We start from the raw sequence: 130327 nt of genomic DNA, 5'->3' as shown, positions 1-130327 counted from the left end.
GCATCCGTCGCTCCACGGCGGGTGGGAGATCTTTCTCCTTCCTGGCGGCCAAGACCTGGAACTCCCTCCCCACCAGCCTCAGGACCACCCAGGACCACTCCGCTTTCCGGAGACTCCTAAAGACCTGGCTGTTCGAGCAGCGTTAACCCCCCCTTTTTTCCCCTAGCGCCTTGAGACCCGCACGGGTGAGTAGCGCGCTTTATAAATGTTAATGATTTGATTTGATTTGACCGCGGAGCGGCCATATGGCGGTTACCGCTGAATGAGGGCCTAACTGTACTAAAAAGTTGAAAAATCATAACTCTAAAAATTCTTAACGTATCTTGACCATCTTGGGCTTATAAATTATATAAAAATCTTAAGTATTTTTATAAAATTGGTTTAGAGTTATTCCTTGAGTCTGTGTGATGTATGATTGACACTGAGTACAACAAATGCTTAGCACTTCTCCTGGATTAGCCTAACTGCTCGACCAGCTACCTCAAAAATTGGAGCATTAGGTGATCTGATTTTTGCCTGGACCCCATACACAATGTACCTAGTTTTGTACACTACACAGAGGGACAGCCTCCTACATAGAGTGGACTGGTATAGAGTGGAGTGGCCTATACTGCATTGGTGTATAGTACATTGATGAAGAGTTCAGTGGTGCAGAGTAGAGTGCACTTGCACAGAGTAAAATGGTGCAGAATAGAACAGAGAGGCATAGGGTGAAGTAGTGTAGAATGCTGCACCAGATGCCATCAGTGCTAAAGCCAGTCCTGGTGGTTGGCCGTTGTTGTTTCAGTGAATATGTTCACCTATTTCCTTGCTGACAACACATGCATCCACCAAGTAATATAAAAACTATGTTGTGACATAAGCAGGATGTTGAAGGCTGAAATGTAAATAATGTAGTTGTTTTTGGGCTTCTGCTTGTAGTTTTCTGGAAAGCAGTAATCTGAGTTACCTAGGTTTTTATGGCACAGGTCGTACTGCATGTGTTCCACATACTGAGGCTATTGCTCATTAAGTATAGTTGTGTAGGCTACACCATTTAGCTTGACAATGTGTGTTATCATTAAAAGGGTTTGGTACTCTGACTTGCTGACTGTAAACAGAAATATCATTAGACATTCAATAGAGGCTTGCATTAGTCAAAAGCCAACACTGCTTTGAATGAAGAATCTCACATTGAATATTTGTTGCCACAGAAATTGTATGTACCTCCACCCAGCAGGCATGTTGTAAGGGTTATTTTAGATACTCGTAAACTGGAGAAAAGGAGGGAAATGAGTGGGCTCCGTAAAGAGAATAATCTGCATTCCTCTTGCTTTCCCATAGACACTCTCACATTGAAGTCATAGATACAAAAGTAAACGCCAAGCTCCCTTGGTAGAGGGAGACTGACATTTAATCTTTGTGTGTAAATGCACAGCAAATGTGACAAGAACAAGATTTTAAGGCTTGCTTACAGAAAATGAGATCTCAGAAGGATACAGTAAATAAGGTTTGGGCAAGGGCAGGTATGAAGTCAAGCTGGACAGTGTAACACAAATAGAGCCAGCAAATTGAAAGCAAGGGAATGTGAGTTACAAAGCACAAGGCCAATGGTAAGCAATGGACAGAATGAATTTCCAGGGAAGTTTTCTGAATGTCCCCGAGATGTTGTTAGCAAACTAGGCTTCAACCTAAAAACCACAAAAATTCACCAGTTATAGTTAGCAGAGCTAACTATAATTTGTCCCCTGCCATGAACTGCTTATGACCTTACATACTACATCAGTCATGACATATTCTCTGATATAATTTATGACATCACTGATGACATCTCAAGTTACATTATTGATGATATATCTGATGACATCACTGATTCCATCATCCAAGCTTCATTTTCTTGCACATTGCTTTATAAATCACTGTGCCATTACAGCCCAGACAGTAAGTACAAAATAGCTCAGGAGAATATAAGGCATCATTAATGCCATCACATCTACAACTCCCTTAGCTGTAGGAAACAACCATTATGTACAGTATTGACCCTATGCCGAACACTTTACAGGCAGCACAGTTCACATTAACAATCATCCACAGATACATGGGAAACCCTCATTCAGTATGGTGTTCAACATGTACACGACTGTTCAGAGAAAGCCAAGTTCCTAAAAATACTGAATGTCTTTTCCAAAATGAATGTCATACTATGGACAGCTTTTAAACCCCTGACACAGCGAACATACATTGAGAAATTAAGTTGATATGAGTAGAGAAGTAGGCAATGTAAATAGTATTCACTCTATGGAGGCAGTTTACCCTGTAGCTTGCCGTTTGCAGACAGTGAAGAACATGAGAAATACACCACAGAGTATTAAAAGTGTCTACTAAGGGCAGTGTACACTCTATGAAACATTTGCCAAAAAATACACTATCTGCTTAAAATAAACAAGGTCTGAAGATGCTAGAGATCATACTCCCTGCAGCCTTCATTCTGTGGTGAACACTTTACAGATAGCTCATCTTCTTAAGAAAAAGAAATACATGTATATAAGAGGCACATGTGTAATTTCTATGTTATGTAGGAATTGTCGTGCTACAGTAATTCTGTCTAATAACTCAAGACTGCTTACAATAGTTAATATCTATTATGTAGAATCTTTCTCCTGTTGAAAACTTTTCTGCAGAACCAAAAAAACTTGTGTGGAACATAACGAACACAAGTCAACTGTCACCTGTACGCGGAGTAACTCTTGAATACAAAGATGTATAACATGTTCAATTCCTGACAGAGCTATGGTGCACTAGCAACACATGCGCTTTGTAAACTCTTTCACTAATTAGCTGGACCCAAACTGTACAAAATTAGGCAGAAAAGTAGAAACTCATTGCATGGATGCCATCAGTGATGTCATCAATGATATCATTTGAGATACCATCAGTGATGTCATAAATGATGTCATAGAGCATGTCATAAGTGATGTCATATGTGAGGTCATAAGCAGGGCATGAAGGGTTGCAAGTTTTAGTTAGTGCTGCTAACTATACCTGGGGAATTTCTGTGTTTTTTTAGTTAAAAATGTTAATGTTGTCATTGACAAATTCACCTAATTATAACGTTATTTTAGCCTTTGTTTTTTGACTGAAAATATACACACACTCACACAAAACATATCATGTTATTTTGACTTCTACTGGAATTTGCTGCAACACTTTGTGAAAAAATGTAAATATATTGCCGTATTTTAGTGTAAATGTTACCTGCTGTGACCTTGTTGTCTTGCTCATTGTCACGACTCTGTCGTCCCATGTCTAGGAGGCGCTGTAAAGGGACTTTCTGTAGCCTGGGAAACACCTTGAACACTCATCTAGAGTCCCTTTCTGACTCCCGTTTGTTTCCCTTTTTGCTATGGTATGCTTTTAGTAGAATTACATTCGCTTCTTGGGACTGCAAATCCCATAATGCACAGCCTGGTAGTCAGGAAAGCCTGGATTCTGCTATACATTGTTTTCTATGGGAAAAGTCCAGTCGCTCCGTTTTACTGGATTCTCTCCTCAAGGACCCTGAGAGTGTCTGAAACTACACACACCTGAGACCTCTCCTGTGCAGCCCAGTCGTGTGATTCCACCTGGGGTTTGCTGCAGCCTGGAACTGCTTATAAGCAGCCATTTTCTCAAGATCCTCGTTGTGCATTGGAGTTCGATTTCTTTGTGTTCCAGATCCTTTATCGGATGGTGTTCCAGTCTTGTTCCTGCTCTGTTTCAGCTTGAACCTGCTTTCTGTTTCTCTGCCCTATTCCTGCTTGTACCAGCCAGAGACTGCTCCCTGTCTCTTAGCCTTGTTCCTGTTTGTTTCTTCCAGAGCCTGCTCCCTGTTTTTCAGTCCTGTTCTTGCCTTGTTTCAGACTGAACCTGCTCTCAGTTTCCCAGTCCTGTTTCCTGCTTGTTCCTTCTCCCTTTATTCCAGTCCATTTCTTGCTTGTTCCAGCCAGAGCCTGCTCTCTGTTTCCCATTCCTGCTTCGGCTTGTTCCAGCCGGAGCTTGTGCTCTGTTTTCCAGTCATATTCCTGCCTTTGCTTAAGCCTGAGCCTGGTCCCAGTTTCTGCCTCTGCCTCCTAGTTTGTTCCTTCTGTTTCCATTTCCTCTTGGGTATTTGTGTCTGGTAAGTGTACTATCAGTCTTCACCTGTGTATAAGTGTTTTCCTTTGTACTGGGGTTGTCTCCAGGTTTTCCAGGAGGCAATTCCAGCCCCCATTCTTTGTCTAGTGTTATACGTAGTCTTTAGTGCCTAACAGTGACAGTGTGCTAGTGCTGTTTTTCCAGGAATTGCCACTGTGTTTCCAGCTGGACCCACAAGGGCTTGTCTTGTGTAAGTACAATCCTTGTTTGTGCTCTAAGGGTCCAGAGACAGAATCACTTCTGCTGCCTCCTTTCTATGGGGTTTGCGGGGTGACTATCTGTAAGAGCAATCTGCACGGAGGCATTGACATTCCCTGTTGCTGTGGGAAGTTCGGAGCCCTACCCTGCGTACAACCTTAGAGATCACCCCAGTGTGTTTGTCCATTAGTAATCCGTTTCCTGTTTGTTCACACTAAGGTTGCTCTGCTTTTACTTTCCTGTTTCCTGTGCCTTTCCATAGCTGTCCTTTTCCGTGTATGCCTTTAGCTGCTTTTCTGCCCCAGTATACTACCTCTTTGGGATATTCTGTGACCTCAAGGGGTGCCTGATCCAGAGTCCTGATCAAACCTGCCCGAAACCGTGACAGCTCATGGTAACTTTGCCCACCATATGTGCCTGTCAATGAGGCTTAGACATGCTGCGGCTTAGCACATGAGACATTAATTTGGAAAAAAGGCTTGGTCAGAAAAAAGTGTTGACATTTTTTTTACTTATAAATGTCATCTACTAATTCTCATGATCTTGGCGAGGCGCTTGCTTGTACCATAGGTGAGAATTTAGTCATGTCATCAGTGCTAGAAACTGAGGGCCTCATCACAAATTTCATTTTGCAGTACTTGAGTTACACTACAGTAGTACTACTAAAGTACCAAAAATGCTATTCTCAATTCTACAAGTGAAAATGTCCACCTTAACCTCTACCTCTCCTATTATTTTTATGGGGAGGTCCTCACACATGTAAGTCCACTACTTAATAGTAACTTTGGGAGGTGCAAGTGGGAGTGTCTGGAAAAAGGGGCATACTTACTCTTAAATCAGAGGTGTTTAGTAAAGAGTAAGATGGGATTTAAGAAGTAAGGGGAGGGGTTTAGGCAGGAAAATGCACCCACCCACAAAGAAGTAAGCCTATTGCAATGCACAAACTGCACTGCAAAAGATACAACAGCCAAAAAGGGACCTAAAAACTACTCCAACTTGGAGCTGGAGTAAGTCCAGCACTACACATGGCCAACCATTATTACCACAAAAGCCTCCCATATAAATTAGTGGAGAGACACACTAGGGACTTACAATCAAACTACATAGGAAATAATGTCCAATTCAATTATTTAAAATAGTTAAAAATATAATTAAATGTATTTTTTTTTTAATCTAAAAATAAAACCCAATTTTTTAAAGCCTGGGTCAGGGCAGGCGTTAGGGGACCTGTGGGAGTATTTCCATGGTGGAACACCATGGAATAAGCCCACAGGTGCCCTCCCCAGGCCCCAGGGGCACCCCAACCCACATCAGAGGGACTGTGGAGGATGGGGGGGCCACATCCCAGGTAAGTACAGGTAAGATTGCATTTTATTTTTGAATGTGCCATGGGGGGACCTGAAATGGGCCCCCATGCATGGCACAGGATGCAATGGCCATGCCCAGGGGACCCTTGTCCTCTGTGCTGGCCATTGGGGTGGTGGGCGTGACTCCTGCCTTTTCTAAGGCAGGAGTAATGTGGCATGGTAGGTTTAGCACCATAAAATGACGCTAATCTGGTTAGAGCCATTTCTGTTTACTCTAACCTGGCTAAAGTCATTCTTTGGTGCTAAATCCTCTTCTTCTATACTGCCAGCCCCACCCCACTAAAGTCATTTTTTTTTACTCTAGCACACCCTTTGCACCGGCCTGCACTATTCCATAAATATGGTGCCCGGCTGGTGCACAAAAATGGTGCAAGCCGGTGCTAAACATTTTGGTGCAAAACTGAGTTAGTGCAGTTTTGCAGCAAAAAGTATTAATAAGGGCCAATATTTTGTAAGTTTGAGCCACTTTTGAGTCAAAAAATTATGTCAATGTGGCGCAAAAAAAGTATAAATCAGGGCCTTGGTGCTAGACGGGTCTAGCATCAAAGTATAAATATGGAGTTAGTTTTGCACCGAATTAGAGTAAAAATAAATGACACTAATTCGGTGCAAACAGAGTATAAATATGCCGCAGAGAATAAATATGCCCCTAAGTATGGCGTTAAGGTCATAGAGTCATTTTTTGCACGGGAACGCCTACCTTGCATCTCATTAAGGCAAGGTAGGTCTCCACTTCCAGAAAATGACTTTAATTCCATAAATTTGATGCTAGACAGGTCTAGCACCAAAGTATAAATATGGAGTTCGTTTTGCACTGAATTAGAGTAAAAAAAGAATGACGCTAATTCGGTGCAAACAGAGTATAAATATGCCCCCAAGTGAGTTAGGAGGGACAAGGATACAGGTCATGGTACACACTTTGATGTGGCCACACACCCAGATCCATCTTGAGATGCTCTGCCAAATTGAAAAAAGTGTAGACAGGAAAATTAAAAATGTCTGGAAATAACATTTAAGACAGATCTAAGGCCCAAAGGTGTGTTATGTGCATGGCTTTGGCACTAGCCACATCCACAATGCACTGACCACAGGATGACAACTATCACTTTTTATCCAACGATCTGCCAATGAATGCATGTCAGATAAGTAGGTTTAAAGATGACTCAAACAACATCCTGCCCAACCACTGCTCTGCTCTTGCTCTTGCTGGCAAGATAGGAGTCCATTACCATCCCTCCAACAGCTAATAATTCCAGACAGTCTGAGGCTAGGACTTTGAACTGGAATTGGTATGTGACTCCAATGATCAGGTTATTACAAATGATAAGATGTGTAGCTGTCACAAAAGGGAAATCAGCAGATCCAATGTGAACATGGCCCTAGCCCAATATCACTGTCAACTATTGGAGGTAGATGCCACAAAACAACCACTAACATTGTCTCCCTCATATCAACAGGTCAAGCTGCCACTGCAACTATGGACACCACTGAGGAGACTGCCACTAACCCCATGGACTAAGCCCTAAGTGAGCACACCACTCCTGGACCACTGGACGTTAAGGACGGTTCTGGCACATCCGGGCAACCTGGTCAGACAAAACCGGTGAGCCTCAGCCTGATCACATCGATTCCTCCCAGCCCCATGGCCTCTACATCGCAGAGAGTGAGTTGCCCCCAAACCTGTGTCTGAAGGACAGTCACCAACATCTTGTGCCCCCCCGTCCAGGTTCCTGAGTCACAGCCAGCCAACTCCAACAATGAAGGACCTAGACTCAGTAGAAGGGGGCAGGCTGCACCAAGGGCGCAGGCTTGTGGAGGTAGGATGCGTAGGAGGGATGGTGTGACACAGCGGCTGCTGGTGATGCCCCTGGCCAGGATACCATCAGCCAGGTTTTGGGAGCCTACCAACATTTCCAAGGCATGATGGGCCAGGTACTAACCGAACTCAGGGAAATCAAGGAGCTACAGAGGGATTTCCATTGGGAAATGCGTGAACAGTGGGAGGCCTACAAAACCAACATGGCCTCCCTAACTGGAATGCTGAGGGACATCAACAATACCCTGAGCAGGGATCAACAACAACATCCCACCCCTTCTTTTGGCACATCTACACCAGGCCCTTTATTGGTGCCAGCCACTGGAAGGGAGGCCCTGCCAGGGGTAGCACCTGCCTCAGACACCCCTGCCTCTGTAGGGACGTCCAGCCAAGCATCTATTAGGTGCGGATGGCAAGACGCCAACCTCTGCCAGCAAGTGACCTCTTGCTGATGTCGCTCCTTTGTGTGCCACAGATTCACTCTGTTGACTGTTACTAAACCACTTACCATTTCAATGCTAGAAAGACACTGGACTATGGACTCTAAGGGGGTGATTCTAACTTTGGCGGGCGGCCTCCGTTCCGCCGGCAGAATACCGCTACGCGGTCAGAAGACCGCTGCGGTAATTCTGAGTTTCCCGCTGGGCTGGCGTGCGACCGCCAGAAGGCCGCCCGCCAGCCCAGCGGGAAACCCCTTCCCACGAGGATGCCGGCTCCGAATGGAGCCGGCGGAGTGGGAAGGGTGCGACGGGTGCAGTTGCACCCGTTGCGATTTTCAGTGTCTGCTATGCAGACACTGAAAATCTTGGTGGGGCCCTGTTAGGGGGCCCCACGACACCCGTTACCGCCAGCCAGGTTCTGGCGGTCAGAACCGCCAGAACCAGGCTGGCGGTAAGGGGGTCGGAATCCCCATGGCGGCGCTGCCTGCAGCGCCGCCATGGAGGATTCCTCAGGGCAGCGGAAAACCGGCGGGACACCGCCGGTTTTCCGTTTCTGACCGCGGCTGTACCGCCGCGGTCAGAATGCCCTGGGATGCACCGCCAGCCTGTTGGTGGTGCATCCGCGGTCCCCGGCCCTGGCGGTCCATGACCGCCAGGGTTGGAATGACCACCTAAATGTTGTAGCATCCTCTTTATCGACTGCATCTACCATGACTGATCTCTTCACCTTACTTTTCTTTTAATTCCAGTATCACTATTGATTTCTGTAGTAATGTAAATAAACACACCCATCACTAAAACACTGCCTATTACCTCTATTTTTTAACTGTCTGAAATGTTGAATGCGAATCACGTGTGAAGCACATGAGTAAGACATAAGACGGTAATAGATAAAGGGAAATCTCTCAGGTAGTGTCATGCTGAGGATGACCAGCAACACAATGTCACAAGTGTATGGTCACACCAAATGTTTTATTGTACTGTATGGCACATAGGCTGTTAAAATGTCTGGACAATCATAGCCAAGAACATCTTAGCCATTTTGAGTAAGGTCAGATATCCCAAATATACCGTCCCCCAGACCACACAAGAAAGGGCTTTGTCAGACCTTGACTGTAGATTAGGCTAACAGAGTGTGTGATTTTGTCACCAGTTTGACCTTTTTCACATACCAAAACCAGGTCTGCCAACTTAACATATGCCATGGCATAGACAGAGGGCAATACTACATACCCTGAGCCTCAGTCTTTCCCATTACAATGAGCAAGCATCTGTTGGAATGTCACAAACCTGTGTCATTGGTGTGGAATGAGCACACTGGCCTGCAATGTCACTAACAGATCATATAGAATCAATGTCAACACAGTGTGAAGGTAGAAGGCATGGATTGCACAGGATGACATGTTACAAGGCCACATGATCACACACATGAGACCATTGGGCCAACACACCACAGCTGACAAGTCTATGGTGTATCTCAGAGTCCTGCCAACCCACTGTCGAGGCAGCTTGGGCATAGGATTCGTGCATCCCAAATCTGTGTCCAACATTACCTGGATCAATCCATGTCCACTTCACATGTCAGACCAGCAACAGCTACCTGCCATAGAACAACTCTGAAATGCCCTCATAATGATGGCATGGAAAAGGAAGTTGAAATAAATAATGATATACAAGGAGTTTAGGCAGGTAAATGGCATATATAAGACCTAAACTTCATTTAAAACTTTAGTTGATCGACTGACAGTGCAATGTGACTGACCCAAACAAAGAAGATCAACAAGAGAGCCACATTTTCAAGTCTAATTCAGCCAGCAAACCTTGGCTGTATGATGCTTAGCATGAGATGCCCTGTCTCTTGAAAATAGAGATACCCTTTCAACACCCCCGGACCCCTACTGTCCCCCATACAGTCACAGTATTTACATAACATCACATACTTACACTCAAGTGAAGTAGTGATTGATGAGATCTGCCCACATGTCTCCACCTTCATCCTCATCACTGCCATCCTCACTTGGCATTTCAGGAGGCCCACCCGGTTGCACTTCCAGCTCCCCCTCATCTGGAATAAATGGGATGTCTATCCTCAGGGCAATGTTGTAGAGCATACAGCAGGCCACAATGATCTTACACACTTTTCTGGGTGAGCACAGAAGGGCTCCACCAGTCCTGCCAATGCTACGAAATATGGATTTCAGGAACCCAAAAGCCCACTCCATGACATGCCGTGTCCTTCCATGAGCCTTGTTGAAGCAGACTTACCCTGGTGTATTTGGGTTCCTCACCGGTGTCAACAACTATGGAGTGTTTGGGTATGCGGAGTCCCCTGTAAGGGAATGCAATATTTGTGCAACCATGAGTCCCAAGCATTGTCTCACTAGCAGCAGACATAGAATACAAACACACATGACATATGTGACTTACCAACCAGCCAGGCCATTTCTGGGAACATTTGTGTCATTGGCTGTGGAATAGCACTGTTCCTCATGATGAAGGCATCATTGACTGAACCCAGATAACGGACACAGACCTGGGAAACGTAGAGGTCCACCAAACAAACTTGGACATTGATGGAATGGAAGTTCTTCCTGTTCTGATAGACTTGTTCATTGCCATACAGTGGAACCAAGGCTACATGTGTACCATCAATGGCTCCCACCACATGTGGGATGTGTGCCAAAACATAGAAGTAAGCCTTCACATGTGCAAAAAACTCACATTAAGGAAACCGGATGTAACTGTCCAGGTGTTTCAACATTGCTGAGAGTACATCCTTCAAGACCAGACTAAACATGGGCTGGGACATCCCAGCAGATAGGGCCACTGTCTTTTAGAAGGAACCTGTGGCCAGGAACTGCAACCGACACTGCAATGACTTGAGTGATGGTTGGTATGCTATTTGAATGACTGATGGCTGACATCAGATCTGGCTCCAACTAACGCCAAAGTTCCACAATTGTCTTCATATCCAGGCAATAGATCTGGATGATATGTCTGTCTTCCATGGCCTGAAGATCTGACAGTGGACGGTACACAGGAGGTTGTCTGATCCTTCCCCTCCCAGGATAACTATGTGGGACAAAAGTAGAGTATAGCCGTCATTCAATGTGTCCCTTGCAAGATACATAATACATGTAATTTACGAACAGTGACATGGCATGTGAGTAGCAGAGGACATAATACGCAGTACACATCACCACTCACAATTACACACAAGTGACACGTTTCCCCCTTGCTTTACTACATATGTGTACATGCCATCTATCTGGACAGCAATAATATGTGCATGTAACTTACCACTCGGACTGTGATTCAATGCCCCAAATCATAAATTGCCCATGGAGGAGTGGGTGGAGGCTGTGCCCCTAGTTATGTTGTCATATGTGCTTGATGTTGTACCAATATGATGACAAAATCGATTGACCTACATGACAGGACAAGGTCAGCACTCATGAATCGCCTGAACAACATATTTGGAATTGTGAATCATCAAAAATAACTATTGTGAGAAAGTAGCCTCTTTTTAGCCTTGTTACCCCCACTTTGGGCCTGTTTGTGAGTGTATGTCAGGGTGTTTTCACTGTCTCACTGGTATCCTGCTTGCCAGGGCCCAGTGCTCATAGTGAAAACCCTATGTTTTCAGTATGTTTGTTATGTGTCACTGGGACCCTGCTAGTCAGGACCCCAGTGCTCATAAGTTTGTGACCTATAGGTATGTGTTCCCTGTGTGATGCCTAACTGTCTCACTGAGGCTCTGCTAACCAGAACCTCAGTGGTTATGCTCTCTCTTTACAAATTGTCACTAACAGGCTAGTGACCAATTTTACCAATTAACATTGGCTTACTGGAACACCCTTATAATTCCCTAGTATATGGTACTGAGGTACCCAGGGTATTGGGGTTCCAGGAGATCCCTATGGGCTGCAGCATTTCTTTTGCCACCCATAGGGAGCTCTGACAATTCTTACACAGGCCTGCCACTGCAGCCTGAGTGAAATAACGTCCACGTTATTTCACAGCCATTTTACACTGCACTTAAGTAACTTATAAGTCACCTATATGTCTAACCTTTACCTGGTAAAGGTTAGGTGCAAAGTTACTTAGTGTGAGGGCACCCTGGCACTAGCCAAGGTGCCCCCACATTGTTCAGGGCCAATTCCCCGGACTTTGTGAGTGCGGGGACACCATTACACGCGTGCACTACATATAGGTCACTACCTATATGTAGCTTCACAATGGTAACTCCGAATATGGCCATGTAACATGTCTATGATCATGGAATTGCCCCCTCTATGCCATCCTGGCATAGTTGGCACAATCCCATGATCCCAGTGGTCTGTAGCACAGACCCTGGTACTGCCAAACTGCCTTTCCTGGGGTTTCACTGCAGCTGCTGCTGCTGCCAACCCCTCAGACAGGCTTCTGCCCTCCTGGGGTCCAGCCAGGCCTGGCCCAGGATGGCAGAACAAAGGACTTCCTCTGAGAGAGGGTGTTACATCCTCTCCCTTTGGAAAATGGTGTGAAGGCAGGGGAGGAGTAGCCTCCCCCAGCCTCTGGAAATGCTTTCATGGGCACATTTGGTGCCCATTTCTGCATAAACCAGTCTACACCGGTTCAGGGACCCCTTAGCCCTGCTCTGGCACGAAACTGGACAAAGGAAAGGGGAGTGACCACTCCCCTGACCTGCACCTCCCCTGGGAGGTGTCCAGAGCTCCTCCAGTGTGCTCCAGACCTCTGCCATCTTGGAAACAGAGGTGCTGCTGGCACACTGGACTGCTCTGAGTGACCAGTGTCACCAGGTGACGTCAGAGACTCCTTCTGATAGGCTCCTTCAGGCGTTGCTAGCCTATCCTCTCTCCTAGGTAGCCAAACCCTCTTTTCTGGCTATTTAGGGTCTCTGTCTCTGGGGAAACTTTAGATAACGAATGCAAGAGCTCATCCGAGTTCCTCTGCATCTCTCTCTTCACCTTCTGCCAAGGAATCGACTGCTGACCGTGCTGGAAGCCTGCAAAACTGCAACATAGTAGCAAAGACGACTACTGCAACTCTGTAACGCTGATCCTGCCGCCTTCTCGACTGTTTTCCTGGTGGTGCATGCTGTGGGGGTAGTCTGCCTCCTCTCTGCACTAGAAGCTCCGAAGAAATCTCCTGTGGGTCGACGGAATCGTCCCCCTGCAACCGCAGGCACCAAAAAGCTGCATTACCGGTCCCTTGGGTCTCCTCTCAGCACGACGAGCGAGGTCCCTCGAATCCAGCAACTCTGTCCAAGTGACTCCCACAGTCCAGTGACTCTTCAGTCCAAGTTTGGTGGAGGTAAGTCCTTGCCTCCCCACGCCAGACTGCATTGCTGGGAACCGCGACTTTTGCAGCTACTCCGGCCTCCGTGCACTTCCGGCGGAAATCCTTTGTACACAGTCCAGCCTGGGTCCACGGCACTCTAACCTGCATTGCACGACCTCCTAAGTTGTTCTCCGGCAACGTGGGACTCCTTTGTGCGACTTCGGGTGAGCACCGTTTCACGCATCCTCGTAGTGCCTGTTTCTGGCACTTCTCCGGGTGCTACCTGCTGCTGAGAGGGCTCCTTGTCTTGCTCGATGTCCCCTCTGTCTCCTGACGCAATTTGCGACATCCTGGTCCCTCCTGGGCCACAGCAACGTCCAAAAACCCTTACCGCACGATTTGAAGCTAGCAAGGCTTGTTGGCGGTCTTTCGGCGGGAAAACACTTCTGCACGACTCTCCACGGCGTGAGGGATCCGTCCTCCAAAGGGGAAGTCTCTAGCCCTTGTCGTTCCTGCAGAAACCTAAGCTTCTACAGTCAAGTAGCAGCTTCTTTGCACCCGCAGCTGGCATTTCCTGGCCATCTGCCCATCTCCGACTTGCTTGTGACTTTTGGACGTGGCCCCCTTGTTCCACAGGTACCCTTGACTGGAAATCCATCGTTGTTGCATTGCTGGTTTGTGTCTTTCCTGCAGAATTCCCCTATCAGGACTTCTATGTCCTTTGGGGAACTTTAGTGCACTTTGCACTCACTTTTCAGGGTCTTGGGGTGGGCTATTTTTCTAACCCTAACTATTTTCTAATAGTCCCAGCGACCCTCTACAAGGTCACATAGGTTTGGGGTCCATTCGTGGTTCGCATTCCACTTTTGGAGTATATGGTTTGTGTTGCCCCTATCCCTATGTGTCCCCATTGCATCCTATTGTAACTATACATTGCTTGCACTGTTTTCTAAGACTATTACTGCATATTTTGGTATTGTGTATATATATCTTGTGTATATTTCCTATCCTCTCACTGAGGGTACACTCTGAGATACTTTGGCATATTGTCATAAAAATAAAGTACCTTTATTTTTAGTATAACTGTGTATTGTGTTTTCTTATGATATTGTGCATATGACACTAGGTGGTACTGTAGGAGCTTCACTCGTCTCCTAGTTCAGCCTAAGCTGCTCTGCTAAGCTACCATTATCTATCAGCCTATGCTGCTAGACACCCTATACACTAATAAGGGATAACTGGGCCTGGTGCAAGGTGCAAGTACCCCTTGGTACTCACTACAAGCCAGTCCAGCCTCCTACAACTATTAATAGCATTGATGCCTCTAAAATGGTCGATTCCTGACCTACTACAATGGACATTAGAAACCGCCTGCGACAGCCCGAGGAAGTCGTCATGGCTGTAGGCAGATGTTACTGCAGCAGACACAGCTATAGGTTAACATTGCTGCCTGTGGATGTCCTGGGCCAATGGCTGCATCTGCCGGCAGTGACGGTCGCGGAAGTGGCAAGACCTCCACTAACTGAGCTGCTGTGTACCGGCTCTGGGAGTAATTATGACACATCCAACAAGTGATAGGGTCCCTGCCTTCCCGCTGGAAGAGCTGGAGAGGCCCGTGGAGGAAGTCCTACCCCTGTATGAACTCAATGGTGCACCAGAGGTAAGTGCCCCATGTGCACACTTTTCTCAGTACTTCAACATATCTTACCTTTAGATAGCCTAGAGTTTGGCCGAGTTTGACAGAATGTGGAGTCAAAGCCCTGTAGGTGCTCTCAGTGTCCATCAATGGGTGAGTCAATGGGAATGTTTCTGTATCAAGTGACAGTTATTGAGTCCTGAGACAATGTGGTGAGTGTGTATTTAGTGTTCCCTGATCCAACTTGTGTTGGATGCACATGACTAGGTGAGGTGTCAAAAGAGCCATCCCAGGCAACCCTTGCCAGAAGATGTTATCAATGAGTGGTCACGTGATTGCATGACAGCAGGAGGGGTGAATGCATGTTGTATGTGTTGGTTGTTTGTAAGTTTAGCTCTGTCTATGTTGGCATAGTAATCTCAGGTCACATCTGGCCTTGTTGGACTGTTGTTCGGAAGCCAGGTAGTGACTCACTATGCCCCTCAGCTCTGCACATAGACACCACATGGCTATTGGCTGTAGGCTACATGATGTACTGTTATGCATGTAAGTGTTGGATATGGTGTTTCATGTAGGTCTGTCTGCTCAGCCTGCAGAGAGTGGGGCCTGTCTATTGTTTTTCACAGTAGCAATCGAAATCTAGGCTGGTATGGATTCCCTTTTGCTATGCAAGTGTGACACTGTGCCCACACCCAGTTTCCCTATACAGCATGTTATGATGACAAATCATGCCTCAGGGTCAATATGCAGCTTCTTGAGCCTCAGTCCACTAATTAGAATGAAAATGGCACTAGGAGCAGGCTGGTGATTTGTGACTGATGTGCTCTTATCACCTTTGACAATGTATGTTACATAGACTTGACAGCTCCCTTGGTCCCACAGCCATGTTGTCTCTTTCATCCAGCAAAAATGTGTTGTGTGCAAGGTCCTTGCATTTTGGTCATTACATTAATGCAAACAGTGTTTTGTTCACTGATGATCCATGATATGTGACTCTGTTGTTTGGGCATATAGAGGGACATGGACAATGCATGCCCATGTTTTTCAGAAGGTACTCTAGGTTTAGGGGACACATATGTGGAAGTGTGTTTTGTGATGTTGACTGCTTCTTTCTCTGCACATGTCCACGAATGGACAGGCTTGACTCTTTGTGTGCACAACATGTCCCTCCCTTCATTGTGAACTAAGTGCAATGGGGTAGTTTGTAGGCTGGCTGTGGTCTGTAGGGACTGTATTCAGCGGGTGGTATTCAGAGGTAGTGGAGGTTTGTGTGCATTCTTGGCTGAGTGTTTCTGATCAATGTCAGGTTGCTAACTCATGTCCCACAAAAGTCACAGTTGGCCTTCCTAGTCACTGCAGGGCCAGAGCTATGTAGTGTGTAGGGCAGCCTATTGGGGAGTGTATGTAGTCATGTACCTGTGTCCAATGACTGCTATGTGCCACAGGTAGGCAGGATGGTCAAAACAGGTTGTTCTTAGATTGGCACACTGACATGTATGTGACTCAGCCATTTTGTACAGGACATGTGGACATAATTTCTGGTCTTGTCTTTTGCTTTCATGCATGTCAACGCCCATCAGAAGAAGGGGATATGGAGAGCCATCGCCAAGAAGGTGTGGACCATGGGGGTCCACAACGGGCGGAGAGCCCACTGTCGGAAGAGGTGGGAGGACCTGAGACGCTGGGCCCTGAAGATTGCAGAGGGCCAGCTGAAGCTGTCCTCCTAACACGGACAGAATGCCCGTTTGACAATGACCGTCCTAATGGTCCACATTTTGGAGGTGGCCTACTCGGAGTTGGATGGGCATTTCAGGGTAGCAGAGCAGCCATAAGGGGGTGAGTACAAGGCAAATTCCTGCTTACCCTTTTCCCAGGTGCTTGAGTGAGGGACTGACTGTTCCCCCGGACAATGAGGGATGTGTCATGTGTCACAGATCATTTGTGAGCTAATTTGTGTGGACAGGCCATGTGTTTCCAACTGGTGTGCTCTGCCTTTTGAACCTAGGACAAACCTATGGGGAATCCTCAATCTATTTGCTCAGCAGGGAGTACGTATGGCTGTGTTTAATGTACAAATATTCTGGGTTACTTCCTCTGGTGGGTGTTAGTTTTCATCAACAGATCACTCCTCCCAAATGTTACAGGCCAAAGGTAAGTAGGATGTGGGTCACTCTACTCTGCCATGTGTCTAGGGATACGTGTAGGATGAATTCTGCCACCCAAGAGCCAGTTATCTCATATGTATGATGGGTGCTGGCGCCTCACTGCAGTCTATGATGCGTAGGTGTCCACCATACGTGACATGACTTACACAGCTAATAGTTGGCTGCTGTAGCAAACTACTTTCCCTTGGTAAGGGAGGAATGTGCATTGTCATGAATGATGTGTCATCACTGAAGCCATCATTTCTTGTGCCTACATGTGTGCATATGCTCCATTCCCAGTAGGATACATGTCTTTGCCCTTGTTTTAGGCATGTGCTAGCCATGTGGATGGGATATGTGCATGGAGTACTAATGTTGTAATGCTACATCTACAATGGTTGGCCATTTCTTGTGGTGCTGACAGGAGTGTGTCACTATCATATGTCATGTGACATATACATTCATGCCTCATAGTATGTCATGAGTCATGTAAAACTGCAGTAGCTATGAGGGACATGACAGGTAGGGCCAGAGTGTCGATCCACTTCATGTTCATATATACCCTGATGTGGAATCATGTTTGGCGGTGCACTGCCCCTGTGTAATGATTAGGCATTGTGCCCTGACTGCTGGGATGCATTGTGGATTGAATTGTAATGATGTTTGCATCACATGTTTGGGGTCAGGAATTCATCTGCAGACAGAGGCCATGCTTGCCAAATCGGAGATGTGGGTAGTGATGTTGCTTCTCATTGGACAACAAGTTGGGATCGTTCTGTTAGTGATTGCAAGGTCTGTATCTCTCTTTCTTGTGCGGTACGGTTGTCTACTACAAACACACTCAGATGACGTCATTCTGATGGGTGTCAGACATTGGTGGTGGCTATCCTGGGCCTTACAGATTCATTGTTGTGTGTATTCTGGAGACATTTCTCCATGACATTTAGGACCTGGCTTCATTGTTCCTTGCAACACCACATGTGGGGCATGTCCGAGTGACCTTGCTACTACCTCCTTGACTCATTTTTGGCAGGTGTCACTTGTGGAGCTGTACATTGTTGTGATGTGTCCATAGTGACATGGATATTTCCATGTCAGCTACTCCAGATATAGCACATTTGTACCAGTGTTTTCTGCATTTCCTTAGAAACATCTGTTATTGTTAGTACATTACATCAGTGCAAATTAGATGTGTGCATAGGCTTGTGTCTGTGTAATTGGTAGGGTAGCTTACACTAAGATCCAGTTGTTGGCTACTGGGTCACTGGGGTCTGCTCCATGTGGCACAGGTTTGAGGGTGGAGTGATCACCTAGTTGTGGTACGGATAGTGTGGTTGCTAGACTTCATCCATGCTATTGTAGTTGTCTGAGAGCCTGATTTTCTCATGTGCACCTTTTGTACTTCCAGATGGCATACATGGTTTTGTATTGGTGCATGATTAGGCCACTTAGTTGGCACTTTTTGCGGGGGCTACTTGACATGATGGTATGGTTTGTCTCTCAGAGGTGTGATTGGCGTATTTTCATGTCCATGTTGTGACCCTGTTCCTCTTTTTTTGGCAGCATCAGCACAGGCAGGCAAAGAAGACGGGGCCAAGCCAAGAGGGGAAGCATCTGGCCACAGGACCTGGGGTCAAGACACCACTGACAGAGGGACCCAGAGGCCTGGAGGTGGAAGGGAGTGCCACAGGGAGACCGGATCTGCATCGACATCCTCAGATTCCTCCTCCAGTGGTCACTCTCTAGTGGTGGGGGACCCATCTGGGACCCCCCAAGGCACCATCTTTGTCCGCCACTCTCTGTTCTATTGCGCCCTCCCTGTTGCTCCCTGCCCAGTCGGTCGTGCCTGCTCAACGAAGAAGGTGGGCATCTCCTTTGCCACAGGCAACTCTGCCCCAGCCCCTGTTAACCCTGCAGCCCTCAGTGAAGAGGCTGTTGTCTTCCTAAGGTCCATCTCTGTGGGTCAGTCCACCATCATGAACGCCAGCCAGGAACTGGCAACCCAAGTCAAGCAGACCAATGCGCTCCTGCAGAGCATTCACAGTGCACTGGCTGGCCTACAGAGGTCTTTTCAGGCTCTCATCTCCACAATGACGGCAGCCAGTCACCCCTTGTCTTCCGTCCGCCCTCCACCTTCCTCTTCCCAGTCCAAATCCCCCCTTTCCCGACCTAGCCAAAGCACACAGAGAGACTCTCATGTATCCACCTCAACAGACAAAAGTAGTGCACACAAACACAAGCACCACAAGACACACCGGCACATACAAACAACACCCACCCACAGACACAGCAACAGTCATGCCTTACCCTGACACCCCCTTACTCCCAGCATCACATTCATGACATCTTGCATACCTACACAACCACATCAACAGTCATTGATACAGCCACCACACCCATCCTACCTGCAGGCACCACCCCAGCAGACCCTCAGACATCCACCCCAGTCACCACACCTACAGGCACCACACTACTGATACACCTACATGCACCACATCCACCATACCTGCAAACACCACCCCAACAGACATCCACCTACCAAGGCATCCCTCAGCACCTCCATCCCCCCTCAGCCCAAGACACCCCTCACTCACTGACCCAACAGATACCCACCACACACAAGCATACCTCCCCCAAGTGTACACCCAAAACATCCACTACTACACGTCAGACAACCACTCTGTCAACCTCCAAATCCCAACCCCCTTCTGATTCTCATGTATCAAAGAATCTTTTCTTGTGTGAGCTTGACGGCATCCCTGTCCCCCCACCATGTACCACACACAAAAGGACCACAACCCTCTCCAAGGCCATCCCTTCCACCTCCAATGCCTCCCCTGCCCCCCTACAAGCACCCATGCCTCTCCCCCACCAAGAATAAGCCCACCCCTCCCAAGAAGGATACCCCATCCCAAGCCCAATGCCAAACCCACCCCAACCCCCCTCCCGGATAATCGCTGAGGTGCCTGAGTGCCCCTTTGATGTCCCTTCCTGTGGAGGTTACATGGCAGTCAGGAGTCAAGTAGGGGCCAAACACTGTGCCATTTGGGTACTCGAAATGGACTGGCCTATGGCCTTGGAATTATGAACTGGTCATTTAATAAACCCAATCAGTGGTTGGTTTGTTAGGTATACCTTTGTCCTGCAATTCCTTTCCTAGTTTTCTGTTGTTCCTGAGTGACTTTGGTTGTGTGCCTGTAGTTGTGTGTGCTTGTGCCTGCTTGCTGCTCCATGTGGTGTTGTTCGTAGTATTGGAGTTTGTGTGATGTGCTGTTGGCCCCCAAGGGAAGGACGTCTTTTGTGTGATGGGTATGTGTGTGTAGAAGCAATGTGATGTCATGGTATTGTGTAGTGTTTGTCATGGTAAGTATTTCTTTTTGTGTTGTGCGATGTCGACATGTATGGTGTTATGCTTGTCCCCCTGAAATGGCTTTTGTATACATGTGATGAGTATCATCTTGAGTTTTGTCAGTGCAGACATGGGGTGTGTTCAGTTGTGCTAGGTTGCTTTGCATTTGAGTGAGCATGTGTCCATTTAGGGGTGTGTCCCTTGCAGCTGGTTCGAGTAGGGGTATGTCCCATGGAGTGGGAGTTGTGTGTGCTTTGTAGACTTGCCCTTCCCCATTGTGTAGCTGTGCATGACAATTGCTTTTGGTATTGGGTATTGCTTGTCCCTGAGACCCATGTAGGGCCATTTCCTGTGCACTTCTGGTTTGAGGGCCCTGTTCAATGTGATATGTGTCTCAGTGTAGCCTCCTTCCATGTATGGTACTGATGCTCCCATCCCTGCTGTACAGGTTTTGTTGACGAGATGGGCATTGTCTGTTTTGTCTATTTGTCTCTCTGTGTATTGTGCATGCCATTGTGCTTCCATTGTGGTGTGATGTGCGTGATGTGTGTGTCCATTGCAGGGTTGTTTCATGGTGGTGTTGTATGTGTTCCATTGGCACGTTGATGGATATGTGTGTTGTATGTGTGGACAGTCCCTGGCCAGTGTTGGCTGTGAGTGTGTGTATGTTATTTAGATATGTGCATTAATTGTGTTGTTGTTGCTGTGTGTGAGAATGTTGTGTGGCCTTCAGTGTCCCAGTGCCTGAGCAGTGTGGCCGTGTGTAATTGTGTAGTGTTCCTGTGTAGTGTGTGTGTGCTGGCCAAAGTGTACGTATTGTGTGTGTGTAGGTGTCCGTGTTGATGTATGTCAGTGAGTGTGTGTTGTATGAAACATGTAGCTGCTGCCCGTGGTGTACCCCACCCCATGATGTGTTTTTCCGGTGCAGCAGGCAGTTTTTAAAGGGTTAATGTTACAGGTAGGTGTGTGTACTTATGGTTGCTGTTGTCCACAATGGCTTTGATTACGCTGTCTTTCGGTGAGCAGGAGCAGCGGCATTATGTTTTCAAAAGGCTCCATGGCAGCTATAGACGTGTGTAGCTGTCTGCAGGTGAGTGTTTCCCTTTATTGTGTCTATTCCCCCTAGATTCTACATGGGGCTTGGACCGCCACTGTCACATTGATAGTGTGCAACCTCATAATGGGGCCAGCTGAAACATGGGCTCTGCCAGCCTGTTTGTGCTTCCGGGTGACCATGGCAGTCTGTGCTGCCTGGCAGTGTGGTGGACCACTGGCGGTCTTCTGTTTTTACGACCGCCAAACTCGTAATACGGTGGTCAGCATCACCAGGCTGTTGGCGGTCAGACTCCCACCGCCAACATTGTGGTCCTCAGACCGTCAAGCACGTAATCAGCCCCATAGCCATCTCAGTTTGTAAACTTCACAGCCGTTATGTTTCTCAAGAGAGAACAAATGTTCCATATGATACATTTGAAATTTTATTATTTAAGAATTCTGCCATCAAGTTAGGGTGTAGATCTACCGAATTATGTTGACATAGAAAAAATTGTTCAAGAGTTTGATTATTATTGATGTTTAGCCATCACGGTGCAGAGGAAAAGTGAAGGAAAAATGCCATTATAGTTTTATCAAATCAGTGCTAGTTTGTGGTGCACCATGCAAAAACACGTGTTTGAAGTTCTTTCTTATGTGCCCAGCGGGTGGATCAAAAAATGTTGGATTCAGACACCGACCCAAGCTAAGGGTTGCTCAATTTTAAAGCATGTTGTGTGTGTTCTACTTGTATTTGCCATCTTTGTGATTCGTGAACACAAGGAAACATTGAACAACAGTTATTCTATGCTTTTAACCCGAAGCTTGAATTAACTGAGGTTGAATTAACTTAAAATGTTAGGAGTGCCAAGATTCACACTTTTTTCTTGACAGTGAAGTTTTATAATGACACAATTCCACCCAAGGGTTTTAGGACATTAAAAAATGAAATCTTCTGAACTGAAACTACCCACGTAATATATAATGCCCTTCGTTTCTTTCACTTTGTAATTATTGTTTTTTTATTTTTATGAAGGCTGCGTTTATTAATGTCTTGAGAGGTCCATTACAATCACTTTTAAGAAAGTGTATCCTTGCTACAATTTTTTTTTCATTATTATTTATTCATTGAAGTGTGTCGAGTATATATATTTTGAACTAGAATACAGCCAATATACAACTATTTTTAAATTGCATATAAATAATTATCTGGCAGTCAAGGTATTCCATGTAAAAACCACACTCACCTTATATATATTCACACCAAGGATGATGTTGAAAGGGTGTGCGATCAAGACAATAAAATGTATTATCGTTAAGAAAAACTAAAATAATTAGAAATTCTGTTTCCTTAATTGATAATAAACGATTCGGTTGGCATAAATAATTAGTGCCGTAAACTGTGTTTTCCATAGGTTTTTTTAATTGAGCACATACTGTTTATTAAATATCCATGTACATCCTAGACCACTAAAGCTAAAATGTTATTACATATGTAGTTTGTTGGCTTCTACTACATCTTGTGATAAAGGTATCTTATCATTTGGACAATAGTTGATGCTGCTGCTATCTTGTATTTATGCAGATTAATCAGTTCACTCATATTTAACACATTATGTTAAATCGTATATCTTTCTGGCATTTTATAAAACAATTTCAAACTTTTACTGCTAGCATATTCATTTGTTTGATCTATACGAATCCAGGACTCGCATTGATTTAATTACACATTACAATGGTGTTATCAGTGATGAGTCAAGTTTAGCCTTAGCGGTGGCACCTCCCACCCGGTCGCCCACCCGGATCCCAAACTCAGACCACACCAATTTAGCTTTTATGGAAGAACTGAGGCTGAAGTTTATTAGGCAATTTTTAACTTACAAGCGATCCTTCAAACACCATTTTCAATTTTTTCAAAGAGCTATTGCTCTTCTTTTCATGGGCCTCCGAAGCACCGTGCCCTACATTTGGTGCTGGCCAGTCTGCCACAGGTGCCTTCTCACCTTGGGGTGTGTAGCCATTCATTTTTGCATTCAGGGCAAGCGTCTGCTTCCAGCCCCAACCGAAAACCATTCCTTTGCATTCAGGGCAAGTGTCTGCTTCCAGCCCCAACTGGAACAAGCCTGTGCCCTCCTTGTCACAACCCCAAGCACTGTGCCCTACATTCAGCCCTGGCCAGTCTGACCCAAGTGCCCTATCACCGGGTGACCTTTCACTTCCAGTGCCTCCACTCAGTTCCTTCTGGGTAAGCGTCTGCTTCCAACCCAGCCGGGTGACCTTTCACTTTCAGCACCACCACACCTTCTTTCAGGTAAGCATCTGCTTCCCGCCCACCGGGTGACCTTTTACTTCCGGTATCACTATTCATTTCAATCAGGGAAAGCGTCAGCTTCCAGCCCAAGAATGAATTGATATCCTGGGTGAACGTTTCCACCCTTCTTTGCCAGTTGACCTAGGCACCTCTACACCAACTTCTTCCGGGCCACAGGCTCTGTCCTTGATCGTTTCCTTCCGGTTCAACTCACAAGGCCATTGTGGTAGCGTGCCAGTACCACCCTGGGTCCTGACTGTCACCTGTTTGTGGCCTGTTCCCCTCCAGCAACTTGCCATCATTCTTTAGAATCACATTGTAAGTACCACCATGCCTTGCTGGGAGCTTTCGCAACCAGCAAGGCCCCCCCCCCAGCGCCATAGGTGCACCTCAATTCTTCCATTCAACGAATAACCTCTTGCATTCAATGCTGCCCGTCTGTCTGACATGTGGACCCCATCCTCAGGACTCGTCTGATCCACATCCCTTTTGCAGATGACCTAAAATGAAATAGGTATTAGCATAATGAAAGGTATCAGTTTTAATGGTGTGCAAGTGCCGGTATTTTTGGTAAAAGCAGATGGACCTGTCTCATTGGAGATAGTTTACCAGAGGAGGGAAAACAGCTCAGCCCCCACTGTCCTCTTTTTACTGTGCTCTCCGTTATTGCATTGCTCCACCCAATTGCTTAGACTTACCTTGTGTTCTTGCCCCCGGCCCTTTATATTTCTTCCTGTTTCCCTTTGCTACATGAGTGATTCTGCCCAAGTCGTGTCACCACTTTTACTCCGGGGAGCCCTGCCCCCTTCGCTACAACACTGGACTCTCTCCTTCCTTATAACCTATAATAGGAAACAACTTGTAACAATCCTGTTCACCTTCACCCGACCACATGAATTTGACCCCATCGCTCTCCCCCCGGACACATGCCTTGCAACCTGATACGTCCATAGAGCCATTAAGCTACCCCATGCTTTTTCCCCAAAATCCTGCTAGGTGTCTCCAACCGTTCCTTGAAATTATAGTGTTGAGCTGAGTTACTTTTGGCACGTTGTATACCCCCAAGCTGCTTTGACTACCCACTCGTCTTTCCTTCACATGTGTGCTCGTCACTGAGTAGTGCTTACTTGTGTCCAGGTACCTGCCAATGTTCCCCTTTTATTTATTTATTTTTTATTTTATTTTGTGATAGTCTTTAAATTCCATCTGTGAAAATTCTTCTTCCAAAACATCTCTTGTTAAACGTTTAATCCGCTATACTGTACCCTCCTACTTAGAACAATGATGACAACCTGAGGCTGCCTGAGAGGCAACTCCATCCCTCCCCATTTCACCACAGGCATAAGGTTTTGAATCCCCAATACACATTATACCTTTTCGCACTTGTTTCGCCGCACTGTGACTTATTCCCATGCTTGGAGTTGAGAAATGTTTTTGTTGTTGTTTTTTTTTGTTTTTTGTACAAACTACTACTCTTTCTGCCTCTCCCAAAGAACCATATCATATGCCTTACCTCACTCCCCTTGACCCACCTTGCACCGATGTGGCGCACTGGGGAAGGGGGAAGAAGGAGCGGAGAGCGTTCATTATCTCCCAACTCCCTCCACCCCAAACCCCCGGTGAGGTGCCTTGCACAGCCACCCGAGCAAGAAGAGGGCCAAGGGATACCCCCCCACCGTAGCCGACCGGGTAGGGTTTCTAGGAACAATATGGGGGTCATTCCGACCCCGGCGGGCGGCGGGCGGCGGGCGCCACCCGCTGGGCGGAGACCGCCAGAAGACCGCACTGCGGTCAAATGACCGCGGCGGTCATTCTGACTTTCCCGCTGGGCGGGCGGGTGACTGCCAAAAGGCCGCCCGCCCGCCCAGCGGGAAAGCCCCAGCAACGATGAAGCCGGCTCCGAATGGAGCCGGCGGAGTTGCTGGTGTGCGACGGGTGCAGTGGCACCTGTCGCGATTTTCAGTGTCTGCTAGGCAGACACTGAAAATCATTATGGGGCCCCCAGGGGCCCCACGACACCCGTTCCCGCCATCCTGTTCCTGGCGGTTTTTACTGCCAGGACCAGGATGGCGGGAAGGGGGTCGGAATCCCCATGGCGGTGCTGCGAGCAGCGCCGCCATGGAGGATTCTTTGGGGCAGGGGTAAACCGGCGGGAAACCGCCGGTTGCCCTTTTCTGACCGCGGCTTTACCGCCGCGGTCAGAATTGCCCATGAAGCACCGCCAGCCTGTTGGCGGTGCTTCCGCGGCACTCTGCCCTGGCGGTTTTCAACCGCCAGGGTCAGAATGACCGCCTATGTGTCTTTAGCTTGCAGAGAAAGAGGGCCCCATGCCAGGCGCCCACAGTTAAATACCTTCCATGCAACATTCATATAGCTAAATTTATGACTGGGCTGGACCCCGTGTCCCATTCCTTAACCAGTAACCTTTCTTGCCTGTCCTATCTCCCTCCCTTCCACCTACCAAGTCCGAGTTCTGCTCCCTGGGGGATGGCCTCCACTAAGGCCCATGGTCCAGCTATATCCCTCCACCCCATTGGGTGGGGGGGGCCGAACCAAGGGGTATAAGTGTCTCCTGGGTGAAAGACTGCATCTATTTTACCATGAGTTTAGTCGAAATCCATCTGGAAAAGTTAAACATCCCACAGACACGTTATTGGTTAACAGACTTCATAGTTTTAAAAAAAACAACGTTTCTGTGATCCATGCTTTCAAGGAAAACGGGGCAGATGGAACTAGAGGTTTCGTAGGTGCTGCAACACACCCAGACCTGGAGGCGGAATAGAAAGAAGCATTTCAATAGGTTTTCTTTTCATACAGGATGAGCTGTATGTTCTAATTCTGTGAAAGGTCAATAGTAATTAAGGAGAGCACATATAAAAAAGTTTAACAACTACTGCACATGTGCATGTGATGTATATCAATGTTTACTTGAAAGGCACCAGTGTAAAAAAGTGCTTTTTTTAGGTCTAAATTTTAAACATAAAGCTCATTATAACCTAGTGGCGATTGTCACTAGGTAGTTAGTAGTTAGGACCCAGTTTCCATAGAAAAAGCTGCTTTTTGCTTGCCTATATCTTTAGCGTCATTTGACGAAGCTTCACAAAAATTTCCAAAACAATTTGACAGTCACGTGAGCTCCTGTCTGGAAAGTTTTGGAGTGATCTGTGAAGTGGGGGCCGAGATAAAGGGGGGGTGTTGAAATTCAGAGTGTTTCCAATGTAAAGTCCCATAGGAAAAATTGAACAGCGATAGCACAAAAAACACTGGACGGAATTACACCAAATTTGGCTAGAAGGCAGAACTTGGTCCAGGAAAAGCCTTTTTTGTTATTTGGTGTAAATCTATTCAGTTGTTTTTAAGACATTTACGGGAATCCAAATATGCATATATAGGGATGTGAAGGATTTGTGACCCCTCCCAATCTCCTTCTGAGATCGGATTGGCTGACAACACCTCAACAAGGAAGTGGTGGCAGCCTTCTTGGGACTCGTTGGCCACCTGCTCTGAGTGATGCAGAAAATATGTGCAGGATCCGTGGCTCCCGCGCCCCAAGGACCACAACCTCCCAGGCTCTATTTAAATAGTGTGAGGGAGGCCCATTGGCCTCCTCCATAGCCCCGGGGACCACCACGTCTCCAGTGCTTTAAGCAATATCAATAAGGGGTCCACACTGCCCCTCACAGCCCCAAGAACCCCCACATCCCCGGGGCATTGACTAGATTTGGTAGGGAGGGGGCGTGTGGCCCCCCTGCAGCCCCAGGCACCACCACCTCCCCAGGGCATTAAATAGATTTGGTACAGGTGGGCGAGAGACCACCCCTTCTTCCCCCCCCGGGGATCACCACCTCCCGGGGGCAAATCCTAAAAAAAGAAAGGGGGTTAATTCTGGACCCCCGAAGCCCTGGGGACAACCACCACCCTTTGGCTACTTTCACATTGGAGGGGGGCCACGCAGCCCCCTCGAGGAGCCACTGATGGCCTTGGGGACCGCCACAATCGAAGGGCCAGCTTCTGCTATGTACCTGGGTGCCCGCCCCTGGGACATAGCTGGCTGCTGTGGCTTGGCTGCAGCCAAGTCACAGCAAACATAACTCTGCTTTTTGACAGCAGGACCTGTCAAACAGGTTTGGCTGCCAGAAAGCAGATTTTTCATCTGTTTTCCCTGCACACAAATATGCGTGCAGGGAAGACAGATAAAAACATTGCTCCAGCGACCACAGGGGGGGTACTTAAAGCAGCTACTTCTTTGCTTGAGGAATGCCAGCTCACTCAGGAGGCGGTAGCCAGCTGTGACCGTGGAGGAGGCCATGAGGCTCCCCCGCGGTCCCAGATAGCCCACAAAGGGCAAAAAATATATTTTTTAAATAATAAAAAATCAGCAGGCACCATGTGGGAGGCCTTGATGCTCCCCCTGTGGTCTCAGAATGCCCATAAACGGCAATGAAACGGCCATAAAAAAAATATCCAAATGGTGAAGGTTAGAGACCTTCACACTGTGAGTTGAGGATTTGACTCCAGTTGTATCCAGAGTCATTTCCCTCCTTTAATTTTTTTCAACTGCAAATGTGTAAGGCTCATACTCAAAGGTGATATTACTATTTTTAAATGGCAAATAATGTTTTTTTATAAGTTGTGCAGAAATATCTCATTCTACGTACATCATACACCATAGCCTAAAAAACTCTCTATCTCTATCTCTCACGCTCTCACTCTTTCTCTCTTTCACTCTATTTCTCCCACTCACACACCCACTCAGACACTTACGCATCCACTCACAGACCCACTCAGACCCTCGTGCATCCACTCACAGCCCTAGTCAGACCCTCACGCACCCACTCACAGGCCCACTCATGCACCCACTCACAGACCTGCACACACACTGACACACCCACTAAAACACTGATGTATGTACTCTTACACCCAGACAGAGACTCTCACAGCTGCTCTCACCCCCACCCAGATACACCCTCTCACACCTATTCTCACACCCAGAGAGGCCGCAGCCAACTCCTGTCGCGCACAGTCAAAGGGCTTTGCGCAGCATAGGGTTAGCTGGTGAGAGGGGTTGGCTGCCGGCCAGGTCTTGCATGCAACCTCTGCTGTGCACGGCAAATGATGTGCACGTTGCAAGGATGGGTGCTCATGGGGGGTTGGCCTCTGGGCCAGGCCGCAGGTCTCAGGGCTTGGCCTGTGGTCAACCGCTGTGAGCGGCGATGGTTGGGTAAACGTAAAGTAATTAAAATTACGTTAAAAAACATAGAAATTCACTGAAAAACCCAAAGGTTACAGGGACGCTATAGTCAGGAAATAAAATTTTAAAAACATAGAAATTCACTTGAAAAAACAAAGGTTACTGGGACGTTATAGTTAGGCTCGCATTTTTGCACGTTTAAAATGTGGGCCTAATTATAACGTCCCTGAAACCTTTGGTTTTTTAAGTGAATTTCTAAGAGTTTTTTTATTCTATTTCATAACTATAGAGTCCCTGTAACTTTTGTTTTTTTCAGTGAATTTCTATGTTTTTTTTTTTTTAAGTAAAGTTATTTTCCTTACTAGAAGTTAATCCAACCACCGCCAAGCACGGCCTTTGGCTGTGGACAACGGTGTTGGTCGCAGGGCCTGGTCTGCGGCCACCCCCCCAACCACCCAGCTGGCCGCAGGTCCATGTGGCCCCCCTCCTCGGCCAATTGCAGCCCCAGAGACCCCATCCCCAAGGGCTTGGCCATATACTTTTTTTTTTGGGGGGGGGTTGATCCCCCCTACCCCAGGCAATTTTGGCCAGGGACATGACCACAAATACACATACCCTTGAACCCTCAACCTTCAGTGTATGGGTCTGAGACCTTAACCACTAGGCTAAAAGTGACTCCTTAGCATGGGTTACCAAACTAAGCTATGATATTGAACCCAAAACCTTTGAGTGGAAAAAGGCTTCAATATCACATCACTAGGAATGTTTAACTGTCAAAACACGGGAAAATAAACAGAAACACCGCCATGAGATACAAAGATTTGAACTTTCAGCCTACTGAGTGCCAGTCCCAGAGCTTTATCATTAGGCTAGAAGTGACCATAGTCTCCTGTCCATCAAAACTTGACTAAAACATTCTTACCAAACATCTTACTAGCCTGGCTCTCTGAAGTCATTGTATAGAGAGACAATTGCAATAACAATCTCCCTCTCTCTTCTCCATCCCATTATAGGATGGAAGAGAGAACGAGAGCGAGAGTGAGAGAGAGAGACAGAGAGAGAGAGTGTGACAGGACGCAGGGGAGCCTCAAGGCCCCCGCAGTCCTAGCTAGCTCCCCACGTCCTGCAGGAGCCGACATTGCTTTGAATAGCAGCTCTCTCCTTGAAGGAGCAATGTTTTCATCTGTTTTCCTGCAAGCATGTTTGCGTGCACAGAAACAGATAAAACTCTGCTTTCTGCAAGTAGGAACTGTTTGACAGCTCTTGCTTGCAGAAAGCCGCATGTTTGCTCTGACTTGGCAGAAGCTGTCAAAGCTCCTGCCATGTCAGAGCAAACAGCTATGTCCCGGTGTGGCACCCCTACAATATTTCAAATTGCCCTAGGGAGGTGGTGGCCCCTGGGACAAGGAGTCTGCAATGGACTCCCTATCTTATGTAAATTTAGCCCTGGGGAAGTGGCGGTCCCCGGAGCTGCAGTGGGGGCCACGTGCCCCCCAGCATTTCCTTACATATTCTGCCCCAGGGAGGTGGCGGTTCCTGGGGATGTGGGGGTGGGACAGATGCCCCCCCCCTGCATTTGATTCTGTTTCGACTCTGGGGAGGTGGTGGTCCCCAGGGCTGTGGGGTGGGGGGCAGGCGACCCCCCCATATTTAATTCCATGATAGCCTTAGGGAGGTGGCGGTCCCTGGGGTTGCAGGGGTCCTGGTGCCCCTGCAGTTAATTAGATGTTAGCCCGGGGAGGTGGTGGTCCCCGAGGCTGGGGTGCAGGCCCACCTTTAAAGTTTCAATGCCCCCAGGACCTGGCCCACCCAGCAGCTTCATTTAAACAGGCGTTATTTTTCATTTTAGGAAAACCCGTGGATCAGCCGTGACTCCTGATGAATATTTTTTTTTTTAAGTTCTTTTTTGCTCGGGGGAGGGGTTGGTCCCTCTGGGAACCCAGCACCAGAGTAAGGGGTCAGAGTGTACCTACCCTTGCCCCTTTTCTTTTTTCAATCTTTTTTCTGGAACTTGGCTGAAGCGGAGTCCCAACATGGCTGCCAACACTTCCTTGTTGAAGTATTGTCAGCCAATCAGATCTCAGCATGAGATCAGGAGGGTTTGCGGGACCTTTGTGCCCCTTTATATACAAATTTGGGTTTTATTTAATTTCTCAAAAACTACTATATGGATTTACACCAAATAACAAAAAGGTCACTTTCTGGACCAAGAGATACCTTTCTGCCAAATTTGGTGTAATTCCATCCAGTGGTTCGGGTGCTATTCCTGTTCAAATTCCTGATGAAAAAGTGTATGGGGGGGAAAAAGCCTTTTGGGACCCTCTTTTTTCTCAGCCCCTGCTTGATGGATGACCCCAAAACTTTTCAGGCAGCATCTGAAGTGAGTGCCATATTATTTGGGAAAATTTTGTGAAGATTGATCAAACAGCATGTAGGTTATTAGCAAAATAAAAAAACACTTTTTCTATTGAAACTAGGTCCTAACTATAAATGTATGCATATATGAACAAACAATGATGGTATAGGTTAGCCAAAGGCAATTTACATGATATCTTTCCATTTATTTTCATGTAATTGTGTTTAGATGAGAAAAGGGACAAATAACTTCCTTTTTCTTTTTCTATTTAGTATTTTCTTTTTTGCAATCCTTGGTATTTGGCCATCATTTTTACATCACATAAAGGTTTGTGAGACAGGACCAGCCAAAACATGATTCGTCCTCTATGGTGCACATGCATGGGCCTTTTCAAGACAGTTTTAACTTTTAATTGAATTGAGCATTGTTGCATAGTTTAAGCTGCTGTTTCAGCAATTCAGGCTGGAGATCCGAGAAATAATCTTGGTAAATCAGTGGGTGCCAGAGAATGGTGATAGGGAATCTGTTCTACGTTAGTCAAGGAGAAGCCTAGGTTTGGTCACTTGGGTCGTCTTCCTGCTATTGATCTCTGCCTTGTCTACACAATAAACAAAATAACCTGAACAAATAACAGATACATTGCCTTTAACTAACCTATACCCTCACTCAACATTTTAATTATGGTGAAAAAACTACACATTTGTTTTACCTATGTGTGCATGCATAGCTGAAGGCAGTCTTATTTATTAATCGTTAAAGTTTTTGCTAATTCACTGAACACACTGGTTCAGTAACAACAGGCTTTTGAGAACCCTAATAGTTGCACTTACCTGAAGCCTCTGGCTAGCAACCTATCCGAAAATTGCTCCAGAACCACTGCAAATAGCCATGCTGTGCTTTCCAATTTATGACATCAGTCAGCGTGAGATTCAATAATGGACAGTTGCTCTTAGCAAAATGTAAGGTTACTATCATGCTTTGTTTCCCCAATGTACACAGCCAACAGTCCCAGTAGTTCACACATACCAAAGAAGATCCTGAACATAGGTCCTGAAAGGAGGGGTGGGGTGCTGTAGCACCTCCAAAATTACCAGAAGGTGAATTAGCAATAAAGATTCCTATAATTTTCTTATGTCAGGCTATATCTTCTGACAAACCGATGCTTAATCTTTTAAAATGGAGATTTGTGTTTTCTTTTCTTTCTCTGACTGCAGAGTGAGAGGAATAGTAAAGCGAACTATGAGACAATCTTACTGGGGTGAATGGAGTCTGAAAGGAAAGGCTGTAGGAACACGTTTGTCCAAGATGATATTGCTTTGGTCATCATGCTGCTGTAAACTCAAGGAGAGAGATTGATATAAAAATAATTTCACATCAATTCCCAAACACCTTAATACATTAAGTATACTTCACTTTGTGACCATTTTGTTATGTATTCATTTGAGGATTAACAGAGAAAGTTAGTGAAAAACCTCTGTGACTGTGTTTCTATTATGTAGTAGCGTTAAAGGTCAGTGCAAGGGGGAAGTAACCTAGACTTCCGCAGGATACAAAAGACTTAAGAAATTCTCTGTGTACCATAAATGTAATACAAACAGAAATGTATTACTCCATGTATAACTTTGATCATATTAGTCCAGACATTTTTCATGTAAATATATATTGAACATGTGATTCTGTTCGTGAAAGAGTATTATATTTTACATTCGTCTTGGTAGGTGCTCCTAAAAAACAGTGAAAGTGCTGAAGTGCGGGTAAGTGAAGGTGATATATACAGTCAGTGCAGAGTGTGGTATAAAGAAAATTATGAAGTTCGAGTGGCTCCTTCAATCCAGGAGGCCCTGAAGTTTCACAAAAATTCCTTTGTGAAAGTCTCATCCACTCTTTGGAGATGGGTCAAAGTTTCGACCCCGTATTTAAGGTGAGTCAAGAGGTCATCATCAGGATAAGGATAACAGACTTTGTAGCACCTATGGGTGGTAAAAACCACTGTGTTAATGGGGGTATGGTGAATCTGTGTACATAATAGAATTAATGTACATCATGGAAACCTCACCTGGATTCCAGTGTAAAGAACCAATCAGTAGGTCAAGGACATCTTCCAGCTGAAAAATGATTTACATTGTTCATTATGCTAGATAATCACAAGGATTGGTCTGTACGGAAAATCAATGAATAAATAAAAGGACTTACAAGATATGGAATAGTCCCAGGTCTGTGGATCTACGCTTCTCTGTAGTGGTAGTATCAAGGAGCACCAATGATCGCTAGTATCTGGTGCTCAAGAGACTTCTAAAAAGAGAAGTATTTATTGGTTAATTAGGTGTCCAGGGATGGCAAAGTACTGAATGCTCGAGTAGATGGAGATTAATCCATTAAAATAGACCACTTACAGGTAGTGGAATGGTCTAGGATTGTGGGGTGGTTCAAAACATCCAGAGGCTATAAATTGCCAAGGAGCGCCGTGTTTTCAGGGACTCGACTGATCTATAAGGCAGAGAGTGTTCGTTAGTGAAGCTACTCACATCTCTAGGGAAGGGAGGGATACCTCCAGAAGGGCAGAACCACTTACTTGTAAGGTAGGGCTGCTGCCGAAGCAGTCAGCATGCAGTCATAAATCCGGCCAGTGAATCGATAAACCCGGGTCGGAGCGACTCCTGGGTACATCTGCGATCAATCATGAAAACGCTGCCCGTATTGCGGACGTTTCGCCTTAAAAATGCTCTGCCTCCATATTGGAGTGAGCATGTAGAACAGTGATTGGTTCAGGCTTCGACCAATCACCGGGGGGATATACAGCCCAAGCGCGGCGGTACGCAGGAAGCGTCCAGCCGCCTGCGGACCCAGAAGGGAAGGTTCCCTTTCTGGTCCGCTCAACCCGTAGAAGTTGAGGACCACTAAGTCTGTAAATCGGCACGGTACGTGCATGCGAGTTCCGAGTGTAGTGATGGGACGCACGGTGAGGCCGTGGCCGAAGGGAACTTCAAAACACGCTAACCGTCATAGCTAACATCAGGTCGATGTCTGTGATAAAAACTAGAACAGCAGTCTGGTTGGATTAGCGGTGTAGGCAAACACGATCCCTGGGCAGTAGTGGATTTTGGGCATAACAGTGATGATCGACTGTAATAATAAATAAATCGGTAAACGTAATTCCAGACTATGGCCCTCACTACGACCCTGGCGGTAAAAAAAATTGAATCATGACCATGGCGGTTACCGCCTTGGTCATCCGCCACTTCTCCGAACCGACCGCTGGGCTGGAGACTTAGGTCTCCAGCCCGGCGGCCGTCACAAGACCGCCGGCAGTATCATGACCCGGCTGACTGCCATGGATTTCATGGGGTTGGACACCGCCATGAAATCCATGGCGGTAAGCACTATCAGTTCCAGGGAATCCCTTCCCTGGCACTGATAGGGGTCTCCCCCACCCCCCAACCCCACCCCCACCCCCACCCCCAGTCCTTCCCCGACACCCCCCACCCCCCTGCCACCCCCCAAAGGTGGCAGGACCCCCCTCCCCACCTCTACCCCGACATCACTACACAGACACACACCGGACACGCATACAGACACCACCAACACACATACCCAAACAAACATGCCAACAGACACACACAAAGTCATACACGCACACCCACATTCAGACATACCCGCACACATCCATACAGACATACATACAGGCAGACATGCACACATTTCCAAACACACTACACCCCCGCATGCATACACGCACTCACACCCCCCCTCTTCATACTCACACGCACACCCCCATGCATGCACACAACACACAACACCCCCCATCCCCCTCCCCTAACGGACGATCAACTTACCTGGTCCCTTGATCCTCCGGGAGGGGACGGGATCCATGGGGGCTGCTCCACCGCCAGCACCCCTTCACCAGAACACCGCCACGCCAAATCACGTAACGTGATTCGATGGGTGGTGTTCTGTTGATGGGGCGGTGGAGGTGGAGCAACCTCCACTTCCTCGCCGACCGCCAGTATGGCTGCTGGCGGCTCTCTATCAGGAAAAGGACGGAGGGCTGCCAGCAGTCATAATTCGCCGAGTGGAAAACCGCCACCACTGGCGGTCTTCAGCACGGCGGTACCTCTGCGGTCTTGTGAAAAGACCGCTGAGGTTGAAATGACCCCCTATGTGTGTCTGGTGGTGTTAATGATGCACGCACACCCAATTGAAGAGTCACAAATGGTATAAATGGTGGGCATAACGGTGACAATCAATTCCAATTATATATCGGTGAATGTAAAACAGACTATGTAGATAATGGACGATTATACACAAGGGCCCTTAATGTAAAGAAGGGAAGCAGTATAATAACAATGCATAGAGCAGCAATATACATATTAAGGATGCTGTCAAGGGAATACAACTTCTATCGATGCATGTCATGATGACATTTGTACAAATTGGCCCTTATTGTAGAGAAGAGAAACAGTATACATTAAAATGCTTTGGGAAGCATTATAAATATTAAAATTGCTTTCAGAAAAACAGTGTCACCCTGACATGTATACAAGTAAGCATCTACTCCATGGCCACATCAACAGGAGTGGTATTGAACACTGTTCTTCTGAAAGCAATTTTAATATTTGTAATGATTCCCAAAGCAATTTAATGTATACTGTCCATCAGGCAGACCTATTGTCTCCGGTTGTGGGTCTATATTAGAACCCATATGCCAGTACTTAGACTACTTTATTAAACCATTTGTGCCCCTCACGGAGGCATATACTTTTACATTAAGGGCCCTTGTGTATAATCGTCCATTATCTACATAGTCTGTTTTGCATTCACCGATATATAATTGGAACTGATTGTCACCGTTATGCCCACCATTTATACCATTTGTGACTCTTCAGTTGGGTGTGCGTGCATCATTAACACTACCAGACAGACATAGTCTGGAATTACGTTTACCGATTTATTATTACAGTCGATCATCACTGTTATGCCCACGATCCACTACTGCCCAGGGATCCTGTGTGCCTACACTGCTAATCCAACCAGACTGCTGTTCTAGTTTTTATCACAGACATCGACCTGATTTTAGCTATGACGGTTAGCGTGTTTTGAAGTTGCCTTCGGCCATGGCCTCACCGTGCGTCCCATCACTACACTCAGAACTCGCACGCACGTACCATGCCGATTTACAGACTTAGTGGTCCTCAACCTCTACGGGTTGAGCGGACCAGAAAGGAAATCTTCCCTTCTGGGTCCACAGGCGGCTGGACGCTTCCTGCGTACCGCTGGGCTGGGGCTGTATATCCCACCCGGTGATTGGTCAAAGCCTGAACCAATCACTGTTGTACATGCTCGCTCCGATATGGAGGCAGAGCATTTTTAAGGCGAAATGTCCACAATACGTGCAGCGTTTTCATGATTGATCGCGGATGTACCCAGGAGTCGCTCCGACCCAGGTTTATCGATTCACCGGCCGGATTTATGACCGCATGGTGTCTGCTTCGGCAGCAGCCCTACCTTACAAGTAAGTGGTTCTGCCCTTCTGGAGGTATGCCTCCCTTCCCTAGAGATGTGAATAGCTTCACTAACGAACACTCTCTGCATTATAGATCAGTCGAGCCCCTGAAAACACAGCGCTCCTTGGCAATTTATAGCCTCTGGATGTTTTGAACCACCCCACAAACCTAGACCATTCCACTGCCTGCAAGTGGTCTATTTTAATGGATTAATCTCCATCTTCTCGAGCATTCAGTCCTTTGCCATCCCTGGACTCCTAATTAACCAATAAATACTTCTCTGTTTAGAAGTCTCTTGAGCACCAGATACTAGCGATCATTGGTGCTCCTTGATACTACGACTACAGACAAGCGTAGGGACTATTCCATATATTGTAAGTCCTTTTATTTATTTATTGATTTTCCGTACAGACCAATCCTTGCGATTATCTAGCATACTGAACAATGTAAATAATTTTTCAGCTGGAAGATGTCCTTGACCTACTGATTGGTTCTTTACACTGGAATCCAGGTGAGGTTTTCATGATGTACATTAATTCTATTATGTACACAGATTCACCATACCCCCATTAACACAGTGATTTTTACCACCCGTAGGTGCTACCAAGTCTGTTATCCTTGTCCTGATGATGACCTCTTGACTCACCTTAAATACGGGGTTGAAACGTCGACACATCTCCAAAGAGTGGATGAGACATTCACAAAGGAATTTTTGTGAAACTTCAGGGATTCCTGGATTGAAGGAGCCACTCGAAGTTTATAATTTTCTTTATACCACACTCTGCACTGACTGTATATATCACCTTCACTTACCCGCACTACAGCACTTTCACTGTTTTTTAGGAGCACCTACCAAGACGAATGTAAAATATAATACTCTTTCGCGAACAGAATCACATGTTCAATCTATATTTACATGAAAAATGTCTGGACTAAAATGATCAAAGTTATACATGGAGTAATACATTTCTGTTTGTATTCCATTTATGGTACACAGAGAATTTCTTAAGTCTTTTGTATCCAGCGGAAGTCCAGGTTAGTTCCCCCTTGCCCTGACCTTTAACGCTACTACATTTATTACCCTGGTCATAAGGGTTAGAGGGTATTTGCCTCATTGTTTTACCTGTGTTTCTATTATAGCAATGGTTAATGATTTGGCATTGAAGAAGTGACTCTGATGTCGTGAAACGTATTGGCCAGTTTAAAAAAAAAAAATACGAATAAAATATTTGAAGGATAATCTCCTTGTACACAATCACTTCATCTTCAGACCCCATACCTAGTCTTTTTTGCACAAAGTACAAGGTGGAGGGTGCCTGGAAACACGCTCCTTAAACTCCCACGGTTCCTGATGAGGATGGTCTCAGACAAGTTCTGCAGGTCATGACTTACCTATTAGGCCAGTGGTAAGTCAAGAGGAAAGCTCAAGGCTCTCCTGCAACCATTCCCTGTCATTGGCACTCCCTCTGAATGGGTGGGCATCAACACTGTTGGGCCTTTGGACCCTAAGACAGCCCTTGGCAACAGCTTCATCCTGGTCTTGGTGAACCATGCCACCCGGTACCGCAGGCTATACCTTTAATGTTAGTGACTGCACCAGCAGTGGCCAAGGCACTGATGGGGATATTTATCCATGTTGGGTTCCCCAAAAATGTCGTACCTGACCAAGGTAGCAATTTCATGTCTGAGTACCTGAAGTCCACGTGGAAGGAGCGTGGGGTAACCTATAAGTTCTGGAAACGTTATCATCTCCAAAAACTAATGGGTTTGTTGGGAGGTTCAACAAGACCCTTAAAGGCATGGTTATGAGCATGTCACAGCCCTTGAGGCGGTGTGGAGTGTCCTTCCGCCATGCCTTTTGTTTGCCTGCAGAAGGGTACTGCAGAAAGGGTTTGGCTTCAACCCCTTCGAACTTCTATAGCACCTCTTAATCTGGTGAAGAAGAGCTGGGAGCAAGCTCCAGGGGATTCCCTCCAGGGTGTGGTCATCTACATACTGGCACTTTGTACCCAGATGAAGAGCTTCTGGAAGAAAGCCAAAGAAAATCTAGAAGCTAGCCAAGAGGTCATAAAATGGTGGTATGACCAGAAGGCCATTCTGGTTAAGTTTCAGTCGGGCAAAAAAGTGTGGATGATGGAGTCTGTGGAGCACACAGCCCTGCCAGACTAGTTCTACTGATTGGATTTTTGCTGTTTTGGTCTAGTTTTATTTATTAAAAATCATTCTATTTCTGTAACTTGGCAGGGGCTCCTTTTTGTGTGGTGTTTTTCACATTATTACAGTTGAAGTGTTGCACAAATACTTTACACATTAGCTCTAAGTTAAGCCTGACTGCTCTGTGCCAACCTGTCAGAGGATTCAGCACAGGTTAATTTGAGTAGGCTTGTGCCTCACTCTGACACACATTGTGGTGGCTGTTTGATCAGGTTTCACACTCCAGCCAACCAACAACCCAATTTCTTATAATCACCCACCCCCCTTTTCCGATCCTCCATTATGTCAGTCACTCATGGTGTCCCTCCATGGCTCTTTTCTTATCCCTACCCTGTACAACATTTAAGTCACTCTTGCGTCTGCTCTTACTTGAACTTTTGACCTTTCTTTCATGACTTACACAGACAATAAACAAATCATGTTCCACCTTGACTCCTCTTGCGTTTGTCCCACGCTAACCTAGTTTCTTGTGTTTCAGAGGAGGTCATGGGAATGCAACATAAATCCTTGAAAGTCAATCCTGACAAAAATTAGATCCCAATTGTTGCTAAAAAACACCACAATATTGTCACCTGACAAGAGGCCCCGTCATATGCCCCCCTTACCCACTCCAGTGTATTTAGTCAGAAATCTCAGTTTCCACTTCGATTATTTACTCTTTCTGCCCTCCCAGATCAGCAGTGGTTCTTTGTTCTGCTTCTATCACTTGAAACTGCTTCGCAAAATTACAAAATCCCTTCCACAACCTGCTCGACAAATTTTTGTCCATGTAGTCATTTTGTCGCAGCTGAGTTATTACAATTCCATCTACTTCGGCCTTCCAGCATACAGCGGTCCGAGTCATGTTTCGGGTCCCCTGTTACTCTTGTTTACCTCCCCCGCCTTTTGTTCCCCTACACAAGTTTCTTATTCTAAGTAGAATTAAGTTCAAAGATTCTTGCCATGTTCACCATGCTTTCCTTCGTTTTTGGTCCACGATTTATTCAAAAATGGGTTGTTCAATACATAAACCAACTCCTCCTCAGATCTGCTTCCCAGCAGCTCCTAATAGTTTTCCGAATTCATTCCAAATGTTTGCCTAATTTCGTTCTGACAAACCCTGAACTCCTCATCTTCTTATTGGTAGTCACCTCACTTTTCACAAGGAACTAAAGACCCGCCTTTTCACTTCCTCTCACTAAGCTGTTATGCAGCTCGAAGGCAAGTTCGCTGTCTAGCGCCACAAGGCCCTTATTGGATAATAATGCACTCTATAGCATTTTCATATTCATAAACATTAATAACCTCCGAAACGTTTGTCTCGTACTATATGAACATCCATAAAACTTTTAAACCAAGGACTAGTTGACAACAATAGAAAAAACATACCTAAAAAAGACCAATCAACTCAGCTTGAAAGACCTTTTCAGTTTAAGGTATTATCTAAAAACATACAAACCTTGTACTAAAGTGAAAGTTTGATCTGATACATTGGAAATATATAGATTGCAAAAAGACCAATCTGCATGATCTGCTGTTAAACACGGCCAATCTGGGGTTTAAATGCAGTTTATATTCATCACCGACCTGTATTTTAATTAAAATATAGGCTATACTTTCATTATTGTGGCAAAGCAAAGATCGCCTATGTCTTTTGGGGATGACGAAGACTGCTCTGACCATTTAGGGGTATATCACACTAATACTGTACAAAAAATCATTCCCCGTACTTTCGATTTACAACTATTGTTAAAACCAATATAATGTATTTGAGAAATGATATAATAGCTTCTTCAGTGGTTTAGGAGTGACTGGATTACTTTCGCCAATTCTCTTCAACATATCCTTTTAGAATGTCTCTATGTTACTGGTTAACTTACAGGCTATGTCATGTATGATAGTTCTCCGCATACTAAACCAATCGGGCTGTAGAATGCTCTACACGAGAATAACTTTCCAACTTCCAAGGGACCTAAATAATCCTGTGGAATCGGTACCTTTGCGGCTGTTACAGCAGGCACATTCCTGCTGAATGTATACAAGCCATCTAACACACATCTTCTGCCACTGAAGACCAATGTTTACAGATCATCTGATGCTGTGATTCTTCCACTGAACAAAAACATTATTACAGAATGAATACAATATGCTGTTAACCGCAGCTTTCCTAGGTTAATATTATTATAAGTGCTCACAACCAGTAGCTATCTTCATCTTACTCTTAACTCTGTTGTGTGCAATTACTCAACTTGTCAACTACCATCCATCTAGTGCCACATCCAGTTCTGCAATATTTTTTCTTTTAATTCAATCTGTAGCATTTGTACAACTTTGCCGCTCCTAAAATGTCCTGCTGCACTAGAATCCACTAAAGTAGAGACTATTTTTAAAGCAATGTCTATATGAAATTGCATCAGAGAATTCTCAGCAGTTTAGCTCTATGAAATCCTGACCCAGGTTGTTTCCTAACCTTGTGTTTGGATATTTCCTGATGATGAGTTTCTTCTCTCCACAGGAGAAACACTCCCCCTTTTGTCGGAGTTTTCTCCTTTGCTCTAAGAGGGTGCGTATGCCGCTTACACACTTCTGGTTTGACTAGCATTTTGGTTGCCAAACATCATTCAGGGTCTCAATTCCTAAACCAATGTGGCAACGACACACATAAATGTTGCATCTAGATTTAGAAACTGAGGATCTATGCATTTTTACGTTTGCAGGTTTTCCTTATGATTCAGCAAAATTTGCATGATGTGAAGATATTCACATCCAAGGTGACACTTACCAATGGAGAGTGTGCATTTCTAGGAAGTATCAGTGAAATGGCACGACAAATGAAGTGAACACTTACAAAAAATGCATTGCCTCTTTCATATATCCGTGCAATTTTAAACTTATACCTGGATAACTAGTAGAGCTCAATCAATCAAACAAATAAACTTTATTCGGACTCCTATGTGACCATAAAAGCACAACATTTAAGACAAATAAAATCAATACATCGGGGACATGAAACATTAAATAGTAAATGCAGTGTTTTATCCCCATATAAATAATGGAACATATTTCGTCCTCCATGACAACACAACTTTTAGAATCAAATAAAGGCCGTCACATTAGGGTCATTGGAACATTTAGGTGCAACATTAGGTTCACCAACTCCCTTTATAAATCATGAAGCATATTTCCTCCTCAGTCTCAAAGCCTGTACTATAAAATTCAGGACAGCATAACATATTTTTGGAGACTCTAAACACTATATGGCCATAAAACCCTCATGATATGTTATGGGACGCTTCTCTCTAAGAACAGGGCAGGAAAACTGTTTTCTAAAAAAAGAGTACAATGTGCAAAACGGCATAAAGCGAACAGATGGTTGTCTAGAGACCCCATAACATGTGAGGCAGGGTAATGAAGGGAACCATGAGCCCACAACTGGAAAAGCACCCCAAAAGTGAATTGTATTAAGCTGAGTTAGGTAAAACCTGTGTTCTGTCCCCTTTATTCATGTCAAACAGTGCTCCATTCCAGTGCATGTTGAGATCGGTATATACAATTGCACTGAAGATATATCAGCCACTTTTGCTGCTCTCAGTCTATCCCTGTGGGCAAGATACAGCTCCTTAACTTGGGCCTTGCCGCTCGAGCTAATATTCTCCAGGGTCTCAAATAAATGGTTCACGCTTATATCCCGCAATGTGTTTTTACATAAGAGATCCACGGGATGACCAGATGCTTACTTTGTTTAATGCAGTCCTACAAGATTTCACAGGTGAAAATCAGCTCCGGGGAGAACCAGACCTTAACCCATAACAAAATGGGCACCAGACCCACCCAATCTTCCAGGAACCCCAGTCCCACTTCACAATGAGAAATAAAAGACGAAGTCAATCTGGGGAACCCTACCAGATACATCAGAAATATATAGATTGCAAAGAGACCAATCTGGGGGCCCTAATGGTCTGCTCAAGAACCCTTTTTCTATTGCCTAGACTGATTTTGGTGACCTATACACCCCCAGACTCGTGTACCATACACACCCGCAGAAAGACATTTACTTTTTATACAATTGAACTAGTTCTTTTGGGGGTTTATGGTCTATGTTCTTTGCAAACCTGAACGATGTTTCACACCCAGCCTCCAAGGCTTGTGCCCTCTGCAATAGGAGGTGGTCCCAGGAAAGGTTTGCATTAAATAAACTACCCATGTAACTAAAATGCTTAATTTTTTTGATGGGTACATCATCCAGATAAAACATTTTTGAGCGGATATTTTTCGGCCCACAAGTTAAAATGTAAGATTGATTATTATTGCCCTCGAGGTTCAGACTTTGCATAAAACTAAAAAAACATTTAAATGTGCCTGGTGACGATTAGCTGTACGGGCTAAGAGGACTGTGTCGTCTGCATACAACAGGACGGGGATTGATCTCGAGCCAATTTTAGGCACATCCAAAGTACTGAAAAAAAGAATCCAAAGTATTAATATAACATAGGAATAAAAAAGGGGCCAAATACAATTCTGCCTCACCTGGCGGGTGACTGGGATAGGGGGCGTCAGGTCGCCCAACTGGAAATACCACACTCTCATATAATTATCTTGATGTAGGTTTCTCAAAATAGCCAATAGAGGGGGTTCGATGGCATAATGTCCCAAAGTTTTCCCCTGTCCACTAGATCAAAGGCACAGGAGAGGTCAATGAAAGCCGTATGAATGGCACCTCCCCTGGCATTTGCATAATTACCTAGGATCAGGAAAAAACGTAATGCTTGTTCTGTTGTACCCCTGCCTGGGCAAGAACCATATTGCACACCCGTAAAAAACGAATTATCTTCTGCCCAAGTTTCCAATTTCCCAAAAATAACCCTATCAAAGATATTCATTGAGGAATCGAGTAGGGAAATGGGACGATAGTTAGAGGGCATATTTCCATCTCCTTTTCTATAAATAGGGACAGTGACTGACTATTTACAAGTTTCCAGGTTCCCCCTGATTATCAGTGACCTTAAGACATTCGTCAACAGAGGGGCCCACAAATCAGGATTATGTGTAGAGTTAAAAGTGTGAGAAACTCCTTAAAAGACCATTAATTTTAATACGTGCGTTAATAGAAGTCTTCTCATGGAAAATGAATGTTCCATGAATAATGTTTTACTTACAAAAAATTGAAAGGTGACGTTTAAACTAATCCTACACCTGCAGATTTTCCACACTGTAGAGGACCAGTGGACAAACAGTATAGGAGCAGGAAAGCTTTAGGTAACTTTTCCTGGCATAAGCTTGGGACTTTTGTACAAGAAAAAAATATAAATCATTGTAGTGCAAAGGCATGATTCTATGCATCAGAAACTTTAGACATTTATGTGAATAGGGTATACACAAAGCAATTTCGCAGTTTCTCCCATGGTGTTGTTTTGAATTGAGAAAATAGCTGTTCTGAGTTTAGCAATATATTTATCTGTTCCACAATATTTCTGCAAAACGTTTTACCACATCCAATCAGTCTTAATTATTACTCAATCCATAGTGTAAAGTCGGCAACGCGCCCTTCTGAGATCAATTAAACTGTACAGTTAACCCCTCAAACATTGCCACATATGACATAATACAACCTGGGATTTGATGGGAGCAGATATAGACTGGTAGCTAAGGTGGTGATTTTCGAATTTGGAATCCAGGGTTTGCCACTGAACAAAAAAAACACAACTGATTCTGACTCCACCTTCCTGTTTAACGCACTTCTGGTAACAACACGTTTTAACAGCATCCCTCCCTTTGACTAACAGTTATAGTCGGAACATCAGTTCTGTACTGATCCTTTCCTTTTCTTTTTTCTTCTTTTCACTGTACTATTTTCCTTAGTTTTGGTCCACAGCAAACTTTTTGTTTCAGCAGAGACAATGGCCCATTAAAAGATAAACCGGCTTCTGACTTGGACCATGTTTTTACTCATTATGAAGCAACTTTTCAGCGATCATCCACCTTGTAGTAACCTTAGAGGTTCCCTGCATCTCAGCCAAGTGCTCCCCTTTTCTAACTTTCTAAATCACATGACCTCCTTCTTCCATGTTTGGATATAGCTTCCATTTGTAGGATGGCTCACAATAATTTCAAGGGGTAACCACCTGCTTATTCGGATCATTTTTGTGTTTATCACACATTTAACTGTCCACAAATCTCCCTGATAAACGTAAATGTTTGCTACATTTCAGCCAAGCCGTCACCACTTTAACTTCTTTGCCTTTCAACATAGATTTACCCACTAAATACTATATTACTAATCTAAACACTGACAATTCTAATATTGACCTTAAAATAAATCCCTGCCTACCAACACCCGGAAGTTTATCAGTTTTTACCCAACATCTAATAAACTCACAACTAAGTGAAATAGAGAAGAAGGCACAACTAATTATACAATATGGATAATATGATCACTTATTGGTTCCACTAATTCTTTCTTGGCCAACTTTTACCTACTCAGGGCACTACTTAACTATTTTCTATTTCATTTTCTTGGCCAGTATAACCAACATTTTTTTAGGTGACATCAACATGACTGAGTATTACCGCCTGGGAAATCAAATCATGCTCCATACACACAATATATAAAATTATGCTATATACATTATGTCTTTCCCTAAACTAAAAATAGGACTTTCAAACAGTTATCAAGTCTACTACATACAATCAGACTGAACCTAATATAGCCTTAAAGCCCCCTGCCGAGGGCTCTACCAGTTGTTAAAAACCCTGAACCGGATGTGGGGCTCGGGCCTTTAACTACCACTTCAGCCCGAGGCAGATTGGCTATAATGCCATTAGAATATTCCACCCACTGAAGGCAGAATGTTCTAAATTAGAGAGGGAGAAACCGAAAGACAAACACTTGAGTGTTGGAGCAGAAGGCTTATACCAATCATTATTAGCCCTGGGCAACTCCATTGTCTTCAAAGGAGCTCCCAACATTCTAATGTTCTAATAGGTATTTGTATACATAATTATTTTTGACACTCAAAATAAATGATTGTGGTTTGGAGACTAAGGGGGTTATTCTAACTTTGGAGGAGGTGTTAATCCGTCCCAAAAGTGACGGAAAAGTGACGGATTTACCACCAGCCGTATTACGAGTCCATTATATCCTATGGAACTCGTAATACGGCTGGTGGTATATCCGTCACTTTACCGTCACTTTTGGGACAGATTAACACTCCTCCAAAGTTAGAATAACCCCCTAAATTTTTGAAAATACTGTTCTTCCTGTACTTTTTAGAACATTCACTTTCCTATTGTTGAGATACATGATTTTTAACTGTTCTCATATATCTATGGCTCTGTGTCTTCCCAGAATATATATATTTTTTTATTCTTGGTGCTTTAAGGTGATGTTTTGGTCCTACGATGATCCATTTTAAATGCACATGTGACTTGAACTACCAAATAATGGCAGTTGTTCTTTTAGGCTTGACAAAGTGCAGTGATGAAACATGGGTTGGCTGTTTTTCCAATGATGCTTGTTATGAACTACAACACTGGCTACTTGGCTGTGGACTATATAATATTTTAATCTCTCCAGCTGTCTTTCCAATCGAACTATATTGGTGATTATATGACATCTAGAACTAAAATTAACCATGCACCATATTCTTGTAAAGATTTTTATTGGGCTTCATCCCATAAGACTTATGTGTGTACCCTATCAGACTGTCCTCTTGTGGAAAGAGTGCCTACTGTTCCTGGCACTGCCATTCTGGTGCCTCAGTACTGTATACTATGGAGCTTTTTTTTCGCAATAAACTGTTCTTCTTTTAAAGGCTTCTGTAGTTTTTGCGTGGCTAGAGCCATTCCAGTGACTTCTCTTACAGGGGGCTGCAGTCACCCAAATGAATTCATGCATTATAGGTTAATCTCTAATGCAGGTGATCTTATGGGCTATATTTCATGACTTCTCTTTCCTTACTTTTAAATTTCTGCCAACCTACTTATCTTTTTTCTGTGTTTTGCAGAAGTATGCAAGACGATGTAAATTGCAATACCCGTGGGCAATAAATAGGGTTCCAAACAATATCCTGAATCTGGGGAATGCTTGTAGGAAAGTACCATCTTGCCTGGCATGTTACCCCCATATTTCACTGTATGTATGTTGTTTTAGTCCTTGTGTCACAGGGACCCTGCAGGCAGGGCCCCAGTGCTCATAGTATGTTCCCTGTATGTGTTCCCTGTGTGGTGCCTAACTGTATCACTGAGGCTCTGCTAACCAGAACCTCAATGTTTATGCTCTCTCTGCTTTCCAAATTTGTCACTACAGGCTAGTGACTAAATTTACCAATTCACATTGGCATACTGGTACACCCATATAATTCCCTTGTATATGGTACTGAGGTACCCAGGGTATTGGGGCTCCAGGAGATCCCTATGGGCTGCAGCATTTCGTTTTGCCACCCGTAGTGAGCTCTGACAATTCTTACACAGGCCTGCCACTGCAGCCTGCGTGAAATAAAGTCCACGTTATTTCACAGCCATTTACCATTACACATAAGTAACTTATAAGTCACCTATATGTCTCACCTTCACCTGATGAAGGTTGGGTGCCAAGTTACTTAGTGTGTGGGTACCCTGGCACTAGCCAAGGTGCCCCCACATCGTTCAGGGCAAATTCCCCGGACTTTGTGAGTGCGGGGACACCATTACACGCGTGCACTATACATAGGTCACTACCTATGTATAGCGTCACAATGGTAACTCCGAACATGGACATTTAACATGTCTAAGATCATGGAATTGTCCCCCCCCCCCCAATACCATTCTGGTATTGGGGGGGGGCAATTCCATGATCCCCCGGGTCCCTAGCACAGAACCCGGGTACTGACAAACTGCCTTTCCGGGGTCTCCACTGCAGCTGCTGATGCTGCCAACCCCTCAGACAGGTTTCTGCCCTCCTGGGGTCCAGGCAGCCCTGGCCCAGAAGGCAGAACAAAGGATTTCCTCTGAGAGAGGGTGTTACACCCTCTCCCTTTGGAAATAGGTGTGAAGGGCTGGGAGGAGTAGCCTCCGCCAGCCTCTGGAAATGCTTTAATGGGCACCGATGGTGCCCATCTCTGCATAAGCCAGTCTACACCAGTTCAGGGATCCCCCAGCCCTGCTCTGGTGCGAAACTGGACAAAGGAAAGGGGAGTGACCACTCCCCTGACCAGTACCTCCCAGGGGAGGTGCCCAGAGCTCCTCCAGTGCATCCCAGACCTCTGCCATCTTGGAAACAGAGGTGTTGGGGGCACACTGGACTGCTCTGAGTGGCCAGTGCCAGCAGGTGACGTCAGAGGCTCCTTCTGATAGGCTCTTACCTCTCTTGGTAGCCAATCATCCTATCTTGGTAGCCAGACCTCCTTTTCTGGCTATTTAGGGTCTCTGCTTTGGGGAATTCTTCAGATAACGAATGCAAGAGCTCACCAGAGTTCCTCTGCATCTCCCTCTTCGCCTTCTACCAAGGATCGACCGCTGACTGTTGCAGGATGCCTTCAAAACCGCAACAAAGTAGCAAGACGACTACCAGCAACATGGTAGCACCTAATCCTGCCGGCTTTCTCGACTGTTTCCAGGTGGTGCATGCTCTGGGGGTAGCCTGCCTTCACCCTGCACCAGAAGCTCAGAAGAAATCTCCCGTGGGTCGACGGAATCTTCCCCCTGCTAACGCAGGCACCAAAAGACTGAATCACTGGTCCTCTGGGTCCCCTCTCATCCTGACGAGCGTGGTCCCTGGAACACAGCAACTCTGTCCAAGTGACTCCCACAGTCTAGTGACTCTTCAGTCCAAGTTTGGTGGAGGTAAGTCCTTGCCTCCCCACGCTAGACAACAAAGCTGTGTACTGCGTGATTTGCAGCTGCTCCGGCTCCAGTGCACTCTTCCAGGATCTCCTTCGTGCACAGCCTAGCCTGGGTCCCCAGCACTCCGTCCTGCAGTGCACAAACCTCTGAGTTGGCTTCCGACGTCGTGGGACTCTCTTTTGTAACTTCGCGTAGACTCCGGTTCACTAATCTTCTAAGTGCCTGTTGGGGTACTTCTGCAGGCGCTGCCTGCTTCTGTGAGGGCTCTCAGAGTTGCTGAGTGCCCCCTCTGTCTCCTCCTCCAAAAGGCAACATCCTGGTCCTTCCTGGCCCTCAGCAGCTCCCAAAAACCTCAACTGCAACCCTGGCAGCTAGCAAGGCTTGTTTGCAGGATTTCTGCGTGGGAACACCTCTGCAAGCTTCATCCCGGCGTGGGACATCTTTCCTCCAAAGGAGAAGTTCCTAGACCTCTTCTTTCGTGCAGAATTCCAAGCTTCTTCCATCCAGAGGTAGCTTCCTGGCACCTTCATCCGGGGTTTCCTGGGCTCCTGCCCCCCCTGGACACTGTCGCGACTATTGGACTTGGTCCCCTTGCCTTGCAGGTCCTCAGGTCTGGAAATTCATTGTCAGTGCACTGCTGGTGTTTGTTGTTCTTGCAGAATCCCCCTATCACAACTATTGTGCTCTCTTGGGGTAGTAGGTGTACTTTACTCCTACTTTTCAGGGTCTTGGGGTGGGGTATCTTGGACACCCTGACTGTTTTCTTACAGTCCCAGCGACCCTCTACAAGCTCCCATAGGTTTGGGGTCCATTCATGATTCGCATTCCACTTTTGGAGTATATGGTTTGTGTTGCCCCTATACCTATGCTTGCCTATTGCAACCTATTGTAATTCTACACTGTTTGCATTACTTTTCTGACTCTTACTTACCTATTTGTGGTTTGTGTACATATAACTTGTGTATATTACTTACCTTCTTACTGAGGGTACTCACTGAGATACTTGTGGCATATTGTCAGAAAAATAAAGTACCTTTATTTTTAGTAACTGTGTGTATAGTGTTTTCTTGTGATATTGTGCATATGATATAAGTGGTATAGAAAGAGCTTTGCATGTCTCCTAGTTCAGCCTAAGCTGCTTTGCCATAGCTACCTTCTATCAGCCTAAGCTGCTAGAAACACCTCTTCTACACTAATAAGGGATAACTGGACCTGGCAGAAGGTGTAAGTACCTTTGGTACCCATTACAAGCCAGGCCAGCCTCCTACAATGCTCTGCTTGGGTTATTGTCTGAACCTCCATTTTAAGTGCGGCTCCTTGACATTGACGTCCAACTACAGACCTCACTCAGCACGCTCGCTGAAGGGTTTTTTCCCAGATGATCAGCTTGAATCTATGCAGACACCTTTGCAGTCACCTTGTGTTTGCAGGCATTCTGTATCTCTGCCACTATTGATTCAGCTACTGACACGCGCGGGGATGCGGGAAAAAGTCTGCATAGAATGGGCTCTGTTACTGGAAAGCCTGCACTATGCAAAGTAGCAGGCTTGCAAGCGCACAATCCCAAAACGCGTTGCACTAATGTTACATTGAAATAGGAAATGTATTTGAGAACTGCAACATCCACATTGCACATCCTTTTAAGTTGTTAAACAAATGGGACTCTAAGTGCAACCCACTAGGACACGCATCAGTTGCTGGTGAATGCTACTATGTCTCAAAGGCCTGTCGTGGGTAAGAGGTAACCATTTGGAAGCTGAATCTTTCCATGCACGACTACTTCCACTGTGTGAGGGATGCTGCTGGCTTGGGGGGTGGAGGGGGGGAGTGATAGCTGTCCCATCGGCCACGGCATGTCCCACCAATGTCTCTTTCAAACTGTGAAAGAAAATGTAGATTCGGGGTCTGCTGTCCATTCCCTTTCATGCCACGTCGTTGGCGGGTTAGGGGGTGTATTTCCAAGTGATATGTTATCTATTCTATTATCCACAGCACAAACAAGGCAAATGCCACGTGATTTCACAGGAAGTCATGGTTTTAAGCCTGAAAAGAAATCAAGGATTGGCAGGGCTCAAGTTGTGCGAAGTCAGCGGTTTATTCTGTCCTCTGCTTCTCGCATTTGTTTCTCCATTCTAAATGCAGGACTACTAGTACCAGAATGCAAAGCAAAACAAGTGACTGCGCGAGCTACTCACAGCTGACTTGTTCCAGCTCGAAGTTTCTGTGTACGAACAAATCTCGTTCAGTAATGAAAACAAAAACAGATACAGACAAACCATGATCTGTCACCTTTGACAGTGCTTGTGCATCTTGACTCCAATCTGTGGGCGCGCTTTCTCCCTCTCCTCGGCCCTGCTCCTGTCTCTCTGGAGATAAAACTGTTGTCTTTCTATCGGCCGTTTTAACACCTTTTTACCTTTCAGTTTTAAGTCTTCTCTCGCTCGATACGTTTCTCACACCTAGTACCCCCCGTCTTATTGTAAATCTCTCATACATTTTTACAAATGTTTCTCTCACTCCGAAACCTCTCTCGCAGCAGAGCTGCCCCCACTGCTTTATTCTGGAGATGCTCCTTCTTTCCATCATTTTCCCTGTGAATTCCCTCCTCACCGTCTCCGTCTCTCAATTATCAGGACACTTTCCATTAAATCGCTCTCTTTATAAATGTCTCTTTCTGCTCCTCTGGCAGTCTAGGGTCTCTCCACATTCTCATCATTTCTCTTTGTCCCTCTAGTCGCGTTCACTCTCTTTCTCCTTTGTCTGTTCCCTCCGCTCCTTCCGCCTTCTCTCTTGGGAAACTCTGGTCACCTTCCAGCTACAGACACATCTGGAGTTTTGCAGGTGCTGGATGTCTTCCAGTCAGGATTTCGCCGCGGCTCTCCTGGGCTCGAGCCTCTCTGGTGGAGGGCTCCTAGATGTGGCGTCAGGGTTTCTGGCTGTGGAGCGCGGCATCTTCCCGTCTCTCCGCCGTCGGAGGCTGGCCTCGTTGCGTGGCTTCCTGCAGCCTCCAACATGGCTGGCTGGGTTCGCTAAAGCAGCTTTCCCCGTCCTCACAGTCAGTGGCCGCTGACGCCGCCTCCACCTCACTCAGCGGCTGGCCCAACCGACAGCGCTTCTCGCCGCTTCCCCCAGCGTCCGCCCTTAGTGGCTGAGCTGGCTTCATGAAGCCTCCTCCATGCTTCTTGCAGGTTCCCCCAGGGTTGACCGTCAGTGGAGGACCTGACAGACACAACACCCTGCACCAGTGCCCACATAGCTGCCAGGTTTCAGATTACCGTGGTTTAAGGGTGCTTATGTGTGACTTGCCATGCCTTATGTGTGACAATGGGTGAAACTTAATGGCAATTTAAACCATGCTGAAGAATCCCTGTATACAAATATATAAAAAATCACTCCCCAGGTGAAGAGCTGAAGTAACTGACACTTTTATTTTTCCAAAAGGACTTGCACTGAAGTAGTGATGCTCATTGGTGGCATATTGCCATTAAATTAAAAGCTACATGTGTCTGCAGTGTCAGGCCCACCGCCTGAGCGGCGTCCGGGGTGTGCTGTTCCTAAGGGGTGGAGCGTTTAGCCTTTAAGTCTATGCGCTGCACCAGGGCCGTCTCGCACGTCATCCGTGCATGCTCTCCTAGATTTACCTGTGCTCTCCGTTGGCATCTGTGTTGGAGCATGTTGCTGCTCCTGTCGGCATCCAAAGCTTCCCGCTTCTTCCTCGTCCTGGGCACTCAGCGTTCTCCATCCCTCCTAATTGCAATGGGTGCGTCCTCTGACGTCGGGCTTCCTAATTTCTCTCTCCACTCGTTTGTTGTCCTCTATGTGACCTGCAAAACAAAAGAAACAACACATTTCAGCAATAATCTCTTCTATCTGGGTAACCACTCAACTTCAGATTAAGCAGAAAATAGATTTATCTGATTGTTTTCCTTATTGATGGAACTGGTGCAATTAACCATTTTTTTCGGTATACTTTCTGAGCTAAAAGGTAAAGAAAGAATATTTACATAAGAGCTGATGAACTGATAAACATTGGTTTTCCTATGAGTGACATGCATTAAAAACTGTTTGGTATTAAGTTTGAATGACTATTGAACTTTAATACACAGTGCTTAATTTGAGCCGGTGGTTTCCGGTGCTGGGCACCGGCACTTATTTTTGAGGGCCAACATTTATTTTTCTGCATCAGGCATTTACTAAGAGCAAAAGACACATATGGGAAAGGCGGAGGAAGAGAAAGACGGAATTGCGTCACAAAGCAGAAAGCTGCAAGAGTGAGCAGAAGGGGCAGAGAGTGGCTGTAAATGGATTAAAGAGGACTAAAATGGTTTTAGGATTATGCTGCCTCAGTATTCTGTACTCGCACATTTAAATGCAGCAGCCGCATGTTTCAGAAAAAAAAGTTTGGGCACTCGCACATTTTTATTTACAAATTTAGCACTGTTGATCTATACCTAGAGTTGAACTTTGATTTAAAACGACTATTGTTCTATTGCTATTTTTTAATCTTGTGACACAAATTTCAGAAAGCCAGTTGTTAAAACAATATTCAGCCTCATAGAATCCAGAGCTTAGACTTCTATGTGGGTGTTAGGTGATTATTCTCTTTACTCATCATATTTTGGAGCATGGTTCTTGTAAACGTCTTGTGAATTAATAATGTTGAGTTCTGTTCCATAGGTAGAGCGAATAGCGAATGCACCCAAAAGGAACACTATGTAGCAGGACGAAGGGACATTGGGTACGCCGAGGTGGGGCACATGGTAATAAAAGCCATAATTGTGAATGTCTTAGCTCTAAAGTTATGTCATTTATTTCCTAGAAGCTGGATAAAGAGCCCCCGGTGTCGTCAGGTGGGGGGGAGGAGTCTGCTTGATCACACTTCAACCTTCGTGCCGGTGGGTCAGGCTTGACCATCTTAGTGTGAGCTTATATGTAAATCATCAAAAAGAACAAAGTCCAGCATCAATTTTTAATACATATTTGAAAGAGTCCATTCTTATTCAGCAATTTGAATACTTTTTCTCATAAGTGTATGCATTTCTCAGTAGCGATGCAAATCAAGCTGTGTTTAACAACACCTCCATAGTAATACAATTCAAGCCAACACGTGTTTCGTCTTGGGAAAAACTTCAATCCAATCCCAAATGACTTCTTCAGGGCTAAAATTGTAAAATAAATTGTTGAGTTAATAACCAAAATACTAAAACTAAGTCTTCAAATTTGCCTACAAAAGGGCAAAGTATTGGTATAAATTCAAATTGTGGTTTAGACAAGATGGCTGAAGTGATACCCTATAGTGTCTCATGTCTTGTACAAAAGTCCCAAATAACGAAGGGTGGAATGAGAACCAAAGAAACCCGAATAATTAAAGACTACCCTTAAGTATAACAAGTAAATATGTAAAGCTCAAGAACCGACTATATGCCCAAACATGCACTAACCACAAGCTCCACTATTCAACTGAAAAAACACCACTGTGTTAATTGACATGCAACAAAAAAAATGTGGAAGTCATACCTCCTTATTTCCAAAATGTTAACCAATTTCAACCGTCAATAATCAATATCCATTCGATGCCAATCGGTAAGTAAATGGTGATCTTGGAAAACAAAAAATAACACCATATATATCTCCTTGTTCAGGAAATGTTCAAAATGTCAGTAAGTTTATGAGACTCTATGTGTAAAAAATCATTTTCTAGTTAAAACGCGTGTAAACTGAAATACCATAAGCATTAGGACAACCTTCAAGCTTAATCGTAGGTAAAGATTAATCCGTTGTCAAAAAGATCCCTATCAATTATACTGGAGATCCAGCGCCGAGTCTGCCCAAGAAATAAACATGCTCGAACCAAAACCAAAAACACCAATACTCACCGTATCTAGAATCAAGCACGGTCTGTTGCACACACCTCTTTCCTGTACTGGGAGAAGCGAGTACGCAACTCCCAACGCGATCAGAGCAAACAATAACGCGAGTGCGCGACTCCCGAGCCCGGCGTCTGGGACCCGGAAGTTGAAATGTACCCAATGTTATGAAGATAGAGAACGGACTAACGCAAGCACCAGCACAAAACTAAAAAACAGACTACCTTTAATTTTTACTTTCGTAACCAAACGTAGATCAAACATCCAAAATACCAAATGAACAATGCTTAACTGAAATAACAATGTACACTTAAAAATAAGTTACTTAATCAGGAGATGTAATATCTTGAAATGGGATAACACCTGGAAAGACCATTATGAAAAAAGAAATGCACAATAAATCCATCTCAGGAAAGCCAAATCTGGCTGTACACTCAAAAAACCAAGGAGTTTATTCGTCCCGAACTCGTTTCTCTGTGTGGCACCTTTGTGTGGCATCTTTGTGTGGCATCTTCCAAATTCTAATGTCTCTCCGCACAAGGCAAACTATGTTCATAAAAAGAACAAACCAAGTAACTCATACAGACATGGTCTCATTTATATGGGTCAGTGCTAGGTCGTGGCAATTTGCAATAATGTGTTAATATATGAAATATAATAGAAACTCCACCGACTTAGTTGAAGGATTATGATTAATACCTCAAATGCTGCAAAGCCATTGACAATAAGGAAAACTGATATACACCAAATATCACATCCTATTTGAACAAAGGAAACAATGGTAATAAATAATTAAGTTAACCTGCAATAACTTTAATGCATGGACAAGTTATCTAAATTAAACCAGGAAGAATTCCAACTCCCTATCTGAGTTGAGACCAGATTCCACGGCCCTCAATCTCATAATCCAAAGTGCCTCACTTTGCCGAAGGGCTAGTTCCCTATTACCACCCCTGGAATCTTTGGGGATGTGTTCCAGCCCCAAAAATTCGAAACTCTTATGGTTGGTCTGTGAGTTACAGTTCATTATATGGATCACTAATGGATATTTCATATCCATGTTGTTAAGTGCTCTCACATGTTCACCAATCCTAGTCTTCAGTGCACGAATTGTGCTACCTACATATATCTTAAGGCATTTGCATCGTATGATATATACGACAAACGTAGTGTTGCAATTAATCATTGAACAAATCTTGAATTGTGTTCTCCCATCGGAGAACTCTTTTACATTATGACAGGCCCAGCGGCATACTCCGCAGCTACCGCATCTAAAAAAACCCACCATTTTTGTAGAAAGCCATGTCGTCTTAGGAGGATTAACGGTAAAGCTTGGACTTAATATACTTTTTAAGTTCCTGCCCTTACGGAATGCTACTGGTATTCTTTTTGGCAAAATATCCTTCAGTGATTCGTCTTGGGACAATGAACTCCAATGTTTGTTCATGCATTTTTGCAGAATCAGCAAAGCATCATTAAACTCTGTAATAAATCGAACTATATTGGGTTGATCAGTCCTCTTACTAGTGTTATCCTTCTTAAGTGTGTCACATCTCTTTAAACACTTAGCTTTGCGATGGGCCTTCCTGACCAACTTATTTGAGTAGCCCCGTGCTAGAAATCTTCTGCTCATATTAGCTAACTCATAAAAAAACTCATCATCTAGACTACAATTGCGTCTAGCCCTCACAAATTCTGCATAGGGGATAGATGCTATTTGATACCTGGGGTGCGAACTATCAGCATGTAATATGGAATTACAAGAAGTAGCTTTACGAAATAGTCTACTCTGGATCTTTCCTTCATCAATGAAAATTTCAACATCGAGAAACTCAATACTTGTTGTGCTGAATTGATATGTGAATTTCACATTCATATCATTTGAATTCAAAAATTCACAGAAATCCAACAATTTCCTTTCACCACCCGTCCAAATCAAAAAACAATCGTCTATGTATCTTCCCCAGAATAATATATGAGTCTGCCATTCACTTGCATCAGGGCCCCAAATCCATTTGTGCTCAAACCACCCCATAAAAAGATTTGCGTATGAGGGGGAGAATTTGGAACCCATGGCCACACCCTGTTTTTGTCGGAACCAGTCTTTGTTAAACAGGAAAAAGTTATTGGTCAATATAAGGTTCATCATTTCAATCAACATTTCAGTATGCTCCCAATAGCTTGCTGATCTTTTGTGTAGAAAAAAACGGATGGCTTCTTGTCCTAGTTCATGATTAATACATGTATATAATGAAACTACATCCAAGGTTACCAACATCATGTCATTGTCCCAATCTACATCATTCAAAATGCTCAGAATATGCGTGGTATCTTTAATAAACGATGGTAAGTTGCATACTATTGGTTGCAGAAAACAATCTACATATTCTGAGAGTTTCTCAGTGGGACCTGAAATACCTGAGACAATGGGTCTGCCTGGTGGAAAGGACAAACCTTTGTGTACTTTGGGAAGCGTGTAAAGACATGGATACCTAGGATGATCCACTCTCAGGTACACGTATTCGTCTTTATTCAAAAGCCCCTTCTCCCACCAAATCTTCAATTTTTTGTTTATTACGTAGGTTAGATTAGGAATGGGATTCACACATACCTTCTCATAACAAATTACATCATTGAGTTGTGATAAAATTTCATTGTCATAGTCCATTTTGTTCATAAGAACCACATTTCCTCCTTTGTCAGCCTGCTTTATAATAATATCTTTATTCTGTTTCAAAGATGTCAATGCAGTTAATTCTTCAGAGTTAAGATTCTTCACAAATTGCTTATAGTTAATCTTAGTCAAACACTTATCGAAATCCTGACAGACCAAATCGAAGAATTTATCAAAACAATTCAAATTCCCTGACCTAGGTATCCAGCCTGATCTTTTCTTAAAGCCACTGGACACACTCATGTCCGGATCAATGTCCAGATCATGTAGCATCCTTGATACGATACCAGGATCTTCATCTCTCTCTGCTAAAGAAACAATAAGTGCTGTATCATGTATCTGTTCAATGGATAGAGTGCTAGGAGTTGGTGTACACCAATTAGCATTTGAATTCATCGTGGGGTGCTGATGGAAATATTTCCTAATTTTAAGTTTACGCACAAATTTGAATAAGTCAATCTTGGACCTACAAGGGTCCCCAAAAGATCTAGGGCAAAAGTTGAGTCCCCTAGCCAGAAGACTCTTTGCCCCTGTGGTAAGTTCAAATCCGGAATAGTTAATCACATTGATGGAGGTCGATCCATCATCATCTAAGTTTTCTTGTTGTTGTCCCGAGATCTGAAATTGAAATTGGTTAACATTTTGGAAATAAGGAGGTATGACTTCCACATTTTTTTTGTTGCATGTCAATTAACACAGTGGTGTTTTTTCAGTTGAATAGTGGAGCTTGTGGCTAGTGCATGTTTGGGCATATAGTCGGTTCTTGAGCTTTACATATTTACTTGTTATACTTAAGGGTAGTCTTTAATTATTCGGGTTTCTTTGGTTCTCATTCCACCCTTCGTTATTTGGGACTTTTGTACAAGACATGAGACACTATAGGGTATCACTTCAGCCATCTTGTCTAAACCACAATTTGAATTTATACCAATACTTTGCCCTTTTGTAGGCAAATTTGAAGACTTAGTTTTAGTATTTTGGTTATTAACTCAACAATTTATTTTACAATTTTAGCCCTGAAGAAGTCATTTGGGATTGGATTGAAGTTTTTCCCAAGACGAAACACGTGTTGGCTTGAATTGTATTACTATGGAGGTGTTGTTAAACACAGCTTGATTTGCATCGCTACTGAGAAATGCATACACTTATGAGAAAAAGTATTCAAATTGCTGAATAAGAATGGACTCTTTCAAATATGTATTAAAAATTGATGCTGGACTTTGTTCTTTTTGATGATTTACATATAAGCTCACAATAAGTTTCTGTCGGGTGTGCCGTACTTTATATCATTATTTATTGGATTGTTTAAATCCATAAGGGTGGGGGGTGTTCCCTTGTGCAGGCACCCTTGTTTCCTTGGGTTTTTGGTTTACTTGACCCGATTTTATGCTACTCATGATCCTGAGCGCCTGTTTAGCCCCAAAAATCTTTCACCCCACCAGTAAAGTTTCATTTAAATTTAGGGGAGGCTGCTTGGATCTTTAGCTTAGATACAATTTGATACCATATCATGGACAGGAATAAGATAGCAGAGGATCTGTTTGATAGTTTAGCTAGGGGGGCCACACCCCAAAATATATGGCGTAATGATTTACATACACAAAATGAAGGGTTAAGGAGCAAATTTATTAGATTGGAAAAACTTAAGAAAAATGAATTATCCAAATGGTGGGATGGGGCCACTTTGAAGCAATACATTAAATTGAATCGTATCCCCAGGGGATTAAGATCCCAGATATTTCCAACATATGACGATTTAGACCCGGATTTGTTGGCCCTGTGGAATAAGGAACTAACGGCGAGTTCAATGAGACTCATGGAAATACTGATCATTAATGCAGAGAGAAAGGTGTCCAAACTACAGGCTGAGATTATAATGCTTGAAAAAGAAATTGAGAGTTTAAATCTAAAAGAATCTACTGATAAAAATTATAAAATCTTAGATGAGATTGTACTTAAATTTCAAGAAGAAATAACACAGAGGAAAGCACGCAAATTAAAAAGAGATGAAAAGGATTATTTGACTGGAAGAGTATTCACTTTTGCCAGCAAATATGACCATTTAATTCATACCAACTTGACGCCTAGGAGCCCGAGCACGTCAAATGTCTCTGATTCAACATCAAACTGCACTCCGGCCACCAGTGACAGTGAGGCAGATGGAACAGTGGGTATAGCTACCCCAGGAAATGTCGGCACTGATAGCAATTCCATTTTTTTACAAGAACTTATGAGGATGAAACGGGGCAAACTTATTCAGAACAGAAATACAAAAAAACAAGAAGGGGCGGTAGAAGAAAAAGGAGTCAGGATAAGAGATCGGGATGGGGTAACAACAAGATCTCGGGACAACAACAAGAAAACTTAGATGATGATGGATCGACCTCCATCAATGTGATTAACTATTCCGGATTTGAACTTACCACAGGGGCAAAGAGTCTTCTGGCTAGGGGACTCAACTTTTGCCCTAGATCTTTTGGGGACCCTTGTAGGTCCAAGATTGACTTATTCAAATTTGTGCGTAAACTTAAAATTAGGAAATATTTCCATCAGCACCCCACGATGAATTCAAGTGCTAATTGGTGTACACCAACTCCTAGCACTCTATCCATTGAACAGATACATGATACAGCACTTATTGTTTCTTTAGCAGAGAGAGATGAAGATCCTGGTATCGTATCAAGGATGCTACATGATCTGGACATTGATCCGGACATGAGTGTGTCCAGTGGCTTTAAGAAAAGATCAGGCTGGATACCTAGGTCAGGGAATTTGAATTGTTTTGATAAATTCTTCGATTTGGTCTGTCAGGATTTCGATAAGTGTTTGACTAAGATTAACTATAAGCAATTTGTGAAGAATCTTAACTCTGAAGAATTAACTGCATTGACATCTTTGAAACAGAATAAAGATATTATTATAAAGCAGGCTGACAAAGGAGGAAATGTGGTTCTTATGAACAAAATGGACTATGACAATGAAATTTTATCACAACTCAATGATGTAATTTGTTATGAGAAGGTATGTGTGAATCCCATTCCTAATCTAACCTATGTAATAAACAAAAAATTGAAGATTTGGTGGGAGAAGGGGCTTTTGAATAAAGACGAATACGTGTACCTGAGAGTGGATCATCCTAGGTATCCATGTCTTAACACGCTTCCCAAAGTACACAAAGGTTTGCCCTTTCCACCAGGCAGACCCATTGTCTCAGGTATTTCAGGTCCCACTGAGAAACTCTCAGAATATGTAGATTGTTTTCTGCAACCAATAGTATGCAACTTACCATCGTTTATTAAAGATACCACGCATATTCTGAGCATTTTGAATGATGTAGATTGGGACAATGACATGATGTTGGTAACCTTGGATGTAGTTTCATTATATACATGTATTAATCATGAACTAGGACAAGAAGCCATCAGTTTTTTTCTACACAAAAGATCAGCAAGCTATTGGGAGCATACTGAAATGTTGATTGAAATGATGAACCTTATATTGACCAATAACTTTTTCCTGTTTAACAAAGACTGGTTCCGACAAAAACAGGGTGTGGCCATGGGTTCCAAATTCTCCCCCTCATACGCAAATCTTTTTATGGGGTGGTTTGAGCACAAATGGATTTGGGGCCCTGATGCAAGTGAATGGCAGACTCATATATTATTCTGGGGAAGATACATAGACGATTGTTTTTTGATTTGGACGGGTGGTGAAAGGAAATTGTTGGATTTCTGTGAATTTTTGAATTCAAATGATATGAATGTGAAATTCACATATCAATTCAGCACAACAAGTATTGAGTTTCTCGATGTTGAAATTTTCATTGATGAAGGAAAGATCCAGAGTAGACTATTTCGTAAAGCTACTTCTTGTAATTCCATATTACATGCTGATAGTTCGCACCCCAGGTATCAAATAGCATCTATCCCCTATGCAGAATTTGTGAGGGCTAGACGCAATTGTAGTCTAGATGATGAGTTTTTTTATGAGTTAGCTAATATGAGCAGAAGATTTCTAGCACGGGGCTACTCAAATAAGTTGGTCAGGAAGGCCCATCGCAAAGCTAAGTGTTTAAAGAGATGTGACACACTTAAGAAGGATAACACTAGTAAGAGGACTGATCAACCCAATATAGTTCGATTTATTACAGAGTTTAATGATGCTTCGCTGATTCTGCAAAAATGCATGAACAAACATTGGAGTTCATTGTCCCAAGACGAATCACTGAAGGATATTTTGCCAAAAAGAATACCAGTAGCATTCCGTAAGGGCAGGAACTTAAAAAGTATATTAAGTCCAAGCTTTACCGTTAATCCTCCTAAGACGACATGGCTTTCTACAAAAATGGTGGGGTTTTTTAGATGCGGTAGCTGCGGAGTATGCCGCTGGGCCTGTCATAATGTAAAAGAGTTCTCCGATGGGAGAACACAATTCAAGATTTGTTCAATGATTAATTGCAACACTACGTTTGTCGTATATATCATACGATGCAAATGCCTTAAGATATATGTAGGTAGCACAATTCGTGCACTGAAGACTAGGATTGGTGAACATGTGAGAGCACTTAACAACATGGATATGAAATATCCATTAGTGATCCATATAATGAACTGTAACTCACAGACCAACCATAAGAGTTTCGAATTTTTTGGGCTGGAACACATCCCCAAAGATTCCAGGGGTGGTAATAGGGAACTAGCCCTTCGGCAAAGTGAGGCACTTTGGATTATGAGATTGAGGGCCGTGGAATCTGGTCTCAACTCAGATAGGGAGTTGGAATTCTTCCTGGTTTAATTTAGATAACTTGTCCATGCATTAAAGTTATTGCAGGTTAACTTAATTATTTATTACCATTGTTTCCTTTGTTCAAATAGGATGTGATATTTGGTGTATATCAGTTTTCCTTATTGTCAATGGCTTTGCAGCATTTGAGGTATTAATCATAATCCTTCAACTAAGTCGGTGGAGTTTCTATTATATTTCATATATTAACACATTATTGCAAATTGCCACGACCTAGCACTGACCCATATAAATGAGACCATGTCTGTATGAGTTACTTGGTTTGTTCTTTTTATGAACATAGTTTGCCTTGTGCGGAGAGACATTAGAATTTGGAAGATGCCACACAAAGATGCCACACAAAGGTGCCACACAGAGAAACGAGTTCGGGACGAATAAACTCCTTGGTTTTTTCAGTGTACAGCCAGATTTGGCTTTCCTGAGATGGATTTATTGTGCATTTCTTTTTTCATAATGGTCTTTCCAGGTGTTATCCCATTTCAAGATATTACATCTCCTGATTAAGTAACTTATTTTTAAGTGTACATTGTTATTTCAGTTAAGCATTGTTCATTTGGTATTTTGGATGTTTGATCTACGTTTGGTTACGAAAGTAAAAATTAAAGGTAGTCTGTTTTTTAGTTTTGTGCTGGTGCTTGCGTTAGTCCGTTCTCTATCTTCATAACATTGGGTACATTTCAACTTCCGGGTCCCAGACGCCGGGCTCGGGAGTAGCGCACTCGTGTTATTGTTTGCTCTGATCGCGTTGGGGGTTGCGTACTCGCTTCTCCCAGTACAGGAAAGAGGTGTGTGCAACAGACAGTGCTTGATTCTAGATACGGTGAGTATTGGTGTTTTTGGTTTTGGTTCGAGCATGTTTATTTCTTGGGCAGACTCGGCGCTGGATCTCCAGTATAATTGATAGGGATCTTTTTGACAACGGATTAATCTTTACCTACGATTAAGCTTGAAGGTTGTCCTAATGCTTATGGTATTTCAGTTTACACGCGTTTTAACTAGAAAATGTTTTTTTACACATAGAGTCTCATAAACTTACTGACATTTTGAACATTTCCTGAACAAGGAGATATATATGGTGTTATTTTTTGTTTTCCAAGATCACCATTTACTTACCGATTGGCATCGAATGGATATTGATTATTGACGGTTGAAATTGGTTAACATTTTGGAAATAAGGAGGTATGACTTCCACATTTTTTTTGTTGCATGTCAATTAACACAGTGGTGTTTTTTCAGTTGAATAGTGGAGCTTGTGGCTAGTGCATGTTTGGGCATACAGTCGGTTCTTGAGCTTTACATATTTACTTGTTATACTTAAGGGTAGTCTTTAATTATTCGGGTTTCTTTGGTTCTCATTCCACCCTTCGTTATTTGGGACTTTTGTACAAGACATGAGACACTATAGGGTATCACTTCAGCCATCTTGTCTAAACCACAATTTGAATTTATACCAATACTTTGCCCTTTTGTAGGCAAATTTGAAGACTTAGTTTTAGTATTTTGGTTATTAACTCAACAATTTATTTTACAATTTTAGCCCTGAAGAAGTCATTTGGGATTGGATTGAAGTTTTTCCCAAGACGAAACACGTGTTGGCTTGAATTGTATTACTATGGAGGTGTTGTTAAACACAGCTTGATTTGCATCGCTACTGAGAAATGCATACACTTATGAGAAAAAGTATTCAAATTGCTGAATAAGAATGGACTCTTTCAAATATGTATTAAAAATTGATGCTGGACTTTGTTCTTTTTGATGATTTACATATAAGCTCACAATAAGTTTCTGTCGGGTGTGCCGTACTTTATATCATTATTTATTGGATTGTTTAAATCCATAAGGGTGGGGGGTGTTCCCTTGTGCAGGCACCCTTGTTTCCTTGGGTTTTTGGTTTACTTGACCCGATTTTATGCTACTCATGATCCTGAGCGCCTGTTTAGCCCCAAAAATCTTTCACCCCACCAGTAAAGTTTCATTGACCATCTTAGTGGTTTGCTTGATTCACAGGGAAGTAGGGAACTACAATGTGTCCATTTCACTCCTGCAAAAAGGTAAAGCCTGACATGCAGAGAGCAGGGACTAAGCAACCCTCAGCCTCATACAACAAAGCACACTGTCTGAGGTTTAACCATGACAGCTGTTAATCTTTTTGGACCCCTTACCACCTGTCCTGGCTGCAGACACGAGTAGGAGCTAAATGCTGAGTTTCAGGGGCCTTCTCATCATGCCATTGCTGACAAATAGATTTTGTCATTGGTGGCACATAAAGAACAACGGCTTTTGCACCTCTCCAAACTGCATGACAAAATCTGCCAGTGCTGTAATGCGGGAATGACTAACAATTTGTATTAGTCTGACCCGTGATGCGTGGCACTTGGCAGGGCTGTGGCCAAATTTAGTGACTGGCCTCACTGACGCAGCCTCCTACAGCAGTGCCCAAAGTTGGTGACTGGCTTTACTGACACAGCCTCCTGCATAAGTGCTCAAAGTTGGCGACAGCCTCACTGACACAGCCTCCTGCAGTAGTGCCCACAGTCGGTGGCTGGCCTCAGTAACAGTGCTTCTTGCAGGTTCCTCCAGGGTCCATTGCCAGAAGATGGCCTCACTGACCCAGCCTCCTGCAGCAACGCCCAAAGTTGACGACAACCTCACTGATGCAGCCTCCTGCAGCAGTGCCTAAATTTGGTGACTGGCCTCGCTGACGCAGTCTCCAACACAATTAGTGGCTGGGAGAACCTAAAACAGCCTTCACCATCAGTCACTGACTTAAATCTTGCATGTAACAACTCATCAGGACTAGTAAATGCTATATAAATGCAATTTCATTAAAAGCTTCAACGCAGCCTTCACCATCAATGGCTATCCTCACTGTGCGGGCTGGTTGTAGCCTCCACAGTCAGTGACTGGCCTCTCTGATGCAGCTTATCTCACCTCCCAGGGTCATTGGCTGTCCTCCCTTACGTGACTTGGTGTTGGACTGTATATTTTCTGCTGAATGAGGCCTTAAATTCCAGTTACATCCCCTCCTGGACTGTTCCCTGGGGTTGCACTCTCCTATATGTTGTTTACTATCTATCTCTTCCTCGTCAGACCACAACCCAGCAGTCCCTCCTCCAGTTCATTCTTCCTGTCTGTCTGGGGGTATGTGTGGTTACTTAGGGGTTACACTCATGCTGGTGCCTTACACCAATCCTTGCTCTAATATGGCCAAGTTCCTAAAAGTGTTAGATTTTTTAGTGACAGGTTATGAAGGTCAGTTCAGCAATTCTTTAACCACACTACGTTTGAACCCTCATTTGTCCGACTACATGCTGGGCCACTTTACATGGCCATCTATGGCTTGGGTCCCTGTGCCATTCACATTAACATAAAAAATACTCACAGAATAGGACCCATGACTATTTGTAAAATAAATAAATACAAAAATAAGAGCAATAGCCCAAGGTTTTTCTTAGGAGCCCAGTGAGGCACTGCGGAATTGCTGAATGGCAGTTTTGACAAATGCCTCCTTTCCCCTTTTTCTGCCTCGCTCTTCCTTGCTCAAAGTCTGATGATGTAAAATAAATCATGTGCCTTAAAATGCATGACTGTGCTCACCACTTGCAAGCACTGGAGCAAATTAATCACTGTTCTGCACCCTAGACCCGTACTTTCGCAGACCATCTCACACTGAAAGAAGCCATGCATTGGTGGAACCTCCTTTTCTGTGCAGGCAGCTAAATTATGAAACACCCTCCGGGCGAAGACAGAAACATACAAGGCAATCTGAAATGCAGGAATACATTAAAGAGCTGCACTTTCGACCAATGTCCCACTCAATGGCACCCGGCTCTGGGCCATGCCTACTCAGGACGACAACCTCCTTTCCAACGTAAGAAAGGCATACATGGCCACAAATGTAGCTGCCTCGCACTCCTCTTTGCTACTTTCTATTATGGATAAACGCAGCTACAGGCCCACAACAGGAGGAGAGGAACATCAAAAGGCTTCCTTCCAAGCCACACTCGCAACTCACAACTTTCCAGGCTTGTTTTGTCCACATAGCTTTTTGTGGCCTGGGTCAAGACCGAGGCTTGTTTCTCCGACGCAGCCTTCAGTAGACTGGGCTTGGGCATCCAGTGAAGTTTAAGGCACACTGGATTAAGATTTTGTCTCTTCTGTCGAGTCTTCGGTAGACTGGGCCCAAGTTACATTATAGTCAAAGTCGAGGATTATTTGCCATCTGATAACACTTCTATTTTTAACTATAGCCTCTGCCATGAACATTCTGCCCCTCGGCAGATGCCTCTTGATATCTCTATGTAGCCTCTACTCCATTCCCTCTCTCACTCTCTACAGATGTATCCAGCAGACTCTCATTATCATCGCTTCCCCTTAACACTCATTGTCCATGTCCGTCTTCTCTCTACACGCCTCTCCCAATGTCTGCAGTCTGTGTCCTACAGCTAGTCCTAGTTAATTCTCTGCCCCTCCTGAGCCTCATATTCACCCGTCGCCCCGTCACTCCCCATTTTCATCAGCGGTCTCGGTTACACATTCCTTCTCGTTTTGGCTTTCGGCAACCTTTGCCTCCACCTCAAGCTTCTCATTTTCCCGCGCTCGGTTTCGTCTTGTCAGGCCCTCTTCCCGCAGCCTCGTTTCCATCTGCAGTAGCTCTTCTACCCCTCTCTCTACAGATGTCTTTCCATGTCTGGTCCCTCCGCCCCCTCGCCTCCAATCTCTGCAACCCCTTGTTTTTGTTTGCAGCTTCTTCCTCCCTTTCCTTCGCTCTACAGATGTCTCGTGCTGTCTCTCTGCCTGCCCCTCGCCCCCTCACTGCAATTCTCCCGCCCTCCCCAGTCTCTCTCATCTCTTCACACCTCTATTTTTGTCTGCAGTCTCGCCCCCTCTCCCGGCCTCTCCTGCTTGTGTGCGAAAACACGTGGCACGGTGTTGATGGAGTAATGCTTTTCTTCTTCCCTGACTCAGGGGTGACAGCGGCACTATGAACAGGCGGGGCGTGGCGAAGAGCAGCCAGGGGTGTGCCAGGATTGGGCATCTAAGGGTGTGCCATGGCCGAGCAGCCAGGCCAAGGACGAAGTAGTCCGACTGGGGCAAAAATTGGACATCAAGAACTAGGCCAGGGACGCGGAAACGCTGGTAATTTTGTGAGCAAGTGTCAGGGTTGGTGAGAAAGGCCTGTGCCAAAGCAAGGCGTGTGACGCGGCCCGTGACAAGCAGTGAGGGTCGACGCACCGCTCCCGAGGTGCCAGTTTGGGGGGGAGGGCCTGAGCTGCAGCCCAGGTCCAAGAGCCATGCCAGTGGAGAGGGGGCACTGCGGAGTTTCGGGGGCTGCGCCAGGCAGGATGAGTCAGAGCTCACGCTGGGAAGCAGGGGCTGCGCCAGAGCCAGGGTTTGATGCCTCACGCATCTCGCGACGCCACGGCCCGGGAGCCAGGCATGCGTCACGAAGAAAATGCTACGGTTGGGCTAGGATTGAGGTGCCAGGTGCTGAGCGGCGAAGGTCAGTGGCCGCTGGTAGGTGACGCAGTGGCATAACGAAACTTGAGGCCCCCCTGCTAAGCACACGGAGCTCCTCCCTCTCAGCATTCACTCAGGAGCTCCTAGGCTAAGTTACTGTTGGGCCGCGGGCAATAGGTGTTAGGCTGCGGATAATACGGAGAAGCAATGACAGGCATGCACACGCATACTGGTAGTCAGTGGGGAATGGCCAAACACACCATTCCCCCATTTATTTATAACATGCGGGCTAATCCGCCACAGGAAACCACATGTACATTCAATTCAAACAAAATTGCCTGTGAGCACTAGACCGGCACAGGGCATTACATCCCTCCCCAACTGGATTAAAAACACAATCCTGAATAAGATTAACACACGCAGTCATTCAATCTCTTACTGGAGCTGGATTGGACCGAAGATTATATCGTTGGCTGCAAAATCGGCCAGTCTCTTCTGAGTCCACTAGGTAACCGACTGCTGGAGGCTCAGTGTTGTGTCCTTCAGCTGACAAAGTTATTTCTCCCTCCTCTTCAGCCTCATGCTCAGTGTCTGGTCAGTCCTCGTGTGAGCAGTCCTAATCTGGCATGTCACTAGCAGGCTACGTGAATGCCACTTTACGAAACCAGGAGACATTTCGAGTTAATTTCTCACCCCCTCTGTGCAGTCACCATGGTTCCAGCTCTCATAGAGGCCTTCCATACCCCTGGCTCATAGGGTGTGTGGAACTTCTATCTTTGATGATGACTCGGTCACTGACTTGTAGGTTCTGCGCTGCAGCATGCCTCCTCCTACTGGCTTTGTCATTCTCCCCTGGTCTTCTGGCTTGTATTTGTCTGGGGCAGAAAGGGGTGACTGGCACCCTAGGTGATAAGGGATGGCATCCTGCCTCTCTCCAGCCAGCATCAGAGACCTAGGTGACCGCCATGTGGTGCAATGGGGTGTTCCTCAGTACCCTCTGAGGAATCGGTGAAGGCTGAGTTCAGGGTCACTGGCTTCCAGCTTGGCAATTCGCAAAACTTTGTTAAGGGTACGTAAGAAGCGCTCAACTCAGCCATTAGCATGTGGCCATTGAGGCATGATCTTTCAATGTCTAATGCCAAGGCTGTCCATTACCTCTTAAATTCACATCCTTGAAATTGGGGCCCACTGTCCGTTTTGACCTTTTCTAAAAGTCCGAACATTGCAAAAGTATTTTCGAGCCCAGAAATGACTTAGAAGAAAGCAGTGGAGTCAACAATCTCAACAACAGGGAATTTGGAGTACCCACTGACAATGAACAGGGTGATCCTCCCATCGGTGAAGCTTCCAAAATCAAGGCTGACCTTGCACCATGGCACAGGGCATGGGACTTCTGTCAAGATTGGTGCCGGGGACCCGGGGTATGTGTTAGCTGGCAGGCCAGACATTGCCTCACCAATCTATCAACCTCAATTTCGAGGATGGGGAACCATACCTTTTGTTTTAGGTGGGTCTTCATCTTTGCAGTGCCTTGGTGTCCCCCAAGTGCTGACACAGTTATTCGTTGCTGCAGGCTTTGCAGAATCACAAAGCAATGTCCCCGCAGAAGGAGACCATCTGGGGTCGAGCTCAGTTCTTTCCGGATTCTCCATAGTTGTGCTAGCCTGCCCCTTTTGGCGAATGAACACCCGTGATAATCTTTGAGGAATTAGTTCCCGGAGCCATTCTCAATGACCGTATTCACTCTTGTCAGGATGGCGTCCTCCACCAATGCTTCAGCAATCTCTTAGAGGTCCATTGTCTTGAGACAGTTGTGGTGGGTGATCATTTGCACATGTTCTTCTGTCGCTTCGCAACTTTGGTGGGTGTTGGGACAACAAATCAGCCAGGTTCTTTGACCCAGGTCAGTAGGTGACTTCCAGTCAGTAGTGTTGAAGTTGGATGGCCCACCTTTCATTTCTTGGGTGCAGTGTTGTCCCCTTGAACAGCGGCACTAGTGGCTAATGGCCCATGATCACTCTGAACAGCCTCCCCCGGAGATGAAAATATCCACAAGCCCATGTGATGGCTAAAGCTTCCCTTTCAATTTGGGTGTAGCGCTGTTCCATTGGTGTGTGGGCTCTGCTGGCGTACGCAAGCGGAGCCCACCAGCCCAGCCCCCTTCTTGGGTGCGGATGGCCCATAGTGCCACTGGACTGGCATCCACGATTAACTCACTCTTCTTCGTTGGATCACAGTATATCATAGTTGTTTCAGATAGCAAGGCTTTTTTCAGGGCTTGAAAAGCTTCCTTGTTGCGGCTTCCCCATATCCAGGGAGTGCTAGTTTTTGTAAGCTGTTTGAGCGGTTCAAACAGAGTGGCTAGATTGGTATGACTCTCATATAGTATGTGGTAATACCCAGGAAACTCCTCCCCTCTGTTAAGGTTTTTGGTGCCGGAGCTTGTTTGATGATGAGGGACTTTCTTGGATCCACTTTGATTGAACACATATCCAAAGAACTCAAATGATGTTTGAAAAAAAGAGCACTTCTTGTTATGAAGAGTCAGGCCTTGTTCGGATAGTCTTTGAGGGCAGCTCTCAGATGCTGGTGGTATTCTTTAGCTGTTGCGGAGTGGATCAGGATATCATCACTGACGTTCATGATGCCCTGAAATCCAGATAAAGTTTTGCGGATGGCATCTTGGAAGACATTAACAGCAGATGATATGCCAAAGCTTAGACGTTTGTATCTCCTCAACCCCAGGTGCATTAAGACTATTGTTATGTATCAACTTTCTTCTGCTAAGCTTAGCTGGTGGTATCCTGTGTACAGGTCTAATTTAGAAAAACATTTTGATCCATTAAGGTCAGCAATGATATTGTCTATTGTAGGTGTTATATGTTTCTCTTTTTGGATCGCCATATTGGGGAGGTGCTTGTCAATGCAGAGCCGGATCTTCCCTGGCTGCTTCAGCTTTTCGGCAGTGACCATGGGTGATACCCACGGGGAGGTTTGGATACTCTTCTGAGTACTCCTTGCTCTTCTAGTTTGTTTAGTTCCTGCTCCAACAGAGGTCAAAAGTGGAATGGGATGCACCTGTGTCAAAGAGCTACAGGCTTAACTGCTTTACTGACGTGCAGCCAGATAGGGGGTGCCTTCAGACACTCTAGCCCCGTGAACACTTCTGGGAATTGCCCTAGCACCTCGTCAGTCTGGGACATCTTTACACTCCTTAGAAAGTGCACTAATTCCAGATTTTCTGCTGAATTGCTGCTTAGAAAGGTGTCTGCTTCTCCATCTACCACATGAAATGTGCTTTTGATTTCCTTTCGTTCTGACTTGACGTCTATTGTCATTTTTCCTTTTAGCAGCAAAGGCTTGCTGCTTCCATATGTGAAGATTTTGGTGGCTGTCGGGGTCAGTGTCGGACAATGCTGAAGGCACCGATATTACTGAATGCCCACGACATTGACAGAGGCCCTAGTGTTATCAGTGCTCTTACTCTGGATTCAGCGACTTCGATCATGCATGTTTGCTGGGGTTTTCAATACTGTTTTAGATCATTTGATAATGTGTTGGAGATGGCCCTTTCTGCTGGGTTATTCCTAAACTTTTTGCCGTTCTCCTCCTTTTTTTCTGAGCCTCTTTTTGTTGGCTTTACTACTCTGGGCACTTTACCACTGCTAATCAGTGCTAAAGTGCCTGTGCTCTCTCACCTATAACTTGGTATAACTGGTTAACACCTGTTTGGTTTATTTGATTTACCTATAAGTCCCTTGTAAAGTGGTATACCATATACCCAGGGCCTGTAAATTAAACACTACTAGTGGGCCTGCAGCGCAGATTGAGCCACCCCCAGAAGTAGCCTTTCAAACCTGTCTCAGGCCTGCCACTGCAGGGCTTGCGTGCACAGTTTACTGCCACACTGCCTTGGCAAATCAAACTACTTGCCAAGGCCTAAACTTTCTTTTTGCTACAGATAACTCATCACTAAGATAGGCCCTAGATAGCCCTATGGGCAGGGTTTTATGTATGTGAAAGGTAGGACATATGTCTTTATATACTACAGGTCCTAGTAGTGACAAACAGCCTATATAGGTTCTCACTACTGTGAGCGCTGCTCCTCTCATAGGATTTTATTGGAAATGCTCTGACATATGTCTAAGTGGTATCTTCTGATCTATGAGGAATAGTGTGGACATGTTTAGTATGTTTGGAATGGTAGTGAGAAACCCTGCTTATTGGTGCAGGTGGGTTTTTTATTACCATTGTAGAAAGGCCACTTTTAGAAAGTGGGCATTCCTCTCTGCTTATAACTCTAGTGCTTTTGCAGCCTGACTCCAATCCATGTCTGGGGCTGAGTGACAGTTCCACTTGGTGCATTCTTTCCAGACAGCCATCACACAGGAGGGGCTGGGTGTGACAGAAGAGGCATCTGCATACTAATAGTATTTCTGTGACAGGGAGGATTGTTCACACCTTACATGTGTATAGGCTGTGTCCTGCCCTCACACAATGGACTGCTTACCCCCTACTGATGTCCTGAGACAGGGCTGGGTTGAAATGGTGTTATGTTTGACTTGAAAGGACTCCTTTGAAGTTACCCTCTGAACAAGGGCATTTTTTAGTATAAGTAGAGGACTCTTGCCTCCTGAGGAACAGTGCTTGTCAGAGGGACTGTTGAGCTGCAAAAGGACTCACCTGGACTGCTCTTCGGTTTGTTGTCCTACTGCCTGGTATCTGCTGGGTGACACGAAGGACTCATCTGGATTGCTTTTCTGCTTGTTGCCCTACTGCTGTTATGTGACTGTGAGTCACCAGAGCCTGCAGGACTGCCAGAAGGAAGTGCCATTAATGCCTTGATGTATTGGCCTGTCTGCTTTGCCCCCAACTGCAGGTGTTCTCCAGAGGCTTACCACCCCTGCTCCCTCAGAATCCCCGTGCCATTGGGGTTCTGGGGCTGATAGAGTTTGTCTCTAAATTAGCACGTGAGCAGCACTGAACTAAATTCAACCAAGTGCGTGGAGTGTGCTTCCAGACTTTTGGCATGGCATGGCAAGGGGAAGGAGAGGGTGGGGATACTGTATTTTTGTGAGGAGGGCATGGTGAACATTCCCCCATGCTCCCTTCCCTATGTCTACAAACAGCGTGTGCCCAGAGTGCTGCCGCCCAGTGAGGCTGGGAGCCTCCCAGGAAGAAGGAGCCACAACCCGTCATGAGCCTTACTCAGCAGAGGATCCACTCCATTCTGGGCATGTCTGGAGGAGTGTGGTAGTTCCACTAGCCCGCTGGAGAGTCATCTCCGAGAAGGAAGTATGTGTGGACTACCCCACCCTAGAGAGGGCGCATCCTGTAGCGCGGGTGTGAGCTCCTGAGAAGCCCTGACTCCGCGCTCCTGGCAACGAGGTTTCTCGTAGTTGACAACAGCCTATTCTGCTTCAGACTGAGACGGAATGCACTGAAAGGAATGCAGCACTCTTAGTCTGAGTAATGAATGTATTAAGGCATTTCCCAAGTTTTATACACAGAAAGAATAACTTGAGCTATTATTTCAAGTCCAGCAACACACGTGCAATTCTGAAAATGATCACAGCAGTAGAATAATACCGATCACGGAAAATAGAGAAAATGCAATACTTCAACAGTGGATATATATATATATATATATATATGTAGAGAGAGAGAGAGAGACTACGTATTCATGCTAAAAGCTAAAAATAAGAATTAAAAGTGCATCACCATGGAGCTCGACACCAACATCATCCCTTTGTCTGCCAACTTCAGGTCGTGGAACCCGGACAACTGAAAAGTGGGAGAATGCCTGCAATGGGATTATTTTCTGAGCAAGGTGTCCCTTCTCAGATGAGTTCCTTCTTCCCAGCCGTCAAGGTTCCACTATCTTATACATTTTAAACAAACCTAAGAGAAGGTTCTAGAAACCCCCTTCCCATCGAGTATTTTACTGTTCAAATGCTGGCTGTACCAGGTCAGTTTTGAAAGAGCACGTTAAAGACTGACCAAATCCCAAGGTGCACTTCCAAGACGTAGCTGTACCTTGCTTAACCATAAACATTATCAGCTTGGTACACCCTTATCTCCCGTACATCCCCATGTTATGTTCCTGGACTTGGTGAGAAAGAGCGAAAACATGTTCACAAGCTGTGCGCAAAAAAATACCTATGCCACTAATGTGATGGTGTTTGCAGCTAAGCTAAGCACAAAATGGAATCAGTGGTCAAGATGGAGCCAGTGGTTAAATACAGATAGCGTGACACGGCCTTCTAGGTCGGAGGGGTCAGTACCCGAATTTGGCCCTCACGTTCCTTGGGTGCTCATCAATCCTGGAAGGAGCTGGATGAGCCCGCAGGTTAGGCTTTGCACCGGACGAGGCCCCCTTCTAAATGTACCGAAATAGGTGGTATTTCCACAATCTATGCCTGGATAGTGCAAGGTATAGTGATGTGACATGCATTGGTAGAATGCTGCATATCGCTTTAGTGTTTACCCAAGAGTACAGTACCTCTAGTGTGTGTCATTGTGGTCCACCCAGTGTCCAGGGTCATGGATACTGTTTTTAGTAATTGCATAATAGGCATATTAGTGTTTTCTTTCATGATGTTTGGCAAACCAGCAATAATTCATTAGTTATACTCATATTGATGTTTATGACAATTGCCTAGTAAGCAATGTAACCGCTGACTTATGTCGTGTTGGTCTATGATTTAGGCAAAGTACACTTGTATTTTTAAATAATATTGTGTGGAGTCTCTTTAGCGATGTATATATAGTGTCTCTAGTGTGAGTGTGTTGTGCAAACGTTTTACACTTGACCTCTGGGGATAAGCTTGACTGCTCTGTGCCAATATACTGGTGGTGAGCACAGGTTATCTGTGGTGTGTAACTTACTCACCCTTGACTAGAGTCGTGGTTTCTGCCTGGCTGAGATGCCTACCCTAGCCAACCAGTAACCCCATCTTCTTCTGCAGAGGATTCGTCAGTTGGCTATGGTCTTGGCTGATGTTGTGTGTCATGAAGGGTCGGCTCATCTAGCGACAGATGTCTTACCGCCATTGTGGGGGCGTGTCTCCCTGGTGTTCCTCTCCCTCGTGAGCCTCCTCTACTTACGGATGCAAAGTAGTTCATTTTGTCACAGTTGGAGCATGTCTTCCCCTGAGCTTGGCATTCTCTTGTGACATGTTCTTCTCTTCCGCAATATTCACACCGTCTTCCTGGTTTGGCTGGATTGTACGTCCTTGGTTGTTTCCTGGCTTGTTGCGTTCAAATCGCATCAGCACGTTCCATTTTAAATCACTGGGGGTTTCTCAGGTTTCTTGGTGATTGCCATGTCAATATCATCTGCTCTGCCTGCTGACAGGTTGTTCGGTCTAGCCAGTATCAGAATGTCCTTGAAGCTGATGTTGGGTTGCCTCAGCATGAGGCTTTGGAGTGTTTCGTTCCTCCACCATTGCATGATTTGCACACATATTTATTTCGTTTGATCATCTTCTGTGCACGTGCTTCCAAGTTCCCTGAGTCGGGCATAGAACTGGTTGATGGTCTCCTACCTTTTGGCTTGCTTGATTGAGCTTGAATCGTTCAAAATATGGATTTAGTTGCAGGTCAAAATGTGTGTTAAGCGCTCTCACTGCTGTGTCATAGTCATCAACCCCTCTGGTGTTTGGGAGATGTCTGAAGAGTTTGACTGCCCGATCGTGCTTGCGGATGGCTACGAAATAGTTTTCCAGCCTGCCAACCGAGATTTTTCACCAGTTGTATGCGGTCACAGGGTCAGCTAGTATACTGAATGGCGGAAGCGCCCCCACCATGGTTTATTGCTGTGGGGAGGGCTGCCGGCCGGTGCAGCATTGTCCACCATGGTAGAAAAGTTGACCACTCCTCAAACTGCTGAGATAGTGCTGCCCAATCTGCCTCTATGTGGCAGTGAGTTACAGTTTTCTACCGCTCAGTGGAGCGCCTGCAGTGGTCATAACTACGTAGGTGAGGTTATTGGATGGCACTGCACGGTTACCTTAGTGCTGACAGGATGTGCAGGCAAATGGCAGCTCACGCTTGCAGAGGTGTCAGCAACAAACCATAAAGGCCATTCAGGCCTAAGACGTCTTTCACTGTGGGCCATTTGCAGTGAATTTCGCATATGTAGGGTTCCACCCAGAAAAAAAATTAAGGTATTCCTACTGTTTCATTATAGGATGTGTAGCGATTGAATGACACTTGTGATGAACCTCTGTGAAGCCCTCATGGTGTCTGGGATGTTACTTTGTGCAAGCATCCGATGCATGGAGGAGCAGGCCTCGGCGTGTGTTCAGGTGTCCCCTGGGGTCAAGGCAGCACATGTGCGCTTGTGAGCGAGGGCGGAACTGGACTCCTCCATAGGTTAGGCGCCACTTCCCACCGTCAAAGCAGCATGCCGGCAGCCTGAGGGTGCGCGTGAGAGCCGGAGACGCACACGCATACTGGTAGTTGGTGCGGAACGGCCAAATGCGCCATTCTCCCATTTGTTCATAACCTGCTGGCTAACCTGCCACAGGAAACCACATGTATGCCATGTTCAAACAAAACTGCCCATGAACACTAGACCTGCACACGGACATTACAGGTACTGTGCTTGGCGGGCCCCTGAAGCTCGCCCCCACCTGCATCGCAGGTGTTGCATGGGCCTTGTTATGCCACTGATGTCACGATGAACTCTCAAAGTAACGATGAACTCTCAAAGTAGTAAGCAGAAAACTGATTCCTCCGATTGCTTGTTAGGGACACATTCTCGGCAACTGTCAGTGCAAGGCATTTTTTTTCGCTGCTCTTTGCTTTCAACTGTTTTACGGATGTTATGGTATTAAAGACGTATACATTTTTTAATGAATTTCTCGTCTTTACTCAGAGTGCAATGGACTGTGCAACCTATAGCCGCTCCTGTAAGTAAGCCTCACTGCTCGACCACAGCTACCACTGCAGAGTCATAGAAACTAGACGAGTCATTACTGAACTTTGGGCTAGCGCTACACAACCAACACAGGAAACAGCCTCCTTAGGGTGCTACCACGAATGACCATGGGAAGGCACCACTTTTCAACACAGTGCCTCAAATAGGTCCTTGCTTCTTCGGGACAAGAGTGACAAACAGCAACATGTCATCTTTGCACTGGAGCTGTCTGAGCTCTATAGAAAGTAGGTCCCTGAGATAGTGAGGAGACGACAGACACAACACTGCTCATAATACTGCCTGTACTTCTCACCTGCCCCCGACTCTGGTATCAAAGACTAATCATGTGAATTAAATTTGACATGGTAAACTGTTAGATGTGTTTTCCAATCATAACACATAGCTAGCAGAGCTATCCCTCGGGTTACACAGATTTCACAGATTCAAGCATCAGAGCTCCTGCTTGTGTTACATAAGTCTTATGGCTACACCTAAAATATAATGCCTAAAAAATCAGAAATATACATACCTAAAAACAAGATTACTATTTTCATGGCTGAAATTCTGACACGTCTTATAAAATAATAATTATTGAGACCGTTACAAACATAAACTCTATATCTACCCTAGACTTCGAAGCTAAGTTTAATGCTAACTTAAGCCTACTACCAGTGTTTAATGTATAAAAGAATAAGTGCTGGGGCTCAAATGTTTCTTGGAAGACCTCTGCTGTCAACTGTCGGAGTTCCTGAATACCAAGGGATGAAAAATAAGTCCCAGTCCATAAAAAAGAGTTCAAATAGCCCTGCCTACATCCACTGGCTCAAATTAAGCAGTGCATACCACCAACCCTATCTGTGAGCCTAAATCTACAGTTCACTCTATGATAAATATAATTTATAGCCATAAACCTAAAACCAATCTTAAATCGAAACTTGGGCCCTGATTTAGAGTTTTGTAGAGGAGGTTACTTGTCGCAACGTAACGAATATCTGGTTTGCGGTATTACAATCCCATAATAGCCTATGGAGATTGTAATACAGCGGATGGGTTGTCCATCATGTTTGTGGCGAACTAACCCGCCCGCCAAACTCTAAATCAGTACGCTTAGTCCTGTCCCCTGACACAGGATTAATGTTAACCCTAATATTAACCTCACACCCAGCCTTATCCCCTAACTTTAACCATAACTCTAAAGTCTAAAACAAATTAGCCCTGGCCCCCAAGGCTCATGCTAACCCTAAACCTTGACTGGAAGCATACAGCTAATTTCATAAATACGTTTAATAACATATTTCAAAATTACATTAGGTTACATTAATGGTACATGCTCATGGTTCACAGCAGTAGGTAATGAAATGTCTCACAGCAGTAAACAAAGAAATGCGAGTTCTGAAATAATCAACATAGCCAGCAAGTGCCCTTGGACACCAAGGAAATAGTACCAGCAATACGTTTTAGAACTGAACATGAACTGCATCTGAAATACCAGCTTTAAATATAATTTAAAAATCGATTCATTTTGTCTAATACCTTCAGTATTGTAAGTTTTCTACAAGCATACTTATTTAATTCACAAAAACCTTGGTAATCATCTAATTTTTTTGCAAATAACTGGTTGTTCATTTCCGACAATACTCATATTTTTCTTTCAAATACTAGCGTTACGTTGTCAGTAAATAATCTTATTTTTTGTCAATCAATTGTATGCTGTTATTTGAAAATGTACACTTTTATCAGCACATAGCTAGCCGATTACTTTTTGTAAATAAATATAAACTATATTTTCCTCAGATATCATCCTGTATGTTTTGTAACATGAATGCACATATTTTACTGTAAAATAGTCGTTTTTCGGTGACGGTGAGTACAGACGCCTAGCACACAAGGGATGGGGGGAGGAAAAAGAGAGTGACACACACACACACCACACACACCCGACATACACACCCCATACACACAACAGCTGCATTACAAAAACAATCTGTCAACGAAAATCTGCTGAATAATGCTAGGACAAAAGGAATTTACGAAAATGATTGTAATCAGTCCAACAGTAAAATGATAATTCCGATTTAGCCATGATACAGATCTGTACTTGTATTTAACAAAGGGACACTGCCCAGTTCATAGTGCAAAGGGCCCACAAGGCCACAGGGCACAGTCCAAGGCCCCACTCGAATCCTGCACCAATCCGGATAGAACACTGCAGGGGCATCAGTTGTCAAATAGGCAGGCACCTCAGGGAGAGGGAGGGGCACCTCAGCCGGATGCGGGAACAAGCCCACTGGTTCTGGAGGGGGCAACATGCCCTGTGCTTTGTCCTGGGGAGTGCAAGGCCACAGTCTCTAAAGTGGGTGTCTTGCCCACTGGTTCTGGAGGGGGAAACATGCCCTGTGCTTTGTGCTGGGGAGTGCAAGGCCACAGTCTCTCAAGTGAGTGTCTTCCCCACTGGTTCTGGAGGGGGCAACAAGCCCTGTGCTTTGTCCTGGGGAGTGCAAGGCCACAGTCTCTCAAGTGGGTGTCTTCCCCACTGGTTCTGGAGGGGGCAACATGCCCTGTTCTTTGTCCTGGGGAGTGCAAGGCCACAGTCTCTCAAGTGGGTGTCTTGCCCACTGGTTCTGGTGGGGACAGGCTGCACAGCAGCCCATGGAGGCTGGACTATATGGCGTCAGCTGGTGGTGATGGCTGCACTGTGGTGGTGGTTGTGGGAGGCTCCTGCTCAGCCCTTGCACCCTCCGATGGCTGCACTGTGGTGGTGGTTGTGAGAGGCTCCTACTCATCCCCTGCACCCTCTGATGGCTGCACAACCATGGCTGGTGGTGGGAGCCCTGTGACAGCTGCTGGTGGTGGCGGTGTTTGGCTGGCAGCCTCCGCTGGCGTAGAGTGCCTCCTCTCCTCCTGCTAATGGGTTGGGGATCCCTTACCCTTCCTGGCATTGGTGGATGGGCTCTCCCCCCCCCTCTGCCTCCTGGTGCAGGCTCCTTCCTCTTCCTTCCAGCTGCTGCAGGCTCCTTCCCCTTCTTAGCAGCTGGTGCAGGCTCCTTCCCCTTCTTAGCAGCTGTTGCAGGCTCCTTCCCCTTCAGTATTGTTGGCCTGGAATCCTTTCCACCACGAGTAGGTGGTGCAAACATTGGGCCCGTGGACTGTTTGGCTGAGGTACTTGGCTGGGTCCTTGCTACCCTGCCCATACGTGCAGGGCGGGGGGGAGGGTAGGGAAGAGGTCAATCATGGAAAAGAAAAGCTTTTTAGGGACATTGGGGCAGGAAGAAGGAGCAGTAATGGGAGTGGAGGATGAGGGAGTGGTTGTGCGAGATGTTTGTCTGCTGAATTCGGGTGCAGGTGCCCGGGCTGTATGCTATTGTGAGGTGGATGGCTGTTGGGTGTCTGAGTCTTGCGTTTGTGTACTTTTGGAAGGGGGGCAGACACAGTGGAAGAGGACACAGGGGACGCGTGCATGGATGTTGTGGAGGTGTCTGCCAGCGTGGTGTGTGTGTTCTGCTTGGTGTCGTGATGATGCTAGTAGTGGATATTGATGTAGTGCATGCAGGTGTGAGTGTAGACGCAACTGGATGGGAGGTGGAGGAGGAGGAGGGGGAGACAGTGGAGACAGTGGATGTTGTTGTGTCTGCAACTGAATGGTGTTTGTGTGAGTGTCTGTGGCATGAAGTGTGGTGCTTGTGTTTGCCAGTGACACTCTTGGGTGTTGTCTTGTGTGCATGCTCGTCTGCCTGTGTGCTTGGGATGGGTTGGGGTTGAGGAGAATGGGACTGGGAAGGGGAGGTTGGACGGGGAATGGTTGAAACAGGGAAAATGGCTGCCATCAGAGAGGAGGCCGGAGCCTGGCTCAATCTCTGTTGGGCCGCCAATCCACCGTGAATGCCCTTCAGGAATGCATTAGATTGCTGCATCTGAGCTGCCAGCCCCTGGATGGCATTCACAATGGTTGCTTGCCCTACAGAGATGGATCTCAGGAGGTCAATAGCCTCCTCACTCAGGGCAGCAGGGCTCACTGGGGCAGGGCCTGAGGTGCCTGGGGCAAAGGAGATGCCCACCCTCCAGTGTGAGCGGGCACAGGCAACTCGCTGAGGGGCTATTGGGAGGGCGGTGTTGATATGGGTGGAGGCAGCTGTAACTGCAGCTGGGGTGGTCACAGAGGTGCCCGCCACCACCAGGGAGCTCCCCTTGGAGGAGGTATCAGAGTCTGTATTGTCCCCTCCAGTCTCTGACGTAGTGCTCCCCTCGCCCTCAGTCCCACTGGTGCCCTCAGCGACAGTGGACTCTGCCTCCAGGGTCCTGTGGGATGCACCTCCCTCTGTCGCCAGTGCCTCTACTCCTCTGCCAGATGATACTAATGCACATAAGGACAGGATGACAAAACAAGAAAGAGAGGGAGAGAGACAAAGGATACACAGGGTCAATGACTGCACCTAACCCACCGTTGGCGTAACCAGCACCCTCACACACAGGGAACAGGACTACGCACTATGCATGGCACTACCAGTGAAATGGCTAGTCACTAAGGAATGAGGAGGGGCACACACCGCCAACTGCAGCACATCTGGGACCCACGCAGCTCTGCCCAGGAGTGAATTTTAACAAGCTAGGTAAGCAGTATTTCTCATTCAAACCCTTAGCCACCAGAGGACCTATGCTGCTATGTCTGACCTGGCCTAGGGGCACCCAAGGACACACAACCACCACCTGAATCCCACCCCACCAGCCGTAAATTGTAATGATAGCCACTGTACTCACCCCCTTGTGGCTGCTGTGATGCCCTCAAGCGCCCATCCAGCTCAGGGTAGGCCACCACCAGTATGCGGGCCATCAGTGGGGTCAGGGTCCGACAGTCACCTCTTCCTCGTTGGGAGGCCATCGCCAGCTGGTCCTTTGCAGTCTTCCCTGCACAGCGTCTCAGGTCCTCCCACCATTTGCGACAGTGGATGCTCCGCCTGCCATATACCCCTAGGGTCCGCACGTCCTTGGCGATGGCACGCCATGTACCCTTCTTTTGATGGGCGCTGACCTGCAGAGGCAATACAGACAGGAGAACAAAATTAGACAAACAGTCCAGCCTGTCACACAAATGGCCCACCATACCCGTTTCCATCCCCATTAGCACACACACAGCCCAGCCCACAACATGTAAACCGTCAAGAGGACATCCACCCACCCCCATACATGAGACCTTCACACACAACTCCAAGCATTCCTGCCACATGCATCTTGCAAGAGGTGCACTCACCTGTTGGTCTGGAGGCCCATACAGTAGTCCGTACTGGGGTAGGACCCTATCCACCAGTCGCTCCAACTCCTCAGAAATGAAGTCTGGGGCCCTTTCCCCAGTCACACGGGCCATAGTAGGTTCCAGACACAGGTCAAAGCAGCACATGCAGTGTAGGTCCTCTCCTATGGAAGGTCAGGAAACAAGTGAGGAATCTAATAGAAAATGGCGGTCATCGCCGGTGTAGATCCCCATTGGCCACTGTACCCCATAGGGACAAAAATTAACCAATGAGGAATTGCACGGCGGTTCATGACCGCCTACCGCCACGGCGCACAACTTCAGCGGTATTACCTCACTTCCACCTGTCCCTCCACACAGGACAGGCGGTCGCCATTTCAGAGGGGGTGGACAAGCCTATCGATAATTGCTGCGTTACAGGATCAATAGGCACATACTTCACTAATTACACTGTACCATTACATGTTTGCACATTATGGAGTGCTGTTGTAGCTCTATTGTTCAGTGTGTGACAGCCTACTCACTCTTGTGCCCCTTAGATACCTAACGCTGCAGATGAATAGGAGATGGAGACATAACCCTGTGTACAGACCCCTGGTAGACTTGGCTACAGTGGAGGACAGGCACATAATACTCACCTATAGACTGGACAGGGCCACAATCACAGAGCTGTGTGCCCAATTGGAGCCTGACCTGATATCTGCTATCTGTCACCCCACTGGGATTCGCCCCTCTTGTGCAAGTGCTATCCGTTCTCCATTTCCTGGCAACTGGTTCTTTCCAAGTGACAGTGGGCTTGGCAGCAGGAATGTCACAGCCAATGTTCTCAAACGTGCTAACCAGAGTGTTGTCTGCCCTGATCAAAACACATGTGCAGCTACGTTGCATTCCCCCAGGTTGAGGATTTGGCCATTGTGAAGGCCGGATTCTATGCAATGGGACATATCCCCAACATAATCGGTGCGATTGACGGAACACATATTGCATTTGTACCCCTACCCTCAGAATTAACAGGAGTTCAGTAATCGTAAGAGTTTCCACTCCATGAATGTGCAGATGGTGTACTTGGCGGACCAGTACATCTCCCACGTCAATGCTAAGTATCCTGGGTTGGTGCATGATGCCTTTGTCCTGAGGAATAGCAGCATCGCAAATGAGAGGGCCCAACTACAGAGGCATAGGGTGTGGCTGATAGGCGAGCCCTGGTTCCCACCCAGTAAATGTAGGTGTGTGCCTATGGTGTTGGCCATTTAGAATAGTGTGTGTCTAAATGTTGTCCCTCAATATTTGCAGGTGACTCTGGTTACCCAAACCTGTCATGGCTGCTGACCTCTGTGAGGAATGCCAGGACAAGGGCAGAAGAACGTTACAGTGAGGCACATGGGCGAACCAGAAGGCTTATAGAAAGGACCTTTGGCCTCCTGAAGGCCAGGTTCAGGTGCCTCCATCTGACAGGTGGGACCCTGTGATACTCACCCAAGAAGGTCTGCCAGACAGTAGCGGCATGCTAAATGTTCCACAATCTGGCCCTCAGACGGCATGTACCTTTTCTGCAGGAGGAGGAGACTGGAGATGCCCCTGTGGCAGAAGTGGACCCTGAGGACAGTGAGGATGAGGAGGCAGAGGATGATGATGTGGATAACAGAACATCAGTGATAAGTCAGTACTTTCAATGACACACAGGTGAGACAGTGCAACTTTACATTTCTATGACTATTGGTGTATTCTGTGTGGCATTACCATGCTAGCGTTACCCATTTCTTTGCCCTACTTACTGTTACCTCTGGATATTAATTTAGCAGATGTTGGTTATAGGACACATTCTCCTAGTGCGATCACAACAGCCAGCTACAGGTCATTATTTCTACGCTCATTCTATGTACAGTTCATTTGCAATCGTTGTAGCTGTTTCAATCAATACAAATTTGCAATACATTAATTACTAGTAGTCGATTTTTATCCAAGGGTGTTTATTGTAGCGCTACAGTCTAGTGGGGAAAGTGCAATGGGATGGGATGATGATGGAGGAAAGTCCAGGGTTTTGTTCCAGCCTGTTTGTAGCACAGGTGCATTGCCCATGGGGACATAGGAAGGGGAGCAATGTCAGTTCAAGGTGGACAAGGTGACTGAGTGGGACACAAGGGGGACAATCAGGAGAGACTCATTTCCTGGGGGTGGTCTTGTCAAGTGTCTCTGGCTTCTGTCTGGTTCGCAGGGAACGTTTGTGGGGTTGTTCACCTGCTGCAGGGGGAGGGGTGCGGGTGGCCTGTTGGTCCTGTGGCGGGTCTTCGTGGCCAATAGCAGATGTGGAAGTGGAGGGCTGTTCAGATGACTGGCTAGTGCTAGGGGCCCGCTGGTGTGACACTGCCTCCCTCATAATGTTGGCTATGTCTGCCAGCACCCCTGCTATGGAGATCAGGGTGTTGTTGATGGCCTGTAAATCCTCCCTGATCCCCTGATACTGTCCCTCCTGCAGCCGCCTGTTCTCCTGCACGTTGTCTAGGATCTGGCCCATCGTGTCCTTCGAATGTTGGTCGGCTCCCAGGATCTCAGAGAGTGCCTCCTGGAGAGTCGGTTCCCTGGTCCTGTCCTCCCCCTGGTGCACAGCAGTCCTCCCAGTGTCCCTGTTGGCCTGTGCCTCTGTCCCCTGAACCGTGTGCCCACTGCCACTGACCCCAGGTCCCTGATTGTGTTGAGGGCGAGGTGTGGCCTGGGGTCCATGTACAGGTGGGCACACTGCTGATTGACGTGTCGTGGGGACAGAGGTGTGGGTACGCTAGGTGGGTGCTGTGGTGTTGGTTCCTGGGGGAAGCTCTGTGGTGGTCTGTGACTGGGCTTGGGTGACCGACTGTCCAGTGGTCCCTGATGGGCCAGATAGATCGTCCAGATCCTGAAGTCCAGAGTTACTGTCATCACTGTGGGTCTCTTCTGTTGGGGGACTGGATAGTGGTGGCACCTCCTCTCCAGTGACATTGGCTGGGGTACCTGTGGGGATGTAAATGATGTATTATGCTTCAGGTGTCTGACATTTGTACTTCTGTAGCTTCCCCTCTATGGTTGTTGTTCCCCTGCCAGCTTTTGCTTGTGTATGTTAGTGTATAGTGGTTACGTTAGTTTCCCTATGTTGTGCATACTTTGGTGATGAGTGTCCATGCAGGGCAGGGAGGGGTGTCCATGCATTGGTACAGCATGCACGGCTTGGCTTTGGAATTAGTGTGATGTGATGGTGGAGTGTGTGGGATGGACTGGAGTGATGGAGTGAGGGTGTGGGTGTGTGACGGCATGCGGGTATATGGGGTGATAATTGTTAAAAGTTGACTTACCAGTATCCAGTCCTCCTCCAACTCCGGCCAGGCCCTCAGGATGCAGTATTGCCAGTACCTGCTCCTCCCGTGCTGTGAGTTGTGGGGGAGGGGGTGGGGGGTTCACCGCCTGTCCTCTGGATAGCGAGCTGGTGTCTTGCTGCTATGGAACATACCTTCCCCCATAGTTCGATCCACCTCTTCCTGATGTCATCCCTTGTTCTTGGGTGCTGTCCCACGGCGTTGACCCTGTCCACGATTCTCCACCATAGCTCCATCTTCCTTGCTGTTGATATCTGCTGCACCTGTGCTCCAAAGAGCTGTGGCTCTACCCTGACGATTTCTTCCACCATGACCCTTAACTCCTCTTCCTCAGTGAAACGTAGGTGCCTTTGTGGTGCCATGGGTGTTATGTGATGTGTGTTGGTGAGGGTGTTTTGGGTAATGTGTTGGGTTGTGCGATATGGAGGGTGTGAGGGGTGTATGGGTGTGAGTGGTGTGTGTGTCTAGTTGTGGCAGTGGTCTTGGTGTCTGTCTGGTGGCAATGATTTGTATTTGTAAGGGGTTGTGGGTAATGAGGGTGTATGTTTTATAGTGGTGTGGGTGTGATGTGTGTATTGGTGTCAGGTGTGTGTTGTTTGAATTGTCCAATGTAGTGCTGTTTTGTATGTGGGTGTCGGTTTTGAGCACGGTGGTATGTACCGTCAATGGTTTACTGCCGTTGAATGTCCACCGTGGTGATTCGTGGGTCATAATGTGATGGGCATTGTTCTGTTGGCATAACGGTGTGGGTTTTGGGACCGCCACTTTAGCACTGACCATTGGTCTGGCGGATTTGTGTATGTGGCTGTATTCTATTGGATTGGTGTGTGTGTGTCATAATATGGTGGACGGATAGTTGCCAGCGCGGCGGTAAGTTGGTGCCCGTTAGCACGGCGGTAAGCAGCATTTACCACCAATGTCATAATGACGGCATGTGTCACAATTCAATGCCATTGATGCCAACCCAATACCAGGAGAGGCTTCCAGATTCCATGGATTTCCACCTTATGCTGAGGTGATCCCAGGGATGCACACTAAATGCCAGGAATGCCAACTATATGCCAAGGATACTCATCAGAATGTAGAGGTGGTGCCCAGGCACAAAGAGTGTTGGACTAACACAGGGACGAACACCAGGTTTGAGGGGTTGCCACAAAATGATAACCAGATACCAGAGATATCCACCCTATGCCAACCTTCCACCAGGAATGCCATCTAGATATCAGGGATAGCTAGCAAAAGTAATGGACGGACATTCATCAGATGCCAGGATGTACACAAGAACCCTTGGATGGTACCATAGACTAGAGGAGGCCCCCAGATGACTGGTGGGCATCATGCTCAAAGGATGCCAAGCAGGGAGCACCAAATGCCAGAGAGAGTCTATTATTTGGTATAGACGGCAGTTGTCAGGGATGCAGGCTGGTGCTTATCTTGCAGACACTGAGACCCTCATTACGACTTTGGCGATTTCCAGGCAAGACCGCTATGCAGAATACCGCCACCATACGGTCAGTGCTGGCAGTACAGTGACCGCTGTATTACGAGTCACAAAGTGAAAACTGCCCCAAATCATCCACAAATGCAACACCGCCTGGCCGACAGATGGAGAAAGAATGACTGTCTGACCACCAGCCCTGCCACGCCAACATCATTCAATCCTCCTATGACGTGTCAGTTCCCTGGCAAGCGGTCCATGCACGCAGACCACGATTGGCGGTGCGCACCACTGTGGTTCCGAAAGGTACCGCCAGTAGTAGGCAACACCACATTGGACAGATTGAATACCCCACACCTGAGACACATACACAAGCCACACACACCTGCTCACGGCACTATAAAACAACCCCTCACTCACACCCACAATCCCTTGTGAATCCTACAAACAGCACACATAGTGATGACCCATTCACACTGATCCCATACACCACAGGCATATTCACACTGCACACTCAGCACACGCCACACAACTGCACGTACTGCACTAGGCGCATATCACACTCACACACCAACACCACAACCCACCTGCACCCACATCCAAACATGATCACCCCACCAAATGGCACGTCAAAAGCACCCAGGTTTCACTGACAATGAGATGAGAGTCATTGTAGATGAAATCGTCAGGGTAGAGCCACACTTTTTAGGAGTCCAGGACCAGCAAACATCGATGGCAAGGAAAACGGAGTTATGGCAGAGGATCATTGACAGAGTCAACTCAGTGGGCACACATCCACACACAAGGGAGGGCATCGGGAAGAGGTGGAACGACCTACGGGAGAAGATGCATTCCATGGTGTCCAGGTACTAGATCGCCCTGAAGAAGACTGGCAGTGTGCCCCCACCTCCACCCCTTGAGCTAACATCCTAGAAGGGGAATATCTTGGACATCATGCCTCCTGAGGGTCTGATTGGAATCATCGAAAGGGCTCGACTCTGGTAAGTCAACAACACCCCCCAGGCATCAGCCACTCCTGCCCAGCATGCTTTCCCACCACCCATCACTCCCCAATCCACCCCATCCCACACTTCTGCACCCCCAAGCCACCCAAGCCTCTCCCCGGCATGCCACACCACCCCACTGCCACCATCCCACACAGTCACCCCCTAATGCACGGGTACCAAGCACAATGCCAAGCAACACAACTCCCACAATGCAACACTCCCTACACCTCAGAGGATCACAGTCCTACTTCACAGTGGAACACCTGCATGGAAAATCAAACCACATGCCACACCGACTGGCAGCCTCGACAGCGTTCCAACATATGGAAATGACAGTGTTATCCTCAACCCTCAATGGCACATGGAAACAATGGCACAATCTGCATCCCCCAAACAATGTCTGCATCACTGCAGCTGTCATTGCCATCCCTGGGAAGCAAGTCAGGCTACACCATGCATCACACGATGTAGCCAACAAAGACATCTACAAAATGGAACTCACTCCCCTTCCATCCACAGTTCCGGCTGCCACTGTCACCCGCCAGCAGATGCCCTGGTCAGACAGCCTTCCCCAGGATGAAGGTCCCAGTGGATGTCTGGACAGTGACGACTTACCTGGCCCATCAGGGTTGACTAGTCAGTCCATACCCAGCAGCCCCACCCTGGACACACCGGACTCCCTCTCCCATGTGGCAGCCACACCGCAGCCAGCCTATTCCCTCACAACCAGTGCCCCAGGGATGGGTGAATCCGAAGTGTGCCCCAAAGTACAGGGGCAAGAGTCAAGGGCACACACTCAAGACAATGAAGGTCCTTGCACTACTGGGAGTGGGCACACTGTGCCAGGGGCACAGGCACAGGTGGCCATGGATAGTGGGAGGGGACCTGTGGTCCAAAGGACAGGGCAGGCACAACAACAGATGGGTGCATACCACCAAACCGAGGCCACGATGGCAGGCCCTCATTGCCACCATGGCTTCCATTGCAGGGGTGCTCAAGGAACTGACCACCATTCTGCGTGAGTCCTCCACCCACCAGCATATCCCTTCCACTAGCCACATCCCAACAGAGCCCTCCACTACAGCAGCAGCTAGTGGAATTGGGGCACTGCCTGAGGACCCGCAGATCACCAGCACCCATCCCCTGTAGCTGAGGGACCCCTACGCAAGCGGGGACATCCAAACAGACATCCTGGAGGAACTGATGCCAAGACCAACACCACCGTCAGGAAGTGACCCTCTCCTGAACATTCTTCCTTGTGTGCCACTGACACACCCTGTTGTCTTTCCACTGTCAGCTCTCTGTTCTCCCATGGCGTCCCTGTACAGGAGCCGGAATACACATAGTTGGCCAGACTACACAGATGAGTTCACCCACCATGACCCCACCCATCACCCCTTTCATGTGTCAGTCACAAATAAACACTACTGAGCACAGCTACTGTCTAGGTGCTTTATTGTAAGAAGTAACATTTACTGTGACATTACATGTTTAACTGTCAACCCATTGTCCTGCCAAAGTTTGTGTAAGTGACAGAAAGGGGAGCAATATGCAGCATGGATGATAGTGGAGCAGGCAAAGGCTGGACACGTATCAAGGGAGGCAACGGGTGATGCAGGAACCAGAGTGCACTACACAAATGCCCTGCAAGCAGAACAAGACAGGGACAACAATTACTATAGGAGTTAAAAATGCCCACACAACACACATGCACCACAATTACAAAGTCCCAAGGGTGAGTTGGCAAGTGTCAGCTCTGGTCATATGCCCATGTCAGGCCCACATTCTCAAGACAGCCATCCCCAATGGTCCTTCCATCACAGCACACAAAGCTAAACTTAAGGCATGTCACACAGTTAATACAGTAATGTTGCACTGCCTCCCAATGTGGACTCTTAGGAGAGGCAGCATCACTGTTGACACCACAATGTGTAGCACACATATTGCAGTTGATGTGACAGTACAGGGAACCATGGAAAAGCACAAACGTCACATGTGAAGCAACACAACAGCAGGGAGATGATTGAACTGAAATGTGCACAGTAACAACCCCACTGATGGTGAAATGTGACACCCCTTAAACCCACCCAGAGGCAGAGATGCACCCAATTCCACCAGCGCTAACACAAACCCGAGGATCTATGTCACAAGGCAGCCAGGAACACAGGTCACATAACATACATCTAACACATACCTGTAGCTCAGTGGAAGTATTGTATCAACTCTGCTCTGGAGTCAGCTGCATCCTCATCATCTTCATCCTCTTCACTCCCCATGTCCCCATCATCAGCCACTGGTCCAGCTGCCACCTCCTCTGCGTCCAGCAATGGGATGTAACGTATCAGCACCAGATTGCGTAGCATTCAGCAGGCAACCACGATCAGGCACACTCAGTGGTTTGTAGAGTAGGGCACCTCCAGAGATGTGTAGACACCAGAATCTGGCCTTCAGTAGCCCAAAGGTTCCATCGATCACACGCCTTGTCCTACAGTGGGCCTCATTAAAACAGTTTTCAGCATCTGTATTCGGATGTCTCACAGGTGCCAGTAGCCAGGAAAGGGTGGGATAGCTAGAGTTACCTGTTTGCACAGAGGTAGGACCCATGTCAAGACTGGGAGGGAGATAGGGCTGGGTGTGAAGAGAGTTGAGTGTACAGGGGCACATATACTATTGGATACATACCGATGAGCCTGGCCCGGTCCCTCAGTAGTGGTGCCATCAGGTGTAGGTCTTTGCTGTTCCTCAGAGTGTAGGAGTCATACACAGGACCAAGGAACTTGGCTATTACTTGTGAGATACTTTGGTCAGCGAGACACACCACCTGCACATTGATAGAATAAAAAAGAAAATTATTCCTGAATACTTGTTCATATCTCCTGGGTGGCACCAAATCAATGTGTGTGCCATCTATGGCCCTTATCACCCGAGGGACACGTGCCAAATCATGGCAGGCACCTTTGACAGTGGTTAAATCAGCACATTGGGGGAACCTGATGTAGCAGGGCAGATGTCTTAGCAGGGAACACAGCATCCCTCAAACCGTTACTGAACATCAGCTGTGACATCCCTGCTGCCAAGCCCACTGTCATCTGGAACGACCCTGTGGCAAGAAAGTGGAGGACTAACAACACCTGTACTGTGGGAGGGATGGCATTGAGATGACGGATGGCAGGCAACAGATCAGACTCCAACTGGGTCACCAGCTTCATGATGGTCTGACGGTTCAGGCAATACGTCTGAATGACGTGTCACTCTTCCAGGGTGGCAAGGTTGACTAGGGGCCGGTGCACAGGAGCATGTCTTATCCTCAACATTGCACCGTATCTGGGAATGGGAAGGGGAGAAGTCAGAAAAGGCTGCATTGACTGTGTGGACACAGTAAAGCTGTGCAATAGTTGCAATTTTCATCTGTGACGCTGCTAACATTCAGCCCCTATTCACAACATACATGTGAAATGGCAGCTGCCTGTCCTGCATGCACAGGACAGATGGAAATTACCTCATACCGCTGGAGTTAGACGTCATGGCGGGGGCGGTCGCAACCGCCGTGCAGCTCCTCATTGGATAACATGGTTGTCTATGGGAGACTGAAGCCAATGGTGATTGCCGCCGGCGGTGATGTCCATGGCAGACGTAACTGCCATTTCATGTGGCAAAGCTCACTTGACTACTGACATTCCTGCACACAAGACCTCCACTGCACGTGCTGCTGTGTACTGACTCTGGTAGCCAAGATGCCACATCCTGCAGGTGATAGAGCCCCAGTCTTCTCACAGGAGGAACTCAAGAAGCTTGTGGAAGGGGTCCTACCCCTGTATGGACAGTTGTATGGGGCACCAGAGCAGCAAGTGAGTCTAATGTCCCGCTCCTGTCTGTTAGCGATGTGTATGTGGATATAAGGCATTGGGACGTGGATGCATGGAGATAGGTGAGAAACCTGACCGTTGGTGGCATATAAACATGTCAGTGTGGCCATGAGATGTGTGAGACTTTCTCCTACTGTCTGTGTCGCCCATGCAGGTCAGTGCCCATCAGAAGAAGGAGATTTGATGGACCATCGCCAAGCAAGTGCGGATTCTGGGGATTCATGCCCCGTGAAGCACCCACTGCAGAAAGAGATGGGAAGACCTAAGACACTGGGCCCGGAAGACCGCAGAGGTCCTCCCAACGAGGGAGGGGTGCCCATCGGACCCTGACCCCCTAATGGCCCGCATTTTAGCGGTGGCCTACCCTGACAAAGATGGTCGCTTGAGGGCAGCACAGCAGCCACAAGGGGGTAAGTACACACTCTCACCTCGTTAATGTGTTGCTTAGGTGCTTTTGGGATGTGGACTAGTGGGAAGTTGTAGCATAGGTACTAGGTAGATGCCTGTCCGCTTTGAGTCTCAGTCACCCTGCCAGGATTGGTAACATAGATGTGTGACCATACCATGCAGTCAGTGACTTATGTATAATTTGTGTGGTCACCCACAAACAAGTTTTGGAACCTAGCTGCTGCCAACATCATCAGTACACCTGAGGTGTCAGGGCATTGTCATCTGCGTTTTCCGACCACTGTGCCAGGGGAGATGAGTGAGTCCTCATTCTGCTGCCTTGTACTATATGTGTAGTGAAGCAGAGTGGAGCAAGATGTCAGTGTTCTAGTTGCCAATGGCTTAGTAGGCATGCTACCTATTCATGTAGGATTCAGTTGATACAGGAGTGCAGGAATTGTTTCACTAACCGGCCATCTGGATTTGGCCAGTACTGGGCATGTGTGACTAGTGTGACTCACATCAAGTACATGGGTATAATCGTACCACCATCAGCAGTACACATCAGCATAGCTGTAGTTTGCCCCATGGTGTCCCACTGTTGTAGCATGCATAGGTGAGGGCATTGCGTGCCATGGTATGGCAGCAGATGATGACGTTGTTACACTGTTGTGCTGGCATTGACCCATTGCAACCTGTCTCTCTCTGCCACCCTCCCTCCCTCTCCTCCTGTCTTTGTGTGCATCAGCATCATCAGGCGAAGGAGAAGGGGCACCGGCGAGTTGGGAAGCTGCAGTCCATGGGACCTGGGAGGCTGAATCCAGCAGATCTGAGGGGACGAGTGCACTTACTGCCACCGTCACCACAACATCAGACCCGCATACATGCACCCCATACACCATATGTGCACTCAGCACGATTTTCAACACCCCCACATGCAGCACACCCACCCTACCTGCAGACACCACAACATTCACTCACACATCCCCCCTGCCATCTCCCTGCATCTCCTCCCCCCTCTTCCCACTACATCTAAACGCCCACCGTCACCCACCCAACAGTCACGCACCACACACATGGCATCCAAGCACGCACCTGCACCCAAATCACCTCCATGTACTCACCACTCAACCACTCCCTCTACCTCCACTCCCATACCTTTCTGCCATGACTGTCCCCGTGCCCCCAAGAATCAATTCCTCCATTAATTTTCCCTGTTCCCCACCAGTGAACTTCTCCCTGCCTCGCCAAGCACCCTGTTACCCTCCCCACACCCCTGCCTTCCCCATCCCAGGCCTCCCCTGGTCATCGCCCTGCCCCTCCCCCACCAAGTCCACAGTCACTCCTCCCAAACCCACTCACCCCCAAATCTAAGTCTAAGCCCACCCCCCCCATCCAAGCCTAAGGACCCCCCTCAAAACCCAAACCTAATCCCCCCTCCAAACACACACCACCACTCATGGCACGCCCTCGCCCCTGAGGTGCCTGCATGCCCCCTTGATGCCCCTGCCCAGTGGAGGCCAGCAGTTTACAGTCAGGAGTCAAGTTGGGGCCTCATTCTGTGCCCAGTGTGCAAGGGGCACTATGGACATTATGGATTGGGCCTTGGGCCTCTTTGTACATTGTTACTGATAATTATTTTATAGATTTTAATATATATATATATATATATATATATATATATATACACACAGCACTGCACCGTTGGTGACAACCTTCTCCTGGCTTTTCTTCCACATGTATGTGTGGTAAATATGCGATTTGGCGTGTGTGTGTGTTGGTACGGGTGTTTGTGTGTGTGTGGGCGTGGCTTGCCATGCCGTGTGTGTTGTGTGTGTACTAATATCCTTCCCTCCAGTGTGCACTGACCTCCTGGCCAGCGTCTGCTGCCCTCCCCAGCACCTCTAGCTGCTGTCTCTGTCTCTTGCCTGGCATGAACTGAGAGTTTCCTGACTCTCAGTTTGAGGCCCTCCTCCACCTGCAGGCTCGTCCCTGCTCCTTATCCCTGGTGGTCTAGTGGCCATCACAAGTAAGTATTTTCCTTTTCTTTTCTTCTCTCTGTCGCTCTTTCACTCTTGCAGTTCCTGCCTTTATCTTCTACCATCCCTCGTTTTTCCCTAGTGCTTTTTCCTTTCTCTCCTCTTCCTCTGCCCCCATCCCTCCCTGCGAAGCATCTTTCCCGCCCTCCGCCTCGCAGCTGACTGCTCCCCCTGCCTCCCTCCCCTTCTTAATGGCAGCCGCAGTGCGGCGTGCCACTGGGGAGCCGCTGGCAAGCCTGTCTGCGCCCATCCGTGCCTGGACCACGCCCAGCACCAGGAATCCTGGATCTCCATTAGACCACCCCCTGAACTGCCTCCATTACGACTCCGAGACCCTCCTCCACCTCAACATCGGACATCTCAACAACTGCAGCACCATCTCCCCCAAGGACACCTACGGACTTTTCACCTGCAAGAACTGAAACTTCAGCGTCAACCTCAACAAACCGAAGGTACTCTCCGCACTCAAAGATACCAGCAACTTCCACAACGCCATAGACTGGCTGCTCCTGAACATCTGCTCCCGCCACCGAACTCTGGGACCTGATCGACACCACCCGACCGGACATCGCCTTCCTCACCGCTACCTGGACCAACCCCACCTCGGGTCCAGACATCGCCATTCCCGACGGTTACAGCATCCTAAGGAGGGACCGGCCCTCCCGCCCAAATGGAGGACTCGCATCGTACCCAAGTCCTCACTATGCGTCAAGCCCGTCCAAGAAGATCCATTCACTTCCTGGTGTACTCCAACCACAACTCCTCCATCCACGGCACCCTGGTGTACAGGCCACCCAACCCCCACCCAGCTTTCATAGATGATGCCTTAGACATCGCTACCCCCCAGGCGCTGCCATCAGTCAACTACCCCCTCCTCAGCAATCTGAACTTCCACCTCGAGGACCGCACCGACCCAAACACCACCGCTCTACTCGACAACTTCGCCACCCTCGGCCTCAGACAGCTGGCCTCCACACCCACACACATCGCAGGACACACTCTGGATCTCATCTTCACCTCAAGTGACCGGATCACCATCGAGACCATCTCCACCCCAAACTGGACCGACCACCGCTGCATACACCTCACAATCACCACACCCAGCCGCTGCACCCGCAACTCCAGGACCCCCCACAGGAAATAGAACAAAATCACCAACCAGCAACTCACCTCATCGCTCGCCAAATCCCTTCCTCCCCCCATGACGACACCAACACAGAAGTGCGCAATCTCAACGCATGAATCACTGAATGAGCCGACACTCTAGCCCCTCTCCGACTGACATAGGCCAAACGCATACCTAAGAAGGCCAGCTGATTCACCACTGAAATCCAAGAATCAAAGCGTACCAGCAGACTTTTAGAGAAAAAATGGAGGAACAGCCTATCCAGCGACCTCGCCTCATCCAGAGTGCGCAACCAATGCCCAACGCCAAAAAATCAAGAACACAAGGAAGGACGCACTCCGGAAGCGCATCAACTCTTTCGCACACAACTCGAAGGAACTATTCTCAGTCATCAACGAGTTCACAGATCCCCCCTCCGAATTAACCAGCATCCCCCGTCACAGGACCTCTGCGACAAACTTGCCTCCTTTTTCCACCACAAGATCCAGGACATTTATGGGCGCTTCATGTCACCTGGCACCGGAACCTGCGGCTGACCCACCCCTTCAGAACCCACCCAGACCATCCACGACTGGTCCACGCTCACCACAGAGGAAACAGTCAACATCATGAACAGCACCGACTCCAGAGCCCCCTCAGATCCCTGCCTACACCACATATACATCAGAGCCAGCGCATCCATCGCCCCCAAGCTTCGGAACACAATCAACTGCTCCATCAGCACGGGCACATTCCCTGAGGACTGGAAACATGCCAAAATACGCCCTCTCTTGAAGAAACCTTCAGCCGACCCATCAGAACTAAAGAATTTCTGGCCCATCTTGCTGCTACCCTACCCCACCAAAGTACTAGAGAAAGCAATCAACGCACAACGATGGAATTTCATCGCGGCCAACAACTCCCTGAGCAGCTCCCAGTCCAACTTCCGCAGCAATCACAGCACGGAGATAGCACTCCTGGCTGCCACCGACGACATCCGATTACTCCAAGACTGTGACAGCACTCACACTTCTTGACCTCTCAGCAGCTTTCTACTCGGTCTTCCACAGCATTCTGCGCACCAGACTTCACGACATAGGAATCTGCGGAAGAGCCCTAGAATGGATCCAACCCTTGCTCTCTGGGAGGACGCAGAGGGTCAGTCTCCTGCCCTACACCTCCCTGAGTCCCACACTGTTCAACGTATACATGGCCCCTCTTGCTGCCATTGTCAGAAGCCACGGTACGAACATCGTGTCATATGCCGATGACGCACAGCTCATCATTTACCTCACTGAAAAACAGGGCCCGGCCAAAAGGAACTTTCACGCAGGAATGGAAGCTGCCTCAAGCTCAACTCCGATAAGACCGAGCACATCATCTTCGGAAACGCCACCTCAGCTTGGGACGACTCCTGGTGGCCTACATACCTTAGCACCCCCCCCCCCTTGCACAGACCGAGCACGCCGGCAACTTAGGAATCATCCTCGACTACTCCCTATCCATGACCCGCCAGGTAAACTCTGTTGCCTCCTCCTGCTAGCACACAATCTGTAGACTCCGGAAGATCTTCAGATGGATCCCAGCAGATTGTCACAGGATAGTCACCCACGCCTAGTCACGAGCAAGCTCGACTACGGTAACACCCTCTACTCTGGCACATCAACTAGGAACATCAAAAAACTTCAACTCATCCAGAATGCCGCCGCCAGACTCATTCTGGACCTCTCTTGCAGAGAACACATCTCCCAACACCTGAGGACCCTCCACTGGCTACCGGTCGAGAAGCAAATCACCTTCAAACTTCTCACCCACATATACAAAGCAATACACAATGCAGGACCAGCCTACCTGAATCACTGTGTCTCCTTTCACACCTCCACCAGATCCCTCCGCTCTGCCCAGATGGCCCTGGCCACTGTCCCTCGCATCCGCAAAACCACTGCCAGAGGACGATCTTTTACCTACACTGCAGCGAAGAGCTGGAACAAGCTCCCCCTGCACCTCAGACAAAGCCTGTTGCTCACCATCTTCACGAAGAACCTCAAGACGTGGCTCTTTGGATGAGGCCCCTCACCTCTCCTCCAGCGCCTTGGGACCCTCATGGCTAAGTAGCCGCACTTTGCAAATACTAGGTGGGTGTACTTACGGTTGGTGTCTTCGTCGCCGTCACTGGTCCTGGAGTTTAATAGCCAGCAGGAGCATTGGGAAGACTTGCAATTCACGTGCCATGGCACCTGCAGAAGTGCCTGTGTTCCTGAAGGTGAGTGTTCTCTTTTGAGTGACTCGTTTCTGCCAGGCTTTTCATGGTGGTGTGACCACCCTAGAAATCCTGGCGGAGTGCAGCCTCGTAATAGGATCATGGGAAACTGCCTCACCGCCGGCCTGGATATGCCTGCTGCCAGCCGCGGCGGCCCCTCTGCAGAGGTGGTTTGAACAGCGACTTGGCTGTGTTCTGTTGGTTCTATCCCCATGCTCATGATATGGCAGTCCGCTCAGCTAACAACGTAGTCCTAGTCTGGGTCGCTATAAGTATAAGTAGATGCAGGTTCCATTGAAAGGATGTTACGTTCCATGTGCGTCACCTGGATGCTGTTTGCCCACCACCACTTTATCCTGGGATACACTGTATCCTATTTCTTACTAAGGCAGACTACACCCTGTAATATCACCACACAGTCAAGATAAACATCCTCTTATCTACTAATAAAACATCATGCCAAAGCAATTACGAGTATTGAATAAATTACTACTGGTGTCCACCTTTACGTATTTTTGCATTCATTTGTGAATCGCCCCCAAAATTTGCAACTCTATTAGGAAAAGTGTAAAGAGGCACAGTGCTTTCTATTTGTACTTATTGCACATGAATATTCTTTCAAGATACCCATTTTAGAAGTTTGGGGCCAATTCACAAAGGCGTGTTAATAGTACGCAACAAAGTACTACAGAACAACTACTTTACGTGTTCCAAAATGCATTTGTGAATAGTCCCTTTGTCGAATAGTAAAGATCCATGTAGTGATACGTGATTAACTCTATTATCCCAAGAAGAAAGTATAATATCTCTCAATCTTCAGACAGTGCTAGCTTACAGTCACACGTGCCATAAGACTTTAGCATTTGTTTGGCTTCAGAAGGATGAATGGTTGTACACATTCCCCGCAAGTGAAGTGTATTTCTGTTGATAAGGGGTCTCTGTTTGCTGGCTGTGCAGTTGAAGTGGGAGTTGAGCTGATTAGTATGTTGTATTCGTTGTAAAAATGCTTTGCTGTAGCTGCAGAATTGAATGACTGGCTTCTCTGCTCAGGTGAGTGTTGTGTGCATGATGGCCTAGAAGTATCCGAGTTATCTATTCTATTGCCTCTGTGAGAGGAGGTATATGATGGTGTTTTGTGTCAAATGCTCAGATGGCCATGCAGATAATGGCTTGTTGTGGAAAATGAAGCAATGTTGGAGAAGAGTATTAATGGAGGCAATATTTTCCAAAACATAAGGCTTTGACGCTTATTTGTGATTGGGAAAGCTCCAGGAGGTTAACTAGCATATTCTTTAAACGGTGGGTGGTGGTGGTAGAGAGGCCTGGCTTCAAGAAAATTAAGTTTATCCTGGTGATGTAATGAATTTGTTACATTCATATTCCTAGCATAGAGGGGCATTTCTTTCCCCTTAAAGGCTCACCAGCTACTTGTGCTTCCTGGTGCAGAATTCACATCAGCAACAGCTTAACTTTCAGTTGTACACCAAAGGCACACAGACAAAATCCTCTGCATGAACGCAGCCAAGAAGGGGATTCTGCTGCTGGCCCAGAACCTTGGAAAGCCTGGTGGTCCTACCAAAGCCGAGTAATCTGCGGGCTCGTTTCCATTCTGCTTTTATCAGTTCCTGAGTCAAATCAAATCGAATCAGCTCCTGAGTCATCTTGGTGTCGAAGGGCGTCAAAAGGCATCAACATCTACCTCCCCATACTTTGGAAACTGCCCCTGCTCCTCTGTCTGGCAGTTGGAGTTCGCAGGAGGCTTGCTGCAGTATCCTTTGTCGACTGTAGTACCACCTACACAGGGCTGCCAAAGATACTACTAGGTAAGTGGCAAAGACCATCCAATAAAGTGGCTAGGCTGCACCCTAACCTCTGAAGGCATTAACATATCTGACCTGCCCTCCCTCGCACGAGGTGGGATGAAGGGGAACCCCAGCGGTGTGCCTTGGGTGAAGGGAGGAAAAATGTCAAATGACTCCGCAGAACCCTCTACTTAATGAAGAAGGTAAACTTAGAAATGTTGAAGCATGAATGGGAACTTGGCCCCAGGTTGGTTGGGGGGGGGGGTGATGGATGAAATGGACTAGAAGAAAGCACTGGAATACACCCATATGGTCTCTAGTGGTTCCGGCTTCAAGTACATTTAATTTAATTACACTCACAGTGCTTATTTAACTCCTGAACCGGCTTAATAAGATACATAAACTACACTAGTGTGTCCCAGATGCACTTTCACTGCATGGTATGGTTTTGCCCCATCATTAGCAGATATTGGAAGACTGTCTCGAAGGGACTGGAAAATATATTACAGCACACTGAACTATAGCGCTGGCACACTGCCTATTGGGGCCCTTAACTCGTCTCAAACCAAACTTTGTGGGGAACACATACCCAGACCTGACACTGTAGTTGGCAAGGACAGCCACTGCTGTGTTTTGGCGCTATTCATCGGCGTCGCCGCTGAGCAGCTAGCTCGGGAAGGTGAATACCTGAGCTATGAGTGAAAGCCTTGTACTACATGGGGAGGAAAACGCAGGTCTTGGTAGACGCACCATTGATGGTTTGTGGGATGAGGTGTAGTCAGCATTTTAAATTACGGGCACCTTCACAGGATGTGAATACCCAGAGTGTAGCTCTCCTTGACACTAACCCAGATGGGGCTAATTTGAAGATGTTTATATAACATAATATTGCCAGTTATGTGGGTTTGTGTGTAGCTGAACTTCAGGGTCCGACTCTGCGTAGATTGGTCACCACAGCGCCTGGGAACTCATATCCATTCCACAACCCACCTTAGCCACATAGGACTTTAAACCACTGTTTTGTTTGCCATTTAGTTTAATCTGTGTTCTTTGTGTTTTTGTCAGCTCGATAGGCACATATGACGCCCATAGCTGTCTTGTCTTGAAGCAACTGTTAATGTCATGTCACGTGTTGAATTGTAATACATTTACTACACATTTACTGTATTCAACCTGCTTAGACGAGATCTCTGCTCTCTATTCAAATCCAATAGAACTGGTTTAAAAAACATAGAGAAACATATACAGCCTACCTTAATTCCCTTTAAATACTCCCTGTAGACTCGAGATCAAGGTCAAAGTGTGCAAAGCATGTTGGGAGCCTGGGACCAGGAAATCTACAGAAAAACACCCCACCTACTATGGGCCATCTATCTCTAGGCATGCATTCAACTGCACAGTTGACCAATCAAAGAAAGGTGAATACCTGAAACAGAAGCAGGCAAGAGAAGGGCTGCTAGCACTTAATCATGCACAGGGCCAGAACATGACCTTATGCAGTTAAGAGAACACATGAAAACACAACTATTCAAACTTCCCTTGGTCTGATTGAAAGGAGATCACAATTGAAGAATAGTTATTATGGGTGCCTGCACCCAGTTGACTGGCTGCAACATGCACGGTCCTGCCTTGCCTGAGGGTCATATTATACCCCTTAGCACTTAGAAGTAACTGAAAGGCTACATGCAATGCTATATGTTATACAAACCTGAATGTCCTTTTCTTAAAATATCACATTTCATTGCACTCTTTTACTTCTTCTCTGCGTTACACTGGGTTACAAAATGTTCACAGCGGAGTATTTTTTTAGTATAGTTTATTACCATTGCCTTCATGCAAGGAGAGGAAAGATTTTAATCCTCTGGAATTGTAAAATAATCTAGTGATGTCTTATATTGTACATCGAAATGTTAAAAACAATGCAGCTTCAACAAACAACACAAGCTTTTGATGAATTAAATTCTTACACTACCAGCCCTATCACCAGAAGAAAGGATTGAAGGGAGAAGGCTCTGAATCTGACATCCAATGTCAGCCTTTGTACCTGTTGCATAGCTTGTGTCATGAGGCGAAGCAGTGATGGTCGGGCCAGTGAATGCAGCAACGGGCTGTGACTGTGTGTTGTCTCCCATGGTCAGAAGGAATCAGATGGGGACTTTGTGGGGGTGTAACAATGTTAGTCTGTAGAAGAGGAACTATTTAAACCTGGCCGATTCACAGCGAGACATACATCATTTGCGACTGCTGTGCCTGAAAGGGATATCCCTCCACCTCGGCATCTCTGTGGCATGAAGAGAGATGAGAAAGTTACACCTAGTTCATAGTTCCAAGCCTTAGCCAGAAGGCTCTTTCAAGGGCACTAGCCACTGACGGTAGAGCTGTAACTGAGGTGTTACAGATATGGCAGTCTGAAATCTATGACAGTAGTAGCTATCCATTGGGTTTGCATAAACCAACAAGCAGCTGTGGCTTTAGAAAGATGAGCGATCCCTCAGGAGATACTGTAACAGGCTTTAGCATCACACAACCTTTCTATTTCACAAATTATGAAGTACGTAAAGTTCAGGCCTCACACTGCTGTGTTCAGGTTACACTGATCTTGGCATGTGCCAGCTTTTCTCTGAAATAGCTATCTGGCAGGTTACACATTCATCGCAGATGTTAGTTTTCAGACAGCAGAGCTACATCTCAGGTTTGATAAACTTTATAGGTTCAGGCCTCGGCAGATGAACAGTCTCTCAAGTGAAACAAGAGATTACAGAGCCCAAGTTCCCCACACTGCCATCATCTTACAACCTATCCTCAAAGTCATCCAGTTGTCCACACTGCTCCACCAGACAACATAGCAACCTCCTCCCATCCAGCTCACTCCTGAGTTCGTTCCCATGTGAAACACCAAGCGCCACTGTTCCCCCATGGTCCCTTGCACCATAGACCTGAGCCGACCATCATATCTCAATAACTCCCACAGTCACACTTAATTCAGCAACCGGCACTCCCAGGGCCCAGCAGAAGTATGTCTCTCTAATCCGACACTCCAATCAAAATGCTATTTAGTTCCTCCCTATCACCACCACCCACCTAAAACAGAAATCACCACAGTTACCACCTCCAGCAGAGTGGCAAAAGGTAAAGAGAAGCGAACTAGAACCGCAGCCTCAGAAAAAGTAAGGCCTCATGGTCTCAGGGTGGTAATTCAATTTTTGAACAACCTCCAAACGCAGGGGACTCATTTCTCAAAGGGAGAGGAATGACATAAAGATACACATCTCAAGCAAACCATGGTGAAGCAGTGGGTTTCTATGGAAGAGGGTTCAACATCTAAAAAAAGAGCATGGCAGAGGTTATTCTATCTTGTAGCCTTGTTGAATTTTCGAAAGTGAAATCACACCGCTTTTCAGTGACATCTATTATATAAAAAAAAGTTCATTTGCCGTTAAAAAATGGCACCTCGGTAAGATAAACAGTGATTTCTGGGTAGTTGTTGCATAGCAATGAAGTACCTTGCTTTGACTCTGGCAGTCTGAGGAGGCGGATGCCTTTCACGGGGGTTGATAAGTGCCTTACTGGTAAGACTTGAGTGTGGTTGATAAACCCTTGGCAGAGTTTGTTTTCTCCACTGACTTTCTCGTACAGTGAGAACATGGCGCCTGAAGTGAGCATTTGTATTAGACTAAAGTTCTACAGCAGAGCATGATGGGAATGAAAGAGAGCGCACACAAGCTGCTCCCCACGTAGAACTTGCAGGCGAGCAACCGGGCGAGCAACTTAGAAAGGGAAGACCGAGACCTAAGATTTGTAACGGGTAAAAACTTAGAACGGCTGTTCAGGGTTTCCTTCCCGGTGCCTAGTGCCCTGCTAAACATGGCACCTCTGAGATGGTTTGTGTCGGTTCACAGATGAAGATAAATCAAATTTTGCAGAGAATAAAAGGTACCCTTTTTGTCTTGGTCAGCTCGGAAATCAATATTTGGCAGGCAGCAGCCAGTATAGCAGGTTTGAAGAGCAATGGTCCACATTTAGGTTCAAGGAATAATTGTGACACGCTCAAATTGCTCTCTTCAAAGAACACACATTGATTTGGGATTATTTTTGCTGTCTCATCCATGTTTGCCACTCTTATTCAGTAATTCTCTCATAGTATTAGAGCAGTCCCGGGCACTAACATCTAGCTGCCCAGGCCTTTCACTCAAAGTCTGTATTCTTCTAGACCAGTGGTTCCCAACACTTTGATTTCTGTGGACCCCCACTTTGTTATTACTGGAGCCTGGGGACCCCCACTAAATCTTTTTTGGAATCCAGGGACCCCCCCACTGAGTCTTTACTGAAAGCTGGGTACCTTATCTGTTAATATTATTTAATTTTCTAAGCAGTCGCGGACCCCCTGAGGTCCCCGGACCACAGGTTGTGAACCACTGTTCTAGACCCAACCATCTCACTATAGGGATGAAGGTTCTTGTCTGACAAGAAAATCTGTAGCCTCCAGTCACCATTCACGTTTTCATCCAATGATCTCAACACTTAGGCCCTCATTCCAACCCTGGCGGTCTCTGACCGCCAGGGCGGAGGGCAGCGGAAGCACCGCCAACAGGCTGGCGGTGCTTCCTGGGCTATTCTGACCGCGGCGGTAAAGCCGTTGGTCAGAAAAGGGGAACCGGCGGTTTCCCGCCGGTTTTCCCCTGGCCCAGGGAATCCTCCATGGCGGCGCTACTTGCAGCGCCGCCATGGGGATTCCGATCCCCTTCCCGCCAGCCTGTTTCTGGCGGTTTTCACCGCCAGAACCAGGATGGCGGGAACGGGTGTCGTGGGGCCCCTGGGGGCCCCTGCACTGCCCATGCCACTGGCATGGGCAGTGCAGGGGCCCCCTAACAGGGCCCCACAAAGATTTTCACTGTCTGCTTAGCAGACAGTGAAAATCGCGACGGGTGCCACTGCACCTGTCGCACCCCTGCAACTCCGCCGGCTCCATTCGGAGCCGGCGGAGTTGTTGTAGGGGCTTTCCCGCTGGGCCGGCGGGCGCTCTTTTAGAGGGCGCCCGCCGGCCCAGCGGGAAAGTTGGAATGGCCGCCGCGTCTTTTGACCGCGGGGCGGTCATTCGGCGGCGACCGCATGGCGGGCGGAATGACTGCCTTAGTGCACTCGAGTCACTCCTAGCTTTTCTGACTTTTACCTGCAGAACTCAGGACTTCTCTAGTCCTTGATGTCTATGCCCAGTTTTCTGGTGCCCTCAGAAATGGATCCCAGAAGGCACCTCTCTGTCCTGTTAAAGGACCACGGATGACCATTATATCAGACTGAGAAGCATGGAGTGCTCACCCATGGGTAGGAAAACAGATGGCAGTGATACCAAAGAACCTGTATCGAGAAATGGGAAATAATTAGTGAAATGAGTGAAAATAGTTCTAAGCTACCATAAGGGCAAGTCACTGAGATCGGGCAGGGGGAACCTAAAAGGATAGCTTCACTGAATCAGAAGTGCAAATGAGTCAATCAAATGGCAGGGGAGGGGTGCAAAGCAGAGAGGAAAAAGAATCAAATGAACTCTTCTAAAAGAGGAAGGAATGTGAGACAGGAACTGGAGCAAGGTCAGTGAAAAGTTTCAGTACCTAAACAATCAGGGCAGGAAAGCAGAAGCAGATTAGGTCCACAGGAGCATTCTTAGCTGGTCATCTCGCATACTTAGGTTGTTGCTTAGACACCGCCCTTCTGTGGCTGTGCCTTTTTGTATGCCTTTCTCTGATTGGTAATTGGTTTAGGGTGTGCAATTTGTGTGTGTGTTGGAGGGCGGGGCCCCACCAAAGTGAGGTGCACTATAAAAACAGAGTTTGTCCGGCAGTGGCTTCCAACTCCCTGCATGGTGTTGTTGTATCCTGGACTCCTTTGCTGTGTGGCTACTCCCGCATGGGCCACCGTCTCCATTGCGCTCGTACTATGATGCAGCAGTCTCCAGAAGCCACTTCTTCCCTCACAACCAGGCTTATGAATGTGTGCTTTTGTGCTGCCTAAAATGAGGCGGAGGAACAATAGTAGGGTAAGCACAACAGTACTCAGTTCTAAAAGTTTGCACTTTCCCATCAAGGCCTTCAGCCTTCCCTCTGGGAGCAATCTATATTAAGCATTAACCAATATAGGGCTGAGGAGTTGTTGCACTTTGTATGGGCCTATGTATTTAGGTTTGAGCTTTGAGAGTTCCTCTACCAACTTTAGATTGGTAGTTGACAACCAAAGAGATTGCCCAGGGACAAACACAGGTGCATTTCTCAGATGGGGGTCACAGAACTGATTGGCTTCCTCTATCAGACTGTTGAAACAAGGAAGTTATTTCTTATATCTATCTTTGAGCGATTGTATTATACCACTGGTATTTGTGACAGGAGAGAGCAAAGACAATGACAAAGGGATCATACATCAATGGCATGCATAAGCTAAAGAAGGGACATCTCTCAATGAGAAGTATTATTATAAACAAAGTTAGCCAGTATTAAAATAACAACCCAATCCTGGTCCTACTGGGTACAAAAAAACAATAGAAACATTGTGCAATGCTCTGATTGATTATTTCCAATTGTACATCACTCTGGAGATAATACGCAGATGAATTGCATAACTGGATTTCCAACAGACTGTGGATCTCTCTCCAGAATGTAGAGAGCTATTGGGTTCCTTGATTGGACACAATTTTGTCTGGTAATCAATGTGCATAGAACATGTGTTGGACAAGAGACTAAGAAAGGTTCTTGGCAGTAGGAAGAACCATAAAAGGTTCAACATGGGCCATTCTCGAGTGCATAGCTACCGAAGTCCTGATGGTGGTGTATGTCTTGCAAAGGAAAGTCTGTGATAAAACCCACTGAACAAGTAACATGGATAAGGTGCTTTTGAATGATGCTACCTTCTCTGTAGGAAGCTGGCTTTGTATATACTATGTCAAAATGAGATATAGTGTGCACAGAGTCCAGGGGTTCCCCAGAGGCTTAAGAGAGGCTAAAGTGGATAATACTAATGCTCTCTTTTGTGGTAGTGTGGTTGAGCAGTTAAGCTAATCAGAGGGTACTGCAAAGCATTTGCTGTACATACACAGACAATAGAAGAAGCACACACTCAATGAATTAACCAATGGTTTTTATATAGCAAAAATATTGTTTGTTGATTTATTTCTAGAACCACACGATTCAAGTTGCAGGTAAGTAGATACATTAATAAGTATTTCACATATGTATCAATACCACTTTGATTGGAATTGGTAAGTTGTACAGTTTTTGAATTAATGGCAATAATCTGTTTTAAAAGTTGACAGTGCAATTTTCAGAACAGTTCCTGGAGGGAAGAAAAGTTAGTACGTTTTTCAGGTAAGTACAACACTTACAGTTCCAGTCTCGGGGGGTTAGGAAGTACACTGGTTGGGGTTCAAGTTAACCCCAAACACCCGCCACCAGCAACACGGGGCCAGCTTGGTGCAGAGGTCAAAGTTGAGGCAAGTTTAACATGGGCTGCTATGGAGACAGGGGGCACATGATTTCAGATCTGTTGGCAGGTAAGTAACCGTGTCTTCGGAGGGCAGACCTGTGGGCTTTAGAGGAGCACTGGGGGGCCACAAGTAGGCTCCAAACTCACACCCTCAGCGGTGCAGGGGCTGCCGGGTGCAGGGTGCAAACAGAGCGTTGGACTCCCCATGCTTTTGTTTGAGGTGACCCAGGGGTCACTTAGATGCTGCAGCCTGGGTCCAGGGGGTCGATTCAGAAAAAACACAGGCTGGACCAGTAGGAGGTCCGCCTGCTGAATGTTGCTGCACTGGAGGTCGGGTTCTCCAAGGCCTGGGGGCTGCAAGTGCAGTGTACCTTTAGGTGTTGGATATCTTCATTCGTAGCTTTCGCGGTCAGGGGGGTCCTCTGTATTTACACTGCGTCGTCGTGGGGGGCAGGAGAGGTCAACCCATGGTAGGCACTTGCTCAGAATCACCTGGGGATCCTCTCTAGCTGGTCAGACCACCTGGACATGGGCTGTGGGTGTCGGGTGCAGAGTGGTCAGGACACTCGGATCCCGGGAGGCTCTGGAGTCCTTGACTGTAGTTTCTTCTTGGACAGAGCCGCTATCCATGGGAGTTCTTGTTCCTGGGTGATGCAGGGCAGTTCTCTTGAGCTTGGCAGAGGCAGCTGGTCCTGCTGGATGCGTTGCTTTCTTTTGCAGGTTCTTTGAAGCAGGAGATAGGGCGGTAGGGCTGGGGCCAAGTCAGTTTTTGTCTTCCTTCTCTGCTGGGATTTCAGCTTAGCAGTTCTTCTTTCTTCCTTCTTCTTGTGAGGTCGCCAGGAATTTGACAACTTCAGTTCAGGGGAGCCCTTAAATCCTGGATTTAGGGGCATTAAAGGGGTCAGAGGGCAGTAGCCAATGGCTACTGACCCTAAGGGTGGCTACACCCTTTTGTGTCCACTCCCTTTGGGGAGGCTTTGTTTCTGGCCACCAAGAGCACAAAGGCCCACACCCCATGTGGCCAGAACTTGTCTCTTAGTAGCAGGCTGGCACAGACCAGTCAGTCCTGCTCTAAAGGATTGGGTAAAATACAGGGGGCATCTCTAAGATGCTCTCTGGGTGCACTGTTCAATAAACCCAACACTGACATTAGCATGGGTTTATTGTGCTGAGAAGTTTGATACCAAACTTCCCAGTATTCAGTGGACACATTATGGAGCTGTGGAGTTCGTAAATTACAAACTCCCAGATCATATACTCAATATGGCTACACTGCACCTACAATGTCTAAGAATGGACTTAGACTTTGTAGTGGCCCATTGCTCATGCAGCTATGCCCTCACCTGTGGAATAGAGCACCTTTCCGTAGGGCTGTAAGGCCTGCTAGAGGGGTGACTTACCTATCCCACAGGCAGTGGTTTGTGGGCATGGCACCCTGAGAGGGGTGCCATGTCAACTTTGCCTTTTTGTCCCCACCAACACACACAAGCAGAAAAATACATTGTGCATGTTCTTGGTGAAGGGTCCCCCGGGGTGACATAATACATGCTACAGCCGTTGGGGACATTCCATGGCCGCAGGGCCTTTGGTACATAGAGTACCTTTTACAAGGGACTTAACTGTGTGCCAGGGGTGTGCCCAATTGTGGAAAGAAAGGTAAAGATTTTGGGAAAGAACACTGGTGCTGGGGCCTGGTTAGCAGGGTCCCAGCACACTCTCAATCAAAGTTGGCATCAACATCACACAAAAAGTGGGGGGGTAACCATGCCAACAAGGGCACTTTCTTACACTACCCCTTAAGGGAGCCGAGACCAATACTGTAGCACTATTGCCACCGGGCTGACTGGTGAGAACGTCATTATATGATGTTTCCGGCGGTCAGCCTGGTGGGAACATCATAATACGGTGGGGCGAGAGGCAGCAGGGTTGACGGCCACCTCATCCCCACAAGTTTGGCTGTTGGCTCGTCTGACCACCAAACTCGTAATGAGCCCCTAAGAATCTTATGGTCTGTAAGAAAGGTGATAAGATGTAGTGCAGCCCTCAGGTAATACCCCCAATCCATAAATTCCTATTTTCAGGAGTTCTTTCTCAAAGATTTTTTTGGATGTGTTTATGTTTTGTGACAGAAAAGTTATGGATGTAGACTGTGTATTCAGGTGTCTTTGTGAGAGGACTGCTTAAACTGCGGTACTTGAGGCATCAATTCCCATTGGATAGGCTTCATCAGGATCTGGATGCTTTAGGATGTGGGCTGTACTAAAGTGTTCCTTCAGATCTGAAAGGCATGTTGACAATATGAGGTCCAGAGATAAATAAGGTTGCTTCTTTTGAAGGAGCTGAGCTACTGAAAGGATCATATGTGAATAACTGGCTATGAATCATCATAATCATGAAACACATCATTTAATAAATGTTGGAAGGAGGGAGGGGCACTACCGATCTCAAAGGGCATGATCAGGTACTGGTAATGTCTACAACGAGAGTGCACCGCTGTCTTTTACTCACTCCTGGTGCTGTTCAGTATAGGCTGTAGGCCTCCTATAAATCAAGATTTCTGTCTCTTGTCTTCCTGCTTAACCAAATCAAATAAGAACTGCATTAATGGCAATGGATATTGCTTTTTGACAGTGACTTAACTCAGCTGACATTAATCGGTAGAAGGTGTTAACTACGTCACATTCTTTTTGGGTACGAGAGGATAGGAGCGCCTGCTGGGGATGTGGAATGTTGAATAAACACCATGTCCACACTGTGCTGTATATATTTTGGCATGGTCAGAGTTTTCTTTTCTGCCAGAGCGTGTGTTCTCCTGGAAAAGCACCTGAAACAAGATCCATTTTACAGTCATATTCCCTTTGGGGGGGCAATATATCTGCTCCAATGGCAATGTGAAAGGTATTTATGTGTGAGGAATACTCAGAGGGAATATCACATAGGATAGAAATAATTTAATAAAGTGTATAGCAACTGTTGGACAGCAGTAGATCAATAATATAGGTAATGTCCATGGCAGTATACTTTTTGGAAGGCAAGTGTCATTTGCCACCAACCAATGGAGGATTGTTTGTGTTCAACCATAGCATTCCTATATCACTCGCTCGAAAGAGTGGAGCATCTGTAAAAGTATTTGCTCCTTATGGTGGTCTGCACAGGTCAAGGAGTTCTTGGGTCCAGCGAGATATTTGCCTGAGCATTAAGGCAGATTATCAACTAATAGGATGGCTTCAGGTTTTAGTATGTTTCAGGATATGGTGTTGGCCCACAAATTTGGTATTGATAATCACCAGTAACCCAACATTCCACTATATATTTAACCTATATACCGGATAATTCTCTGCGGTAAGGAATAGCATAAATGCATGAAAGTGAGAAAAAGATGGTCTTTCGAACAATATTAAAAGTAAAGGGGAAAGAAATAAATCACCTACTAGGACCTCCAGTTTTACTGGCAGGCTGGGTCATTACCCAAATGAATTCTCTATCTAGGAAAATTACATGCATTGTGACCACCCTTCACGCAGCAGAAACAGAAGTCATTGTTTCTTAAGTGACCCTTTTTTGAGGAGGGAGTGGGCCTCTCATTCTTCCCAAATCCATTGGTTCCACCTCGGGTAGTAATGACCTTCTCCCATCTCCTCTGATTTCCACCTTCTAGAAGAAATGAAAATACTTCCTTTACCCATTCTTGTCCCCTAGCCTCTGTTATCATTGCAACACTGAGGTAGTCTTCAGGGGTAGATAACAGTTGACTCACAACAAGGCTTAAAGTTTTGATGTAGCTGAGAATTGTATATGCTCCTGGTTTGGGATTCATATGTTCCTGGTGGTTGGATTAATGAGCATACATTCATTCAGAGTCCTAACTTCTATTAAGAACAGGTCGTAATCACCCAACAGAGGATGCTGTTTGTAAAGGGATGGGGTACCCCTGATAGTGCATTACCCCCTGAATTCATGAGAAAGCAGGCTTCTGGTGGTAACCCTTCATTCGGATTCATGAAACTGATAGGAAACTGCACTACAAAATTGGAAAATTCTCAATATTTTCCATATAATCTCATGGACAGAAGAATTAGAGGCAGCTGTGTGCCTACTACTAAATTCCCCTAGGCCTAGTGGATCCCCACAACAATGAAAATTCCCACAAGACAATTTTAAGGTGAATACCAATGAAGTTTTGTATCTCCAGGAGATGTACTTTGGTTGCTTTCATAAATTCAGCACACAGAATGAATGCCAAGCATTAAGTCAGGGACAAGATGGCCCACATGTTGCCTTCTCTGAAGTGGGCCCTTTGCCCTCGGCTACTGTATACTCAGTAGCTCCATTAACTAGACAATAAGGCACGACTCTGAGAGCTAGCTCTTTATCAACTAGAAAAATCACCTTTAACTTGGCAGCTATTTGGGTGACTTGATTTGCTGAGCACTTATGCAGATTCTAAGATGCCTGAGCTTGCACTCACTCAGCTGACCCTCCTTGCACTACCGGTTACTGAGAAAGTACAGAAAGGGCAGACATATCACAGGAAGCTTGATACATTACACAATTCTTTCTTGCATCTTTGTCCCTTTGACTCTGGTTTACAAACAGGGACAACAGGAAACATATTTGAGACACAGAAGTTCTAGAAATTAGCAAAGGACATTTGAACATTTCCCTGTAGGATAACATGATCCCTAGGCATCCATGTTTTATGTAATATAGAGCCATTTTAAAAAGGATACTTAAGTAATTTTATTATGACTCACCTCACAAGAGGAAATGCACTGAGGAAATTGACAAAATGATGGGTGGATACTTGAATTAATCTCAGCCACTGGTAATTACTCAGAACATCATCTCATTCCATTATTCTTTTGCCCACCATGCCATCTAAGACAAGAACCAACTATATGAAAATCAGTCTTGATCCGATCCGCCAGGCAGGTCTCGTCTGATCAGGAACACAAGCAACACAGATGAGTTTCAGCCTATTTCTGCCTCTTTATTAGGGGGTAGCTTGAATCCTAGGGCACGGTGAGCACGGGATCCGTGTTTGGGCATACCTGTTACACTTACAGTACCACACTGAATAGAAAAAAATAGTGATGGGTGGAATGCTTGCCTTAATCTCAGTCATTGGTGATTACTTGATCCGCATCCCAGTCCATTGTTCTTTTGCCTGCCAGCCATATGTAAATCAGTTATGGTCCTGCTCCATTGCAAACACTCCAGCCTGAACTGCCAGACTCAGGAGCTCCAGAATTTTGACAAGGACATCTGAACATTTATTTCCTCATAGGATAACTTCAGCCCTAGGGGTCCATGTTTGATGTAATGCAGACCTACACTTGTGTGTTGTAAGCACCCTTAGGTGATTTTGTTGACTTATTTAGACCTCTTGAAAACATATTGGTCCTACAGATGATCCATATCATTAAGTGCACTGGAACCAAAACGTTGATGCCCTCAAATGGTATATTCTTGTATCAGCGAAATTAGCTTTCAGCATGAGTTACTTTGCATCTAAACAAAGAACATACTTGTATCTGACAAACAATGGTATAAATTTTGTTACCGATCCTTGTTTGAACCTATTGCACTTATTCTTCATCTCTCCCGCCCTGGGATACCATTCTTTTAACAATTTGTGTGATTCCTGTGGCCTTCCTATGACCTTTATTTAAATATTATGTATTGTTGTACTTGTCAATAAAACAAGTGCTTTTATACTAGCTGCATCTTTGTGTTTACATCTGCACTTGTCCTTATTCCTCAAAACTCAAGAATCAAGCCATGTGTGTTCCTTTGAAGATCTTTGTCCAGAGCTAACTTTGTTGAATAATGACGTTTAGCAAAAATAATACCCTTTAGGGATAACTTTTGTTGATACATGTATTGCACCCCGATCTCTTTTGGGGGTTATCTTGCTGTCCGATAATTGTGTAACTAAAAATGGCTAACTTGCACTCTACCAGGCCAGTGACTATCACTCAGGCTGCACTATAACAGTGCTACACTACACACAGTCTGCTGTCAGACACAGAGACATGTTGTACTAGACAATGCTGTGCAGATGCCCGCTGCCTCGCCTCTGTACCAGGTAACACTTAACTGTCTGTTCTCTGAAACAGATACATTGCATACATATACAATAATATGGTACACTATAATATACTTACTACATAATTCTGTGACTGACAGACAGTTACTATCATATAATAAGACCCGACTATACATTCCCATTCCCATTCTGTGTCTAACATACAGGCACTAGACAATATTGTGCTGCACTATGGTGTGCGCTACATTGCCCGGCCTGTGACTGATGTCCTGTGTGTACACACACGCACAATTATACCACACTCTCAGGGTGTAGCGCATGCCTCTGCAGCCCCTGCGGTGCAGGGGGTCCCACAGACCTTCAGGGGTCGTAAAATCCATTCTACCGAGGGCCGCTTAATACCTGTGAGATGTGGGCGATTCAGGGGCCGCTCTTCACATTCTGCATGGACGCCCCGTCTTTTTACGTTACTCCACTGCATACTATGCTACACAATGCATGTTCTGTGACTGACAGACACTATACAATATTATGCTACACTACAGTGTGCTACACAATTTTCCAAACTGTGACTAAGGTGTGTGTACACACACAAACTACTGTACAGTATTACGCTAAGCAACTGACACACACGTCAGAGTGGCGTATCGTAACTGGAAGGGCCCCCCTGCACAGAACATGGACCCCCCCCCCTTCCCCATCTTCCCTCCCCCCCACTCACTCAGGCCAGATGCTGTTCTGGGGTGGGGGTGGGGGCAGGAGATTGGGGCGCACCGCGGGGGGCTGCGGGGGTCTTTGTTACGCCCCTGACACGTCACTGTACAGAGGAAGAACCTTCGCAGAGGTTAACTGGTCATGTTTGTATTTCTGCTTTTGGTTGTTAAACTGGTTCTACTGAGGTGCCATCTTTGCCCAGACAGGATTACTATGAGTAATAAAAATGACAAAATAATGAAGTAATACTATCAAAAAATTTGCTGCATTTTGCTGCGTAATGTGCCCGTTCTTGCCGCATAATATTGAGCCCCCATGTTTCCAGGATCCCTGACTACAGTAGACAGAGCCTGCATTAACACGCACACACTGCAGTGTTCACTGCACTACTTAGCGATGTGCGGCACACTGCATCGCCTCTGTCACAGACGCATGCACGCACTCCAGGCACTGTGCACCATTCCAGGCCTTTCCTGTTTCCACACCTCCTGACAACGCGCGAGATCCTAACAGGCTTTTAGCGTCTGGGGGAAGGTAGAGGGTGTGAAGGTGTCGTGAGAGAGGCCTAAAATGCAGGCTCTTGATATGCACGTCGTGGCCGTGTGCTGTACGCAGTAAAACGCTGCCGACCCATTGTGTGTGGTAAAAGTGTGTGACTGTAATGCGTGGAGCTGGCTACAAAGAAAAGGAGCTCTTAAACCCAAAGCTCGCAGTGATTAGTGCAAAGGAGAGGGACACAAAATCAACCCTGGGGGGGAAGGGGGTGCTCATAGATGCATTGGGAGGGCTCATGAGATCGACTTTTACACGCCTTCTATGGTGAAATGTAGGATGGGGGCGGGCAGAATTTATCTTATTGCCTTTGGAATACAGTGTGTGGCTGGAATGGAATAAATATATTTTAAATTGTGTAAAATACACGGGGTTGAGGTAAAAGAGACCACTGGTCAGGATTGTAGGCCTTTGACTGGCCTGAGGGCAATGGGTGTAGGTGTCAAGCAGCTTTGGTTAATGCATAGGTGCTGTGGCACTGGGGCGAGAGAGCAAATGCTATCCACTTTTGGCTGTCTACTACTCTCCATCCTAGGGACATAAGGCCCAAGGCTCCCTTCTTGTCTTAGAGTGCATGCCACCCTTGCAATCCCACTGTCTGGGTGTAGAGCAGAGGTGGCTCCTCCACTAGGGCGGAGGAGTGTTACCCTCCCCCCCCCCCAAGCAGCAGCAGCTGCAAAACCTTTAAAAGAAAAGGATAATAAACTCTGTTTATTATCCTTTTCTTTGAAAGGGGCGGGCCACGGTGGGTGAAGAGCAGCGAGGGGGAGTGCTCAGAGCGCATGTATGTTTGGCCAGCCATCTCAGGCCGGCCAAACATACATGCGCAGTAGGTTCTCCCAAGCCTGGCAACACAGTTGCCGGGCTTGAGAGAGCCTGCACAGGCTCCCAGTCTGCCTGGGAGAGCCCTGGCTGGGCGCTTCCAACCAATCCTGATACTGCTTTGAGCAGCGCCAGGATTGGCCACAGGGCAGGCTGGGAGCTTGCGACAGACAGAGGAGTGGTACGCGGTGGACGAGGTAAGTGTTTTTATTTTTATTTTATTTTCAAATTTAATTTTTATTTACACCCCCCACCGCCGTGCGCCGCCTGCCCCTTCTTGTTATCGAGAGCTGCGACTGGTGTAGAAGTAAAGAAAGCCATCTTTTGAGATCGAACCTTCTAGCTGTCTAGTTGTAGGAGACATATTGTGGGCTTACCAAGGACATACAGGGGCTTGGAGCCCGCCTATTGTTTATTATTGATTTACTTTCCTATCACACTTATTTCCTTGTTTCTTATTCTTGTCCCAGGTTGTCAAACATGTGTCTGTCTCTTTCCTCGGAGAGGATGTGGTATGCTCAGGGGTAGTAAGCGCTATATAAATACGATTACAATACAATACAATACAATGCAATAACATCCTCATCTGCAGACTTCAGAACTGGGGAACCAGGTTCGAGTCTTGGCAGTGGCTCAATATCCGGCGATTCTGGGCAAATCACTTAACCTCCCCATCACAAAAAAAACAATGTTTCCTTGTGTAATGTAACAGGTGTGCATGGAAAGTGCTCCAGTACCTTCGAGTCTAGTTCATGCTATATAAAACTGCAACAACAAAAAATAGCCTCTTTACCATCTCCATCTCTTTTGATTGTCTGGCTTCTATGGTTCTACTAATAGCTTTTCAAGCACTACTTGTTTCTTTTTGGTTAAGCATTCCGTGACAATGCATGTGTTTTCCAGCTCTCTCACTTGTGTACATCTCTCTCCTACACTGTGTTGGTCACTGTCTTCCGTGTACTTCTCCTCGCTCCGTCCATGTTGCACTTGTTGTTGTGTCCCCTTTCCCCGACTGCTTTCTCACCTATGTGCTTCACTCCTGCCTGCTCCATGTTGCTGTCTCGCCTGTTGCTTTTCCTCTCCAGCCTGCCATCTGTGTTGCTTTACTTCACCTGAGCCCACTTTTTCAAAGACCCGTTGTTTCTCTTTCTCACCCGACTTCTGTGCTGCTTGCTTACGTCCCCTCCCTCTCCGTATTGCTTTCCCCGACCCAAGCCCTCCTTCTCTGTCACCCGTTGCTTCTCTCTCTCCTCTTGTTAGATGCGCAAGCGCTCTGGACTATGTTGTAATCTCTCTGTGGGCTTCTTACCACGCCCATCACTTTCATTAGTTCGTGGGCTTGCCTTTTAAAAATCGATTGATTCCATTTGTGAAAGACATGCATACGTCATACCTTTTCAGGTGTTTAGCCCTCCTCGAGAGCACGGGAAACTACTGAAAACATACAAGGCTCCATGTTTTCAACTGGTTTCTGGACCAATTTATCTTTTCATTTCCTGCGCAGCGCGATCTCGCTGAGCAGAAGTCGAGGGCTTTGCATGACATCGACCCTGTTACATGGATTATTGCACTTTTGCTGGTTACATGGATAATTGCACTTTTGCTGATAAGTTTCACTGCAAGCGAACTTCTGTTTCCTTTTCTGTGTCTCCTTCACGCTCATGGTGACCATCAACTTGCGTATGTGAAACTATTTTACTTTTCAATGTCATTATTAGTTTATGTGGCAAGAAAAGTCCGGTTAGGAGTTTACAACGCTAATAGCTCTTAGAACCCAGAGACCACCAGCAGGCACCACCCTGACACCGGCTATACGCAGACCGACAAACTTTATTTGTTGGAAGAAGTTTTATTACAAATTTTTGTCATGATATTTTATCACACATATCTAAACCATAAATCACTTAAAAATAATCTTCAGTCATATTTACAAAATATAAATCACATTCCTAAGATATCATCTATAACCATAAATAATTTTTCTTGCGACAGGATCCCTTCCTGTCCTGAACCACCATTGGACCACACAAGTGAACCGTACTTCACCTGTATCCTTGGCGGGGGCGGCTGGCCTGACTTCACCGTTCCTTGCCCACACACTCAGGGTTCCGCCCCCCCTCCAAACACCAATCTGCCATGGGGTGTAACGGGGCGGCCAGGAGCGGGAGCCCCATGGCCCCCCACAGCGATCTCGGCTCCCTACCCCTTAATCAGGTGTGTACATCCGCAGGTTGGCTCAGAACTTCAGGATCCTATCTCTGGTGTTATCCCAGGGCCCCAGCCTTGGGGACCCCTCTGTTGCTTCTGGTTACTTTAATACCTCACTTTCCACCACAAAGGCGACCAGGGGCCCAAAGGTCCTTCGCCCTCCCCACCCACAAACAGGCTGCAAGATAAAAATCTCATGTCGGACACAAATTGGTCAGTACCTGCATCTGACAAGTGCACCATATCTTTGTGAAACATGCCAGGGCCCTTCAAAAGTTTATGTGGAATGTTCCATAATCGCCCCGGGCCCGGGCATAATCGGGTCATCTCTGCATTGAGTCTACGCACCGAGACATTGATTGTTCGTGACTTTATTCCTGGGCCCCACTTGCGGCGAGGAACCATGTGGGACCAAGCAACGGCCGCATTCGGGTATTGTCTTGCCAGCTTTGTGATTTCCAGAAATATTGTTTCTCTGCGCGCTTTGCGGCCCATGCGCACCAAATCATTGCCTCCCAGGTGAATAATGATGAGATCCAGGAACTGGAGTCCCTCGAATCTTCTAGCCAATGCGACAAGCTGTTGAAGCTGTGCGATTCCCATTCTGCCAACCCCGCACCATTGGAAAGCCACGTCTTTGCTTGCTGCCAGATTCGGCTCACGGAGCTGTTGCACCCGGTAGGCCGCCCGTCGAACAAATGAATGCCCCAAGACCCACACCACGTGTGGCGCCATTAAACTGTAATGAAAGGTCAATTGAATGAGTAGACAACACTTAACAACCATTGCAGAGGGAAGTACTTTTCAGACCAATTTAGGCCTGATGTAACGCTTATAAGAATGAGATGACCAGCGACCAATGGACGTCACATTGACTACTGGCAGCCCTGCGCCAGCTGCTAACGTAGCTGCACCAATCCGGAATGAATGTGGAGAGTATCCCAGCGGGTAAACCCCTACTGCTGTAAGCAAAACTTTGAAGACCTCTGAGAATTGGTAGCGAGATAGACATTCAAAGTTAACATGAATAAAAAATGCGGTAGACCCCGCAGGAGGGTGGAACAACAGGTACTCTTTTACTAGCCTCACAGGGCAAAGGGGGGACCCGGTAGCCGCGCTGAGTGTAATGCGGGCCCCTCTCTTAAGCTGGTCAGTCTTGGACTTCCGCAGCAGTATCGTTAAAAACTCTGAACTGGGCAGCACATGTTCCCCGATGCGAAATGCGCCATAAAAGGCTACCGTGAACGCTGCCGCAAATAAATCTGACTCAAATTGGGAGGAACACACCGCGGGAAGACTGTCCAATAGTTTCCCCAATAATGATGCTGTTATTGGGTGCCTTGTGTCTGATCTAGAACTGTCCCCTCTAGCCCACCCAGCTACCGCTCGCTTAATGATAAAGGTGTTTAACTGAGACTCAGAGTTCCTGAGTCTTGCGATAAAATGGATTGCGGGCAGGTAAGCTTTTGCGCAAGAAACTGTCCTACCCCTGTCCCTTAAATGCTGTAAAAAGGTACATATAGCTGATTCGGTAAACCAGGCAGAAATTTGTTGCGACTTCAAGAACCGCATGTACTGCTGAAAAGCTCTCTCGTACGCCCCCTTTCTACGTGCTGCCAGGCATGTTGCTACTAAGGCTGGGAGGGCAGGACACCAATCTTCCACAGAGATGCTGGGAACTCCGTTGTCTTCTCCGCAGCCTGGGGGTGAAACCTCAGAAAGTCCTGCATCAATGAGCGAGATAGTGCATCAGTGGCATTATTATACACCCCCGGTACATGCTTAGCCCGAAAGGTAATATTGAATTTTAAGCAGGTTAAAATCAGGTGCTTTAGGAGGCAGAATACCAAATGGCATGTAGCCCTTTGTCTATTGATTGCCTCCACTGCAGCCATGTTATCGGACCAGAAGATTACTGACCTGTCCTTAAATTGACCAACCCAAATGGTGACTGCAACAATGATAGGGAACAACTCCAAAAAGGCTATATTCTTTGTTACGCCTTTGTTTACCCAGAGCTTTAGCCAATTTGCCCTGCACCATAAGGGGTCCAATATTGCGCCAAAACCCATGCTACCTGCTGCGTCCGTGAATAACCCCAAAGTGGGGCTTGAGACTGCCGGGTGAGGCCAAATTACTGCCCCGTTAAAATCCTGCAGAAAAACCTCCCACATCCTTAAGTCATCCCTGACTTCAAGAGACAGCCGGGTGTGATGATGCTTCTCGGTCAGGCCGGCCATTGATCTAGTGATGGACCTGGAAAATGGGCGAGCCATAGGTATAATTCTTAGAGCAAAATTCATCTGTCCCACCAAAACCTGCAACTGGTGTAGGGTGACTTTGTTCTGAGATAACACAGCTCTAATGGACTCCTTGAATACCCGTAGCTTCTCCTTAGGCAGGAGACACTCCCCAGCCACAGAATCAATCTCAATCCCTAGAAAAGTAATGCAGGTGGAGGGCCCTACAGTCTTGTCAGGAGCCAAAGGGACCCCAAAGTCCTTAAACATAGAGGTTAGGGCCTGGAGGGCCCACAAGCACGTACCCGACCGAGGGGGGCCCAGTACCAAAAAATCATCCAAATAATGTATCACATCTAGGTGCCCTGTGCGGTTTGAAAAGATCCATTGCAGGAAGGTTCTAAACTGTTCAAAGTAGCTGCAAGACACACTGCAACCCATGGGCATACATTTATCACAGAAGGTATTTCCCTTGAAATTGGAAACCTAATAAATGGTAATCCTCAGGGTGAACTGGGAGAAGTCTGAAGGCTGATTCAATGTCTGTTTTTGCTAATAAAGCACCATGGCCTAAAGCCCTCAACTTTTCTAGTGCCTGGTCAACGATCGCATAGTGGACTGAGCAAAGCTGGGGATCGATAGCCTCATTCACAGATGCCCCCCAGGGATCAGACAGATTATGAATTAACCTGAACTGTCCAGGCTCCTTTTTGGAAACAACCCCAAGCGGGGAACAAACAAAATCGTCTAAAGGTGGGAAAGGGAACGTGCCTTCCAATCTACCCAAGGTACGTTCTTTCAATAGCTTTTTTGCCACCACTCCCGGGTTCCTTAAAGCGGATACTAAATTCCTGCAATGGTCAATTGGAGGTACGCTGGTGGCAGGGATCCTAAAACCAGAAAAAAATCTGCTCGCTAGCAGTTCGGATGACACTTTTGCTGGATAAGCCCCTAACCATGGGAGCAGTGCGTCAATTTTTATGGGTGATGGCAAAGGTGACTTAATTACTGGGCTTACTCCCATCTCTGACTTTCTCTTTGGATTTTTTAATGCACTTAAACTTAGGGTGAGAGGGATGCCCACAAAAGGAACAGTTGTGTCTGAATTTGCACAACCCAGTGGGGCGCGAGCTTATCTTCCTATTGAATGCCCAGCATGACCCTTTCTTATCGCTGGAATATTGTGAACGAAAGGGCTGTTTCCCACACATTCACGCATTCTAACCAGACGTTTACTTCCATTTGATCCCACCCAATGGATGGGTCTTCTACCTTAGTCCACCGGAAATCCCTGTTGTACTCCAACTAGGAGGTACCCCCGTACATGTGGTATGCCTTCAATATTTTGTTCGCATAACAAATCATGGAAATACCCAAATCAGGTTTCTTCTCAAGCATAACAAACATAAATACATTAAAACCGAACAACCAATTAGTGATGTTCTCCTCCACCCTCGGTTTCTTGTCCCCAGATGAAGTTGCTTTGACCTCCTTATCTTTGTTTTCTACTTCCCTCCTTTTAGCCCAGATAAGAGAACAAATATCCACAAATTCCCCCTTCCAAAGTTTTTCTTTTACCTCAGCACTCAGACCGCCTGATCCCCCAGCCGCCGCGAAACAAGAAGGCCGAGCCTTCCTGGGGGGGCACTTAAGCAGCCCCCCACTGGCGTGCGGCTGCTGGAACAGGATCAGCAGCCGACACAGCCGCGACGTTCCTATTCCTTTGGACTTCCGCCCTCACACCTCGTGAGGCGGAAGTAGTGGCCAGTCCTACACGCAACTAGTGCGAACGGGGTTTGGGCCACGGCGGTCCCGTATCCTAAGGGGCCACGCCCCCCCATTTTTGAGGGGGTGCTCTTCCCAACGCGAGCAAACGCGTGACCCAATGCAATGCAAATGCTTGAAGAGATCCTCCTTCAAAACCCGCCTGGAAAACAACGCCAACGACTGCAAAGACTCTTCAACATGGTAAAGGAGCTCTCCAACCCCAGCGCCACTGTCAACGACATCCCTCCCTCCCAAGAACTGTGCGACGCCCTAGCCACCGCTTTCCACTGAAAGATCGCTGACATCCATGACAGCTGCAACACCCCTACTACCTCTAACACGCCAGTCTCCCCCTCCACGAACTCCACCCGCACCAACCGCCTGACCTCCTGGACCAGCATCAACTACGAAGAGACTCGCAAGACCATGTATTCCATCCTCTCCGGATCACCGTCAGACCCGTGCCCACACCACATATACAACAAAGCAGACACAGCCATCACACCACACCTATGGAAGGTCATCAACATCTCCTTCGAAACAGCAAGATTCCCGGAGAGCTGGAAACACGCCAAAATCAACGCTCTACTCAAAAAACCAAAGGCGGACCCCAAAGACCTTAAGAACTTCCGGCCCATCTCCCTGCTCCCAATCCCGGCGAAGGTCATTGAGAAAATCGTCAACACACAACTTACCCGATACCTCGAAGACAATAACATCCTCGACCCCTCCCAATCCGGATTCAGACAGAACCACAGCACCGAGACCGCTCTCTTCGCCGTCACAGATGACATTAGAAGCCAACTCGACAAAGAAGAAACATCAGCCCTCATCCTCCTAGACCTGTCAGCCGCCTTCGACACAGTCTGCCACCACACTCTGAAAATCTGCCTCCACAAAGTAGGGATCCAAGAAAAAGCCCTCGACTGGACCACATCCTTCCTCTCCGGCAGAACCCAGAGAGTCCGCCTCCCCCTTTCCCATCCGAAGCCACCAACATCATCTGCGGCGTACCCCAGGGCTCAGCCCGACGCTGTTCAACATCTACATGGCCCCCCTCGCACAAGTGGCCCACCAACACAACCTCAGCATCATCTCCTACGCCGACGACACCCAACTCATCCTCTCCCTCAACAAGGACCCACACACCGCCAAAACCAACCTCCACGAAGGCATGAAGGCCGCCGCCGACTGGATGAGAGGCAGCCGGCTGAAACTGAACTCGGACAAAACGGAGGTCCTCATCCTTGGGCCCACCCCCTCCGCCTGGGACGACTCGTGGTGGCCAGCCTCGCTGGGAACCCCACCAACACCAACTGACCACGCACGCAACCTTGGCTTCATCCTCGACTCATCCCTCTCCATGTCAAAGCAGGTCAATGCCTTCTCCTCCTCCTGCTACAACACCCTCTGCATGCTTCGCAGGATCTACAAATGGATCCCGACTGAAACAAGAAAAACAGTAACAAAGGCCCTCGTCAGCAGCAGGCTCGACTATGGAAACATACTCTACGCAGGCATCCCATCCAAACACCTGCAACGCCTCCAACACATCCATAACGCCTCCGCACGACTCATCCTCAACATTTACCGCCACAGCCACATCACCCCCCACCTGAGAGACCTGCCCTGGATCCCCGTCGACAAGATCACCTTCAAACTCCTCACCCACGCACACAAAGCACTCCACAACACCAGACCAGCCTACCTTAACAACGGACTCAGCTTCTACACCCCCAACCGACAACTCCGCTCTTCCAACCTCACTCTCGCCTCCGTCCCCCGCATCCGACTCAAGTCCTCCGGCGGCAGATCTTTTTCCTACCTCGCCGCCAAGACCTGGAATACCCTCCCGTCTGACCTCAGACAGATCCAGGTCCTGCTCATCTTCAGAAGACACCTCAAGACCTGGCTCTTCGAGCAGTAGCAGCACCCCCCCCTCCATGTTCCCCACCGCCTTGAGACCCTCACGGGTATGTAGTGTGCTTTATAAATGTATTGATTGATTGATTGATTGATTGATTACTTCCCACCATTCACACCCTCATGTTGCCCTACACAGGTCCTCCGTCTTGCTCCCCCTTACCCGCGACTCAAAAAACGCTTTTGTGCATTTGTTCTTTTTATTTTGTGACTCAAGTTGGATCTGCAAATAAAAAGAAAATAAAGTGGGTGCATCATTTTGTAGGCATGTGCATGCTGTGGAGCATGACTAAAAAACATTTGTAAAGCCAGCAGTCTCAAAAGTGAGACCTATTGGCTTCGCCAGGGCTTGTGTAGTTTTACGATCATCGCAAATGTTAAGGAAAACAATGTATTGAACACAGAAATATTTATTTTGTAAGATATCTGGTAAAATAATGTTAATCTGTAAATTATTTCTATGCAGTGAAACACATTAAACTGTTCTTGCATGCGGCAGTACCTGTTCTTATGTAGAGGGCTCAGATAGTCTTAGGATGCTCGTGGTAAAACTGCAACAAAAAAAAACCATGAAAAGAAATTAATAATAATAAAGAAAGAATTAAAAACCCCTTCCAGCTAGATGGCGACCGCAGTGCAGAACTCGTTGGCTGTAATGGAAAGGACAGTGACAAAGCAAGGGAAGCAAGGGCGACGTTCCGGTCCTGGCAGTGAACGTCAGTACAGTACCGGTTTGTGCAAGGCATATTGCCATTTCTCATATTGTGTGGTAGCAGCGCCCTCTACTGGCTTCACTGGGTGTGGCAGCGGCACGAAAAGCCTGCGTGTCCAGTGAGTTTTAGGAAGGCACTGTTCTGAATCCAGCAGTTAAGTGTTGTTGAGATGTGCCTGTGCGTGGGAGCCACTCCAAAAGCAGCAGAGCGGAGAACTATGCTAATAATACCTCACATTCTGCTAAATAGAAGCAAAGATAATTCAGTCATTTTCACCTCACAGCATTTCAAAGCACACACTACTTATAATTGTTGCCATCTTTTGAACGCACACTTGGCCATCCACACACAAATCTAGGACCAATAACCAACAGAGTCCACTCCCTCTTACATACAGATCCCAGGACAAGAAGCCCACCTCCTTCATGGGCATAGAACTTCACAGAGTACCCCAAACCCACTAACTCAGTCATACATAAAGCACCCCTCACACGGTGACCCTTGCCCCACGAACAGCCTTTTCCCGCTGACCATTTATATCGATGTTATTCCATAGAACACAGTACGAGGGCCGCATTGTATATTTTACAAATACTCGAGGGCTGCAAAAAAGATTGATAAATTAATGATTACAATTTGAATGGATGAATAAGGTTTATGTGGATCTTTTGGTATTTAATATGGTATGATTCATATAAAAGAGAAATGTGGCAATTACAAAGAAACAATGCCGTGCTTAAACTGAGAAATGATACACAAACATTAGCAAATGCTCTGACAAATAATCAATTATTACTGTAGATAACAACAGAGGGCCGAATAAAATCTTGGAGAGGGCCGGGTGTGGCCTGCGGGCCATAGTTTGGAGACCCCTGCCATAGAACATCATCAGAAAGCATCCTGCAATAAGGGACCTCATACAATCCACATACAAGTACAGTGTTGCTCAAAACACTGGGAACTCCTCTTCCATCACACGCAGGAGAAAGCTGCTTACCACAGATCATATATACTCCCCAAAGCAAAACCACTCACACACAGAAAAGAAGCTCTCAGTCACTCCCTCACACACGGAGCATATCCACTTCCTCCCACACAGAGAACCCCCACGCCCCCCACACACACATATGCAGAAGCGTGGGCTTAAGTCCCTTTGCTAAACCTCTATTGCCACCCCTTCCAAGCCTCTCTAAGCCTTGTGCGCAGCTGAGCTCTGCCTCGGGTCAGTCTCACTCCCTGGGAGTCCACGCTGCAGGCGTTCCTACAGAGGCCTTGCTTGTTTTCACTTTCCACAGCTCCGGCTGGGGGTGGGGTGCTAGGTCTGGAAACGCCTGGGTGTGTGCGGAGGAAGGCAAGGGATTTAACAAACAGCTCACCCAGCGTGACCTTCGTGGCATGTGCCTGGAGGAGGAATCTGCTGAAAGCTGCTGTCTCACAGCACACACTGGCCTCTACCAGGGAGAATGACACGCAGGCCAGCCCCCGAAACCCACAGAGACGCCCGCCTCTACCTCTCGCGTGAGCGCTCAAGCTCACACAGACGGGCCCTATATGATTGCCCTTCTCGAGAGACTCGTACACATTTGTCCCCCCCCCCTCCCAACACAGTTCGGTGGTTTTGGAAAGTGATCCTACTGAAATAAACAGAGAAGAACAGTTTTGTGGGCCTACAATTCCCAACATGCTACAGCGAGCCAAGGTAAATTAAGAGTCACCCTATCGTTTTAATGTTATATGAACGATGTGCAGTCACAAAACACGCAGGCTCCACTAGGCAGAGTGCGGATATATGTGCCCCTTCTCTTTTTCACTACCTATCGAGTAACGTCTGCGCTTCTCGAGACTGGCTTGACTTTCTAAACCGGAAAGTTGTCTGTTGGGCCCTTTTTTAAAGACACCGTGGCGTTCCTCTTTGGTGGTGTTACACGCTGTACCAAAGAATGTACTTCAAGTTTCACGTTCCTCGTCATAAAAACCCACTTTAAACATTTTTTTTGTGGTTACCCAATTCAGTCGGGTATCTGTGAGGCTGCAGTTTTGCTCCAACTTTATAAATGCTCTGAAAACGTACCATGATAATCGTGGTCTGTATATGTCGCTTCCTCCATAGGACCACTCTGATTCTGCCGGTCCTTAGTTTCAGTTTTCATTGCCCACTTCCCATGGTGCTCCTGTCCTTCTGACATTCAGGTGGCCTTGTTACGTCTCGCTGTCTTTTTGAGACATGTTGTTTACTGTTAGTGGGCTTGGAGACCGCCCATTACTTTCCATTGGATGGTTTTAAAGCCACTCTCAATTGCTTGCATCCTGCTGGTCAGCTCTGCGATGGCCCCTTCCTTTTTGTTGCATGTGGCCCACCCGTAGAGCATGGCCCAAGTTCGTGTGTCCTTACATTCTCATGCCTTTGGGAGCTATTTTTATGTCGAGCACGCAAGCGCTTTGACCTGTTGTAAGTATTGTGGGCTCTTAACCACGGTCACCTCACGCCCATCACTTTCATTCATTCGTGGACTTGCCTTTCAAAAATCTCTTGATGTCATTGGTAAATGCCTTACATTTGTCCCGCCTTGGAGCGGTTTGGTTACTGTCTTGAACACCGACCCTGTTACAGGGATAATTACACAATTGCAGCTATACCTCGGTGTGGGTGAACTACTTTTTTCTTTTGTCTGCGTTTTGTGACTGCCATGGCCTTTATAGCGCAAGCTTGATCTGCAGTCTCGTTTTTACATTATATGCATTCTGATCTGCTTAGTACACGTTCTTTGCAGCAGGCATATTAACCATGTGTGCTACCTCATGATGACTCCAAGCTTCCACTAGACAAAAGTAGTTCTCTCTCCAGAAAGAACATAAATCACCAGTTATTTTGAAATTTTTTACATTACATGCACTTAGTGATTTGCCTAGTACATGTTCTGTGCAGCAGGCACATTAACCCTGTGTGCTACCTTATGATGACTCCAAGCTTCCACTAGACAAAGGTATATTCTCTTGGCTGACAAGGCGCTCACAGTGCAAACTCAATCAGCAGTATTGTTTTTACATTATATGCGCTCTGATCTGCTTAGTACATGTTCTTTGCGGCAGGCATATTAACCCTGTGCGCTACCTTTTGACTCCAAGCTCCCACTAGACAAAAGTATGTTTTCTTCCTAGAAAGAACATACGTTGCCAGAGTTATTTTGACATTTTTACATTATATGCACTTTGTGATTTGCCTAGTACACATTCTTTGCAGCAGGCTCATTAATTCTCTGCAGTACATTAGGAGTCCAAGCTTCCACTAGAAAAAAGTAAGTTCTTTTTCCAGAAAGAACATTAACCCTCTGGGCTACGTTATAATGGGTCTAAACGCCCAGTAGACAAAAGTATGTTCTCTCTCCAAAAAGAACATTAATCACTAGAGTTATTTTGACATTTTTACATTATATGCACTCTGATCTGCTTAGTACATGTTCTTTGCAGCACACATGTTCATTCTGGGACTTGTAGCTTTATTGTTATTTTGTGATGTAAGCTGGAAACCATCCCTTGGAGTAATATTTGTATAGTTGTCCAGCTTCCTAGTTCGATGTGTGATTTGCTAATTTAGTTTATGTTTCGGCTTTGCATTCTGGGACTTGTAATTTTACTTTTATAACGTGAGACAAGTTACAAATACAAAGCAGAAACCTGACTAGATGAGCTACACATGTTTAAGTCTGTAAAACCTGAGCTGTGTGTGCATGTATTTATAAAACCAACCTTGAGGAGAGCTTACAGTTCATTATACCGCACAGTTTTCAATATTTTATAACTAATATTTCAGTTCAAGACTGACAGAGGATCATTAATATCATGTGAGGGGGATCCCCTCCAGAGTGTGAAAAATCATGGGTGTTTTGTTTGACTCCCCAGGCTGTAGTGAAGGGACAGTGATCCAGTAAGCGTGCATTCTTGGAGTACAATTATTGTTCATTGCTCCACAGGCAATGTTGCCTGTACCAACTGCCTAGTAAATATGTTTTGCAACTGAGAGTAGTTAGTGTTTTAAGGACTTAAAAAAAAAAATATTCAGTAGGCCTACTAGCCCCATAGATATATTCAGGGCCACTGGAATTATGTGGCAGAAAGGCCAAAATATGCTGCAGGGTTGACCAATTAATGTGGCAAAAAAGTCCAGTTATGCATTTACAATGCCAGTAGCTCCAACTGAAGTAACTATTGCATTGTAAATGCTTGTTTTCTTTTTGTTAAGCCACTCTTCAAAGTGCATCTTTTGCAGCTGGTTCTGTTGTCTGCTCCCTCCCGTTGTCTGTGTTTGCTTGTTACCCCTTTCTTCCATTACTGTGCCCCCACACATCACAATAAATGAGCTAGGAGGCCAGATGCCTTTGTCCCATCCTCTGATGTATTTATGTTGCAGCTTTCATATTGAGCGAATTCAACCAAAAGGTGTTGGGATGCTTTATACAAGCACACATTCATTTTATGTAAGTACTGAAAGATTAAGTGATTTGCCCAGAATCACAGGATGCTGAGCAAGTGCCAAGAATGGAACCTGATTCGCCAGTTCCACAGTCTACAGCGCTAGCTGTTAGGCCAAGGCCTCTTGCCATGTCAACTACACAAGTTTGTTTCAATCGTTCCAATAGTCTCTTTACTCTTTTTTTATTAAGTTTGATTTCCCTAGATATCTGCACACTTCCAGAAACACCGGACAATTTGACTGGCAATCCCTTTAACCATACCGGCATTGGAAAGATGGTGTGCATGTGCCTCAGCTCTGCCATCCTTTCATTGGCACAGATCCGATTTGTAACTGACTTTTCCCTTCCTCACCAGTATTTCAATAGCTAGTCTGACAAATTAAACCTAGCAAGATGTCATGTGTGACCGACTGCCACATCCAGGAAGTATTTTGTAGTCAGCCTTCTGTGATTAAACAACAGAAGGGGGCAGTGAGGTTACAGAGGAGACCTGCGTGATGAATAGGGTGTCTGATAAGCTCTATTCTCTGTGTGCCTGTCCCTCCTCGCACCTAGGAATGTGGCCTAGACCTAGGAAGACCAGTTTGGGGGACTTGAGTATGTGATAGTGGCACGAAAGGGATGAGGCGTGTGGGTCTGGGGGTCAGAGGCATTGCTGATGTTATTTATTTTTGCATTGGGAAGCTTGCATTTGAATCCTCCCCCTCCTTTCCCATCCCTCTTTCTTCTCCGTCCACCTCCACCTCGTCCCTTTCCACTCCACATAATTCCAGTCCATGTCACACAATGCCACTCCACATAATTCAACCACACTCCATGCCACATAATTACATTTCATATAATTCAAGTCCACATACGCTGTACTATTCTATGAAACGCAATTCAACAACACACAAATCCACACTGCAGAATTCCACTCCACACAACATATTTCGGTGTCTCAGTTCCACATCACACAGTTCCACTCCACATCATTCCACTCCATGCCACATAATTCCAATTCATCAAATTCCACTCCACATTTTCCACTTTATTCCATGCCATATTATTCTACTCCACATAATACCGCCCCATGCAACATTATTCCACTCCACTCCAATACACATAATTACACTCCACGCAACATGAATAAAATCCAGATAATTCCACAACAAACAACACAATTCCACTACACATAAATACACTCCACACCACACCACATAATTACACTCAACTCTGTGCCAAAATACACAATTATACTCCATAAAATTCAACTCCATACCATGCCACATAATTACATGCCACGCTATTCCAATCTTCACCATGCCACATATTTACACAGCCCGTTTAAACTCAACTTCACATACATTCACTCCACTCCATGACACATTCCACTCCCCTTCCTACCACATAATTCAGCTCTCCCAAATTCCACTTTGCCATATGCCACATAATTCCTATCCACATAAATCCACTTCACAACACATAATTACACTCCACAAAATTAAACTCTACTCTATGCCACATAATTCCACTGAACATAATTCCACTCACAACCAAAGAATTGCACACCACACAATTCCACTCAACGGCGCACAGATCTGTGCTGTACAATTCTCTACCACATAATTTCACTACACAACACATATTTACACCCCACACCACATAAATCCACGCTACAGAGCATGATTCAACCCCACAACACATAATTCCAATCCATACCACTTCACACTACAATGCCACTCCACAGAATTCCACTCGATGCCACATAATTATAGTGCACAAAAATTCACTCCACACCATATAACATAATTATACTCCACATAATTCCACTCCTCACCATGCAACATATTTACACTCAACACCACAAACATTAACACGCACAGTTCCACGCAACACAATTCGACACCACTTAATTCCACACTACACCAGGCCACACCACATAATTTGACTCCACGCTGAATAATTCCACTCCAAAGAAATAAAAGAAAACCCCAGAGAGTCTCGAGGGCAAGGCTTATTAGCTTTGCCACTGCTTCTTTTTGTTCCCTGTCGATACAGCGTTGCAGTCTGCGCCCCAATCCAGCTAAACGTGCCTGACGTCTGAGCTAGTACCGTGGGTGCAACCGGTGCCGCGTGGGATTTCCGGACGTTCTCTGCGATTCAACCTGAAGTGGCACTGCTGGGTCTAAGCTCGGTCTATGAATGTCATCGTTTTCTGTATTTTCTGTTCCTCTGTAAACCGCCTGCGCGGCTGGCCTCCTCTGCTGTGCACTGGCGCAGCACTGACGCATGAAACGATTCGGTTTACCACATCCCTTGCACTTCTGCCCTAATGTTTGGCATTTCTCTCTCGGTCTCGGGGCGTTTCCCACAGTGCATGGGCGGTACAGTTATGTTGGCTCTGGTCAGT

The 130327-nt window shown here is 46.5% G+C and overlaps 1 long non-coding RNA gene across 1 annotated transcript; it reads right to left on the bottom strand.

The window, feature by feature from the left end:
- Nucleotides 1–23243: 23243 nt before the first annotated feature.
- LOC138283372 (uncharacterized) lies at nt 23244–123303 on the bottom strand. The gene is made up of 3 exons (XR_011201220.1): nt 123253–123303; nt 52430–52612; nt 23244–24228 (listed from the first exon to the last, which is right to left on the bottom strand). It is a non-coding gene; the product is annotated as an uncharacterized lncRNA (long non-coding RNA).
- Between the last annotated feature and the right edge of the window lie 7024 nt (nt 123304–130327).

The sequence above is a fragment of the Pleurodeles waltl genome, chromosome 3_1 (genome assembly GCF_031143425.1).
Source record: "Pleurodeles waltl isolate 20211129_DDA chromosome 3_1, aPleWal1.hap1.20221129, whole genome shotgun sequence".
In the NCBI taxonomy this organism is placed as follows: Eukaryota; Metazoa; Chordata; class Amphibia; order Caudata; family Salamandridae; genus Pleurodeles; species Pleurodeles waltl.
The sequence above is the reverse complement of the archived record's forward strand: the minus strand, read 5'-3'. Positions and strand labels throughout refer to the sequence as shown.